The sequence below is a fragment of the Schistocerca cancellata genome, chromosome 10 (genome assembly GCF_023864275.1).
Source record: "Schistocerca cancellata isolate TAMUIC-IGC-003103 chromosome 10, iqSchCanc2.1, whole genome shotgun sequence".
NCBI classification, from domain to species: Eukaryota; Metazoa; Arthropoda; class Insecta; order Orthoptera; family Acrididae; genus Schistocerca; species Schistocerca cancellata.
Window position 1 is genome coordinate 73,811,133 of NC_064635.1, and position 138,612 is coordinate 73,949,744.

General features: G+C 44.4%; 1 protein-coding gene across 1 annotated transcript; it reads left to right on the forward strand.

The window, feature by feature from the left end:
- The first annotated feature begins 44,863 nt into the window (after positions 1-44,863).
- LOC126106638 (speckle-type POZ protein-like) lies at positions 44,864-104,559 on the forward strand. Its single transcript, XM_049912993.1, has 4 exons — positions 44,864-44,938; positions 81,132-81,440; positions 90,433-90,890; positions 101,429-104,559. The coding sequence occupies exons 1-4, from the start codon at positions 44,903-44,905 to the stop codon at positions 101,706-101,708; spliced, it is 1,083 nt and encodes a 360-aa protein (XP_049768950.1). The 5' UTR covers positions 44,864-44,902; the 3' UTR covers positions 101,709-104,559.
- Positions 104,560-138,612: the final 34,053 nt, after the last annotated feature.

The following is a 138,612-nucleotide window of genomic DNA, read 5'->3' on the forward strand; positions in this document are numbered from 1 at the left end:
AGAATACAGTTCGTGGTCTCCTTTATTCAAGGTGACGCGGCACTGTGGGCCACCGACGTGTCCGAAAAATGTCTAACGATGCAACAGTTTGAAGGTGCATTCTTGCAAAAATTCTGGTTCGATAGCGTCCAAGAAAGACTACGAAAGGAGTTGTACAGTCCAGAAATGTACAATCCTAAGATGGGAACGTTACGCAAATATTTCGAAAAGTATATAAACAAAACCAGGTACTGGGACGAGCCAATGTCCGATCGTGACATAGTCAGATTGATAAAAATGAAGTTGCCCAGTGAAATTAAAAGATATTTCATCAATGTGCCGGAATACGATATAGAACAATTCATGGAAATAGTGGATTCTGTTGACTTATTGATCGAAGATACGAAAACCGAAAACAAGTGGAACTATGCAGGCTGTAATCAACAAAAAGCCGATTACAATAGCAGCCACAGTAACAGTTGCAACAACAGGAGTAAGCAAGAGCACCGGCAACAGAATCGAGGCACAAACAGTGGCAATGGTTATAACGGCAACGGTTATAATCGTCAAAATCGAAAGAGACATCATGATGGACGCATGAGTAATGGATATAATGGTAACGGCAATCCGCAATGGCGGAATAACCGAAACCAGTGGCGTGGTTGTAATGAACCGACACCACAGTGGCAACAAAACACAGCGCCACAATGGAACGCCAACCCAGGTCCATCACAGAGCATGTCAGGAAGTTACAACCGACCACCGCAAAACCAGAGCCATACACAATATCAAAATACACCATCGGGGAGGCAGGGTGGCCAACCCAACAGTAGCAACAACAACAACCAGAACCACAATGTGAGGTTAGTGGAAGTGACAGACAACTGTCAACCCACTAATGCTCATCCGTTAAACTAAAGACAGCCACAATACGCTCTCCGTTGTTGGCTGCAGGATGGTGTAGTGAGGGCAAATTCACGGATGACAGCCATAAACTTTGTATGCTGAGATACAATGAAGGAACAAAAATAGAAAAGGAACTAGTAGACATACCGCAGAAATGTAACCGAACCGACAAAAGTGTTGTGCAGGCTCTATTGCAAGCAGGTATGTATGGAGCACCAATACACATAATAGTCGATACCGGTGCGTCAACCAATGTCATGAGTGCAAATTTTTACAAGTACTTGAGTCAAAATAATAAAATACCAGTATTGCCAGTGAAGAATTGTCGTGTAACAGGTGCAATAGGTGCCCTATCTCATATCATAAAGCACCAGGTGCAAGTCGAGTTTACGGTAGGAAATGAAGCAATGAAAAGCTCGTTCCTAGTAGTTAAGGGATTAGGTGTTGCTTGCATCCTGGGGATGGAATTTTTACGCCAGAGGGACGCAAAAATCGACCTCTTGTGCGGGGAAGTAAGCCTTATGAATGAGGACAGACGTGTAATTTTGCCATTGTTGAGGACACGGGAAGTGCACGGTAAATATTGCCGGAACTTTCAGTCGAGATTCGAAGGAATACAGGTAATGAATTTATATTCTGACTTAAGTACAAGACAAGCATATTATAAAGAATTTATTACTGAAGATAAAGAGGAAAAAAGGAAACTGATAGCCATGAAAGTTAGGGAGTCAGAACATTTGACTGAAGCACAACAAAACGAATTGACTCAGCTACTTACAGATTATGAGAATGTGTTTTCGGAAAAACCCGGTGTTACCGAGGGCTACACCTATGACATCGAAGTGGTACCTCACGATACTTTCTGTCACGCAAACTACACCATCCTGTGGTCAAATAAGGAGGCAATTACTAAGGAAACAAGGACTCTATCCATACAAAGACTTAAAGAAGTTCGCTCAGTAGAGCAACTTTTACATATGTGAATAATAGGTTAAGTTTATAGTGTATTTTTTTGTGAGTAAATGTTCAGATTTTAGTGTAACATTAAAAGACAATGAGGTGCACAAGATTAGCGCGATTCAATTTTGTAGATGTTAAGGAATAATAGTATTTTTAAACAATTGCATTTTGAAAAAAAATGAACGTAGATTTAAGAATATTTTAAAAATTTCATGTTTAAAAATGCTTTAAAAATATTTTGAAAAAAGAAATTCAACAGCATGTAATGATGAAAGAATTTTTCATTAGTGTGTCATGGATATTTTTGAACTGTAGTAGTAACGCAACTTATGGAATTCAATATTATAGTGTATATGTTGTTCCATGTATTTATGTCTATATCGATTTTGAAATATGCTCAGTCATAATTTACTGAACAACATGAGTGCAGGGTGTACATCACCCAAGGTACCTCATGTGTTGTGGAAAAGGTACAAAGCAAATCAGTTAACGCAACTACCGCTAAGCACTGTTAAAATACACTCCTGGAAATTGAAATAAGAACACCGTGAATTCATTGTCCCAGGAAGGGGAAACTTTATTGACACATTCCTGGGGTCAGATACATCACATGATCACACTGACAGAACCACAGACACATAGACACAGGCAACAGAGCATGCACAATGTCGGCACTAGTACAGTGTATATCCACCTTTCGCAGCAATGCAGGCTGCTATTCTCCCATGGAGACGATCGTAGAGATGCTGGATGTAGTCCTGTGGAACGGCTTGCCATGCCATTTCCACCTGGCGCCTCAGTTGGACCAGCGTTCGTGCTGGACGTGTAGACCGCGTGAGACGACGCTTCATCCAGTCCCAAACATGCTCAATGGGGGACAGATCTGGAGATCTTGCTGGCCAGGGTAGTTGACTTACACCTTCTAGAGCACGTTGGGTGGCACGGGATACATGCGGACGTGCATTGTCCTGTTGGAACAGCAAGTTCCCTTGCCGGTCTAGGAATGGTAGAACGATGGGTTCGATGACGGTTTGGATGTACCGTGCACTATTCAGTGTCCCCTCGACGATCACCAGTGGTGTACGGCCAGTGTAGGAGATCGCTCCCCACACCATGATGCCGGGTGTTGGCCCTGTGTGTCTCGGTCGTATGCAGTCCTGATTGTGGCGCTCACCTGCACGGCGCCAAACACGCATACGACCATCATTGGCACCAAGGCAGAAGCGACTCTCATCGCTAAAGACGACACGTCTCCATTCGTCCCTCCATTCACGCCTGTCGCGACACCACTGGAGGCGGGCTGCACGATGTTGGGGCGTGAGCGGAAGACGGCCTAACGGTGTGCGGGACCGTAGCCCAGCTTCATGGAGGCGGTTGCGAATGGTCCTCGCCGATACCCCAGGAGCAACAGTGTCCCTAATTTGCTGGGAAGTGGCGGTGCGGTCCCCTACGGCACTGCGTAGGATCCTACGGTCTTGGCGTGCATCCGTGCGTCGCTGCGATCCGGTCCCAGGTCGACGGGCACGTGCACCTTCCGCCGACCACTGGCGACAACATCGATGTACTGTGGAGACCTCACGCCCCACGTGTTGAGCAATTCGGCGGTACGTCCACCCGGCCTCCCGCATGCCCACTATACGCCCTCGCTCAAAGTCCGTCAACTGCACACACGGTTCACGTCCACGCTGTCGCGGCATGCTACCAGTGTTAAAGACTGCGATGGAGCTCCGTATGCCACGGAAAACTGGCTGACACTGACGGCGGCGGTGCACAAATGCTGCGCAGCTAGCGCCATTCGACGGCCAACACCACGGTTCCTGGTGTGTCCGCTGTGCCGTGCGTGTGATCATTGCTTGTACAGCCCTCTCGCAGTGTCCGGAGCAAGTATGGTGGGTCTGACACACCGGTGTCAATGTGTTCTTTTTTCCATTTCCAGGAGTGTATATTGCCATCTGCTAAGGCAGAGATTTGCACGAATTTGTAGTGTAAACAAAAGTCACAAATCTAACATTAATCTAGGAACTTGCACGCTAGGCCTAGATTATAAAATGTGTACAATAATGCGAGAGGCGAAGTTTTGTAAAGTCGAGCCTGCCTCTGGAGGGCAAGTACGCAATGAGTGGGCAGACATGACATGGGGACTTACCTCAGATGAGACGGAAATACAATTGTATAGTCAAAAAATCTGAAGGCAAGTACGACTCTAAGTGGAAAATGAAAAGAGATAATTAGTGCGAGAGACTGGTAAAATCCAGCACGAGCCAAAATCCAGTTCAGACTGAATGAAATACATTAGTGTTTGTGAACTAATCGAAACAGTTACTTTAAGCAGTGTGAAAAACTGTGAAGGTGAAACTGTGATACGGACAGTGAAGTGCTAGTATTGAACGTTCAACAGCGGTAAAGACGCCAAACGCCAATATTACGCACGAAAAACTGTGAATTTGCTTATAAATGTGAACTGTTAACGTGAAGTGAACCCACAGTAAATATTTTTGGGACAGGCTGTAATTTCAGTGAGTACAACAATGCGAGATTGGAATGCGATGCGTGGACTGTTGCAAGACAGCGACCGCAGAAACGGCGAATGTTTGTGCTAAGCTCGTACTGGGACACTCACCAGTGCCTGCGAGTGCGGCGAAAACATAAATAATTTTATCAAGACCAAAAACTGACGTGTAATGGAAACAGTGGCGCATCAAAACTTCATTCACGGGAGAAGATCCATGTCATGTATTCTGCAAGACAGTGCTAGCTTGACACTCGGAAACTGGCGAAAACTTAACAACAACTGCCGCACTAATAAATTCTTCTTTCCCACTAGCGTAACCATCTGCAGCGGGAAACAAATATTACGTTGGTTGTGTGTATGTTTCATGTACTACGTCGGAGATGCGTAGCAGAGCTGACTCCTGCCAACAAGAGCGGGGGGCGAATATCATCCCACTCCGCCACGCCCGGGCGAGACAGAAGCGCATCGCCAACGGTGCAGCCGATCAGCTGATTCTGACGTTCCGCAACGGCGAGACACACGCCGGCGTCGGGCGGGCGTTGACCTCTCCGCAGCCGCCGCGAACGCCGAGCACCGAACACACCAACCGACGCCGTCGCGAGCCAAACGTCGCGGCGTAGGTCATCAACGACACCGCAATCAAGCGTTATAATGACCTCATTTTTTGCATAGTGCAACAAAAATATTTGTATGCACATCCTGTACTCCAATGACATTCCAGAAACAATTAAGTGAAAGTGACCAAAGCAGGTAGTCTGTCGCTCCGCCGAGGTTTTCCCCAGGTTTCCCTACGGCCGCGCCAAATGGGGAGCGAACAGTTGACACCCCTGGGACTTCAAATATTCCGGACTAACTCGTGGTTGTATACCTTGAACCTCATCTGTATTACACTTTGTGGGCAACACACCACAGTAATTTAACGCTTTAAATATACGATGTGACATATGTAGACTGTGAAAGAAAAATCTGCGTGTGGACGCTGTGGACATGAAAGAGGAAATATTTATGTCAAAAAACACGAACATTTTTTATGACATAAACATTTCGGGGGGCAATATAGCGTCCCCAGTGCCATATTACGAAAAGACAATATTTATAAAGAAGACATTCATAATTTGTAAGAGATTTTTTTTTCATGTAGCCGTAAAATAATAATTTCTCTGTCCAGGTTTCAAATGCAAAGAAATAATTTATGACAAAGTGATCTAAAGAGGTGACAAGATACACTCTTTTGTTAATTTTTTTAGTCGTCTTTATTACTTCTTCTCTTGTTTTTCTTGTGTGTCGACGGACATCTTGCGTGTGCTGACAAATGTAAGCATATTTGTCTGAGTTAAGCATATAATATACTGATTTAATATTATTGTGCACTTTTAATTTGTAAGAGGTGATCCCGATTTCATGTCCGCCTTCCTTGAATTAACCTGCATTCAAGTAATTTACAGCTCAACAACTGCAGCGGCCGATGCAGCCAACGACGCCATTACGTGGCGATATTAACTTATGAAAAAAATTAGCGGAAGCTGAAAACTCGCCCGCTATTAGCATAATATTAATTTTTCTCCACAGCCGCCCGACGTTGCAGAAAATACTTAGCTTTAAGATTCTTATTTTCAGTACCATAGCCGAGACCCAGAGCCAGGACTCTGACTACAATACAATGGTTAACGGAGGTAAGAAAAATACTCTCGCGCGTGTGTGGGCCGCAATTGTAACTAATAACTAAAGATCTTATGCTTTAAGGTGAACTGACTAGCCGAGGAAATTAACATGAAAAGTTTATTACATTGTACAACTTATATGCTCATGTTTTAAGATTCAACGAGTCTAACATTCATTACCGTAACGAATAATTTGAAATTAATATTGTTAAAAAGGAGAACTTCAGGAACGCATTTAATCGTAAAATCAAAATTTAAATGAAATATCATTTTTATTAAAGCCCACCACGTAAGTCGGCAACAATCAAATGATAATAATCACAATAATAATATATATATTAAATTACGACGGCCGACGGACGCGAGATGCTGCCCAACATGCTGCGTTCACATACGCGTTTGTTTGGGGATATTGATACTTGAAGTTTTTTGATGGGCCCTTGAATTGTCATATACTCCGTCGTGGGTTGGATTCGCACGAATTAAGTGTAGTTGGACTTCCCACCTGTCTCGCCTAAGTGAACGAGGGCAGACCGATCCACTGGAGACTCTGAGTGCCGTTCTTTAATTATCCTTTTGGCAGTGTTAATGTTGTTGTAATTTAACTGTATTTTATATTTTTAATTTGGCAATGTTAGTTGTGGGCCTTCCGCCCTGAAAACATGTTCTCAGAGTTTCCTTCAAGTCCAAACATTATAGCCTTCTGCTCTTGAAAGGTTATTGTAATTTCCTCTGAAAGATTTTACAAGTTATTGTGGGCTTTCCGCCGTTGGTGTTGCAAAAAGGAAATTATTAAACTGGATGTATTGTATTGCCGATTGTTGCAATAGATATTTTCTTAATTTGCAGAATTTAACTTTGCGGCCTTCAGCCATCTTATTGCGTTTGTTCATCTCTTTCTGTGCAGCTTGTGGGCCATCAGCCCTGTTTGCATTTTAAAACATTGTGGCCTTCTGCCCTCAGTAATCATCATAGTATATTTGGAATTTTGAAGATTAATCTGGCGGCCTTCTGCCGCTCCTCATGCTGATCTCATATATGTATACGATTTCTCTTATTCGTAAATTTAACTGTGTTTCATGCTTTTTCAAAATTGAACTTATTCTAAAGCATCTCTTTGGAGGCCTTCAGCCGCGAAGCAAATTTAATTCTTTCAAAAGTATTTTTGTGAACTAAATAAATTACAATTGTGAAATGGGTCCGACTGTAACTCCCTTGGCCCTTTCCACAATCCTAATTACCCGTTAGCCCTGTGTGATTTAGCGGGCATTTCATGTAGAAAGTTACATTACTTGTGCAGCTTCCCTCACAATAAGCAACCTGCTATAAATATATCTGTATTATCACTCGTTCTACTGTGCCTATATCAGAAATGGATATTAGTATTATTCAGTCAGATTATTCAGTTTGTGTATGCTTGTTTATGGTAAGACATATAAATACATCAGAAATATTCCTCTCCGATTTGCTAGTTGAGAAAATATCTCAGTAATTGGAAAATTTTGAGACGAACTGGTTCACTACAGTTTTCAACTGGTAAGAAACGCATACAACTCGTCTCATGTTTATAACTACCTTCATTAACATATATGTACAACAAACAACTGAGCGCCAAGTGGTTCCCAATTGTCTCTCCGACACTCTATGGCCCATCTTTTTCTTCATTCCGGGTCACCAAGAAATCTAAACATGCAAAACCCATGAGCCGTGCTGCGGCTCGCGTTGGTGCTGTTTGTTGGTTTCTGCCCTCTCTTGGAGGCCAGACGCTGTCGTTTAGTTGGCATGGTTGCTGTTGTTTGTCTTCTTCTCGTGTTCACTAGCGCCACTCGGTTTCGCAAGCGTTGCCTGTCCGCTAGTGGCAGCAGCGGCGGTTATCGATCGTAGTGACTGTTGCCCTATCTTTGGGGGCGACGTTTTTCCGGACCGTGTGAGTGGGCCAGTTCGGTTGGCGACTCAGGAGGAGCCATATCCGCGCAGTGCCAGAACACGTCGGGACCGCTGGCGTCACACATGGACTGCCGGATGGAAGGGCTGCGGTCACGATGGTGTACGACATCGTCGTAAACCGGATCCAACAAGCTTTAAGATGAGTGCATTTCAATTCCAGTAGAGAAACCTCCACCACTGTGATATCTCGCGATTCTCCAGTGACTTGGGTTCGTGTTGTTGCTCGTAGTGTCGCCGAGGCGAAGAGCAGCGAGTGGAGCTCTTAGGAGAGGCAGATCTCATTAGCTTTCCTCGACTTCCTATTACTATTTACTGCGTTCAACTTGTTACAATTTGTTAAGCTCAACCAGCGGTAATTTTTCTTGCCTGGTGGCCGCTAACGCCACAGTTACTTGCCCTGGAGGTTAGTGTATGTAACGGCAGGTGTACGTTTCCTCGCCTTGCCGCTGCTGTCCGGTAAGGCGTGTAGTTTTGACAGCTTTCTTGATTGTAGGCCGCTTAGTGATTCTTCTACTCTGGGCGCTCTAAACACAGTATTCTGGGGACGTAGTGCAGACCGCCGGTTCTGGCTTTGGCTTATTGTTCGCTCGTTGCATTTGGTTTATCGGACGTCAGGTAGCTTCAGCAAATTATCATTAGTCATTAGACTGCTGAGTTACCATCTTGTGAAGTGAATGCAACTCTTGGCTGCCTATCTCCTCACTCGCGAAAGTCTTTGCTGCCGGACCTTCTCAGAGGTCGATTCCTGGAGCACCGTCTGTGGCCCCTTGGTACTTGTAAGACATGTGTGTTCTAAAAGGAGGTCTGATGGCCAGTAATTTAGTGTAACGCTCCTTCAGTCCAGGCCTTCTGCGGTATAATCTGCCTCAGTACCCATTAAGGAGCTTATGTACTGGTCCTTATGTTTTATTATTGTATTATTTATTACGATATCTTGTAATGTCTACATTAAAGGTTATATATGTCTAGTTAATAATTCTGGTCGCCTTCTGGAATAAATCTAGCAGTGTAGTGTTCAGTGGATGTTAAGAGTTGTATTACAAAGTTTACCATTATCTTATTTCACCCGTTTGGTGATCAGTTGCTTTTTTTCTGATTAAGCTTTGATATTTTATTTGCTGTTTTACAACAGGTTTCTAAATTTTTTGTATTATGGCCATTCTTGTCGTGTAAGAACTTCAGCCGTGATTGTGGTCATTTACCTTAAAACTATAATTTGTTATTTGCATTTTAGCAGTAAGCCTTAAACCCCCCCATGAACCATGGACCTTGCCGTTGGTGGGGAGGCATGCGTGCCTCAACGATACAGATAGCCGTACCGTAGGTGCAACCACAAAGGAGGGGTATCTGTTGAGAGGCCAGACAAACGTGTGGTTCCTGAAGAGGGGCAGCAGCCTTTTCAGTAGTTGCCGGGGCAACAATCTGGATGATTGACTGATCTGGCCCTGTAACACTAACCAAAACGGCCTTGCTGTTGTGGTACTGCGAACGGCTGAAAGCAAGGGGAAACTACAGCCGTAATTTTTCCCGAGGGCATGCAGCTTTACTGTATGATTAAATAATGATGGCGTCCTCTTGGGTAAAATATTCCGGAGGGAAAATAGCCCCCATTCGGATCTCCGGGCGGGGACTACTCAAAAGGACGTCGTTATCAGGAGAAAGAAAACTGGCGTTCTACAGATCGGAGCGTGGAATGTCAGATCCCTTAATCGGGTAGGTAGGTTAGAAAATTTAAAAAGGGAAATGGATAGGTTAAAGTTAGATATAGTGGGAATTAGTGAAGCTCGGTGGCAGGAGGAACAAGACTTTTGGTCAGGTGAATACAGGGTTATAAATACAAAATCAAATAGGGGTAATGCAGGAGTAGGTTTAATAATGAATAGGAAAATAGGAATGCGGGTAACCTACTACAAACAGCATAGTGAACGCATTATTGTGACCAAGATAGACACGAAGCCCACACCTACTACAGTAGTACAAGTTTATATGCCAACTAGCTCAGCAGATGATGAAGAAATTGATGAAATGTATGATGAAATAAAAGAAATTATTCAGGTAATGAAGGGAGGCGAAAATTTAATAGTCATGGGTGACTGGAATTCGACAGTAGGAAAAGGAAGAGAAGGAAACGTAGTAGGTGAATATGGATTGGGGCTAAGAAATGAAAGAGGAAGCCGCCTGGTAGAATTTTGCAGAGCATAATTTAATCATAGCTAACACTTGGTTCAAGAATCATAAAAGAAGGTTGTATACATGGAAGAACCCTGGATATACTAGAAGGTTTCAGATAGATTATATAATGGTAAGACAGAGATTCAGGAACCAGATTTTAAATTGTAAGCCATTTCCAGGGGCAGATGTGGACTCTGACCACAATATATTGATTATGAACTGCAGATTAATACTGAAGAAACTGCAAAAAGGTGGGAATTTAAGGAGATGGGACCTGGATAAACTGAAAGAATCAGAGGTTGTACAGAGTTTCAGGGAGAGCATAAGGGAACAATTGACAGGAATGGGGGAAAGAAATACAGTAGAAGAAGAATGGGTAGCTTTGAGGAATGAAATAGTGAAGGCAGCAGAGGATCAAGTAGATAAAAAGACGAGGGCTAGTAGAAATCCTTGGGTAACAGAAGAGATACTGAATTTAATTGATGAAAGGAGAAAATACAAAAATGCAACAAGTGAAGCAGGCAAAAAGGAATACAAATGTCTCAAAAAAGAGATCGATAGGAAGTGCAAAATGGCTAAGCAGGGATGGCTAGAGGACAAATGTAAGGATGTAGAGGCTTATCTCACGAGGAGTAAGATAGATACTGCCTACAGGAAAATTAAAGATACCTTTGGAGAAAAGAGAACCACTTGTATGAACATCAAGAGCTCAGATAGAAACCCAGTTCTAAGCAAAGAAGGGAAAGCAGAAAGGTGGAAGGAGTATATAGAGGGTCTATACATGGGCGATGTTCTTGAGGACAATATTATGGAAATGGAAGAGGAGGTAGATGAAAATGAAATGGGAGATATGATACTGCGTGAAGAGTTTGACAGAGCACTGAAAGACCTGAGTCGAAACAAGGCCCCGGGAGTAGACAGCATTCCATTAGAACTACTGACAGCCTTGGGAGAGCCAGTCCTGACAAAACTCTACCATCTGGTGAGCAAGATGTATGAGTCAAGCGAAATTCCCTCGGACTTCAAGAAGAATATAATAATTCCAATCCGAAGGAAAGCAGGTGTTGACAGATGTCAAAATTACAGAACTATCAGTTTAATAAGTCACAGCTGCAAAATACTAACGCGAATTCTGTACAGACGAATGGAAAAACTGGTAGAAGCCGACCTCGGGGAAGATCAGTTTGGATCCCGTAGAAATATTGAAACACGTGAGGCAATACTGACCCTACGACTTATCTTAGAGAATAGATTAAGGAAAGGCAAAAGTACATTTCTAGCATTTGTAGACTTAGAGAAAGCTTTTGACAATGTTGACTGTAATACTCTCTTTCAAATTCTGAAGGTGGCAGGGGTAAAATACAGGGAGCGAAAGGCTATTTACAATTTGTACAGAAAGCAGATGGCAGTTATAAGAGTCGATGGACACGAAAGGGAAGCAGTGGTTGGGAAGGGAGTGAGACAGGGTTGTAGCCTCTCCCAGATGCTATTCAATCTGTATATTGAGCAAGCAGTAAAGGAAACAAAAGAAAAGTTTGGAGTAGGTATTAAAATGCATGGAGAAGTAATAAAAATATTGAGGTTCGCCGATGACATTGTAATTCTGTCAGAGACAGCAACGGACTTGGAAGAGCAGTTGAACGAAATGGATAGTGTCTTGAAGGGAGGATATAACATGAACATCAACAAAAGCAAAACGAGGATAATGGAATTAAGCCAGGTGATGCTGAGGGAATTAGATTAGGAAATGAGACACTTAAAGTAGTAAAGGAGTTTTGCTATTTGGGGAGCAAAATAACTGATGATGGTCGAAGTAGAGAGGATATAAAATGTAGACTGGCAATGGCAAGGCAAGCGTTTCTGAAGAAGAGAAATTTGTTAACATCGATTATAGATTTAAGTGTCAGGAAGTCGTTTCTGAAAGTATTTGTATGGAGTGTAGCCATGTATGGAAGTGAAACATGGACGATAAATATTTTGGACAAGAAGAGAATAGAAATGTGGTGCTACAGAAGAATGCTGAAGATTAGATGGGTAGATCACATAATTAATGAGGAGGTATTGAATATAATTGGGGAGAAGAGGAGTTTATGGCACAACTTGGCTAGAAGAAGGGATCAGTTGGTAGGACATGTTCTGAGGCGTGGTTCACTGCCATTTTTGGCGTCTGATGCCTTCTGCTGTGTTTGTGCCGACTTGTCTTTAATATTTCAATACCTGTAACTTGTAAGTTGCAGCGAGTTTTAAACAATTCTTAAGTTATTGCCATTCCTGGTGTTTAAGGCCTTCTGCCCCGATCACTGTCGCTTGCTTTTAAAACGTTATCTGCTGTAGCTGTATTTAAAGGTGATTTACTAAATTGTAACTCACTCAAAACACTATTATTTACACAGTTGTTTATTCCTTCATTATTAACGCATGGTATTTTTGTTTATTTTTGAGTCTGGAATGACTGTTTTAAAAATAAATGTGTGTTAATGTAAAAGGCAACCAATAGTACCTGATTATGGCCACGTCCACAATCGTAACCGAATCCTGCCTTCCCTTTACCACCAGGTTCCAGTCCATTTTTGGAATAGTGCAGTTCACAGACACCTGTATTTCCGGCGAATTCTTCAATACAACTAATTAGAAATCTCCACTCGCGTCGTGATTGGTGAATATCTTTGGGGGTAACATGGCGGACAGTTGAGCCCAGATTACAGGAGTGTTAGGCGTTGTGGCCTACACAGGCTGTGAGCCTCGGCAGCTTGAGGCGCCAGCTCAGCAACACTAGACGGAAGCCGTCGACCGTTCATGAGTCCCGGCAAGGGTCAACGAGAAGAGCCACATCTGCCCCCCTGCGCAATGTATCGAGAGCAATAAAAGCAACACAAGTCCGTGTTTTCCCACGGACGTGTCGTCTCTGTCAGCACTCCTGTGCCGCTACAGACTGGGGTCAGGAGGGCCGATACACTGCTGCCAGCAGTGGAGCCACACCCGTACTGCATCGTCCGAGCCACACCCTGCCCTGCAGTATCGTTGTTAGGGTGAGGGAGGCAATTTTTGCTCTTGTGTGATGACACTCATTGAGTATAAGTGAGCCGTGGTAAAAATTTGCTGTTTTGCAGAGCGCGCCGCAGCGCGTAGTGTGAAGCAGTCGCCCTCTGTTTCTGGCGGTGGCGCCGCTGTGGTAATCGCAGCTTTGGTGTCTTCCTCTGGTGGGAAAGGTAGCTTTTTTTTCTTTATTGTTATTTTTAAACCTGTTTACAGGCAGGCCAGCAGCAGCATACTACGCCGCTCTTTGGCCTCAGAGAAACACAAAAGAGACAAATGAAGACAAGTCCAAGATAAAATTTGTTCAGACACATGGACACATACATAGACGAAAATTGTCACACGTGAACGTAGGTGCACAAAACGAATAACACTGAACCACTAACGCACAAAACGACGGCACACACAGAAACACGAGGCGTTGATCTCCGCCGCGCGAAAGTTCACTAACAGTGTACGATTCTGGGGACCTGCCAAGAGAGGAGGAGGGGGGTGGGAGAGAGAGAGGGGAGAGCATAGATGCCATGGGCAGGGGAGATAGCGGGAAGAGGGGTGGAGGAAGGGGACAGGGGAAAAGGAAAGAGAAGGGAGGGAGGGTGCCAAAAGGAAAGGACACAGGAAAGGAGGGGAGGATCAAAGTTGATGGGAGGGGTAGATGGAGGGGAGGAGGACATCATCAGGGAGGGGGAGCTGGCGGAAGCCACCTTGGGAGAGGGTAAGGAGGGTGGAGAGATGGAGACTGGGTGAGAGGTGGGAATACAGGCGCCGCAGTGGGCGGGGGTGGGAGAGGATGGGCGAGACAAGCGGGTGAGGAGGATCGAGTTTTCGGGAGGTGTACAGGATCCGTATCCTCTCAAGGAAAAGGAGGAGGTGGGGGAAGGGGATGAGATGGTACAGGATCCGCGTGGGGAAGGGGAGATGGATGCGATAGGCGAGACTGAGAGCATGGCGTTCAAGGATTTGAAGGGATTTATAAAAGGTAGGGGGGGCGGAGATCCAGGCCGGATGGGCATAACAAATGATAGAGCGGATGAGGGATTTATAGGTGCGGAGGATGGTGGAGGGGTCCAGACCCCACGTACGGCCGGAAAGGAGCTTGAGGAGACGGAGTCGGGAGCGTGCCATGGCTTGGATTGTCCGGAGATGGGGGGTCCAGGAGAGGCGGCGGTCGAGGGTGACGCCAAGGTACTTGAGGGTGGGGGTGAGGGCGATGGGACGGCCATAGACGGTGAGATAGAAACCAAGGAGGAGGAAGGAAGGGGTGGTTTTGCCTGCAATGATCGCCTGGGGAAAGGTAGCCTGCTCACGTGTATTTAAGGAGCGCTATGAGCTCGCCAGTTGGTCAGTCAGTCGGTCTGAGCCAGGCAGTCTGAAGTAGTCTGGAGTCAGTCTGGGAGTCAGTGTGGAAGTCAGTCTGGGGCCAATCTCTCGTCCCCAGCTTGGTAGTCTGTCTCTTGTCCGAATTTGTGGCGCAGTGAGAGAACTCAACGAGTGGTCGCCCAGTCGGGGGCGGAGTTCCTGCATCTGAGTCTGCGCGTTAGGCCGCCAGTCTGCTCGAGTTTGCTCAGGCAACGGTCACTGGCGGTTGGATCGATCAGTTGGTCGGTCGCGCACTGAGACAGAAGATGACTTGTCCGTCTTGAGCGACGGCGCATGTGAGGCCGCCACGTGAGTCCAGTGGGCCGCGCTGTATAGCGAGGGCTAGTGGCTTCGCAGTCGACACGAGAGCAACGGGAGTCAACCCACGACATCGGTCTGGCCGGTGCGAGCTGCGACGCCGTGGTGTAACTGGTTCTCCGAGCGCTTCTGGCCCCCTTCAGTTACCATCTGGTGGAGCTTGGCTCGGTCCTTTCCTGGTGCAGGGATGTCGTTTTCCAGTGGGCGTGTTTCCCCTACATGGTTGGGTCCGAGCCAGTATTTCCGCCGTCGTGTGTCTGGAAGTGAGTGGGAGACCCACTAGCAGGGCAGTAGCGACGGAGCAGCAGTCGCGGACGGAGCAGCGGGCAGCCGGTCGGTTGGTGCGAACCAGGAGAGACGGGAGATCGGCGCGCCTTCCTGCGTCCGTTGAAGCGGCTGGCAGCGGACGGTTCGGGAGAGCGATTTGGGGGTGCTGCGCCAGGTCTTCTCGAGAAATCGCAGTTTATTAGAAATTAAGTGATAGGTGATATGTTGTGTGATTTACTTGTTAAATTCTACTTGTTTTCTTGGTCAGTCTCTCGTCCCCAGCTTTGCTCGTCTGTCGCTCGTCCGCATTTGTTAGCAGTTAGTGTCTGTCTGTCTGTCTGTCGGTCTGCCGTATGTTAATAGCTGCCTCTGTCATGTTTGTCGCATTCGGTGTGTTAACGAATTTATTGCTTGGAGTGTAGCGGCCAAATTCCTGAAATACGTTTTTATCTTCCCTATCATCTTGAGAGGTGGTATATGTGTACTGTAGAGCATGTTTGGCCAACCTTGTATAATTTTATGTAAGATTGTATTTAATGAGCTTTTATTTAAATGGTCATTTTAGTGTATAAAGTTGCCACCCTTCCACCGTAAGACTTTTCTTAGAAGTTAAAATCAAGTTGCACCTTCGGTGGCAAGTTAATCTTTTAATTTTAGTGTTTTGTACCATTTCCATCCCTCCTACGGGGTGCATAGTGTGTGTGCTTGTGTGAATTGTTAAAACTTTTACTTTGAGGTAATCTGGTGTGTTGCAGATTTGCACCTGTGTAGTCTTTCAGAAGGTGTTGTGAGCGGTCGTGACTTCCACTGTGTCAAAAGGGAGCGGCAAGGTTCTCAGCCCGAAAGCCCATACACTCAAAAATTTGTTTCTTTCTGCCTCTGAATAAATTGTAACTTGATATTTAGAGGGTGCTTTCTGCTTAAAATTTTAAATCCGTTTCTTTAAAAAAAAATGCTTTTAGGAATAAAATTCCCATTTGTTAAAAGCAATTTCATTTTGATTTCATAAGTTACTCTCTGGCAACTACTTCCACGCTCACATAGTGTGATTAAATGTGTTAATATTCTTGATGTATCGCTAGTAAATAAAGTAAATTCTTAAGAAAAAGTTTTCAAAGTAAAATCGCGGTTCACTAATTTTAATGAATATACACTGAAGAGCCAAAGAAACTGGTACACCTGCCTAATATCGTGTAGGGCCCCGAAAACACGCAGAAGTGCCGCAGCACGACATGGCACGGACTCGACCAATGTCTGAAGTAGTGCTGCAGGGAACTGACACCATGCATCCTTCAGGGCTGTCCATAAATCCGTAAGAGTACAATGTGGTGGAGATCTCTTGTGGACAGAACGTTGCAAGGCATCACAGATATGCTCAGTAATGCTAATGTCTGGAGAGTGTGGTGGCCAGCGGAAGTGTTTAAACTCTGTAGCAGTTCTGGACGGCTGGGGTGTCGCATTGTTCTGCTGGAATTGCCCAAGTCCATCGGTAAGCACAACGGACATGAATGGATGCAGGTGATCAGACAGGATGCTTACGCTTTGTCACCTGCCAGAATTGTAACAGGGGTCCTATATTATTCCAACAGCACGCGCTCCTCGCCATCACAGAACCTCAACAGCTTGAACAGTTCCCTTGCTGACATGCAGGGTCCATGGAGTCATGAGGTTCTCTCCATACCCGTACACGTCCATCTGAAACGAGACTCGTCCAACCAGGCAACATGTTTCCAGTCATCAACAGTCCAATGTCGGTGCTGACGGGTCCAGGTGAGGCAGTCATCCAGGGAACGAAAGTGGGCCTTCAGCTACTAAAGCCCATATCGATGATGTTTCGTTCAATGGTTTACACGCTGACACTTGTAGATCGCCCAGCATTGAAATATGCAACAATTTTCGGAAGGGTTGCACTTCTGTCACGTTGAACGATTCTCTTCAGCCGTCGTTGGTTCCGTTCTTGCAGGATCTTTTACCAGCCGCAGCTATGTCGGAGGTTCGATGTTTTACCGGATTCCTGATATTCACAGTGCACTCGTGAAATGATGGTACGGGAAAATCCCCACTTCATCACTACCTAGGAGATACTGTGTCCCAGCGCTCGTGAGCCGATTATAATACCACGTTCAAACACTTTAATCTTGATAACCTGCCATTGAAGGAGCAGTAACCGATCTAACAACTGCGCCAGACACTCTTTGTCTTATATAGGCGTTGCCGACTGCAGCGCCGTATTCTCTCTGTTTACATATCTGTGTATTTGAGTATGCATGCCTATACCAATTTCTTTGGTGCTTCAGTGTAGTTATACGAGGGTTACCTATACAAGGCCGGAAGAGCCGGAAGACTTAGCGCAGATTAGGGGGAATTCTAAATTTGAATGTTTGCAGCCTGTGTCCTGCACAGCGTAATACGCTCCAGCTGTCGGCCCCTTGTGCTGAGTTGGTAGCAGTGAATTGCTTTACACGTTTAGGGCACACCATTGGACAGTGTAGGGAATGTTTACATTCTTACGTACTTGTAAATTGGTAGCAAGTTGTAAAAAACCGAAAGCTGCGAAGTACGGTGAAATACCCTGGATATATCATTGAAATATGTGTACTTCCTCAAAATATATGTTTCCTTTATGCTTGTAAAAGGCTTCAGGAGAATTCCGTGAGATATGTGAAACTGCAGGGCGACAGTGCTGTTTGCTCTGTCAAATGTAGGATATGCGTTGAACACGACGCGAGTCGCACTTCGTATTCTGCTGCTTTCGTTGTGGCTGGAAACAGAGGCAAAACAATACGTTGTCATTGCCATGACTGTGCAGTTTCAGCTGGTGGCTGTAGGCAGGCAGTGCCCTTTCTGCTGTAGGCACATTGACAAAGTGAAGAACTTTCGTGTTTATCAGTGGAATGCTTCCGAGAAAGCCAAAATTCTCCAGGGTGAGGACTTTACCAAATTAGAGTACTGTGAAGCAGCTATCAGAAGAAAAGAAGCTCCACATTATAGTAAAAGCATTAAAGTTCTTTCTGAGTTTCTTCAGGAAGCCAAAAAGAGGAAAACTGAAAATTGTAAAATTTTCAAGTATTGGAGTAACTGCAGGTGCAGGGATGTAAAGCAATTTTCCCTACATCATTTCTTTATACAACAGTGTGAGACATTTAAAAATGATGTAAATACGTTTCTGCGGTGTGTGGGGAAGAGATGTATAATGAAACCATACAATTAATAAAAATATCAACAAGAGAGCAAAGTAAAAGTAGCATCGGGTACGAGCTTCAATATGAATGTATAACACCATCCGAGGCCTCTGAAGGTAGTCGCTGTTGATGGGTCATTAGTAGCTGCGATCATGGGAACCAAAACACCATACAACTCTGCTATGAGGAAGGGTAGAATTTCAGAAACTCCTGTCCATAAAGTTGTCGGGAATGAACTGCTGAAACATGTGGACTTGTCCTCTAGTCTCCAGCAAATTAAAAAACAAAAATGAACTACGTTAAAAGTAATGAGTGGCTAAAAAGTGTTTTGGTCAAGTGCAGCAATGTACGTATCCATCAGTTAGAAAGAAGTGTTATTTTTGTGTTAATCTCCCAGATTTTGAAAATGCAAATGATATTGAAATTATTGTAGTAGAGTATGCTAGTGAATATGTTAGGAATTCACTTAACAATTTAGCTTCCTTTTGATAAAACTTGTGGTTTTCAATTATTATCTCAAATCACATATTTTTGTGTGATGTATCACTGCAATTAATTAAATAAAATTCAGTACTAATCAGCAATCAGTTGTAATGTGACTATATTAGTGAATATGTTGGTAATTTACTTGACAATTTAGTTTCCTTCTGGACATCTGCTATTTTTCTTTTATTGTCTAAACTCATGTCTTTGTAAGACATTCACTACAATTAATTAAATAAAATTCCTTATTTAAAACAAATCAGCAACCAGCTGTAACTTTTTTTGCCTTTATTACCCTGGTTTCAGGCTGGTTAGAGCACTTCTTCAGATTGCCATAATTATAGCATACGTATGCTGAGTCCGTTTAGTAATTTGACTTCATCTTACAGATACTGTGATTATGGCACACTATCTGAAGAAGTGCTCATATCAGCCTGAAACCCCAGTAATTAAGCTTAAACAATAAATACAATGGCTTGCTGATTTTTTTTCAATAAATAATGAATATAGCTGCATGGTGAAGGATAAGATCTTTAAATAAGTACTACTTTCTGCTTTCTGATTTGTTATTTCTTTTATTTCATCACGATTAAAAAGCTGATAAACAGAGAAATCTCAGTTGAAATTGTACAAGAAGGTCACTACTAGCCATAAAGCTCAACTCTCTCTCTCTCTCTCTCTCTCTCTCTCTCTCTCTCTCTCTCTCTCTCACACACACACACACACACACACACACACACACTAACGCGCGCGCGCGCACACACATACACACAGAAAGAGAGAGAAACAACATCCTATGTTACTTTCCTGTGCCATGAAATCAGTTACAGGTGATGGCTGGAAAAAGTAAATGCCACCATATTGTCATAAACATTTGATATATCAAACAGTCTTGTAACTTAAAAACCACCAGCTGTTATAACATCATCAAGAATGTGAAGTGCATAACTATTAAGAACTGAGTGCTGATTCAACATGTGAATCTCTCTTACACGTGCAATCACTCTCTCTATGTTTATTTGTAAATTTGCAATGCATTTTGCCTGTCTAGTTTCTCTGTTGCTCAGTTCACAGCCAGATACTGCACTTGATGGCCTCAGTGATTTTATTTCTTTCTCATCCAGAATCTGCTCATCATGTTTGAAACTTCTGTCAGCTAGGACAAATGTATCCGGTTCGAAATTATGTAAAATCTTGCAGCTCTCCATGATGGTAACATCTGTGGTTCTACCTCCAAATCCGGGTGAAACAGAGTTAGTTAAACTATTTGGTTTGCAGGCTATCAAATATTTTGAAGTAATAGCTTTCTTGCATTCGGATAGCTTTGTAATATCTATTTCTAAGCAGTGTATTATGCGGATAATATTGTAATATTTACGCCCAAAGAAAGTAGGGAGTTATTTTTAATCGAATTTTTATCTAATTTTACGATGAAGCGGTGTAACACACAAGCAATTAAAGCTACACATTTTATAAATAATTTGCTGCCATATGAAACAGAGATGAAAAAGTCATGCACAAGTTAATAAAATATGCTGTTTAGTGTTATTTTTTAAAACACAGTGAAATGTGTTTTGTGTTATATTACAACCTTTCAGAGTTAGCTGAAATATGATTGAGCACTCCTTTGAAATCCCAACGTACATCAAGGCTTTATTAAGGATGAAGTGCATAATATTTTGTAGAGTCAGGAATTTTTAACGTCCACGTTTGTGTCAGCCACACTGGAATCAGGGTCGGACAAATCAGCTGATTGAATCCCAAAAGAAGACGCATAATTTCCAGAATTTTGTTATGCAGTTCAAACTGGCTTTTTTCTTTGTAGCACTATGGCGACTCCTAGGTATGACTGCACGAAGAACACGAAGCTTCCTTCCTTACTCCTAGGTACAAAGGCGTGATGAAAAGTAATGCCTCCGAATTTTTTATGTGAAAACTCCTAAATATTTTAAAATGAAATACTTGTTTAACATTCTACATCTTTATTCGTATCTACATTTTTATTTTTCAACGGGGTCACCATGCCAATAACACATTTCTCCCAACGAGAGGTCAGTTTGTTGATACAGTAATTGTAGGACGTTTAACTTCTTGAGGGAGTTGCAACATCTTCTCTCCTTGCACCACCTCATCACAATCAAAATAGTTCTCAAAGATGTTCGTTAAGTTCTGGAAACAGATGTAAATTGGATAGACCCAAGAGAGGACTTTGTGGCGGCAGTGAAACCAAGGCACAGGATTGCTGCAGATGTCACAGCGCTAGTGTGTGATCTGGCATTGTACACCTTGTGTGGACATCCCTTTGAATTCCTGCCTTCAGTTTTCTGAGGGTCTCGCAGTACACCACCACAGTTACGTTACACACCACCAAATTACACGCGAGATTTTGGAGCCCTCTAGCGGCAGAGGGATGCAAGTTGTGTCAGATAAGCAAGAAAATCGACAGAATGATATGCATGACATGTAATACCTGAACCCATCTTCAGAACAGAATAAAAAATTGGGAGCCTTTACTTTTCAGCATGTCCTCGTAATTTTAAATCACTTTGGTTGCTTTGATTAGTGAAGTGCGATTAGATGTGTCCTCAGACCTCAGAGTCGTTCACGGCAGCATGTCTGAATAGCATGTTCTCGGTTTTCAAGCTGCGTCAGTTTGGATAAAATTCTCGAGCTTTCGATGGCTGTCTCCATCATTGTCATCAGGAATAAAATGTTGCAGCCACATGTAGTAAGCGTTGCTTCACGCAGTGGAGAATGGCAAAACAGAAGCACGTCGGCGACCGACGCGTTGCTAAATAAGCATGCACAGATAGCCTTGCTGACAGCAGCAGCCTACCAACAGACTGATGCAAGGACGCACACAGACTGAGCGCCGAGCGAAGCCTGGAAAGTGCTGAGTAAGGGGAAGTGAGGCCGGCACGCTAAGTTCCGCTGCAATATACTGAGGGAGTAATAACAAGAAGCTGCCACCGATGGTAAAAAACGTCCTCCTGCCGGATATAAATAGTGTAGTGCAGGCAGCAACAGACAGAAGCCATTAGGAAGCAGTTCGGATCTGAGGACGGACGTGGTCCGTGTCCGAATGATCAATCTTCGTAGGTGACGATTCCAGAAGTCTGTTCCAGCTTGCAGGACTCATCCGTTCGCCGCCAGATGTCTACTTCAGCTCTGGAGGTTGGCCTGAGTTCGGTCGGCACCATGGCTGACTGACTACAGCGAGAACTTCCAGCAGGACCGGCCATAGTGCAGTTTTGGTCACTGGCGCCGCCAGGGACTGACGCGCGGACTTCACGGCAACCCGGCCCCACGGCGTGTGGTCCGTCCATGACGGGACCTCACAGACATCACGACTGACGGCTTCCCAACCGCCAGTGCAGCAGGCGTCGGCAGCTGACCTCATGGCTACGGGTTCATCTCAACCACAGCGCATCCTGGCTTCAGTGGAGCACTGGTGGCCTGAGGCTCCCGAGTGCGATCAGCGGTGCGCGTGGCGCGCATTGTTGCAGAATCTACACAGCAGCAGCCTGGCTGAGGGAGCCGCAGGGCTGGGCAGCGACGACAAGGGAGAAATTGTAAAGAAAGTTCAATAAATAATTGTAAAACTCCACTCTGGCTCAGTCTTTGGCGCAGCCACTGTGTCTGCTACTAACAAGTGGTACAGAAGTCGTAACAAAAACTACTAAGTGCCAGAACTGTTTTTTTTTCTTTTTTACTGGTAGGTTGAGGTACAGTGTCACCAGTGGATCTCGGTCTTACTGTCTTCGTTTAAGGGTAAATTTGTTATATCCTACAGAGATGTTATTCCAGTGACATCACTGGAGTGCACGTTGAAGGTGTGACAGTGGGACTTGAAATCCCATACCACCCTCTGACGGTAGAAGTTCAAGCTAGCAGGCAATAGGTATCACAACTACACAGGTAGTGATATTGGTGGTTATATGACGGACGACACACATCAAGTGATACTAAAATGTAGACTTTCACGGCCGGAAATACCATGTCCATTATATTTATCCGGGCTGTTATGCCGTGGTCGGTTGATGAATTTTGTTTCAATTCCCAACGTTTCGTCTCCGACTGCGGGAGACATCTTCAAGGGGGTCCGCAGTTCGATGGAAGGTCCAACACACCCACTGCCTCGCTACAGTAGCGAGCCAGTGGGTGTGTTGGACCTTCCATCGACCTACGGACCCCCTTGAAGATGTCTCCCGCAGTCGGAGACGAAACGTTGGGAATTGAGACAAAATTCATCAACCGACCACGGCATAATAGCCCGGATAATTATAATGGACACAACACATCAGGTGGTCGTTTCAAGACTGACACCTCAGTAGTGGCCGTAACAGGGCTATCGTTAGCCATGTTCTGAATCTGGGTCCTCAAGGGTGGTGAGAGAAACAGGGTGTCGGTGGATGCTGCTGAGTCATGATCCCAATGTTTTGCAGGGCATCCACTTTGACATAGAGACGCCTTGCCTTCTCTCGAATGGACATCTTCAGAGCTACCATGTTTGTTTTCTCGTGGAGGATAACTGCCCTCGTGAGGGGAGTGGCATGCAGGCTCCATCAAAGCAGCTTATTTTGCAGGCACTGGAAGGTGTCCATCTGGGAGGCACTAATCATGGCCCACACAGTGGAGCCATAGGTTAGGGAAGGGTGGGCAACCGTCCAGTACAGTTGGAGCTTGGTTGCCGCACGGGATTAACCGAGTGGTCTAGTGCGCTGCAGTCACGGACTGTGCGGCTGGTCCCGGCGGAGGTTCGTCTCCTCCCTCGTGGGTGTGTTTGTCCTTAGGATCATTTACGTTAAGTAGTGTGTAAGCTTAGGGACTGATGACCTTGGCAGTTAAGTCCCATAAGTATTCACACATATTGGAACTTTTTTTTTTGAGCGTGGTTTCTAGGTTCAGTTCCCTGCTGTTGAACATTGGGTACAACGCTTTTATCAGCTTTTGTCCTTTCTGGGTGACGTATTCTGCATATCGATGGAAGAGCAGTTTTTTATCCATCCGGACACCTAGATATTTGGTATCAGGGGACAATGGAACCCAGACGTCTGCAATAGTGATATAGTGGCGGAGGATTGGGCGCCGTTGATGAAGTAGACTGCTGTCGTTTTGGCGGAATTGAGGACAATTTTGTTTGAACGACACCAGGTCACCGTCGCGTCCACCTACCCCCAGAGGCGAGCAATGAACTGGCCCGTGTTGAAGCCGGTGGTATAGAGCCCCGTATCATCGGCGTATTGCGCAAGATGGCACTGTGGGATGACTGCCATATCACTAACATAAACGTTAAAGAGGATGGGAGACAACAAAGGCCTTGAGGTGTACTCATCGACATGGTATGCAAGCTTCCTGAGTAACAAAGAAGATTATATCGTGGAGGAAATTATTCACGATCTTGACATAGATTGTCGTCTGTCAGCATTTTGTACACAGATTGTTCTGCCGGGACTGACATGATTTTCCGCTTATATAGCTACGACTATGGCCGCTAGCACTAAGTGGAGAGAGCCGAAACGACGCGTGCGCCGAAGGTGATTTGGGCAGCTCATAGCGGGACCGAGCGACGTCAGGTGGCGCGAGGGGACGGCGCCACGTTTGAAACTGTCGCCCCCTTCTCTACAAGCGTTAAGCACCCTTTATTGCTTCCTTTCGACATCAAAAACCCGCCCCCACGCCCCGCTCAATGTATACCCCCCGATCTCTGATACGTCGTTGCTGTTCATCCTAATCTCAGCTGCCTCCTTTATAATGGAATCGTAGTATGTTGACGCACGAGGCAAGACTCTCCTGTTCTCAAACTGTGTTTTGTATACCTTTCCCAGGTAACGCTCAGCTACGGCCAACTTGTCAATTTCCCTTCCTTCAATACGACTTTTGTTCTCGCTACAATGCTCTGCAACTGTGCGAATTGTCTGGCCTGTATGGATGCTGCCGCACTTGCAATGGACGCCATACACATTGGGCACAAGGAGAGCTATGTAGTGTTTAACAGGGCGCAGAAAATCTCGTACCTTGGGAGCGGGTCGGAACACTGGCCTCAGTCCATGTCTCTGCAGTACACGTTCTAACTTGGTGCTTGTTGCCCCCACAGTATGGCAGGAAAACCGCCAGCTGGGCTTCTTCTGCCGATTTACAAGGCGTCCGTCTTCAGTGACACCTGAAAGCGTTTCAATGCCTCTCATGGTGTAATCATTCCCTCTGAACTTGTGTCTCATGTACTGCAATTCAGACTGTAGGTGGTCGTCGTCAGAAATAACTTTTCCCCTTTATACACACTTCAAAAAAGGTTCAGAAAATGGTTCAAATGGCTCTGAGCACTATGAGACTTAACATATAAGGACATCAGTCCCCTAAACTTAGAACTACTTAAACCTAACTAACCTAAGGACATCACACACATCCACGCCCGAGGCAGGATTCGAACCTGCGACCGTAGCAGCAGCGTGGTTCCGGACTGAAGAGCCTAGAACCACCAGGGCACCACGGCCGGCAAAAAAAAAAAAAGTGTTTTGCATGACCTCACTGCCGAGAGTTCCCTAACCTTTACAGAAAATTGGAATAGAGATCAACATAAACATCATTTCGCCCTTTTTATTGCTCATGGAAAGCCCACATTGCATGTTGTACCACCATACAGCGAGACCTTCAGTGGTGGAGGCCCAGATTGCTGTACACACCAGTACCTCTAATACCCAGTATCACGTCCTCTTGCATTAATGCATGTCTGTATTCGTCGTGGCATACTATCCACAAGTTCATTAAGGCACTGTTGGTCCAGATTGTCTCAACGGCGATTCGGCGTAGATCCCTCACAGTGGTTGGTGGGTGACGTCGTCCATAAACAGCCGTTTCCGGTCTATCCCAGGCATATTCGATAAGGTTCATGTCTGGAGAACATGATGGCCACTCTAGTCGAGCGATGTCGCTACCCTGCAGGAAGTTTTTCATAAGATGTGCACGATGAAGGTGCGAATCGTCGTCCACGAAGAATGCCGTGCCAATATGCTGGCAATATGGTTGCACTATCGGTAGGAGGATAGCATTCACATGACCACCGGCGGCGTACGTCGTCCCCCAGTAATGCTACCCCAAAACAGCAGGGGACATCCACCTTGCTGCACTCGCTGGACAGTGGGTCTAAAGCGTTCAGCCTGACCGGCTCGCCTCCAAACACGTCTCCGACGGTTGTCTGGTATAAGACATATGCGACATTCATCGGTTAAGAGTACGTGATGCAAATGATGAGCGGTCCATTCGGCATGTTGTTGGGCCCATCTGTACCACGCTGCATGGTTTCGTGGTTGCAAAGATGAACCTCGCCATGAACGTCGGGGGTTAAGTTGTGCATCTTGCAGTCTATTACGCACAGTTTGAGTCGTAACATGACGTCCTGTGGCTGCACGAAATGCATTATTCAACATGGTGGCGTTGCTGTCAGGTCCTCCCAGCCATAATCCGTAGGTAGCGGTCATCCACTGCAGTAGTAGACCCTGGGCGGCCTGAACGAGGCATATCATTGACGGTTCCTGTCCCTCTGTATCTCCTCCATGTCCCAACAACATCGTTTTGGTTAGCTCCGAGACGCCTGGACACTTCCCTTGTTAGGAGCCCCTCCTGGCACAAAGTAACATTGCGGACGCGATCGAGGCAAGGTTGAACTACAGACAACACGAACTGTGTACCTCTTTTCTGGTGAAATGACTGGAACTGATCGGCTGTTTTACCCCCTCCGTCCAATAGGCACTGCTCATGCATGGTTATTTACATCTTTGGGCGGGTTTAGTGACATCTCTGAACGGTCAAATGGACTGTGTCTGTGATACAATATCCACAGTCAACGTCTATCTCGAGGAGTTCCTGTAAAAGGGGTGATTCAAAACATTTTTGACGTGTGTATTAATGTGTTCAGCACCGCTTTTTTGTGTAGAGGACGGTGAAAAACTATCCGTTCTGAACACTTCCTCCTCCTCTGGGAAACGTCGGCAAGCTCCAACTACGGGTAACACAAGCAGCTGCCGCGACACATCAATCTTGCTGCACAGGATTTGGTAGAGAACTGGTTACAGATGGGGCATCCGTCGTGCTACAAAAGGTAACCACACTGAATATTTGTAACTAATATTTTGAAGATATACTGCATATACTTTTGATTAATAAATTTTCTACTAGGGAAACGGTGAGGCAAAAGGAAAGGAAGGTAACTACTACACGAGAGGCGCTACTAAGCGTAATCATGCAAGCTATTGCGCAAATTTCCTACCTTCTCTGCGTAGTCACCAGCTCACTTACGTCCCCCTTTGGTGGGTAAATTGGTCCTTTTCATTCACTGCTCCTCGTTTTCATACGATATGGTTATCGTTGCACTCGTATCCATGCAATAAGAAAATAGACAAAATTAGTTTTTCTTTTACACAATAATGACAAAATTGTTTCGTATGTTCATTTAACATTCTCTAGGAAAAGTCAGTTCATGTTGTCCTGGGAAAGCGGTCGTCGATTGTGTTAGGTCTGTTGGTTGATTTTGGAATAACCGTGCTGGGAGGTAGCCCAGCAGCTAACACGAAGGGTATGAATCGGCATGAAACTTACGTAACGAGAGATAATTACTACTTGCAGTACTGGAATTAAAGCACGAATTCTTGTTGAAACTAAATTGGTGCCATGAACAGTCGTCCTCGCAACGTAAGAAAAATACAATGCAACGTATCAATACTGGGATCACACAAACTGTATTTTGCAGCAAACTTGGCACTTAACAAAAAGTCAATTTTTCGATTATTACGCGTACATATATTTAATAAAAGTCGCTATTAAGTTACGCTGGCATTATTAAATTACCTATAATTTTCTGTGGTTGCCGATCATACAGTACTTCCATTAAATCTTGATGATTAGCATTTTCTTTTCCTCATTAGTAATAAGAAATTTGTACATTGCCGCAGAGGACGGCAAAGACAAGCTTTTAAAATTATCTTTGTAACAAAAGAACAATGTCCGGAGAATATTCCATATTTTTAACAACTTTTGTTTCAGTTTTGCTTGAGAGTACTTATGTTCTAGATCTCACACAAAAACGACGAGTAATTTTTACTCGTTCGTCAACAATATGTATAGTAAATGATATGTGTGATAAAAAAAATCATGACTTTTGCCTGCAATCGTAAGAAGAGGCAGTAATTTCTTCCATCCAGCAAGACATCTTAATATATACATACATTGACGAACGAGTAAAAATTACTCGTCGTTTTTGTGTGAGATCTAGAACATAAGTACTCTCAAACAAAACTGAAACTAAAGTTGTTAAAAATATGGAATATTCTCCGGACATTGTTCTTTTGTTACAAAGTTAATTTTAAAAGCTTGTCTTTGCCGTCGTCTGCGGCAATGTACAAATTTCTTATTACTAATGAGGAAAAGAAAACATTCACATAAATTAATATTGGGAGCCAGTTGTTTAGGTATTACACAACACCATGTACATAAAGCAATGGATGTTTTCCGCTAGGTCATGTACAGAGTGGCCCACAAGTTCATCAGCAGTTGAAAATTCAGTGCTTGAAAGAATAATGTAGGCAGAGAGTTAAAAATTGACACACATGCTTGAAATGATGTGGGGTTTAATTGCAACCAAAAAAATTGCATAAAATGACCAACAGATGGCGCTTCATATGGTACAAAACCAATCAGTAGCATCGTAACTGATTTTTATCAAAGATGTTGTCCTTTATAACAAACGCTCATGTCAGCGATCATTCATCAAGAATACCTGTAGACGACGTTATGAGCAGAACTGTAGAGCATGCCAGTAGGTATGGAGAGAATTTGCTGTATGATGTTGTCTTTTAGCGTCCCTACTGACGTCGGACGATCGCGGTAGACTTACGACTTCACGTAAATACCACAACTAATAATCACTCGGTCTGAGGTCCGGGGACCTGCAGTCCAAGCGTGAGGGAAATGGCGGCTCAATACGCGGTCCTCACCAAACAGTGTGCGCAACAGATCTTTCACATGTGTAGCAATATGGGGTGGAGCGCCATCCTGCGTAAAAGTCCCACCTTCCAGCAGGATTTTATCAGCCAGGCCCAGGCTAAGGGTGATGCCATTCTGTGACATATCGGGGCACCTCGCACCAGTCGCGCTGAAAGTTTAAAAAGCCGCACTCGGCAGTTCCCCGAAGGAACGTGGCCCGATAGTAGCTGATGAGGTAAATCCACACCACACCGTGGCTTTCTTGCCCTGCAGTGGGATTTTCATGACAGTTCTAGCACTTGCGGTAGCCGAAATTCTGCAGCTGCTGGTGTTCTCATGTGGCAGCACTGACGTCCTGCTGGCCATAGCCGTTGTAGGCACGTTCTTGCCCTCTTTTCCGGTTTCAAGAAAAATCCCATGTCATTTCAGGTATTTATATCAATTTTTACCTCTCTACCTACATTTTGAGTGAACTAGTGCACTTTCAAGTGTTAATGGACTTTTATACTGTGTATACACAGTACATTATAATTAATAGCAAAAACTACATGAGTGAAAGTACACCGTAAGAGAAGCAAAAAACGCTCTCCTAAACGTGGGAGATCAAATGAGTCATTTGCGAAATCGTTGCAAATTTGTGCTTACGACCCACACTGAATTCAGGATGAAACTTCGTCTTAGTTGCTACAAACGTATTCGAAATGTAAGAGTTTCGATCAGTACCGATCTAACAGGGCTCTAACTTCACCCATGGCCTACCTTAACAAGACATAAGACACTATTTCAGCACGTCACATGATACACACTCGTACCTCTTAAAGGAGTCGCTCCGACATTTGGATGCGGTGCGGCACTCATCTCTGCAGACCGTTACAATTTTTTTCAAGCAGCCCCGGATCATCCACTAAACTGTTACAAAATTTTTTTGAAGGGTTTCATGATGCCATCAGCTGCCATTCTCTTTATTTCACGTACCATTGTACAATTTCGGCCTTAGGCCACTTTAAATTACCTAAAACGGAAGCACTATGCATTTTGATCCATTAGTGACACTTGATTTCGATTTACACTACTGGCCATTAAAATTGCTAGACCACGAAGATGACGTGCTACGGACGCGAAATTTAACTGATAGGAAGAAGATGCTGTGATATGCAAATGATTATCTTTTCAGAGCATTCACACAAGGATGGCGCCGGTGGCGACATCTACAACGTGCTGACATGAGGAAAGTTTCCAACCGATTTCTCATACACAAACAGCAGTTGTCCGGCGTTGCCTGGTGAAACGTTGTTGTGATGCCTCGTCTGAGGAGGAGAAATGGGTACCATCACGTTTCCGACTTAGATAAAGATCGGATTGTAGCCTATCGCAATTGCGATTTATCGTATCGCGACATTGCTGCTCGCGTTGGTCGAGATCCAATGACTGTTAGCAGAATATGAAATCGGTGGGTTCAGGAGGGTAATACGGAACGCCGTGCTGGATCCCAACGGCCTCGTGTCACTAGCAGTCGAGATGACAGGCATCTTATGCGCATGGCTGTAACGGATCGTGCAGCCACGTCTCAATCCCTGAGTCAACAAATTAAGGACGTTTGCAAGACAACAACCATCTGCACAAACAGTTCGACGACGTTTGCTGTAGCGTGGACTATCAGCTCGGAGACCGTAGCTGCGGTTACCCTTGACGCTGCATCACAGACAGGAGCGCCTGCGATGGTGTACTCAACGACGAACCTGGGTGCACGAATGGCAAAACGTCATTTTTTCGGATTAATCCAGGTTCTGTTGACAGCATCATGATGGCCGCATCCGTGTTTGGCGATATCGCGGTGAACGCACATTGGAAGCGTGTATTCGTCATCGCCATGCTGTAGTATCACCCGGTATGTGGTGCCATTGGTTACACGTCTCGGTCACCTCTTGTTCGAATTGACGACACATTGAACAGTGGACGTTACATTTGAGATGCGTTACGACCCCTGGCTCTACCCTTCATTCGATCCCTGCGAAACCCTACATTTCGGCAGGATAGTGCACGACCGCAACTTGCAGGTCCTATACGGGCCTTTCTGGATACAGAAAATGTTCGACTGCTGCCGTGGTCAATGCGTTCTCCAGATCTCTCTACAATTGGAGACGTCTGGTCAATGGTGGCCGTGCAACTGGCTCGTCACAATACACGCCAGTTACTACTATTGAGGAACTGTGGTATGGTGTTGAAGCTGCATGGGCACCTGTATCTATACACGCCATCCAAGCTCTGTTTGACTCAATGCCCAGGCGTATCAAGGCCGTTATTACGGCCAGAGGTGGTTGTTTTGGATACTGATTTCTCAGGATCTACGCACCCAAATTGCGTGAAAATGTAATCACGTGTCAGTTCTAGTATAATATATTTGTCCAATGAATACCCGTCTATCATCTGCATTTCTTCTTGGTGTTGCAATTTTAATGGCCAGTAGTGTATTTTCATTCACTTACAAATAGACGGACGTAATGTGACAATTATCAATATAATATTTGTGACCACCACGAAAAGTTACAGTTATGTAATCAATTTTTGGTATATTTTTAGGTACATGTCTGAAATACTAGTAGTGTGTGCACAGAATGAGTTGGACCATTAAAGGCCTGAACATGTTCAATATTTATTGATAATAATAGTTCGTCAGCACTTCAATAAATGAAACAACCCGCACCCAAATTGCGTGAAAATGTAATCACGTGTCAGTTCTAGTATAATATATTTGTCCAATGAATACCCGTTTATCATCTGCATTTCTTCTTGATGTAGCAATTTTAATGGCCAGTAGTGAAGGAATAAATCATATCTATAGATATACTAGGCGCTTTATAACAAAGTTTGTAGATGATTTTTAGCAGTAAATTATGTCATGTATGTCGTTGCTCCTATGACTCCATGTTGTGCTCATAAAATAAATCCGAGATGTTTTACGCTATTGTCGGAGCACGTCACTTTTGAGCAGTTGTTGGAAAGCTCTTATATACAAGACCTATGTTTTAACGTACTTAACACTAGGAAGATTGTAATTATTATACAGAAATTTGCTACTTAATACGCATATGCCTTTGTTCTCAAATATATTTAATCGTCGTTCATCGTTGGTATAAATATGACTGCATGTAATTTCTTTAAAATAACTTGTATATATTTGTTCTTTTATTGAGGGAGTACGTCATTTTTGAATAGTTGTTACGAAGGTCTTATATATGAAATCTGTCACAGTACTCTAACGAAACATTACTGAAAACTATGAGAATCAAGTAAAAACTGTTTTATGGTTGCGTGACGTTTCGCATTACAGTCATATTTATTAATGAGTGTTGTGGGGTTCTGCTCACTCGTCTCTTATAAGGTGCCGAAATAATGTTGCCAAGCAAATCACATTAATGATTTTTATTACAATAAAGTAGATTGACAATACTTAACTTTGGTGTATAATGTCATGTCGCAAGCTATCGGCTACATGCAAATAATCAATGTCTTTCGCTATATAGAATGTGTGGTGTCACCGCAAGGGACCACACTGGCCAGGTTGCAGGCTTCAAATGGGCCGCGGTCCGTCACTACACATCGGACCCGCGAGTCGCCACTGTCGACGCTACCAGACCGAGCGCCGCTACTCGGCTGCTCTTACGAGAGAAGCTGGCGCACTGACCAGCTCCACAGCCGACTTTAATAGGAACGGTTCACTGGTTATAGCTTCAGAGATCTTATTTGCAGAGACGCTAGTTAGCATAGCCTTCAGCTAAGTCAGTATCTACGACCTAGTCAGGTGCCACATACAGTTTATGCATTGACAATTGGTGCCTGGTGCTGGGGTAGCTGGGGTGGCACCTTCAGCGGAAGGGCCACCATTTCTTCTATCTTGTAAGCTGCCCCCAACTATAAAGGGATAATGCGAGGGGGGGCTGGTAACCCCCCCAAGCCCCTGGTGTGAAGCAATCAGAATTGTAAAGAAGTATTCGACGTTCAGTCTATAACTGCAGCAATAATTATTATTGTACAAAGTCAAGATCGATGTTCACCGCTGATGCTGAATTAAAGCTAAGTATTTAATTGTATTCCTGTCTACTAACTTTCTACTCACCTAAGATGTTCCAGATGCATCCCGTCAAGTACAGTTCATTGATCCTCACGTCAGCCTACGTGATCAACGTGTGCAATTAGTGGTCACACCTCGTGATCAGACTGAAGAGTCAAGTTGCGTGACTCAGCCGGGTCACACCTTTTTCCATGAGGCCCATGGTTCCGCCTCATACATAACAGAATGTTCATGCAAGTAATGGATATGGATCAAAAGTAACAGCTCTTCTAGTGCTCTCTTCTAGTCCAGGTCTACTCGTGTCCGTCTTCTAGTATCCGGCCGAGGCTGGAAGGAGCAGCGCTTATATCGTCTTTGGATAGAGGCCTCTCCTGTCGTGGTGCGGTCCTAGTCAACATACTATTGGCTGACGTCGTCTCATTGGAACAACCGAAATAAAATGTTCGAACCTACCTACGTTCTGTATTTCAATTTAAAAAACCTACCTGTTACCAACTGCTCGTCTAACATTGTGAGCCATATGTTTGTGACTATTACAGCGCCATCTATTGCAAAGCGAAAAAAGTGGTCCAACTAAAACATCCATATTTCTTTACGTATTACACGAATATGTAATAAAAAATGGGTGTTCCTACTTAAAAAACGCAGTTGTTATCCGTTTGACCTATGGCAGCACCATCTATAGGGCCAACCATAGCGCCATCTGCCTTCCTCCTTGAAGCTAGACAAGTTTCGTTCTTTGTAGTTTTTTCGTTTGGCGCTTATTTCGTGAGATATTTGACCCGGTCACGATCAATGGACCACCCTGTGTATAACCAAAATTAGAAGAAGGAATTATACCCAAGATGATAGGCGATGGCGGTGAATGGTAGAGGTGTTGCGATTCCACGAACTTCAGCTGTTAAATATAGCAATGGTGGAATTACTTCAGCGATAGCGAATCAGACATGAAGGATGTAAGACAGTCGTCACAATGAGGTACATACAGAATAGTTACACGAAAATTTATAATGAATCTAGAAATATGTACATTAACTACACTACTTGCCATTAAAATTGGTATACCACGAAGTTGACGTGCTACAGACGAGAAATTTAACCGACAGGAAGAAGATGCTGTGATATGCAAATGATTAGCTTTTCAGAGCATTCACACAAGGCTGGCGCCCGTGGCGACACCTACACCGTGCTGGCACGAGGAACGTTTCCAACCGATTTCTCATACACAAACAGCAGTTGACCGGCGTTGCCTGGTGAAACGTTGTCGTGATGCCTCGTGCAAGGAGGAGAGATGCGTACCACCACGTTTCCGACTTTGATAAAGGTCGGATTATAGCCTATCGCGATTGCGGTTTATCGTATCGCGACATTTCTGCTCGCGTTGGTCGAGATCCAATGACTGTTAGCAGAATATGGAATCGGTGGGTTCAGGAGGGTAATACGGAACGCCGTGCTGGATCCCAACGGCCTCGTATCACTAGCAGTCGAGATGACAGGCATCTTATCCGCATGGCTGTAACGGATCGTGCAGCCACGTCTCGATCCCTGAGTCAACAGATGGGGACGTTTGCAAGACAATAACCATCTGCACGAATATTTCGACGACGTTTGCAGCAGCATGGACTATCAGCTCGGAGATTACGGCTGCGGTTACCCTTGACGCTGCATCACAGACAGGAGCGCCTGCGATGGTGTACTCGACGACGAACCTGGGTGCACGAATGGCAAAACGTCATTTTTTCGGATGAATCCAGGTTCTTTTTACAGCATCGTGATGGTCGCATCCGTGTTTGGCGACATCGTGGTGTACGCACATTGGAAGCGTGTATTCGTTATCGCCATACTGGCGTATCACGCAGCGTGATGGTATGGGATGCCATTGGTTACACGTCTCGCTTACCTTCTGTTCGCATTGGCGGCACTTTGAACAGTAGACGTTACATTTCAGATGTGGTACGACCCGTGCATTTACCCTTCATTCGATCCCTGCGAAACCCTACAGTTCAGCAGGATAATGCACGCCCGCATGTTGCAGGTCCTATACGGGCCTTTCTGGATACAGAAAATGTTCGACTGCTGCGATGGCCAGCACATTCTCCAGATCTCTCACTAATTGAAAACGTCTGGTCAATGGTGGCCGAGCAACTGGCTCGCCACAGCACGCCAGTCACTACTCTTGATGAGTTGTGGTATCGTGTTGAAGCTGCATGGGCAGCTGTACCTGTACACGCCATCCAAGCTCTGTTTGACTCAATGCCCAGGCGTATCGAGGCCGTTATTGCGGCCAGAGGTGGTTGTTCTGGGTACTGATTTCTCAGGATCTATTCACCCAAATTGCGCGAAAATGTAATCACATGTCAGTTCTAGTATAATATATTTGTCCAGTGTATACCCGTTTATCATCTGCATTTCTTCTTGGTATAGCAATTTTAATGGCCAGTAGTTAACTAACTCCGTCCGAACAGACCTTGGAAGACCCAGCGGTACCGAGCACTCGCTTGTCACTGGGTGCGAGTGTGGAGGGGCGTTTGGTCAGCACACCGCTCTCCCGGCCGTCGTCAGTTTCCGTGTCCGGAGAAGCTACTTCTCAGTCAGAGCAGCTCCTCAATTGGCATCACAGAGGCTGGGTGCACCCCGCTTGCTAACGTTTCCTCCACAGCTGCGCTGGACATCTTCAGAGGCGCTCCTGGCGACGCTTAATCTTGCCGACTGACGAATCGGACGTCGCAGAGCGACATGAGTACTGTGTAGGTGGGCGTGGTCAAGATGATGGTTCAGATAGCTCTGAGCTGTGGTCATCAGTCCCCTAGAACTTAGAACTACTTAAACCTAACTAACCTAAGGACATCACACACATCCCTGTACGAGGCAGGATTCGAACCTACGATCGTAGCGGTCGCGCGGTTCCAGACTGTAGCGCCTAGAACCGCTCCGTCACCACTGCCGGCGCGTGGTCAAGTTTACTCGTGATCAGCAGAAATATTCTTCGTCAAAGACAATTCTTGGATGTTTTAGTTATGAGGCAGGATGATGGAAGATTGGAACATAACGTTTATCGGAAAGTCACACATACAGATAGATATTTGCGTAAGGACTCTAGCATCCGCAACAAAACAAAGGTATTATTGACAGAGCGAAATCGAATATACATGCTGGAACACATGGACGCAGAATTAAAACATCTGAAGCAGGCCTTCGAGAAGATTGGGTATTCGGGCAAAGAAGTAAATAGGGTTGTGCGACGGAATAACAGGAGGAAAAAGGTCAACGATAAAACACAGCGATCGAAGAACACGGTTCCTCTCCCTTATATCAAAAAAATAGTTAACAGGGTCCGGCAATGTTTAGCAGAAAGGTGACATCAGACAGATTTTTGGACAAACTAAGAAAATATGTCGAGCACTCCGACCTGTAAAGGACGAACACCCTCCTCTGTCAGCAAGTGAAGTACGAGATAAAGGTGCGTGTCCACTAGCAAGTAAACTTCCGCAACTCGCTTGCAGAAGCTACTTATACAAGTTCTTTGCATGTGGAAACACCCGCAGCAAGTTGACTTCCGCAAGTTTCGTCAGCTTGGAGAAGTAGCTTCAGCGATCTAGTGTAAACGTTTCTCCGTAGCTTGCTGCAGTTACTTGCTGGACTTGCCAGTTGCGGGAACCTATTTTGGAACTTGCAGAAGTGTATACAGTACGAAATGTCAGTCTTGAAGTTCGTGTGGACGAGTGGTAAAACACAATGGCTTATTCAGCGAGTGGAGTGTTTTCCCGTGTTGTGGGGCGCCCAACACATAGACTTTAGAAATCGGTTAAAAAACTCTTGGAATTCGACACTACAGTGCCAGAAATACTGAAAAAAAATCCTAAATTTGCGTACGCAGTATAATCAAGAGCTAAATAAAGCGAAGAAAAGAAAAAGTGGACAAAGTTCAGACGACTTATATAAAAGTAAATGGGAATTCTTTGATTCCATGAAATTTATGTTTCGTTTCTACACCAAATGAAACCGAATAAAATATGGTAAGTGAAACAAATTTAATATTCTGCACATAGCATTTATTACTTTTACCACAGAAGTATTTATGTTTACACTCTCATCAGAAATCATTTTAAATTTAAAGGCGTGTGTGTTGCCAGGCTACTTCCTCTTCTGGTGAAACAAAGTAGCTTGTGAATTCAGCCGGCCAGAGTGGCCGAGCGGTTCTAGGCGCTACAGTCTGGAACCGCGCGACTGCTATGGTCGCAGGTTCGAATCCTGCCTCGGGCATGGATGTGTGTGATGTCCTTAGGCTAGTTAGGTTTAAGTAGGTCTAAGTTCTAGGGGACTGATGACCTCAGAAGTTAAGTCCCATAGTGCTCAGAGCCATTTTTTCTTTTTTTTTTTGTGAATTCATTTCTGACTTCCTTGGCCATCAGTGGCCAATTATGTATGTTTATTGGTTCCAGCGGTATACTCGTTTCTGTCCATATGTCTTTGCGCCGTTCTCCTTGCGTCTGTAAATCTTGAGAATCAACTGTGCCAGGTGGGGCACAAACGGCATTTCTACTCTCTTCTGTGAGTAAAAAGTTGTGAAGAGCACAAATCGCGTTGACAATTTGCCTCAATTTCTCTGGGTTTAGAAGAATTTGCGTTCGTAATACTCGAGAACTTGTGCATATAAGCCAAAAAAAGTTTTCAGACACATCTTTGCTCTAGAGAGCCGATAGTTAAATCCACGATTTTGCACCGGTTGGCCGCTAAAAGGGTAGGGCTTCATAAAATAATTTTTTAGAGCAAATGCATCATCAGCAACAATGACGTAAGGTATCTGCACAGTTCTACCAGGTAAATTTGGAGGAACTGGTATATTCAAAGAATTAGACTCAAGACATTCTGACAGTCTACAATTATTAAAAACTCCACCATCAGATAGTCTACCATTCCTGCCCACATCGACGTATAACACTGTAATCAGGTCCAATCAGTGCCAATAGCACAATACTTTGGTTCCCTTTATAATCAAAGTACACGCTGATTTCTTTCTTGGGAGCCAGTATGACTATATGTTTTCCATGCATAGCGCCAATACAGTAGCGATTTGTAACCATTCTTCTTCTGTTGAAGGTACCTAAAATTATAGAAAACAAAATTATATCTGAAGTTTATCCCTTTGACGGTATATATTTCATTACAATGTTTATTTAAGAGATCAGAAAACGCCAGGGAAGCGTGAGACAGATAAAGGACAGGAAAAATCACAGGAAAGGTGAATTTTGAAAGAAAAAATACTGAGGAAAATTCAGACACTATTCTATATATGGCAATAGAAGCGATGCACAAACCTGTTGATGAACATCAAGTGTTTGGAGACTATGTGGCATCGGAATAAAGGTTATTAACACAAATGTCAAGTCGACAAAAAATAAGGAGGATAATACAAAAGGCAATACTCGAAGTATCTGAGGAAGATGAAACTACAACTAATTATTGGATGACAGGTGAAAGCAGTTTCATCTGCACACCATCACAGAAAGTAATTATTATTTCTGATACTGACCAAGTTTATCATCCACAACGTAACTGTATTGTAAATTTTCTGTTTAAGCGAATTGTTTGTGTGAGTTATGAAGTATCAAAATACTAACCTTCAAATATTCTCTTTTCAAACATTCATATAGAGCCACACAGCAGTTCTTAACAACTCGAGAGATTGTGCAAATGGGTGCTCGGAAAAGGTACATCAAAGAGTGAAAACTATCGCCTAAAAATTAAGAAACTGTAATTCAGTGAAATAAATAGAAATGTACCACTATTGACAATAAATATTTGACATTTACGTGTTTTATTCTCTTGCCTGTGGCTAAAAATCGAAGAGTAATTAAAAGACGATCTCTTGGTGATATAGCTTGCCGCATATTTGTATCCTGTTTCCGAATATTTGATTCTACAACTGACAAGAGGTGTTCAAAACTTGCAAAAAGACATTCTCAGGAAGTAAGTAATCTGAGCAAAGTCCTCTGATTTCAGTTCGTTCAGTAGTGTTTCTTGGAAACTTCAGCATGAACGCCTCTGTATCCATTTCTTTGCACAAACACTTCTCTTTTTCTTAACTTTTCGTTTTCCGTCACGCTTTTTCTTTAACAATAACAACACAACAACACTGGCCGCTGGTCTGGTTTGTGCAAACGACATTGTGATCTGCAAATCGCTGTCTCACAACGCGAACTGTAGTGGATACACTTCCGTAGGCACTTGCAGCAAGTTCGTGAAATTAACTTGCCGAAGCGACTTGCAGAAGTCAACTTACGCAAGTTTTCGTAGTAATGTAAATCCCTCAGCAAGTATTTGCAGAAGTTACTTGCGGAAGTTACTTGCTAGTGGACACGGGTCTTTTAAGATTTCATGTACTTGTGGAAACGTCTAAGTTAGAACCGCAGAGAGAAGCGTAAACACACGAGTATCTCTGAAAAAAACATAAAAGTCTTTGCCATCCAGGGAAAACATAAAAATAATGTGTAGTAGAGTATGCTTTAGTGAGGAAATCATGAAATGAAGTTTTCCGAAACTAAAACTTTACCTACTACGACAAACTGTTATCCACTACCATATAGGGGAGCCATTGAAATATACAGGGTGGTCCATTGATAGTGACTGGGCCAAATATCTCACGAAATGAGCATCAAACGAAAAAGCTATAAAGAACGAAACTCGTCTAGCCTGGAGGGGAAACGATATGCGCTATGGTTGGCCCGCTAGATGGCGCTGCCATAGGTCAAACGGATATCAACTGCATTTTATTAAATAGGAACCCCCATTTTTATTACATATTCGTGTAGTACGTAAACAAATATGAATGTTTTAGTTGGACCACTTTTTTCGCTTTGTGATAAATGGCGCTGTATTAGTCACAAACGTATAAATACGTGGTATCACGTAACATTCCGATCCCCCCCCCCCTTCCGTCCGTTTTCCTCCCCACTACACCTCTCCCTACCTCCCTTCTCCCCCCCAGTCCTTTTGTATTCCCCTCCTCTGCCTCCCCCCCCCCTGTCGCGTCTGCCCCCCACCCCTCTTATGGGTCCTCATCCTCCATCCGCTCCTTTCCCGGTTCCCCCCCCCCCTTCGCTTTTACTCTCCTTTCCCCCCCTTTTTGTTTTCCCATCTCCTGTCCAGTTTCCCCCCACCTGCTCTCGACTGTGGTGTCACCTTTGCCGCCTTTTTCGTGCTGTGTTCTAGTGACTATTCAGTGTTGTGTTGCGAACAGAAACCATGCTGTCGCTGGGTGTGCATTTTATATATTTTGCGAACAGAATCCAGACTGTCGCCGTGGTTTTTTTTAATTGTCTCTTGTTTCCCCTGTCTGCTCCGTATGTATTTTTATTCGCTTCATCCTCACTCTGTTGTTTGTTTTAATTTCCCCATTTTCTTTTCTCCTTGTTACTCACTGAGTCCCCGATTTTATCGCCTGTTTTTTATTATTATTTATTCTCCTGCTCTTTGTCAGAAAATCTGTAGGCTGCAGAGCGGCGTCCTAAGCTGCTGCCAGCCCGCCCCCTTCGGGGGGAATTGAAATTCAATAAAGGAAAAAAAAAAAAAATAACATTCCGACAGTGCGGACGGTATTTGCTTCGTGATACATTGCCCGTGTTAAAATGGACCGTTTACCAATTGCGGAAAAGGTCGATATCGTGTTGATGTATGGCTATTGTGATCAAAATGCCCAACGGGCGTGTGCTGTGTATGCTGCTCGGTATCCTGGACGACATCATCCAAGTGTCCGGACCGTTCGCCGGATAGTTACGTTATTTAAGGAAACAGGAAGTGTTCAGTCACATGTAAAGCGTCAACCACGACTTGCAACAAAAGATAATGTCGAAGTAGGTGTTTTAGCTGATGTCGCGGCTAATCCGCACATCAGTAGCAGACAAGTTGCGAGAGAATCGGGAATCTCAAAAACGTCGGTGTTGAGAATGCTACAACATCGATTGCACCCGTACCGTATTTCTATGCGCCAGGAATTGCATGGTGACGACTTTGAACGTCGTGTACAATTCTGCCACTGAGCACAAGAGAAATTACGGGACGATGGCAGATTTTTTGCACGCGTTCTATTTAGCGACGAAGCGTCATTCACCAATAGCGGTAATGTAAATCGGAATAATATGCACTATTGGGTAACGGCAAATCCACGATGGCTGCGATAAATGGAACATCAGCGTCCTTAGCGGGTTAATGTATGATGCGGCATTATGGGAGGAAGGATAATTGGCCCTCATTTTATCGATAGTAATCTAAATGGTGCAATGTATGCTGATTTCTTACGCAATGTTCTACCGATGTTACTACAAGATGTTGCACTGCATGACAGAATGGCGCTGTACTTCCAAAATGATGGATGTCCGGCACATAGCTCGCATGCGATTGAAGCGCTATTGAATAGCACATTTCATGACATGTGGACTGGTCGTCGAAGCACCAAACCGCGACCCGCACGTTCACCGGATCTGACGTCCCCGGATGTCTTTCTGTGGGGAAAGTTGAAGGATATTTGCTGTCGTGATCCACCGACATCTCCTGACAACATGCGTCAGCGCATTGTCAATGCATGTACGAACGGAAGGCGAACTACTCGCTGTTGAGAGGAATGTCGTTACACGTATTGCCAAATGCATTGAGGTTGAAGGATATCATTTTGAGCATTTATTGCATTAATGTGGTATTTACAGGTAATCACGCTGTAACAGCATGCGTTCTCAGAAATGATAAGTTCACAAAGGTACATGTATCACATTGGAACAACCGAAATAAAATGTTCAAACGTACCTACTCTCTGTATTTTAATTTAAAAAACCTACCTGTTACCAACTGTTCGTCTAAAATTGTGAGCCATATGTTTGTGACTATTACAGCGCCATCTATCAGAAAGCGAAAAAAGTGGTCCAACTAAAACATTCATATTTCATTACGTACTACACGAATATGTAATAAAAATTGGAGGTTCCTATTTAAAGAAACGCAGTTGATATCCCTTTGACCTATGGCAGCACCATCTAGCGGGCCAACCATAGCGCCATCTGCCTTCCCCCTTGAAGCTAGACAAGTTTAGTTTTTTGTAGTTTTTTGGTTTGACGCTTATTTAATGAGATATTTGTCCCGGTCACGATCAATGGACCACCCTGTGTATGAGCACAGTCCATCCAAATGGTAGCGAAGCCCGACTGTGATTAACTTCGGTGATCCACGGGAACCGTTGTTAGCACTGCGGCAAAGCCGTTGGCATACAAGAGAGATAACCAATAATAATCGGTTGTGAGTACACCGATAGCCATCTGTGGGGATTTGTCGAAAATTCGTAGATTGTATGCCAATGGTTCCCTTGGCGACGACGTTGACGTATTGATATGCGCCATCCATCCCAAGAGGACTTCCGAGATGCGACGCAAAAATTTGCGGTAAGGTCTCATGGGAGCAAACTGCTGAGGTCACCGGTCACCAAGCTTACGCGCTACTTAATCTAACTTAAACTAACCTACACTAAGGACAACACACACACACCCGTGCCAGAGGGAGGACTCGAACCTCAGACGGGGGCAGCCGCACGGACCGTGACAAGGCTCCTGAGACCGCGCGGCTATCTCGAGATGTGACGCGACTGGCAAAGTAGACAGGTATCTAGAAATACATGTGAGGTATTACGGACTGCTCCTATATCGTAATACCAGTGAAAATACTGCTTGAGTGACGTCGTTATTTACCCTGGAAGTGGCGCGGAGGTGTCGAGTTTCACGTTACAACGGAAGACGATTTCCATTTACGACAGTGTCTAGCTATTACAGAATACTGGCATGCAAGGATGACAGTTGCAACAATGTATTTCAGATCCCCTAGACGGTAGCAAACGAGTAACCAACTGATAACAATTAAAACCTAATATCCGATGGAAATTTAGGTAACATGAAAGGACCATTACGACACAAAATATTGTGGACCCATGAAGGTACTGAAAACAAAACCAAAACCACACAGAATCAAAATTTAAAGAACTTAGTTGTTTATAAGAGTCGAGTGAGATGAAAGGGAAACAGTGGTTGGGAAGGGAGTGAGACAGTGTTGTAGCCTATCCACGATGTTATTCAATCTGCATATTGAGCAAGCACTAAAGGAAACAAAAGAAAGATTCGGAGTAGGTATTAAAATCCATTGAGAAGAAATAAAAACTTAGAGGTTCGCCGATGACATTGCAATTCTGTCAGAGACAGCAAAGGACTTGCAAGAGCAGTTGAACGGAATGGACAGTGTCTTTAAAGGAGGATATAAGTGGAACATCAACAAAAGCAAGACGAGGATAACGGAATGTAGTCGTATTGAGTCGGGTTTTTATGCTGATGGAATTAGATTAGGAAATGGGACACTTAAAGTAGTAAAGGCGTTTTGCTATTTGGGGATCAAAATAACTGATGATGGTCGAAGTAGAAAGAATATAAAATGTAGACTGGAAATGGCAAGGAAAGCGTTTCTGAAGAAGAGAAATTTGTTAACATCGAGTATGGATTCAAGTGCCAGGAAGTCGTTTCTGAAAGTATTTGAATGAAGTGTTGGCATGTACTAAAGTGAAACAAGGAAGATAAATAGTTTGGACATGAAGAGACTAGAAGCTTTCGAAATGTGGTGCTACAGAAGAATGCTGAAGATGAGATGGGTAGATCACATTACTAATGAGGAGGTCTTGAATAGAAGAAGAGGAGTTTGTGGCACAACTTGACTGCAAGAAGAAATCGGTTGGTAGGACATGTTCTGAGGTATCAAGGGATCACCAATTTAGTATTGGATGGCAGCGTGGAGGGTACAAATAGTAGAGGGAGACCAAGAGATGAAGACACTAAACGGATTCGGAAGGATGTAGGTTGCAGTAGGTACTGGGAGATGAAGAAGCTTGCACAGGATAGAATAGCATGGAGAGCTGCATCAAACCAGTCTCAGGACTGAAGACCACAACAACAACAACAACACTTCTTTGTCGAGTATTCCATTGTTGAGTATTCTATAAAACAGGCGTACAAAATGTCAGGTCTACGGAAATATAGGTTACATCATGGACCCACAGTGGAGTCATAACTATAAAACCAAACCCATAGGTAGTCAAAATTTAAAAGATTCTGTGAACATAGTTCTTTACAGTCACGAACATCCATACAATCAACGTTAAATTACAATTAGAATTTGGGGAAATAAAAAGAGGAATAAAAAAAAACCAGAAGGGAAATAGCGTTTTTTGGCAAACCTACAGCACGATTATCTCATTACATGAAAGTAGGAACTGTCACAGTAATTTTCACAAAACAATACGGGCTTAATAAGGTACCCATAAATAAAGAGCTTGTATTTGATCTAAGTTAAATGGATTTTACATAACATTTTTATCGGTACAGTTCTTCTCATTGCAGACTTGTAACGAAAATTAATAACTCTCATCTTCGACAGCCAATTGAGAGTTTCTTTGGATGATCCTCGTTTAAAATCGTTCTTCTCAGAAAATACGCAGTGACACGTATTTATATTTGTATCGTTCAAAGCCTCTTAGCCGACCGTGGTGGCCGAGCGGTTCTAGGCGCCTCAGTCGAGAACCGCCCGACCACTACGGTCGCAGGTTCGAATCCTGCCTCGGGCATGGATGTGTGTGATGTCCTTAGGTTAGTTATATTTAAGTAGTTCTAAGTTCTAGGGGACTGATGTCAGATGTTAAGTCACATAGTGCTCAGAGCCATTTGAACCAAAGCCTGTTAGTTACTTGATAAATACTGTAGGACATTACACAAGTGTCGTGTGGTCGTCATTCGTAATGTCCCTACTTCGCATTATGGCGATCGAACGGATTCTAGTTGCTCTCAGAATTCACAGACAGCAGCTGCTCAGATCCAAAGACATGTTACGCAAACAGAGTAGAAAAAGATTCCAGAGATACGCGGCGGTACCTATTGTCTTATCAGCTGTCAGCCGATAACGTTCGTCATTTTCCTCGTACGTAGGCGATCGCAGGTAGACATCAGCTGTGAACGTCTCGCATCAGCAGTAGACGAGAACGGTCGCATCCAGAATGGGGAACGCCGAATCAGCTCAAGATGCGCAGTCGGTAAGTTGTGTCACTGTGATCGTGTGTGAGGCTACAAGCCGACTAAATTACTTCAGTGCGTGCCTTGAGGACCACAACAACCTTCCTGCAGACTAACGCTTCGGCTCTCTTTCAGATGCAAGCAAAAAATGGCTCTGAGCACTATGGGACTTAAGATCTGAGGTCATCTGTCCCCTAGAACTTAGAACTACTTAAACCTAACTAACCTAAGGGCATCACACACATCCATGCCCGAAGCAGGATTCGAACCTGCAACCGTAGCGGTAGCGCGGTTCCGAACTGAAGCGCCTAGAACCGCTCGGCCACCGTAGCCGGCGTGGATCGGACAGTGCACCATCAGAAATGGAGGGGGAAACGTTGTCAATGCCAGCGACTCGCGCTGGTAAAGCGTCAGAAGAATCATCAGGCGAACTGACGTTGGTCGAAGAACCTGAGATACAAGACAACGGGCATTTTGTCAAGTGGGCACGAAGCCTTAACAATTGTGTTTCTCTTCTTCTCTGAATACAATGCACTATTTTAGACATAACACAGGTCTTTTTAAATTTTTTTATCTCCTCCGTCACTCGTCAGCTCGCTTTATTCTCACACATTTACCTCAACTAGTGATGTAGCCCAATCGGAAGTAGGTTCGGAATGGGACTGTTTATGCGGTGAAACGACATGCTGTTGTCTTCAATCTTAAGGCTATTTCGAAACAGTTCTTCAAGGGAATCATCTAGTTAGCTTAATTATGAGCCTGCCAGCTGTGGTCAACCGTTAGTCTCCTCTACAATCATTCTCTCCCCAGTCTGATACAGTGCATTATTAGTTATCAGATTCACCAACACAATCACCATCTGTAGCTCATTTTAAAGTTCCTATACTCACCATGTGTGTAATGTTTATAGAAAAGAAACTGATATAGGCATGCGTATTCAAATACAGAGATATATAAACAGGCACAATACAGCGCGCTGTGGCCGAGCGGTTCTAGGCGGTTCAGTCTGCAACCGCGCAACCGCTACGGTCGCAGGTTCGAATCCTGCTTTGGGCATGGATGTGTGTGATGTCCTTAGGTTTAAGTAGTTCTTAGTTCTAGGGGACCGATGTCCTCAGCTGTTAAGTCCCATAGTGCTCAGACCCATTTGAACCATTTTTTTAGAATACGACGTTGCGGTCGGCAACACCTATATAAGACAACAAGTATCTGGCGCAGTTTGGTTACTGCTGCTACAATGGCAGGGTACCAAGATTTAAGTGAGTTTGAACGTGGTGTCATAGTCGGCGCACGGGCGACAGGACACAGCATTTCCGAGGTAGCGATGAAGTGGGGATTTTCCCCGTACGATAATTTTCACGAGTGTATTGTGAATATCGGGAATCCGGTAGCGTTAACGTTACCACGCAGGGGGTCCAGGTTGGATTCCCGGCGGGGGACTGGATGTTGTGTGCCCTTCATCATCATTTTCATCGTCATTGACTCGCAAGTCGCCGATGTGGCGTCACCTAAAAAGGACTTGCAATACGGCGGCCGAACTCTCCCGCCTGGGGCCTCCCGACCAACAATGCCCTACGATCATTTTCATTTTTCATCGTGAATCCGGTAAAGTTTCAAATCTCCAGCATTGCTGCGGACGGGAAAAGATCCTGCAAGAAGGGGACCAACGACGACTGAAGAGAATCGTCCTACGTGACAGAAGTGCAACCTTTCGGCAAATGGCTGCAGATCTCAACGCTGGGCCACCAACAAGTGTCAGCGTGCGAACCATTCAACGAAACATCATCGATATGGGCTTTCGGAGCCGAAGGCCCACTCGTGTACCCTTGCTGACTGCATGACACAAAGTTTTACGCCTCATCTGAGCCCGTCAACAGTGACATTGGACTGTTGATGACTGGAGACATGTTGCTGGGATGGACACGTACGGGTATGAAGACAACTTCATAAATCCATGGACTCTGCATGTCAGCAGGGGACTGTACAAGCTGGAGGAGGCTCTGAAATAGTATGGGGCGTGTGCAGTTGGAGTGATATGGGACCCCTGACACATCTAGATATGGCTGTGACAGGGGACACCTACGTAAGCATCCTGTCTGATCACCTGCATACATTCATGTTCATCGTGCATTCCGAAAGACTTGGGCAATTGTATTAGGACAGTGCGACACCCCACACGGCTAGAATTCCTACAAAGTGGGTCCAGGAATACTCTTCTGACAAATGTTTTTTATTTCAGTCTTTGATCACAATATCAATTCTTTTGACGATGACCGGTTTCAGTCAGTAATGACTGTCCTCAGATCTGACTGACTGACTAAAACCGGACTGATATTGTGATCAAAGACTGGAATGAAAAACATTTGACAGTATTGGATCACTGTCCATATATGCGACTATGTCGAAGCTGGTGACTCTCTTCTGAGTTTAATCACTTCCGCTGGCCACCAAACTACCCAAACATGAACACTATTGAGCATATCTGGGTTGCCTTGCATCGTGCTGTTCAGAAGGTCGGATCGGTTACGAAATGAAAACAACGGTGAACATCAAGAACGAACTTTTTATAACATTTAGCTAAATCCTACAGTGACTTCCCCACATTGTCGCCGCTCCAACTTTAGATATATGTGAAAGCATGTACCAATGTTCCGGTACCCTTATAATATAAGGCAGCCGCCTCTACCTTCCGCCAGTTCTGCACACTGGTCTGTAACCCGTTGTCTGTGCCAAAATTCTGTCTTCATAGCCAGCGGTTCATGTGAGCAAAGAGATGAAAGTCAGGGGAATCCAGTTCAGGTCTGTGGATGATGAAAAACTTCCCATGTGTAACTCTGCAGGAGCACCTTTTCCGAAGCTTCAGTGTGCGACCGAGCACTATCATGAAGAAGGGCAACATTCCTCTTCGCTTGTTTTGAAGTGCTCTTCGTAGACAGTTTTCTTGAACCACTTGATTCACTCGCTGAACAGGATCATCAGTTGACACTCGCATCGTTCCCTGACTGACTGCTTCATGTTCGTCCGTATATCCGATACTGCAGTGTCTGTGTTACTCTGAATTACGGTACAAGGCACTGCGGCGACTACAGATCTTATGAAACACACTTAATGTATTCGGAATGAATATGGACATCCTGCCTTGGGCATGGATGTGTGTGATGCCCTTAGGTAAGTTAGGTTTAAGTAGTTCTAAGTTTTTTTTGGGGGGGGGGGGGGCTGACGAAGATGTTATGTCCCATAGTGCTCAGAGCCATTTGAATCAATTTTGAATATGGACAACCATCAACTGTAGAATGGAATGACGACAATGAAAAATATATACCGGATCGGCATTCGAACCCGGATTTTCTGCTCATAGAGGTCGGTCGCCTTACCATTTGGCTATCCGAGCATGACTCACGGCCGACAACCTGCTGCTTATTGAAGTTTTGGAACACGACGCCACAATTAATGCCCAGCGAAAAGTCGATATTTGGTAAAAAATAAAATGCGCAATCGAGTCTAAATGTCCAGCAATACTGACGGACGGGATCATTCTGATGCAGGATAATGGCTGCCCACTTGTTGCCAAAACTTTATCGACTACGTTGTTTCTCTGGGAATCCCTTCCACATCCTCCATACAGTCCCGATCTCTACCCATGCGATTTCCATAATTTTGGAGCTCTGAAGAAGGACATTCGTGGTCGTCGATTAGCTTCAGGTGAAGCCTTTAGTACAGTCATGGTATTGTTGGCAATCCCAAAACCTTTTCCATTAAGGCTTTGACAGTCTCCTGTCATATTAAGATAAACTGTTTCACTGCGGAAAATCGTAACACGGTCCCTGACTTCAGCCGTCGCACGGACGCCAAAATGGAAAATATTGAAATAAACGATATCGGAATTGAAAAACAACTGCTATCACTTAGTAGCGGAAAAGCATCCGGACCAGACGAGATACCCTTAAGATTCTACAGTGATTATGCTAAAGAACTTGTCCCCTTTCTATCAGCAATTTATCGTAGATCGCCGGAAGAACGTAAAGTACCTAGCGACTGGAAGAAAGCGTAGGTCGTTCCCATTTTCAAGAAGGGTCATAAATCAGATGCGAATAATTATAGGCCTATTTCGCTTACGTCAATCTGTTGTAGAATAATGGAACATGTTTTGTGTTCTCGTATTATGACGTTCTTAGATAATACAAATCTCCTTCATCATAACCAACATGGATTCCGCAAACAGAGATCATGTGAAACTCAGCTCGCCCTATTTGCCCAAGAAATTCACAGTGCCGTAGACACTGGCGAGCAGATTGATGCCGTATTCCTGGACTTCAGGAAGGCATTTGATACGGTTCCGCACTTACGTTTAGTGAAAAAAATACGAGCTTACGGAATATCGGACCAGGTTTGTGATTGGATTCAGGATTTCCTAGAAGAAAGAACACAACATGTCATTCTTAACGGTTCAAAATCTGCAGATGTAGAGGTAATTTCGGGAGTACCGCAAGGAAGCGTGATAGGACCTTTATTGTTTACAATATACATAAATGACTTAGTTGACAACATCGGTAGCTCCGTGAGGCTATTTGCAGATGACACGGTTGTCTACAAGAAAGTAGCAACATCAGAAGACTCGTACGTACTCCAGGAAGACCTGCAGAGGATTAATGCATGGTGCGACAGCTGGCAGCTTTCCCTAAACGTAGATAAATGTAATATAATGCGCATACATAGGGGCAGAAATCCATTCCAGTACGATTATGCCATAGGTGGTAAATCATTGGAAGCGGTAACGACCGTAAAATACTTAGGAGTTACTATCCGGAGCGATCTGAAGTGGAATGATCACATAAAACAAATAGTGGGAAAAGCAGGCGCCAGGTTGAGATTCATAGGAAGAATTCTAAGAAAATGTGACTCATCGACGAAAGAAGTAGCTTACAAAACGCTTGTTCGTCCGATTCTTGAGTATTGCTCATCAGTATGGGACCCTTACCAGGTTGGATTAATAGAAGAGATAGACATGATCCAGCGAAAAGCAGCGCGATTCGTCATGGGGACATTTAGTCAGCGCGAGAGCGTTACGGAGATGCTGAACAAGCTCCAGTGGCGGACACTTCAAGAAAGGCGTTACGCAATACGGAGAGGTTTATTATCGAAATTACGAGAGAGCACATTCCGGGAAGAGATGGGCAACATATTACTACCGCCCACATATATCTCGCGTAATGATCACAACGAAAAGATCCGAGAAATTAGAGCAAATACGGAGACTTACAAGCAGTCGTTCTTCCCACGCACAATTCGTGAATGGAACAGGGAAGGGGGGATCAGATAGTGGTACAATAAGTACCCTCCGCCACACACCGTAAGGTGGCTCGCGGAGTATAGATGTAGATGTAGATGTAAATGTATCAACAGTTAACCTATTTTTTGAGGTAATAAACAATTTACTTACTGAAACTTCCTGGCAGCTAAAAACTGTGTGCCGGACCGAGACTCGAACTGGGGACCTTTGCCTTTCGCGGGCAAGTGCTCTACCACTGAGCTACCCAAGCACGACCCACGCCCCCTCCTCACAGCTTTACTTCTTCTAGTATCTCGTCTCCTGTCTTCCAAACTGTGTAGAAGCTCTCCTGCGAAACTTGCACAACTAGCACTCCTGAAAGACGTTTCGCAGGAGAGTTTCTGTAAAGTTTAGAAGGTAGGAGACGAGATACTGGCAGAAGTAAAGCTGTGAGAAGGGGCGTGAGTCGTGCTTGGGTAGCTCAGTGGTAGAGCACTTGCCCACAGAAGGCAAAGGTCCCGAGTTCGAGTCTCGGTCTGGCACACAGTTTTAATCTGTCAGGAAGTTTCAATCGTTAGGGAATTCAATATTCCGAGATCCACTGTCTTGAGAGGGTGCTGAGAATACGACAGGTATTACCTCTCACCACGGAAGGATGTATCTACACACTGTAAAAGTTTCACACATGCAGAATGAAAACTGTATTTTTACAAAAATAGTGTGCATTTCCTTTGCAGTGACCCACGTATATCTGTAACATTCAGCTGTTTGACCATACCACTGCTTCTAGGCTCAGTTAATTTCGCAGGATACCTTGCGCTTGGTCTGCTTACAAACATCTCAGTGCACATCTCGCATAACATATCAACTGCTTGTCACCTGCTCGTAACCTGAACAGAAGACGTCACTTACATACTATCCTAGCTGTGCCCATACATAAAACAATGCTTTGCTGTATTTAAGAAAATGCCGAAGCACTTACATTTCTCAGCCTCATAACTTTTTCGCTAAAAAATTAACGCAGAGGGCCACTTTCTCTCTTTCACACAGTAAATTACATGCTTGGATCTTTCACCAATTATGCTCCTTTCTCGCCGGCAGCGGTGGCCGTGCGGTTCTAGGCGCTCCAGTCCGGAGCCGCGCTGTTGCTACGGTCGCAGGTTCGAATCTTGCCTCGGGCATGGGTGTATGTAATGTCCTTAGGTTAGTTAGGTTTAAGTAGTTCTAAGTTCTAGGGGACTGATGACCACAGCAGTTGGGTCCCATAGTGCTCAGAGCCATTTGAACCATTTTTTTGCTCCTCTCTCTTTCCATATGTCAATCAGACACGCCTGTTTCTTCCCCTCATCCCTTCCCTACTTGTGTTCTGTGACCTTCGTCTGTCTCTCCTCCTCACAACTCTTTTCTCACGTCAATTGTTGCCATCGGTTTCTGTCATTGTTGCCAGCCCAAAATAAGTTACATCCGCTACGAGCATATTCAAATTCTGCCTCATTCCCCTGTAATATATAATGCAATTTACAATACTTAAAGCCCACACCAATTACTGGCGATTTATGAGCTAAATAAGGGACTATAAACAAGCATCTTCATAGATTTCTAGCCATGTCACTTGACAATCAGCAACACCAAGTACGACAGAGATGAATCTGAAAATCGTGAATCATTCACAAGGTCGCTGATAATACACTGAAGGGCCAAAGAAACTGGTACACCTGCCTAATATCGTATAGGGCCCCCACGAGCACACAGATGTGCTGCATGGACTTGACTGATGTCTGAAGTAGTGCTGGAGGGAATTGAAATCATGAATCCTGCAGGGCTGTCTATAATTCCGTAAGAGTACGAGTGAGTGGAGATCTCTTCTCAACAGCACGTTGTAAGGCATCCCAGATACGCTCAATAATGTTCATGTCCGTCATGTGGTTAAACTCAGAAGAGTGTTCCTGGTGCCACTCTGTAGCAATTCTGGACGTGTGGGGTGTCGCATTGTCCTGCTGGAATTGCTCAAGTCCGTCGGAATGCACATTGGTCATGAATGGATGCAGGTGATCAGGGAGGATGCTTGCGTACGTGTCACCTGTCAGAGTCGTATCTAGACACATCAGGGGTCTCATATCATTCCAACTGCACACGCCCCACACCATTACAGAGCGTTCACCAGCTTGAACAGTCCCCTCCTGACCTTCAGGGTCCATGGATTCATAAGGTTGTCTCCATAACTGTATACGTCCACCTCCTTGATACAGTTTTAAAAGAGACTCCTCAGAGCTGGCAATATGTTTCCAGTCATCAACAGTCCAATGTCTGTGTTGACGGGCCCAGCGAAACGCAACTGCGCCAGACACTTCTCGTCTTATATAGGCGTTGCTGACCGGAGAGCCGTATTCTACTTGTTTGTCTATGTCTGCATTCGAACACGCATGCCTTTACGATTTTTTTATCGCTTCAGTGTATAATAATTGTAGTTTGACACAGCAGGTACTTTTCTGTTTACACGAGATCTGAACTTGTTTACGAAAAGTTTCATTGTATTTAAAATGTCTTCATCTATTGTTTTTGGAGAGAATAATTATTTTCTCGATTTTTTTCTCATCTCGTGCAAGCACACTCCCGTATTCCCCTTACTTCTTTGGTGTTGAACAGCCCATTATAACATTCATTATGTAGGAGGCTTACACCTTTAACGCTAGTAAATTCAGATCACACACGTCCGATTAACACGACTTGTTTTCTCGTGTGTCAGTTGTTGCTTTAATTAATAGTAACGGGTATTATGGTCGATTGGCAACAGCCGGCGACATCTTTCAGTGTACGTGATGCCTTAAATAGTTGTCTCAGATGTATCATATCATTTATACCCAAAGAAGTACGAGTGCGTGTAGGTTAAACTGCATGCAACATTCACAGTAGATATTAAATCTGTATTAGTCTCTAAATTACTAACGTTTTAAAATTAACGGAATATTGATTTAAAATTTATTTTTTGTGCTTTGGAATGGATATTTCCTGGGGGAGGCTTCCCATTCACCAAAACGAATTTAAATTACACTTCATTCTAACAATTTTAGAATTCCGCCGCCACGCCGCAAAGGTATAACCTATTCGTACTCTTATCATTCTTGTTCTACTTTTTTAGGAACTAGTGAAAACTCTGCTGTTTTTCTACTGCAGCTGCTAGGATTTTCTACTATTTGCCTTATAGTTAATTCTAAGTGTTGTAGCTATTCCATATTAATTGTAAGTCTTCTTCCAACATGCGTATCGTTATCAACACAAAATAAATTATGTGGAACGTATGATACTTCTAATTTTGCCAGGATAAATCAATAAATTGTCTTCAGATGCCGTAAATAAGAAACTAATTAAGTGTGTATATAAATACATCCATAATTTTGCAGCATTTTCCTTTAGATATTTACGTTACATATTAGTTGAGCCACGCATTGGTTAACAAATATAGCGAAGCACCTAGAAGACGTAGTCGGATGCCAATGCAACTATGCACAAAAATTAACTATTAAATAGTGTTAATTTTTAACCATTCACTGTCATATATTACCCAATCAATCGTACACTTTGTGGTATGAATCACTTAAGAGATATGATTTAAGGGAATTTTTAAATTTCTGAATTTTAGCTGTCCTTTTAATCTCCTTAGGAAATTTCATGTACAAAAATTTTATTCCACTATAAAAATGCTTTTTTGTCTTTCTTGTTTGTTTAGTGTTGGTGCATCTAAGTTTAGTCTGGCTCTTGTCATGATTATGAATTCTGCTGTTTGTGAGATAGCTGTTGATGTTTGTCCTGATCGGCGTAACAGACTGCTCAGTTGGAATTCCGAGTTATTTAAACAGATATCTGCGGGGAATTTTTAAACTTCCACAGCATTGGCACGCGGCTAATTAGGATCCAGGGAGTCAACAATGAATGACTGTAAAGATAGAATGTCTCTAAAAACAAAAATGAAAATTAGTAGACAATTATGCATACTGCTTGTGATATGTAACGCAGAAGACTGTTCTTTTGTTAATGCTGCCGGTATCAAGTTCTCGATAAATATCCTGACGTCACAGACGGGGAATAACCGCTTCATCATTATCTCTGCAGCTGCAGATAATCCTGCGATAGCATCGACAACTGCGTGAGAAAGTCAGAAAAATGGAGCACCTGGAGACTGATTCCGGGAAGACATTTCGCAGAAGCGCAATCAACAATCCCACCTCAGACCTGGCTTTTTAAGATTTTGGCCTTTTAAGATAAAGACAATGGCTGCGATAGAATATCTCTAAAAACAAAAATGAAAATTAGTAGACAATTATGCATACTGTTTGTGATATGTAACGCAGAAGACTGTTCTTTTGTTAATGCTGCCGGTATCAAGTTCTCGATAAATATCCTGACGTCACAGACGGGGAATAACCGCTTCATCATTTATCTCTGCAGCTGCAGATAATCCTGCGATAGCATCGACAACTGCGTGAGAAAGTCAGAAAAATGGAGCACCTGGAGACTGATTCCGGGAAGACATTTCGCAGAAGCGCAATCAACAATCCCACCTCAGACCTGGCTTTTTAAGACTTTGGCCTTTTAAGATAAAGACAATGGCTGCGATTGTCATACTGAGATAATTCTGCAGAGGAAGAAACCAGTAGCGTTCGATGTAACGAGCCTGGAAGTAAAAACCAGACGTAGGGAGCAGAGCTTTACCAAATTCTGCCCGCATCTCGTGGTCGTGCGGTAGCGTTCTCGCTTCCCACGCCCGGGTTCCCGGGTTCGATTCCCGGCGGGGTCAGGGATTTTCTCTGCCTCGTGATGGCTGGGAGTTGTGTGCTGTCCTTAGGTTAGTTAGGTTTAAGTAGTTCTAAGTTTTAGGGGACTGATGACCATAGATGTTAAGTCCCATAGTGCTCAGAGCCATTTGAACCATTTTTGAACCAAATTCTGCATCTGAGCTCATGGCGGCATTCCAGGACATGAAACATGAGCGAGATGGCCGGAGCAACCACTTGCAATGGAGAAATCAACACGCAGATCTTGATGAGTGCATCGATGAAGGATGGAAATACGAGGGTGGTCTGTAAAGTTCTCGGAACGAAATAGAAAAAAAAGTACTTACGTCACTGAAACTTTTTTATTTTTCAGTGTAGTGTCCTTGTAGATTAATGCAATTGGTCCAACAATATTCCAGCGGCTTGATCCCATCTCGAAAATGAGTTTCCTCCAGGCCTCAAAATAGTTGTCAACTCCTGTTATCAGTTGTTTGAAGTGAATCGTCGTCCACCACGAAATATTTTCAGTTTTGGGAACAGATGGAAGTATGATAGAGCCAAATCAGGTGACTAAGGCGGGTGTGGCACCAGGTCATGCCCTGTGTATTGTGTATTGACCTGGGGACCTAGAAACGATGGAGAGGCTTCGTCCCGCCATAGCGCTTAGTTCGTGTAATTTTGTCATGACGACGGCACACGTGTGCGGGCGCGCATTGTCTTGTTGAAAGATGACTCTCTTCCTTGTTAAACCTGGCCTTATTGTTGCAATTTCTCCATGAGGTTAGCATAGTATTCTCCAGTAATCCCCTTCGCATCCCCGAGCACTGATGCCGTAACCTTGCTCGCTGAGGAATTGTCTTTGCTTTCTTTGCTGGCAGAGAATCAGCATGTTTCCGCTGCTCTGACTGTTGTTTTGTGTCTGGGGTACAGAAGTGCACCCAAGTTTCATCTATGGTCACAAACCGGAGCAAAAAATCTTTTTTCTTTCTCCTAAACCGGGCCAAACATTGCTCCGATACGTCCATTCTCGTGCGTTTTTGATCCAACGTCAAGAGTGGCGACACTTATCTTGCAGATAATTTTTTTCGTTTCTAATTCTTCAGTTAAAATGTGATACACCCTTTCAGATGACATCTGGCAAGCGTGAGCAATTTCACCCATTTTCAATCGGCGATTCTCCATGACCATTTTGTGCACTTTCGCAACGATCTCTGGAGTAGTGACACATCTTGGCCGACCGCTGCGCGGATCATCATCTAAGCTTTCCGGACCAGACTTAAATTCATTTGTCCACTTGGCAACAGTTGAATATGAAGGAGCAGAGCCCCCCAGTGTATTCTGGAAATCGGCATGAATGTCCTTTGCTTTCATACCTTCCTTTACGAAGTACTTAATCACTGCTCGAATCTCGATGTTTTCCATCTTCACAAATCACTATGTGGGAACAACAAGAGAGCCACGTCACCGGCAGAGCTCTCCTCCAAGAGCACTGATTAGGCACGTGTTTACAGGCAACAGTCCAATGAATATCACGTGAACAACTCGTTGCACATGCCCTGACCTCTCACGGTGATTCTGAGAACTTTTCGAACCACCCGCATATTAACATGTTAAGGGAAATTAAGGAACATGCTCAGAGAGTAAGCGTGCTAAATTTTTATATTTTATTAGAAAAAGTGTACCTGTTGAAACATTTGTTGACCATTTTTCCACATAATCAATATTCTGTTTAGTGTCTGTGGTGAGCCAGGGCAGATACTTCTTTAGGCTCTCATCTAAGACATCTCCCTCCAGCTCCTTCCCCCACTTCAGAACCGCTTTCTGCACCTGCTTGTCACTTGAAAATGTAATTCCACTCACGTGTGACTTCAGGGAAGTGAAAAAATAATAATCTGAAGGCGCCAGATCAGGGGAATATGGAGGGTGGATCGGAACACCCGAACCAAGTGAGTCCAAGAGCTCCTTGATGACAAAGGCTGAGGGAGGACGTTTGTTGTCGTGCAACAAACGCACTCCTCTCGTCAGTGTCCCCCTCCTTTTGTTTTGAATGCCCCATTTGTCCTTTATGGGTCTCTCAATATCATGTCCATTGATGATCTCCCCCCGTGGCGGAAATACCATCAAAATGATGCGTTTTCGGTCACAAAACATTGAGGCTATGATTTTTTGTCCGAAATCGTGATTTTCAATTTTTTAGCAGATTGGTTATCGGTGTGACGTCACAGCGACGACTGCGGTTTTGTCTCAGGCGCGTGATGAGCCACCCACGTTTCATCTCCACTCACAGTAGAGTTCAAAAAATCCTCACCTTCCAATTAAAGTCGCTTAAGAAAATCGCTAGCGCTGTTGATCGGATTTTTCTTTGCTGCTCTGTCTGGGATTCACCTCGCGCACAGTTTCCGGTATCCCAGCGTTTCTGTGGGTGTCTCGCAAAGAGAGTTCTTAAGAGCTGAGGAAACGTGGCAGAAATTTCATCCACTGTCAATCGGCGGTCTACACAAACAGTTTCCTCTATGTTTTGCACCCACAAATCAGCAGTCAAAATCTTCTACGTCTCTGTTCGTCGCGAACAAATTCCCCATACCGCTTAAACCCCCTCGTTCTCGTCGTCAGCACCTTCGCTGTAAACTGTTTTGATTCGCGAGAGAAATTCAGTACGTGTTACCCCTGCCACGAGTAGGAATCGGATCACAGCACTTGGCTTACACGTGGCGGGATTTCTTAGCTACCTCTTTCACGCAACTGGACACTACAATGCGACTGCATGTATTAACCTCTTCCTGCCCGCCCAGTTAGCCGTGTGGTCTAACGCACGGCTTTCCGGATTGGGAAGGAGCGCCTGGTCCCCGGCACGAATCCGCCCGGAGGACTTGAGACGAGGTCCGGTTAGCCGGCCAGTCTGTCGATGGTTTTTAGGTGGTTTTCCATCTGCCTCGGCGAATGCGGGCTGATTCCCGTTATTCCGCCTCAACTACACTACGTCGGCCATTGCTGTGCAAACAAGTTCTCCGCGTACGCAAACAGTACCTTTACTGTACCACACAAACATAGGGGTTACACTCGTCTGGTGTGAGACGTTCCTTGGGGAGCGCTAGACGTACAGGAGTGAGCGGATGGATGGAAACAGTATTCTGTGGGACTCTACAAGGGGGAGGGGGGGGGGGAGGTAGGGAGGGGGGCTGTCTGCTGACGTCACGGAAGGAATGGATTCTGATTTAAAACGTATAAGGGTCCAATATGTTAAAGCTTCACGGAGCATTCTAAGACTTACGAATAAACGAGATAGAATTGCTAAAAGTCACTGGCAGAAGTGTCGGCCATCACAATTCACGTTCACATGTTCCTTTATTGGTCTCAGCAACGTTAAAGGCACCAGAGAGATAGTTCCGACGTTGCGGTTAATAACGGAAGCAAAACTCAAGATAAATCAAAGAACGTTTATAGGATTTCTCGATCTAGGAAAATCGCTCGACAATGTAAAATGGTGCGAGATGTTTGAAATACTGAGAAAATTAGATTTATACCATCGGGAATGGTTCAGGAGCGGCACTAAAATTCATTGTCAAATGGTACCCTTGATAACATGGCTTTGATGTCCTGAGTGAAAGCAAGGCAGAACTAGCCCACCCGGTTAGTCGTGTGGTCTAACGCATGGCTTTCTGGATTGGGAAGGAACGCCTAGTCCCCGGCACGAATCCGCCCAGTGGATTTGTGTCGAGGTCGGGTGAGCCGGCCAGTATGTGGATGGTTTTTAGGCGGTTTTCCATCTGCCTCGGCGAATACGAGCTGGTTCCCCTTATTCTGACTCAGCTACACTGTGTCGGCGATTGCTGCGCAAACAAGTTCTCCACGTAGGCGTACACCACGTAAACGTAGGGGTTACACTCGTCTGGTGTGAGACGTTCCCTGTGAGTGTGTGTGTGGCGGGGGAGGGTGGGGGGAGGGGTCCACCAGGGGCCGAACCGCACAATAACCCTGAAAGTGTGGTTCGGTGTAGGGTGGCGGAGGGGTGAAGTGGACTGCGGTAGTCGTCGTGGGGCTGTAGACCAGGTTTTGGACCACTGCGGCTGTGGTGGGAATGGAGCCTCTCCGTCGTTTCTAGTCCCCTGGTTAACATACAATACAATACAAGGCAGAACTACAGGATGGGTTGAACGAAACAGTCAGACGAGCACAGAATATGGACTGAGAGTAAAAAAAATTTCAAAGAAGTTATGAGAAGCAGAAGTAAAATTAACGACTAATTAACATCAAAATCGGTTCTTTGGAGATGCTGCTAGTGTTTGCTCCTGTGGTTAGCTCCACTCCTGGGACTTCTGCACTGGCTTCTGTTGTAACAGTGTTATTCGTGCTAACCCTAGAACTAGCCTCCAGTGTATTAGTTAGACCTGTCTGGAATAAACAACTATTTCAAAACCCCCTTTGTCCAAGAGTCTCCACAACGAGTTCTCTACCGAGTCTCACCACCTGCATTTCTTGCAAATGCCTATACCAATGTTGGCTCAGATAGAAGAAAACAGTCAAATGCCTTCACTGTGAATTGTCCTTCTGCCTTCTGCTCTGTACAGCTCGGGAGCGCAGACAGACCCGCAACCCCTTTTTCCCTCTCCTACCTATGTCAGGACACGACAGAGAGAATGATAAGAAAGACGTATTTGGCTGTAAGAACAGAAACTACTGTACAAGTCAACTAATACAACATTTGCTCAACGTGTACTGCCCTCTGCCAATGTGTATAACATTTCTCCTATGCCTCAGGCTATCTAGAATAAGCTTTCTATTATATTAATTTGTAAGTGAAGGACAGAACACCTTTTAATGGGTTGCTACTAACTGAACATTATGCATTCAGATGCGGCAGCTGTAACACTCCGCATCATATAACCACATCAACAAAAGTTTGTTTCTCCCAAATACACTCCTGGAAATGGAAAAAAGAACACATTGACACCGGTGTGTCAGACCCACCATACTTGCTCCGGACACTGCGAGAGGGCTGTACAAGCAATGATCACACGCACGGCACAGCGGACAAACCAGGAACCGCGGTGTTGGCCGTCGAATGGCGCTAGCTGCGCAGCATTTGTGCACCGCCGCCGTCAGTGTCAGCCAGTTTGCCGTGGCATACGGAGCTCCATCGCAGTCTTTAACACTGGTAGCATGCCGCGACAGCGTGGACGTAAACCGTATGTGCAGTTGACGGACTTTGAGCGAGGGCGTATAGTGGGCATGCGGGAGGCCGGGTGGACGTACCGCCGAATTGCTCAACACGTGGGGCGTGAGGTCTCCACAGTACATCGGTGTTGTCGCCAGTGGTCGGCGGAAGGTGCACGTGCCCGTCGACCTGGGACCGGACCGCAGCGACGCACGGATGCACGCCAAGACCGTAGGATCCTACGCAGTGCCGTAGGGGACCGCACCGCCACTTCCCAGCAAATTAGGGACACTGTTGCTCCTGGGGTATCGGCGAGGACCATTCGCAACCGTCTCCATGAAGCTGGGCTACGGTCCCGCACACCGTTAGGCCGTCTTCCGCTCACGCCCCAACATCGTGCAGCCCGCCTCCAGTGGTGTCGCGACAGGCGTGAATGGAGGGACGAATGGAGACGTGTCTTCTTCAGCGATGAGAGTCGCTTCTGCCTTGGTGCCAATGATGGTCGTATGCGTGTTTGGCGCCGTGCAGGTGAGCGCCACAATCAGGACTGCATACGACCGAGGCACACAGGGCCAACACCCGGCATCATGGTGTGGGGAGCGATCTCCTACACTGGCCATACACCACTGGTGATCGTCGAGGGGACACTGAATAGTGCACGGTACATCCAAACCGTCATCGAACCCATCGTTCTACCATTCCTAGACCGGCAAGGGAACTTGCTGTTCCAACAGGACAATGCACGTCCGCATGTATCCCGTGCCACCCAACGTGCTCTAGAAGGTGTAAGTCAACTACCCTGGCCAGCAAGATCTCCGGATCTGTCCCCCATTGAGCATGTTTGGGACTGGATGAAGCGTCGTCTCACGCGGTCTGCACGTCCAGCACGAACGCTGGTCCAACTGAGGTGCCAGGTGGAAATGGCATGGCAAGCCGTTCCACAGGACTACATCCAGCATCTCTACGATCGTCTCCATGGGAGAATAGCAGCCTGCATTGCTGCGAAAGGTGGATATACACTGTACTAGTGCCGACATTGTGCATGCTCTGTTGCCTGTGTCTATGTGCCTGTGGTTCTGTCAGTGTGATCATGTGATGTATCTGACCCCAGGAATGTGTCAATAAAGTTTCCCCTTCCTGGGACAATGAATTCACGGTGTTCTTATTTCAATTTCCAGGAGTGTATGTCACGCAGGTCGGCCGGTCGGTGCCGTTGGGCTTCCAAGGCCTGTTCAGATGGACGATGACAGAGCCCTGCATGCCTAGGTAAGCCTCATACAACTGATGTGTGGCAGGTTCCCCAGAGGTTGCCCTGTAATGACTGCCCCACATCAACAGCCATGCATCTTATCAGTGTGCAGCACACATTGTGAATGAGAGTTTTTTAATAGAGGTTTTCACCATCCTCGCGATACAGGCAATCAAATCAAGATCCCTCTTCCCAGTGACTTACAGTGTACCACCGCCGTTCCATACAGTGGTCGCTGAAGCATGGCCAGAACCTTCGGTGATAGGGGCATGTTAGCCCCAACCAGTCTCTGGCTCAAAAAAATGGTTCAAATGGCTCTGAGCACTAATGGGACTGAACTTCTGAGGTCATCAGTCCCCTGGAACTTAGAACTACTTAAACCTAACTAACCTCAGGACATCACACACATCCATGCCCAAGGCAGGATTCGAAGGTGCGACCGTAGCGGTCGCTCGGTTCCAGACTGTAGCGCCTAGAACCGCTCGGCCACCCCGGCCGGCTCTCTAGCTCATGTATCCTGGAGTCATCAAGTTAGTACCCAGCAAACGAAAGCTGAGCCCCTGAAGTACATGATCCCAAAGAATGGCTATAGTTTACGTGATATGAAGTCAGCGTTCTCCAAGAAAAGGAAACGTGAAAACGCTGAACTTTTAACGTGATGAGCAACTGATTGTATTTCTTCCTTTCTGCGGCGCGACATCCGGCAAAATAGACAGAGTCTTGGGAAGATGAGGTTGTTGTTGTCGTGGTCTTCAGTCCAGAGACTGGTTTGATGCAGCTCTCCATGCTACTCTATCCTCTGCAAGCTTCTTCATCTCCCAGTACCTACCGCAACCTATATCCTTCTGAATCTGTTTAGTGTATTCATCTCTTGGTCTCCCTCTACGATTTTTACCTTCCACGCTGCCCTCTAATACTAAATTGGTGATCCCTTGATGCCTCAGAACATGTCCTATCAACTGATCCCCTCTTCTAGTCAAGTTGTTCCACAGATTTCTTTTCTCCCCAGTTCTGTCCAATACCTCCTCAATAGTTATGTGGTTTACCCATCTAATCTTCAGGATTCTTCTGTAGCACCACATTTCGAGAGCTTCTATTCCCTTCTGGTCCAAACTGTTTATCATCCATGTTTCACTTCCATTCATGGCTACACTCCATACAAATACTTTCAGAAACGACTTCCTGACACAAATCTGTACTCGATGTTAACAAATTTCTCTTATTTTTCGAAGTCCTAGAAAGATAAAGGACACGCTGTTCTCTGTAAGGACAGTCTCCGCCCAAGAATCCGTGGTATTTATAACATATCTTGAGAATACGGAAGTAGCTATATCGCTCAGCACCATTTCAGATTGCTGTGCAGGACATGAACAGCGTATTAAAAATCGAGAAGTGAAGTAATATGCAGCTGTTGAGCGCAGACGCACAAAAAACACAAAATACCTTTTGATAAAATAAAAATGTCACAGGATCCTACGTACTGGGATTCAGTAATTAAAGAGGCTACAGAAATGAGAATGTGCGAGAAGATGTCCAACTGTGAAAGCGAATATAATCTTAGTGGTGCATGGAAGCAAGAACTTCCGGTGCACAGAATAGGCAGAAATATTCGTTGCAATGTTTACGCTACGACCGGAGCGGTGGAATGTTTATGCTACGCCGGGAGAGATGGTCCCACCAAAGTAGAGGCTGGCGCCTGTGCGACAGCTTTGTGTAATTACCGCTCAGTCAGAAGTAGTCTATGGGCTGTATAAAGCCATCGCAGAAGCGGTTCTGCAGCAGGATCTCCTTGGCCTACATCACGTCTGTCCATCCGTTTGCTTGTGGCAGTCATGTGCTTCTGACGAAGACGATGCATTTAACAGTCGGAAGTGTTAAGTTTCATAAGGAATTGCGCCCTGTGTTGCGTAAGTGAACAGAGTCATGAAACAAGACTTTAAACTGATTGAGATACAGAATTTGAAGTAATGAAAACTAATCTAATTAAATGACAAAAGTAATAGTGTACTCAGTGAAAACTATTGAAATGACTCCCAATACTGAAGTACGAGGGTTGTTTTTTAAGTAAGGGTCGTTCGCGCGTATAGTCCCGTAGTTCGCGTGGACGCCGCAACAAGCCACCGCGCCACTTGCCGGCATCCTTCCCGTTCACACTGATGCAAGTTTCAGCTCTGTAGCTGACGTGTACGCATCGCTGTGCTACTTTATAATGTTTACGATTATTGAATCGCCCGCCGCGTGTGAGATACGGTCAGTGATACGTTTTCTGACCGCGAGAAGCCTATCAGCTGCAGAAATTCATCGTCAGTTAACAGAAGTTTATGGCTTGAATGCAATGAGTGAAAGTAAAGTGCGTCAATAGGTTAGAGAGTTTAAAAATGGCCGTCAAAACGTCCATGACGAAGAACGCTCAGGCCGGCCGTATGTGATCACTGATGATTTGGTGGCTGCAGTCGAAACAAAGATTCGTGAGGACAGAAGATTCACAATTTCCACTCTTTCTTTGGAATTTCCACAAGTTTCAAGATCGGTTTTGTACAAAATTGTGTCTGAAAACCTAAACTTTAAGAAACTGTGTTCTCGGTGGGTACCCAGACTCCTCACAGAGGACCACAAAGGGAAGAGATTTGCCACTTCATTGGACTTTTTGATTCGTTACGGGGAAGAAGGGGATGACATGTTGAGTCAAATTGTTACTGCAGATGAAACATGGGCATCCCATATCACTCCCGAAAGTAAGCGACAATCGATGGAATGGTGACACACGACCTCACCCGTCAAGGTCAAAGCCAAACAGACGCTGTCAAAGCGCAAGATTATGGCAACTGTGTTCTGGGACCGGCGAGGTGTTTTGCTAGTGGACTTTATGCCACGAGGAACGACAATCAACTCATGCCTACTGTGCAACTCTAAAGAAGCTCCGCAGAGCAATTCCAAACAAAAGGCGCGGCATGCTGACAAAAGGAGTTTTGCTCCTGCACGGTAACGCTAGGCCTCACACCTCTCAAAAGACTCGGGATTTGATTGATTCTTTTGGCTGGGAAGTTTTGGACCATGCACCATACAGCCCCGACCTTGCTCCTAGCGATTTTCACCTTTTCCGGTACCTGAAACACCATCTTGGCGGGCAGCGCTTCAATGACAACGATGAAGTGAAAGCGGCCGTGAAATCTTGGCTGTCGGAGCAGGTTTTTTACAAAAGTATTTGTATCTTTTTTAAAAAATAAAAACGGCCCTTACTTAAAAAACAACCCTCGTACATTATGAAAATTGAATGACATAAAGCGCAATTTTTCAATCGAAACGTCCACAAAAATGAAATACTGCTCTACTCAGAAGAAAAATTACCTACTCTATCCACTGTTGCTTATACACCTGTTCCCGTGAGATCACCGAAGTTAAGCGCTGTCGAGCGTGGTCCGCACTTGGATGGGTGACCATCCAGGTCGCCATGCGCTGTTGCCATTTTTCGGGGTGCACTCAGACTCGTGATGCCAATTGAGGAGCTACTCGACCGAACAGTACCATCATAACGGCCGTGAGAGCTGTGTCCTGACCCCACGCCCCTCCTATCCGCATCCTCATTTGAGGATGACACGGCGGTCGTATGGTTCCGGTGGGCCACTCGTGGCCTGACGATGGAGTACTGTCCACTGTTAATTAAAAAAATGGTTCAAATGGCTCTGAGCACTAAGGGACTTAACATCTGAGGTCATCAGTCCCCTAGAACTTAGAACTGCTTAATCCTAACTAACCTAAGGACATCACACACAGCCATGCCCGAGGCAGGACTCGAACCTGCGATCGTAGCAGTAGCGCGGTTCCGGACTGAAGCGCCTAGAATCGCTCGGCCACAGCGGCCGGCTCACTGTTAATTATACTGCGCGCTTAGCACAATACCTGATAATTCAGTCTACGAACTGTTTCCACATGAGAATGCAAAGTGGGATCTGCCCTGAAATAAAAGTAACTTACACTCAGCGTGTTGTCTTGTGTCTGGTGTCCTCATGTTCTCGTAAGCAAACAGGAATCAGCAGCTAAAGAAGCTAAAGAAAAAATTGTTCAGATGGCTCTGAACACTATGGGACTTAACTTCTGAGGTCATCAGTACCCTAGAACTTGGAACTACTTAAAACTAACTAAACCAAGGACATCGCACACATCCATGCCCGAGGCAGGATTCGAACTTGCAACCGTAGCGGTCGCGCGGTTCCAGACTGTAGCGCCTAGAACCGCTCGGCCAAACCGGCCGGCAAAATGATGGAGGAAAAAAACTTTATCGCTTGCTACATTTTCGCTATTCATGCGGTCAAACTTCAACATCTGCAATGACGATTTAATTTTTTTACTTCTTCACTACTAATGCTTTTCAGACACTATCTATATATATCACTGAATGTACCTGCAACATATTATCGCAGTACAGCAATGGAGATAAGACGTCAGAAATAATTAGATGCGTCAGAAACGCTTTTCTCCTTTAATATGGAGCGCAAATAACCCATTCTACAATCATCCAGTATTTCATAATGTAAGCACTCAGCGAATTTTAGCCTAGGAAACAATTTTTAAAAATTAAATATGGTTAAAAAATTTAAAAAAATCGTTATTTGCTTACTTTGGAATAAGACTTCAAGGTGGAAAGCATCGTCATTATCATCATCTTCCTTCTCTGGAGGATAAGAAACAGAAGAAATGGAAGTGGATGACCACGATTATAACTGGGTTTTCTTCATGCTACTGAGCATATTTTTAATGGAAACAAAATTTTTGTATGGGCTGCTCCTACCCACACACTGGCTTGCAAGCAAACATCCATTCACTGTGAAAGTAACGAGCCTATTCCTATTTTTCGCTATTATAAGGTTTATCGTACTAAAAACTCTTTCGCAGTCAGCACTTGAAAGTGGACGGGTTAAAGGTGAGAGCGCAAACTCTGGTAGGGCTGGAACTCTGTCGCCAAATAAAGTTATGTTAAGTACATTCTCCCCAAATACACGCGCTTCTGAACAGTTCTTAATATTTTCGTCTATTTTTACGATAGGGAGTTTGCTACAGTCATCATCGATTTGTTGTAGATGCTTATCATCATCTAGGAAAACTGTTCTTGGCATTTGTGACATAAGAGGCTTAAGGAGGGAGTTTTTCTTTGTTTGAAAAAGCCCGTTTAGACGTGAAAACTGCAAGCAATGGCAATAAAGCACCATAAGAGTTATATCTCTTTTTCAGTTCTGAACATCCCACCTACATGAAATCCCTAGTCGACGGTAAAAGCCTTTCACGACGACGGGGATTGTGTTTGCAGATTATCTCGCCACTCGGCAAACAATTACTGGAGAATACTATGCTAACCTCATGGACCAATTGCAACAAAAGATACGCGAAAAAAGGCCAGGTTTAGCAAGGAAGAAAGGTACCTTCCATCAATGCGGGCCCGCACACATGTGCCGTAGCCATGGCAAAATTACACGAACTAAGGTATGAACTGTTGCGAGATGCTTTGAACGCCCTCCACAAAGAAATTCTATCACGAAATCTGGAAGGAAAACCACAGAGATTCTAGTCGTTTGGAAAGTAAACCAGCGACGAGACGCAACTTTACCTTCACTTCGCAACAGCAATGTCATTGCTGCTGAATACAGGGCCACTAAAGCAGTGTTACTAAATACGATTTTCCGTAGTTGCTTTCGCCAGAGAAGATGAATATTCCAAAATTCGAATCAAGAATAGCTGCCAACATGAGTAAGTTAGAAGTGGATATCCTAGGTTTAGCGTAGCAACGCAAATCACTTAATAAAGGCAAGTCTTTCGGGCCAGTCTGCATTCAGAGTATGCTGATACAATAGCCCCGTAGTTGCTCCACGAAAGATTCGTACCAGAAGAGTGGAAAGTTGCATAGGTCACACCGGTAATTTAGAAAGAAAACAGGAGAAATCTACTGAATTATAGACCCACATCACTGACGTCAGTTTGCACGAACACTTTGGGAACGTATACAGTGTTCGAACATTATCAATTACATCCAGAAAAAAATCTATTGAGATACAGTCAGTAAAAATCAGAAAGTCTCATTCTTATGCGCCACAACTACCCATTTATTCTCATGAAGTAATGAGTGCAATCGACGGGGGATGTCATATTGATTCCGTATTTATGGATTTCCAGAAGGTTTCTGACACCGTTCCTCACAAGGGACTTTTAATCATAATACGTGCCTATGGAGTACTGGCTTAATTGTGGATCTGGATTCGTAATTTTCTGTCAGTGATGGACAGGGAGTCATGGAGTACAACAGAAGTGATACATGGTGTTTCCCAAGGAAGTATTACAGTGCATCTGCTGTTACTAATCTATATAGATGAGATACGAGACAATCTTAGCAGCTATCTTAGATTGCTTGCATATGATGCTATTTGCCGTCTAGTAAAGCCATATAAAAATCAAAACAAATTGCAAAATGATGTAGACAAAACACGAGGGTCACTCCAAAAGAGATGCACACTATTTTTGTAAAAATACAGTTTTCATTCTGCATATGTTAAAGTTTTACAGTGTGTTGATACATCCTTACCGCTTGTTTTCAAACTTAGTTCAACGTGTTCCCGTGAGTGGCGCCGTCACAGCGTGTTTTCAAGATGGCTGCTACACTTGACGTTCGTCAGAAGCAACGTGCTGTCATAGAATTCCTGTGCTGCGAAAACGAGACAGTGGGAAACATACACAAGAGTTTGAAAAAGGTCTATGGAGATGCTGCTGTCGATCGCAGTACAGTTAGGCGGTGGGCAAGCAGGTTACGTAATGAAAGCGGGCACGGCAATATTGAGGATTGTCCTCGCAGTGGCAGGCCTCGTACTGCACACACTCCAGACAATGTGCAGAGAGTTAACGAATTGGTGACTGCTGACAGATGCATCACAGTGAACGAATTGTCACGCTACTTTGGGATAGGGGAAGGAAGTGTTTGCAGAATACTGAAAGTGCTGGCGTTAAAAAAGGTTTGTGCCAGGTGGGTTCCCAGGAAGTTGACAGTGTCTCACAAAGAAACAAGAAAAACGGCATGCAGCGAACTTTTGGAACAGTATGAGAATGGTGGAGATGAATTTCTAGGAAGAATTGTGACAGGTGATGAAACATGGCTCCACCATTTTTCACCAGAGACGAAGAGGCAACCAATCGAGTGGCATCATGCAAGAAAATTCAAAACCACAGCTTCTGTCGGAAAAGTTATGGCTATGGTGGTGTTTTTCGATTCCGAAGGACTCTTGCTTGTGGACATCATGCCAAGTGGAGCCACCATAAATTCTGATGCATATGTGACGACACTGAAGAAACTTCAAGCTCGACTGAGTCGTGTTCGACCACATCGGCAAAAGCAGGATGTTTTGCTGTTGCACGACAATGCACGGCCACATGTCAGTCAAAAAACCATGGAAGCGATCACAAAACTCGGATGGACATCACTGAAACACTCGCCTTACAGTCCTGACCTGGTTCCATGTGACTATCATCTCTCTGGGACACTGAAAGACTCTCTCCGTGGAACAAGGTTTGAAGATGATGACTCCCTTGTGCACGCTGCCAAACAGTGGCTGCAACAGGTCGGTCCAGAATTTTACTGTGCGGGTATACAGGCGCTGGTTCCAAGATGGCGTAAGGCAGTTGAGAGGGATGGAAATTATGTGGAGAAATGAAAATATTGTTCCTAAACGTTGTATCTACACACTGTAAAAGTTTCAGACATGTTGAATAAAAGATGAATTTAAAAAAAGAAATGTGCATTTCTTTTGGAGTGACCCTCGTACGTATTTGCTGAGAACAATGCCAGTTGACTCTAAGTAAAGAAAAGAGTGTTGTCATCCACACGAATCCTAAAAGGAATCCGTTAAATTTCGCTTGCACGATAAATCTTACATAATTAAAGGCACTCAGTTCAACCAAATACGTGAGGGCTAAGACATTAAATTGGAACGATCACATACACAGGGCTATTACAAATGATTGAAGCGATTTCATAAATTCACTGTAGCTCCATTCATTGACATACGGTCACGACACACTACCGATACGTAGAAAAACTCATAACGTTTTGTTCGGCTGAAGCCGCACTTCAGGTTTCTGCCGCCAGAACGCTCGAGAGCGCAGTAAGACAAAATGGCGACAGGAGTCGAGAAAGCGTATGTCGTGCTTGAAATGCACTCACATCAGTCAGCCATAACAGTGCAACGACACTTCAGGACGAAGTTCAACAAAGATCCATCAACTGCTAACTCCATTCGGCGATGGTATGCGCAGTTTAAAGCTTCTGGATGCCTCTGTAAGGGGAAATCAACGGGTTGGCCTGCAGTGAGCGAAGAAACGGTTGACCCCTTTTTCTTCTGCGAAAAAAACGTTACAGGACACGTGTATCTGGACATGCTGGAAAATTGGCTCATGCCACAATTGGAGACCGACAGCGCCGACTTCATCTTTCAACAGGATGGTGCTCCACCGCACTTCCATCATGATGTTCGGCATTTCTTAAACAGGAGATTGGAAAACCGATGGATCGGTCGTGGTGGAGATCATGATCAGCAATTCATGTCATGGCCTCCACGCTCTCCCGACTTAACCCCATGCGATTTCTTTCTGTGGGGTTATGTGAAAGATTCAGTGTTTAAACCTCCTCTACCAAGAAACGTGCCAGAACTGCGAGCTCGCATCAACGATGCTTTCGAACTCATTGATGGGGACATGCTGCGCCAAGTGTGGGAAGAACTTGATTATCGGCTTGATGTCTGCCGAATCACTAAAGTGGCACATATCGAACATTTGTGAATGCCTAAAAACACTTTTCGAGTTTTTGTATGTGTGTGCAAAGCATTGTGAAAATATCTCAAATAATAAAGTTATTGTAGAGCTGTGAAATCGCTTCAATCATTTGTAATGACCCTGTATAATGTTGCGGGAAGGCGAACCAAAAACTGCGTTTTCTTGACAGAACAGAAGATTCAGCAAATGAAGTAAAGATACTGCCTTCCCTGCGCTTGTCCATTCTCTGCTAGAGTAATGTTGTTCTGTATGCGGTCCTTACCAGATATGATGGACGAAAAACGGTGAGAGTGTGTCACAGGTATTATATGCAAAGTGAGGTGGGAATCATCAACAGGAAAGTGTGTTTCCATGCGGCGAGATTTTTCCGCGAAATTTCAGTCACCAATATTCTCCTCCGAATGTGAAATTATTTTGTTGACGCACACCTACTTAGGGATAAATAATCACTAGGGATAAATAATCACTGTAACAAAATAAGAAGGATCAGAGCTCGCGCAGACAGATTTAATTGTTCGTGACGGTAGTCAGGTGGTGTGAAACTGGTTCGATAAACCCACTGACAGGCACTAAAAGTTGAAATATTAGCGATTACTTTTAACCAATTTTATTCGTTGTAAACATCACGTGCAACCAGTGAAAGACACCGCGTTAGATTTAGTGAAAAAAAGACAATCGAACTGGCATATTTTTAATAGCTCAAAAGAATCAGTGCTCAACCGCAAGCCAGTAAAATGATTACATATGTAAGTTTGGTGATAATACGGGGGTGAGTCAAATGAAAACCTTAAATCTGTAATAACAAATCGAAATTTCGCTCCGTTATCCTGTAAGTTGATAAGCGTGCTACAAACAGCGTGCAGAATGGCCTGTAGGTGGCAGCATAGTGCAGATGCACACATACCGTCGCAGTAGCAGTATAAAGCTGGCCGCTCCACTTGCGACTTGCACCAGGTAAGAACAGCGTTCTGTTACTCGATTTTTGCGTAGTGAAGGTGTGAAACCTATTGAAATTCATCGACGAATGAAGGTTCAGTACGGTGATGTAAATTTGTCACAGCAGCAAGTCTACGAATAGAGTAGGAAGTTTGTAAATGGTGTGACTTCAGTGGAAGATGTTCCTCGTCCAGGTTAGGCACAACGAGTTGTGACGCCACAGAACATTGCAGCAGTTGAAGCCATAGTGAAGGAAAGCCGCCGTGTGACACTGAATGACATTGCAGCATGTTTACAGATTAGCCATGGCTCAGCACACCACATTGTGTATGATGTGCTCCAGTTTCACAAAGTGTCTGCAAGATGGGTGCCACGGCAGCTGACTCCTGAAATGAGAGAACGACATGTTGATGCTTGTGAAGAACTCCTTCGGCGCTTTGAACGAGAAGTTGATGGCTTCCTAGCAAGTATCGTTATTGGGGATGAAACCTGGATTCACTTCCACCAAACGGAAACGAAGAGAGCGAGCAAGGAATGGCGCCATTCCTTATCACCGAAACCAAAGAAGTTTCGAACAGAACTATCAGCAGGGAAGGTTATTGTGGTGTCACCGCCAGACACCACACTTGCTAGGTGGTAGCCTTTAAATCGGCCGCGGTCCGCTGGTATACGACGGACCCGGGTGTTGCCACTGTCAGTGATTGCAGACCGAGCGCCGCCACACGGCAGGTCTAGAGAGACACGTCCTAGCACTCGCCCCAGTTGTACAGCCGACTTACTAGCGATGCTACACTGACAACTACGCTCTCATTTGCCGAGACGATAGTTAGCATAGCCTTCAGCTACATCATTTGCTACGACCTAGCAAGGCGCCATTACCAGTTAATATAGAGATTCTAAAACCTGTACAGTCAAGAGCGATTTACACCAATTATGGAATATTGGCTCTGAGCACTATGGGACATCTACGGTCATCAGTCCCCTAGAACTTAGAACTACTTAAACCTAACTAACCTAAGGACAGCACACAACACCCAGCCATCACGAGGCAGAGAAAATCCCTGACCCCGCCGGGAATCGAACCCGGGAACCCGGGCGTGGGAAGCGAGAACGCTACCGCACGACCACGAGATGCGGGCAATTATGGAATAAAGTTAAGTATTACTTCAACTACGTACTTTATTTGCTACTATAATTTCCCTTAACTGTTCCAGACCTCACGCCAGTCTGCGTGAGCTTTAACGCGTGCCTTTCGGCTATCCGTCATAGTGGATTGGCTGTCTTGCCAGTCCACAACAGTTATGCTGACTCTCTTTTGGGACGAAAAAGGCATCATTTTGGAGCATTACATGGTAAGAGGGACAACTGTCACCAGTGCATTATACACAGATCTCCTAAAAAATGGTCTGCGGCCTGCAATCAAATCAAAGTGAATTGCTGTCAGCAGGTGTCCTTTTGCAACGTGACAATGCAAGGCCCCACACTGCTGGTAGAAGAGTTGCAACAATCACAGACCTGCATTTTGAGTGTCTTCCTCATCCACCATACTCACCAGACCTTGCCGCAAGTGATTTCTACATGTTTGGTCCACTCAAAGACGCAATGGTAGGAAGGAAGTTCCGTTCTGATGAAGAGGTACGCCACGTGCTGCATGAGTGGTTGCGCGGACTACCAAAAGAATTTTTTTCTACAGGAATTTATGCACTTTGTAAGCGCTGGAGGACTTGCATTGAGCGTGGGGGAGATTATATTGAAAAGTGATACAGCTTTGTACCACTTCTGCACAATAAATAATATTTAAAAAATATTTAAGGTTTTCATTTGACTCACCCTCGTACGTGCAGTATGCGTAATTTTGTTGGCTTTGCAACGACAGCTCGAGGCTATAAGGGCAGTTGCCATGCTGGCCTGGACCATTTACCTTTTCGAGATCGTTGTGTCAAGTCTCCCACTGGTGAGCGGTGTGTTAGTCGTAATTAAAGTGTAGAAATTTTTTTGTGCCGCAAGTATAGAAACCTGTAGAACTTCTGCAAGATTCTGGAACATATGAAATTTCTTCGAGACTTGAACTGCGAAATTTCAGCACATGTTCGTGGACTTCCACAACTGATTTTCCGACCTTTGTGTAGTCTTGGTCGAGGTCGTGTATCAGTCCATCACTGCACTGGTCCAATAAACATTTTAATTACTGAACAGTACCCAGGCTGTATTCACGACGCCTCTTCATTTTTCCAAGCACAATTCTGCCTGCAGTTTAGTTAACTCGTAGGAAGTAACAGGTCAGTAACAGGGTAATGCCGGAAGTGTGTGGGTGTTGCATAGGTACAGACGAAACTAACAGGCTATAAAAATCGGACACGCTCTTAGTTAAACCTCTTTACGCGAAGACAGTAGATAAAGTACACTCTAGGACAAAAAAATAATAACGGACCACGAAGGAATTATCCGAATGGGACGGAAATCGGTAAGTATGATGCACATGTATAGGCAAACAGATGATTACAATTTCATTAAAAAACTGAATGATTTACTCAGGAGAAAGAACTTCACAAACTGATCAAGTCAATAACGCGTTGGTCCACTTCTGGCCCTCATACAAACGGTTATTCGGCTTGGCATTGATTGATAAAGATGGTAGATGTCCTCCTGAGGCCTACTGTACCAAATTCTGTCCAATCGGCGAATTAGATCGTCAAAATCCGTCCACTCTTGGTAATTATAGAAAAGACTGTTGTGATTGATTAAGGCAATGAAGAAACACGCATTTCTTGAAATAAGACAGTCTCGGCCGCAAAATATGTTTTATTTACAGGAAACAAAGCGTTTCATCCTATTGGGGCATCATCAGATTGGCTTAAAAATTAATGTGGAAGAACCAACATTCATTTTCCACGTCAATTTTTACACCAGTCTGATGATGTCCCAAAAGGATGAAACACGTCATTTCCTGTAAATGAAAAAGATCTTGCAAGCGAAGCTGTCTTATTTCAAGGAATTCATATTGTTGTGGTTGTGGTCTTCAGAGACTGGTTTGATGCAGCTCTCCATGCTACTCTATCCTGTGCAAGCTGCTACATCTCCCAGTACCTACTGCAACCTACATCCCTCTGAATCTGCTTAGTGTATTCATCTCTTGATCTCCCTCTACGATTTTTACTCTCCGCGCTGCCCTACAATACTAAATTGGTAATCCCTTGATGCCTCAGAATATGTCCTACCAATCGATCCCTTCCAAATTCATAACCTGTTGATATACCAGGCGCTCAGTATGGAATGGAACCAGTCTTGAACAAGCCGCACTTTTTTTTTTTTATCTAATCCATGCAAGGGGCTACACGATCCAGTGACATTAATGTGACCTTCCCCTATGTTCGACATCAACATGCAAGAACCGCTAATGCACGGCAGATGCCAGAACAGTGCAGGGCAGTGCAATCGTTGTCATAATGTAGAAAAGAAGCGATTTATCTGACGTCCAGAACGACACGATTATTGGCTTTCAGGCCAAGGGTGGAATCGTCTCCGAAACTGCTAAGTTTGTAAACTGTTCGTCTGGCACCATGGTTAAAATATACCGTTCAAGGCTGCCAACATGAGTAACGTAGAAGTAAATATCCTCGGAGTAGCGAAGCAACTTAAATCACTTAATAAAAGTAAGTCTTCTGATCCAGTCTGTATACCATTTAGGTTCCTTTCGGAGTATACTGATGCATTAGCTCCATACTTAACAATCATTTACAACCGTTCGCTCGAAGAAAGATCCGTTCCCAAAGACTGGAAAGTTGCACGGGTCACACCAATATTCAAGAAAGGTAGTAGGGGTAATCCACTAAATTACAGGCCCATATTGTTAACGTCGATATGCAGCAGGATTTTAGAACATATATTGTGTTCGAACATTATGAATTACGTCGAAGAAAACTGTCTTTTGACACACCGTCAACATGGCTTTAGAAAACATCGTTCCTGTGAAACATAACTAGCTCTTTATTCAGATGAAGTGTTGGGTGCTGTTGACAAGGGATTTCAGATCGATTCCGTATTTCTGGATTTCCAGACACTTTACCACACAAGCGGCTCGTAGTGAAATTGTGTGCTTATGGAATATCGTCTCAGTTACGTGACTGGATTTGCGATTTCCTGTCAGAGAGGTCACAGTTCTTAGCAACTGACGGAAAGTCATCGAGTAGAACAGAAGTGATTTCTGGCGTTCCCCAAGGCAGGGTTATAGGCCCTTTGCTGTTCCTTATCTACATAAACGATTTGGGAGACAATCTGAGCAGCCGTCTTCGGTTGTTTTTGCAGATGACGCTGTCGTTTATCGACTAATTAAGTCATCAGAAGATCAAAACAAACTGCAAAACGATTTAGAAAAGATATCTGAATGGTGCGAAAAGTGGCAGTTGACCCAAAATAACGAAAAGTGTGAGGTCAGCCACATGAGTGCTAAAAAGAACTAGTTAAACTTCGTTTACACGATAAATCAGTCTAATGTAAAAGCCGTAAATTCAACTAAATACCTATGTATTACAATTACAAACAACTTAAATGGGAAGGAACACACAGAAAATGTTGTGGGGAAGGCTAATCAAAGACTGCGTTTTATTGGCAGGACACTTAGAAAATGTAACAGTATACTAAGAAGACTGCCTACACTACGCTTGTCCGTCCTCTTTTAGAATACCGCTGCGTGGTGTGGGATCCTTACCAGATAAGACTGACGGAGTACATCGAAAAAGTTCGAATAAAGGCAGCACATTTTGTATTATCCCGAAATATGGGAGAGAGTGTCACCGAAATGACAGGATTTGGGCTGGACATCATTAAAAGAAAGGCTTTTTCGTTGCGACGGAATCTTCTCACGAAATTACAATCACCAACTTTCTCCTCCGAATGCGAAAATATTTTGTTGACACCGACCTACATATGGAGGAACGATCACTAAGATAAAATGAGGGAAATCAGAGCTCGTACGGAAAGATATAGGTGTTCATTCTTTCCGCGGGCTATACGAGACTGGAATAATAGAGAATTGTGAAGGTGGATCGAAGAACCCTGTGCTAGGCACTTAAATGTGATTTGCAGAGTATCCATGTAGATGTAGATGTAGATGTAGAAGGCAAAATGGCGCTATCCGAAACTGGCGCCAAGGCAACTGTCGTGCACCATGGGCCATAGATGACGGGTCAATGACGGCTGTGGAGATGTGAAGGACGAATAGACGTGCAACTGTTGAGCAACTGGCCACCCAGATGAAGCAAGGAGCTACCGTCAGCGTCTCCTCAACGACTATTCAGCGAACATCGCTGCCCATGTGCCTCTGCCGCTGGCGTCTGGTTAATGCACCGTTGTTGACTGCTATTCATCGCCAACGAAGACTGGAGTCTGCATGCCAGTACCACGTCGAGAAGTCCACTGAGTGGTGACAGGGGGCATTTTCAGAAGAATCACGTTTTATGCTGCATCAGACACATGGCCATTGGCGTGTACGGTGTGAAACGTCTGAAAGCAAACACCCTTCATGCATTATGGTCTGGGGAATGCTTCCGTTACATTCCCTGGTTAATCTCATCATTCTGGAAGGCGCATTGGATCAACACAAGTACACATCTGTCCTTGGGGACCATGCCCACCCCTACTTACAGTTTGTTTTTCCACAGCAGGATGGCATCTACCAGCAGGACGTCCGCTCCGACAGCTGAATGGTCAGCGTGATGGACTGCCGTCCTAAGTGGCCTGGGTTCAATTGCTGGGTGGGTCGGGGATTTTCTCCACTCATTTCATCCCCATCCGGCGCGCATCTCACCCAATGTGGCATCGAATGTAATAAGACCTGCACCAAGGCAGCCGGACCTGCCCCATAAGGATCCTCCCGGGCAATAATGCCAAAAGCTCATTTCATTTCCATTACCAGCAGGACAATACAGCGTGTCACATAGCCTGCAGTGTATGCACCAGAATGCACCAGAATGCGATTACCATCAGACTCCTCAGATTACTCAGATTAAAACCCAATCGTCAATCTGTGGGACCATCTCGATCAGTATGCGCCATCAGTCCTCAACCAGGAAACCTAGCACAGCTGACCATGGCACTTGGGTCAGCATGGCTCCACGTCCCAGTCAGCACCTTCCAAAACCTCATTCTCCCTGTGCACGTCACTGTGGTCCGTACTGCAAAAGGTGGTAATTAAGGCTTTTGGCAGGTGGTCAGATGAATGTGACTCGACAGTGGAATATATTTACATGTAAGAGCAGTGTGACAGACTGCCAATCAGAATCTTTCTCAGTAGTGTCAGAGTGGTGCAACAATCGCTGGAAAAGGTGTCCTTGTCAGAGATTAAAAGGTTTCCAGGATGTGAGGGAGTGACGTGGAATTGTGTCAGTTGCCAGCGAGGTACTGAGCGACGTTGCCTACCTCTGCCGAGTGATCAGACATTAACTCGCCAGATGCTTTTCTCAGACATTCCAATTATAACTGTGAGATATTTGAGCTGGTAACATCTAGGACTACAATAATTGGATATGTGATAGTCTCGGAGGTAAAGATAGCTGCCATTTGTGACCCTGCATTGAGGAAGGATACCACTAATACCTAGAAAAACTGAGACAGTAAAGTGTAGTACTTCGTGGGAGGATCATTTTGATTGCTCAGAGAATTGTGGTTATGGTTCGGAGCATACAATGCTAGAAAAAGAAATGCAGCATCCACAAGGACTGTGCTGGCACCATGGCACCATGTGCACACTGAGGGGTTGTAGAGTTAGTGATTCACTTGTCCTGGTCATCAGCGATCAGATGTCGTTCTGAAGGCCTTTATCTGCACCATTTGTTTTGACTCTATAGGCAGTGACTACTATAAATTAGAGATGAACAGTGCGTGTTCCATTCATCCTAGAGTGTAACGATGCCCTGCTGATCAGTATGTACCACTACTGAACAAGTTCAGCCATTGGAAAACGGTTGCATTGTGGGTCTGTAGGAAGCTGGAAGGACGTATTGACAGGTTGCTGCACATGTTGGGCACATTGTATCTGTGGCACGTCGCTGCTTTCAACAAAAGCGTGTGGAACGTTCCCACACTTGTAAAGCAGGTTGTGGTCGTCCATGTAGTACAGGCACACATCAAGATCAACACATTGTGCAAGCAGCTACGACCAAACAAACAACATTTGGGCGGGGGAGAGGAGAAATCAGGGCATAAAGTGCACCTTCTGTGTCATCATGGACCATTGGGAACTGTAAGCTTGCAGCAACATTAAGATGTCCACCCCCTCAGCTGAGAGGTCAACAAATCTGATTGAAATGCAGTAGACTCAAGTTCGATTCCCAGCAGTGTCAGATAGTCTCTCAGTTCAGGGACTGGGTGTTTTGTTATCCTCAACATCATTTCGTCATCACTGACATGCAAGTCGCCCAATGATGTGTCAGCAACTTGGCATCCGAACTTCCCCAGGTGGGGACTTCCAGCCACCAGTGCCATAAGATTATTTCATTTCGTTTCTGCATTTCGATCATGTTTTCCTCCGACCAGGTTACTACTGACGCCACAAAAGCACGTAGTATAGCTACTCTGGCGTTATGAAAGAGTTAACTGGAGAGCAGAATGGCACTGAGTTGTGTTTAGTGATGAGAGTGGGTTCTGTCTGTATTGAATAACAGACATACACATGTATGGGGTAGACCTGGTCACTGTCCTAATCTGGAGAGCATTCGCCCACGACACGCAAGTCTCACGCTAAGCTTCAAAGTGTATAGGGGAGGGGGGAGTAGGAGCATCAGTTATAATTCGCAGTCACATTTGGTGTTTCTACAGAGTAAACTAACCATTGCGCGCCATATTGAGCAGGTGCTACTGAGATTCCTTCGACAGGAAGGTGATGAGCTCCCCGGAGGGACACTGGACGCCCACATACGGCTGCTACGACGCAACGCACTACTTGCGGCATACAACAGCCCTGACCACCAAATCCCTCGCCAGCCGAACACATATGAGACAAGCTGAAGCTGCAACTTACTCGTTCTCAAGAGCCTGCAAGAACCGTTGCTGAACTGCAACGAAAGGTACAAGGTGCTGCGGACATTTTAGCGCAGGATGCTATTCAGCATCCTTATGGTCGCTTCCGCGCAAGAATATACGCCTACGTTGACACCAGAGAAGATTACACTCTTCGCTGACGCGACAATTTGGGTACCCTTCAGTCTGACATGCGTGCTTCATTTGGTCTGAATTTATCATACACTCTTAAAACAATGATCTGTCACTTTTTACTTGTCAATAAAATGGCTTTGTCCTTGAGGATGTTCCATTTTTTCCGCTAGTGTATATCTTTGCTCAGAATGAGTGGAACATTGAATTACTGGAATTTCCTAGAATGTCGTTACTAACTGCATAAATTCAACTCCATCGCGAACTTTCCTGTCAAAAACATAACAGTGAACACTTACTGAGAAAGTGTGGTGTTTGGCAAAATCACCTCACCGAACTCAGTGTCAAGGAAATGTAAAGTGGATCGTACTTTCTCTGTCCAACTGTGGGCAGAAAGAACAGTAGATGATCACATTATTGATTGCTTTATGTTGTTGTTACTTAAGCCAGTCTCGTTTATTACAAAAACTATCATTTTAATACACATTATTATTTGCAGCCTTTTTCTGGAATAGATGATAATTACTGACTTCAGTAGACAACACTTACTATATCTTGTTTGGATGTCAATTGAATCCAACTTAAAGTTGAGAGTCACCTTTCAGCATTTTTATGGGAAGGGTCGTATTCAGTACCCAGATGAATGTGCAGTAGTAGCGTAACTTAGCAGATGTCCATGTCGAGTCCAGCCAGATGTGAATGCTGGAGGTATGACATCTTTCATAGAGGGTAAAAGTTACGGTGGTTGCTACGCAGCATGTTGCCGAGGGTGGAGAGTTTTTGTGTGGTGTGCAGTTTTATAACTTTTGGGCTAGTTGGCTCTCAAGGGAGTCAGCTGAACATAGCGGGGCTTTCCTTTCCTCTTTCCACTTTCCAATATTTTTTTAGGTACGGATCTGGAATCGTTATGTTACTGAATCTACTCTAGTTCAATACTACAACACAAAATAAAATGAACAGGTGTCACGACTGTAGTAAAAAGTTTTGTAATAATGAATTGCTTGGTAATGACAGCAAAATCAAAGTAGGAACAACTATTTTGGAACTGCTCTGCAACAAAGAATCGCAACATTAACAAAAACAAGCGGAAATATTAGAAATGAACGAACCTAGTACCTAACAAGAAATATGCACTGCAAAATAACACCGCCACTGGTGTTTTTGAAGGTGTTCCTGCACACGTCGCGTTGCTGTGATGTGTAGTTCTCCGGTACTTTGAATTAACTCGGCTCTATACCCAATCTCCGTATAGTCGTAAATTCCTGACGAATAACGCAATTTCTGACTGTGAGTGTCACCGTATGGTGTAGAGTTTCTTAAACCGACATCCTGACGACTTCTGCGTGTTTTCCATTAAACTGTTATCAATTTATAACGATTTGTTCCTGACGTCAGCATTTAACAAAACGTATCTTAATAATTTGTATGTGACCTATAGTAACGTGACACTGAATTCTTCAGCGCGACGTCCTCTGTAATAGGATATACCAAGCACATCTGTAACTTTATTGGTGTCCACATTATGTGTATATACTGTAAAGACAATAGCCAGGCCACCATCTTCCTCGGCTGGAGCGAGCTGAGGCAGGCAAATACCATAAACGTTTTCTCAAACCTGTGTGTACGCGTATCACTGTCGTCTAGTTCGTTTCTAGCTACGTCACATATTACAAGTATGAGTAGCGTAAGTGGCTCCGTACCCCTAATTAATAACTGCATTTCGCCCTGGAGGGGCCTTGCCTGACCCCTATAAATAGGACACTCAAAACCACTTGCTCAGGGTATTTGGTGCTGATGCACACCTACAATGCTAATGGTCTGTTTCGTATCCGGTATATTTCTAACAAAATGGTAACAAATACACTTCTTTTTGCAGGGGTCATACGATTTCGGAGTGCAGGTGAGCGATGGCTGCGTACGTGAGCTAGCCATAACAAACTTTGTGACGACCACGGCTACATTTACGTGGAATATCCACCAGCTGAGGAGGTGGCCAAAAGGTACATTCGAAGCATCGTCGCCAGTGTTCGTGCACCCCAGTGCGAGCAGATGGAGCATGCAACTGTCCAAAGACCACCACGAGGCCTTCTACCTGGGTTTCATACTGATCTCTTCTGAGAAGGGAGTACCTGTGAGAGCCACCATCAAGACCAAGGCCAAATGCAAAGCTGGTCAAATATCAGAGGTACGCCAACAACTATGCCTCACTCTTTTGTTGAGAGTAGGTTATTTTGATGATCCATCACTCATACCCATATGTATAGGCTAAATGAAGGTAAAACCACCATGCATTCAGTTAATTGGCTCTAATGTTGTATAGAGAAGTGCAAAGTGTATAATTTTTAATGAGTTATGCCCTAACATTTCCCTTATGGATTCCTTAAATGGCTTATATTTAGTACTTTTAGAAGAGTATTGACGCCACCATTCTCTCACACTTATGACACCCAACATACATTATATTAGTGAAAAAAAAAAATAAAAACCTAATTGTAACCAATAATGGAAGTTTCCTTAAAGACATAACCGCCATTTGTCTGTAGAACAGTCGTCCTTTCAAAAGGTTTTATGCGACTGTGGCTCCCCACCGAGGTAAAATCATTAATAATGGAAGTGATACATTCCACAGTTATAGAAACAAAGCAAAATTTAAGCATACAAAGAACTTCCAATTCAGTCACTTTCAAGTTCTGCACAGCGATCTTCGCACAATACACACAGCCCTAAGTTTTTTACAGATCCATTATCACATGTTTCATGATACCAAGTTTTATATTGTGTGCACTGGATCCAATCCTTTTTGCTCCTTTTGTTGTAGAAGTAGCCACCCCTGTTGAGTCTTGTACCACAAAGAAGCACGGGAGAGGATGTTTTTTGGGTAGCCGGTATCCTCTCTCTAGAACACAAATGCACATGTTGATTAATCATCATCATCATCTTGGGCAGTTTCCAGCCCCTGGCCGGGACTGTATGGAACATAGGCCTCTCTATCTCTCCGTCTTCACCTCGGTCCAGTCTTCTCCTTTCTTCTGGACGCATTCCTCTACTCCTTTCTTCCATCTGTCTCTCTGTCTTCCTCTTGGTCTCTTTCCTTCCAGTTTCATCTCGTGTATCCTCCTGGGTATCTTCTTCTCCTCCATTCTCTTAACGTGTCCACACCAACTCAGCCTCGATTTCTCTATTTCCTCCTATCATGGTTCCACCTTCTTTAACTCTCTGATCCTCTCATTTCTTAACCTGTCTATCTTTTCACTCCAGTACTGTTTCTCAAGAATTTCATCGCACTAGCTTGTACTTTCCTTTTCTCTCTTCCTTTCATAAACCAGGTTGCTGGTGCATATGTCAGGATCGGGACATAGTATGACAGCTATGTAACCTTTTTACTGATTTGGGGTACATATCAGGATTATGGATTAATCCATGTGGATTAATACGGTTCTTTATTTACATGAGCTAGAAACCTGTAGTTAACCTGAATAGAGTCCATGTGTTGTGGTACAAGGTCATCAGCAGTAGTCCCACTATAGTCACTAATCTGGTTTTTATGTACTGTCATGGCCTGTGAAGAACTAAACCCACTGACAGATGCCATATTGGATGAGTGAGAGGGGCCCTCCAGTCAGTGGCCAGAATGCACACTGTCGAGAGGGCGTAGGCGGCACATTGCTTGCAGGAGTGTCTCTGGCCTCTCTCGTGAAAGGCGCGCTTGATCGAGCTCCTACTAATCAGTCCTCACGCTTCATCTTTGCTGACCAGTGTTCCAGTGACAGCTTATGCCAGCACCACCACAGTCACGGCAGCACAGATGCTTATTACAGGGCTTGTTGATGCTGCTGATGAACAGATTACAACCAAGTTTCCTAGCTGGCGTCTTCCCTTCATTCTTTTTCGGCCAGTCTTGAAAAGTTCGTCATGGGATGTTAAACGACCTTGTACTCTCCCGCACCCGTGGTCTAGGGGTAGCGTCTTTGATTCATAATCAAAAACGTCTTCGGTCCCGGGTTCGATCCCCGCCACTGCCTAAATTTTGATAAATAATCAGCATTGGCGGCCGAAGACTTCCGGCCTAAGAAGTCAGCCTCATTCTGCCAACGGCCTTGTCAAAGAAGGCGGAGGAGCGGATAGAGGTTCAGGGCACTCTCTTGTCCTAGGGGTGGGAAATTGCCCCTAAAGGCGGAAGAATCAGCAATGATCAACGACATGAGGATGCAGAAGGCAATGAAAACCACTGCATTAAAGACACGTTACGTGTATCCACAGGACATGTGGCCTGTATTTGAAGAAAGTGTCATGATGATCTTTCCATTGGCAAAAGATTCCGGAATAGTCCCCCATTCGGATCTCCGGGAGGGGACTGCCAAGGGGGAGGTTACCATGAGAAAAAGATTGAATAATCAACGAAAGGATAACGTTCTACGAGTCGGGGCGTGGAATGTCAGAAGCTTGAACGTGATAGGGAAACTAGAAAATCTGAAAAGGGAAATGCAAAGGCTCAATCTAGATATAGTAGGAGTCAGTGAAGTGAAGTGGAAGGAAGACAAGGATTTCTGGTCAGATGAGTATCGGGTAATATCAACAGCAGCAGAAAATGGTATAACAGGTGTAGGATTCGTTATGAATAGGAAGGTAGGGCAGAGGGTGTGTTACTGTGAACAGCTCAGTGACCGGGTTGTTCTAATCAGAATCGACAGCAGACCAACACCGACAACGATAGTTCAGGTATACATGCCGACGTCGCAAGCTGAAGATGAACAGATAGAGAAAGTGTATGAGGATATTGAAAGGGTAATGCAGTATGTAAAAGGGGACGAAAATCTAATAGTCATGGGCGACTGGAATGCAGTTGTAGGGGAAGGAGTAGAAGAAAAGGTTACAGGAGAATATGGGCTTGGGACAAGGAATGAAAGAGGAGAAAGACTAATTGAGTTCTGTAACAAGTTTCAGCTAGTAATAGCGAATACCCTGTTCAAGAATCACAAGAGGAGGAGATATACTTGGAAAAGGCCGAGAGATATGGGGAGATCTCAATTAGATTACATCATGGTCAGACAGAGATTCCGAAATCAGATACTTGATTGTAAGGCGTACCCAGGAGCAGATATAGACTCAGATCACAATATAGTAGTGATGAAGAGTAGGCTGAAGTTCAAGACATTAGTCAGGAAGAATCAACACGCAAAGAAATGGGATACGGAAGTACTAAGGAATGACGAGATACGTTTGAAGTTCTCTAACGCTATAGATACAGCAATAAGGAATAGCGCAGTAGGCAGTACAGTTGAGGAGGAATGGACATCTCTAAAAAGGGCCATCACAGAAGTTGGGAAGGAAAACATAGGTACAAAGAAGGTAGCTGCGAAGAAACCATGGGTAACAGAAGAAATACTTCAGTTGATTGATGAAAGGAGGAAGTACAAACATGTTCCGGAAAAATCAGGAATACAGAAATACAAGTCGCTGAGGAATGAAATAAATAGAAAGTGCAGGGAAGCTAAGACGAAATGGCTGCAGAAAAAATGTGAAGACATTGAAAAAGATATGATTGTCGGAAGGACAGACTCAGCATACAGGAGAGTCAAAACAACCTTTGGTGACATTAAAAGCAACGGTGGTAACATTAAGAGTGCAACGGGAATTCCACTGTTAAATGCAGAGGAGAGAGCAGATAGGTGGAAAGAATACATTGAAAGCCTCTATGAGGGTGAAGATTTGTCTGATGTGATAGAAGAAGAAACAGGAGTCGATTCAGAAGAGATAGGGGATCCAGTATTAGAATCGGAATTTAACAGAGCTTTGGAGGACTTACGGTCAAATAAGGCAGAAGGAATAGATAACATTCCATCAGAATTTCTAAAATCATTGGGGGAAGTGGCAACAAAACGACTATTCACGTTGGTGTGTAGAATATATGAGTCTGGCGATATACCATCTGACTTTCGGAAATGCATCATCCACACAATTCCGAAGACGGCAAGAGCTGACAAGTGCGAGAATTATCGCACAATCAGCTTAACAGCTCATGCATCGAAGCTGCTTACAAGAATAATATACAGAAGAATGGAAAAGAAAATAGAGAATGCGCTATGTGATGATCAGTTTGGCTTTAGGAAAAGTAAAGGGACGAGAGAGGCAATTCTGACGTTACGGCTAATAATGGAAGCAAGGCTAAAGAAAAATCAAGACACTTTCATAGGATTTGTCGACCTGGGAAAAGCGTTCGACAATATAAAATGGTGCAAGCTGTTCGAGATTCTGAAAAAAGTAGGGGTACGCTATAGGGAGAGACGGGTCATATACAATATGTACAACAACCAAGAGGGAATAATAAGAGTGGACGATCAAGAACGAAGTGCTCGTATTAAGAAGGGTGTAAGACAAGGCTGTAGCCTTTCGCCCCTACTCTTCAATCTGTACATCGAGGAAGCAATGATACAAGGTGGAAGGATATCAATGATACGATTCGCTGATGACATTGCTATCCTGAGTGAAAGTGAAGAAGAATTAAATGATCTGCTGAACGGAATGAACAGTCTAATGAGTACACAGTACGGTTTGAGAGTAAATCGGAGAAAGACGAAGGTAATGAGAAGTAGTAGAAATGAGAACAGCGAGAAACTTAACATCAGGATTGATGGTCACGAAGTCAATGAAGTTAAGTAATCCTGCTACCTAGGCAGTAAAATAACCAATGACGGACGGAGCAAGGAGGATATCAAAAGCAGACTCGCTATGGCAAAAAAGGCATTTCTGGCCAAGATAAGTCTACTAATATCAAATATCAGCCTTAATTTGAGGAAGAAATTTCTGAGGATGTACGTCTGGAGTACAGCATTGTATGGTAGTGAAACATGGACTGTGGGAAAACCGGAACAGAAGAGAATCGAAGCATTTGAGATGTGGTGCTATAGACGAATGTTGAAAATTAGGTGGACTGATAAGGTAAGGAATGAGTAGGTTCTACGCAGAATCGGAGAGGAAAGGAATATGTGGAAAACACTGATAAGGAGAAGGGACAGGATGATAGGACATCTGCTAAGACATGAGGGAATGACTTCCATGGTACTAGAGGGAGTTGTAGAGGGCAAAAACTGTAGTCAAGCAAATAATTGAGGACGTAGGTTGCAAGTGCTACTCTGAGATGAAGAGGTTAGCACAGGAAAGGAATTCGTGGCGGGCCGCATCAAACCAGTCAGTAGACTGATGACCAAAAAATAAATAAATAAATAAATAAATTGAGCCGGCCGGAGTGGCCGAGCGGTTAAAGGCGCTACAGTCTGGAACCGCACGACCGCTACGGTCGCAGGTTCGAATCCTGCCTCGGGCATGGATGTGTGTGATGTTCTTAGGTTAGTTAGGTTTAAGTAGTTCTAAGTTCTAGGGGACTTATGACCACAGCAGTTGAGTCCCATAGTGCTCAGAGCCAGCCAAATAAATTGAGCTGTTTTATTGATTAATACTCCAAAGAGTACATACTGACATGTATGAGTGCAGAGTATCGCGGCGATAACATTGAATAAAATGTTCTCGGGTTTCCGACCTCGTCGCGAGCTTTCGGCCAAGCACTCCTTGGCCATTGTCAAGTGGTACGACTGCCAGTGGGCTGTTGGTGCGCCCTTATATACGCTAGCTGCCGGCTGTGACGTCAGTGGTGCCCGTGACATTGCCATATATGGGCATGTTTTGAGTCTGCGTTCAATGTGCCCTCTTCAACCGCGCGATCGCTGGATCCCACGGAGCGCTGAGCTGCTAGTTTCTCGCGTACGTATGGCCAAATGACGAACGTGTCGTCAACGTATCGAAAAAAAACACTTCGGCTTCAATGGCGCAGTATCAATGGCAATATCCTCAAAATTCTCCATGCAGAGGTTTGCAACAGATGGAGCCAACGGGCTACGCATTGCTACGGCGTCTGTCTGATCGTAATACTGGCCGTTGTACACGAAATAGCAGGACGTAAGAGAAAGTAGACGAGTTTTTGCAACACCTGAGTGGCATCAACAGTAATATTCAGTTCACCCTGGAGGGCATTGCACTTCCACGACGTCCTTGTCCATCGTAAACGAAATGGGTGCCTTGGCCACGGCGTCTACAGAAAACCCACCCACACAGACCTGTACCTGCACGCCACCAGTCATCATCATCCAGCACAGAGGCGCACAGTATTACAAACATTGGTGCATCGTGCAGGAGGAATATCAGACGACGATAACCCACCCCATCAACTGAGCCACCTACGCAAGGTTTTCAGGAATAACGGCTACAGCGCCCATCAAGTGAAAGAAGTGATTTCTGGGAAATATCAGAATAAGTCCACCAACGAAGAGCAGGAAAAGAAACTTGCTTTGCTGTCATTCTGTGGCTCTGTGTCGGGCAAGATATGCCTCCTGTTGAAAAGACACAAGATCAAAACCGAGCGAGGTGGCGCAGTGGTTAGACACTGGACTCGCAATCGGGAGGACGACGGTTCAAACCCGCGTCCGGCCATCCTGATTTAGGTTTTCCGTGATTTCCCTAAATCACTCCAGGCAAATGCCGAGATGGTTCCTCTGAAAGAGCACGGCCGACTTCCTTCCTCATCCTTCCCTAATCCAATGAGACCGATGACCTCGCTGTTTGGTCTCCTTCCCCAAACAATCCCAATCCCAACAAGATGAAATCAATCTTCAGGCCTCCAACGAAAATCCGTCAATTACTGAGACCAGTTAAAGACGCAGTAGGTCTCAGAACACCTGGAGTCAACGAAATGTCTTGTGAGTGTGGCCAGAAGTACATCAGTGGTGCGCACTGTGGAACAACGCAGGAAGGAACATGAGAGGTAATAGCGCCTACGTTATCCAGAGAAATCTGCGTTAGCTGAGCATGCGTTAGAAAACGGTCACCACATAAAATTTGACGATACCTCTGTCGTGGCTCGCACTAACGGCTTCTGAGAAAGAAAGTTATTGAAATAAAAATTACAGCAAACACCCTGATGTAGTAACCAAAACCAACCGCGGGAACGCCTTGGGCTGCAGATCGGAGCCGCCAGGCAGGGAAGCCGCCGGCGGTGGAGCACGCACCACCGGGTAAACACGAGTCGGACGACAGACCGACGACAACCGACCACGACCGACTATGACCCGCACAACAAGGAAGAGGTAAACAATGGAGGCTTGTAGAAACCACAACACCAAACTCCAACAATAAATTCACTCGGAACCACAGCCAGGCAAATATCAACAACGAGCAACGACCAGATCGCAGTACCGCCGAGATAGAGACGCAATCCAGAGCGAGTACGAGACTGACTGGACTAGGGTTTTTTTTTCCTTTATTGAGTTTCGATTCCCCCTAAAGGGGGCGGGCTGGCAGCAGCTTATTACGCCACTCTTCAGCCTACATAATTTGTTTTAAAAAGATGAAGATAATAAAAATAATAACAGTTGGCGATAAAATCGGTGACTTAAAGGTAAAATGGCAGAAAATACTGGAGCTTAAAACATAAAACACAGGGTGGATGATGCTACTAAAATACACAGGAAGCAGAAAAAATAAGAGACAGACAATTAAAAAACACGGCGACAGTCTGGTTTCTGTTCGCAAGAGATATAAAATGCACACCCAGCGACAGCATGATTTCTGTTCGCAACACTGTGGAAAGACGCACAACACTGATCACTCACTTAAACACTGCACTAAAACGTTGGCACAAATAAGACATACCACACCCGAGAGCAGGTGGGGGGAAACTGGTCAGATGACGGGAAAAAGGGGGGGGGAAGGAGAGGAAAAGTGAAGGAGGAGGGGGGAAAGGAGCCAATGGAAGATGAGGATACATAAGAGGGGGGGGGGGTGGACTAGGGTTTTTCTTTTTTTTTTTTTCCTTTATTGAATTTCAATTCCACCCGAAGGGGGCGGGCTGGGAGCAGCTTAGGACGCCGCTCTGCAGCCTACAGATTTTCTGACAAAGAACAGGAGAATAAATAATAATAAAAAACAGGCGATAAAATCGGGGACTTAGTGAGTAACAAGGTGAAAAGAAAACGGGGAAATTAAAACAAGCAACAGAGGGATGATGAAGCGAATAAAAATACATACGGAGCAGACAGGGAAAACAAATAGACAATTTAAAAAAACACGGCGACAGTCTGGATTCTGTTCGCAAAGTATATAAAATTCACACCCAGCGACAGCATGGTTTCCGTTCGCAACACGTGGAAGACAAACAACACTGAATAGTCACTAGAACACAGCACGAAAAAGTCGGCAAAGGTGACACCACAGTCGAGAGCAGGTGGGGGGAAACTGGACAGGAGATGGGAAAACAAAAAAGGGGGGAAAGGAGAGTAAAAGCGAAGGGGGGGGGGAACCGGGAAAGGAGCTGTTGGAGGATGAGGACCCATAAGAGGGGTGGGGGGCAGACGCGACAGGGAGGGGGGTAGGCAGAGGAGGGGAATACAAAAGGACTGGGGGGAGAAGGGAGGTAGGGAGGGGTGTAGTGGGGAGGAAACAGGACGGAAGGGGGGGGAAGAGGGAGCCCAGGGAAAGGACAGAGGAAAGGAGGGGGAGGGAGGATCAGAGTTGAGTGGACTAGGGCAGAGCGGGTCCCTATATTCGAAACCGGAGGGAGCGGCTATTGGCCGCGGTCTGCACGTAGTGTAGCGGTGACTGCGCGAGAGCCGCTTCACGGAAGAGCCTCCGCGGACGCGGAGCCCTCTATGGGCTGGCTGCGTCCATTTGTTCTGGCGCGTGTTCGACTTCCGCGGCGGGAGGTAGTAGACTTGAATAGAGGCGGTGGCTTGCAGCTGAGCACTGCGTGGGATCCAGCGATCGCGCGGTTGAAGAGGGCACATCGAACACCGACTCAAAACATGCCCATATATGGCAATGTCACGGGCACCAGTGACGTCACTGGTGAGCCGAACGCTCGTGTACTTTTAAGCAATTGACGCGGTTGGAAACCCGAGAACATTTTATTCACATACTGACATGTATTTCATTGTTATATCGGATATAATATTTAGTGACTTAGGGGGTTAATTAGCTAAGTCCTGTGGAAGTATACTGATTTTTATTGTGTCCTTCGTTACCAAATGCAGCGCTGAAAATGTCTCTCTGGTGCCTTTGCCTTTTCTGAAGCTAAACTAACCGTTATCTGGATTCATCATTAATAGGTGTAAACATTTTCGTGTCGACAGCTGCCTATCATAGAGTCTGAGCTGTTCAAAGTGGGCGAGGTGCAGAGGAAGGAGTGGCTGCGAGGCTTCAGCCAACCGAAGGATGTGCAGTCAGACGAGCTACTGCTGGAGAGCGAGGTGGTCGTGGTGCGCGGCGTGGCGGAGTCCGCTCCAGGACCCACCAACAGTCTCAAGGGTGACCTGGCAATGCTGCTCAAGCTGGAGGAGGACGCTGACGTCACGCTGCTGGCCGGTTCCGGCGCGGAGCGGCTGAGGGCGCACTCGACGATCCTGCGCGCCCGCAGTCCTGTGTTCGCTTCCAGGTTGCAGTCACCGGAGGTAGCCACCAAATCTGGCTACGTGTTCGACATGCAGGACGTGAAGCCGCACGTGGTGAAGGAGATGCTACGCTACATCTACACCGACAGTACTCCGGAGCTGTCGCAGATGACAGAGGAGCTGCTTGCCCTCGCCAACAGGTTTGATCTACGTACAGGATAAATACAGCCAACCGTGCCACATGATCTGTCCTCTCCCTCCATCGGCTCCCCAGCCCCATTTTGTTTTTTCCTCTCCTCCCCCCTTTTTACCCTCATCTGTCCGGATCCTCCCCCTCCCCCATCTGCCTTAGGCTGTTGTGTGTCATCTTCGTGTTTGCTCTATAGTGCAGTCTTTACGTGCACATTCAGTGTTGTGCATCCCTTTTTTAAGTGTTTCCAACGCTGTCTTCATTAGCATCGTCAACCACGTGTTTTTATACACTACTGGCCATTAACATTGCTACACCAAGAAGAAATTCAGATGAGAAACGGGTATTCATTGACAAACATATTATACTAGAACCGACATGTGATTACATGTTCACGCAAATGGTTCAAATGGCTCTGAGCACTATGGGAATTAACTTCTGAGGTCATCAGTCCCCTAGAACTTAGAACTACTTAAACCTAACTAACCTAAGGACATCACACACATCCATGCCAGAGGCAGGATTTGAACCTGCGACCGTAGCGGTCGCGAGGTTCCTGACTGAAGCGCCTAGAACAGCTCGGCCACTCCGGCCGGCGTTTTCACGCAATTTGAGTGCATAGATCCTGAGAAATCAGTACCCAGAACAACCATCTCTGGCCTTAATAACGGCCTTGATACGCCTGGGCACTGAGTCAAACAGAGCATGGATGGCGTGTACAGGTACAGCTGCCCATGCACCCTCAACACGACACCACATTCATCAAGAGTAGTGACTGGCTTATTGTGACGAGCCAGTTGCTCGGCCACCATTGACCAGACGTTTTCAATTGGTAAGAGATCTGGAGAATGTGCTGGCCAGGGCAGCAGTCGAACATTTTCTGTATCCAGAAAGGCCCCTACAGGTTCAAAATGGGTCAAATGGCTCTGAGCACTATGGGACTCAACATCTGAGGCCATCAGTCCCCTAGAACTTAGAACTACTTAAACCTAACTAACCTAAGGGCATCACACACATCCATGCCCGAGGCAGGATTCGATCCTGCGACCATAGCACTCGCGCGGTTCCTGACTAAAGCGCCTAGAACCGCTCGGCCATCGCGGCCCGCTGGCCCGTACAGGACCTGCAATATGCGGTCGTACATTATCCTGCTGAAATGTACGGTTTCGCAGAGATCAAATTAAACGGAGAGCCACGGGTCGTAACACACCTGAAACGTAACGTCCACTGTTCAAAGTGCTGTCAATGCGAACAAGAGGTGACCCAGACGTGTAACCAATGGCACCCCATACCACCACGCTGGGTGATACTTAATTATCATCTAGGAATTTCAAGGTCCGACCATGAATCTTAGCGACGGTGATGGTCCTTGTCTACAGATTCACCCTTGCGATACATTTTTCTCAACGACTGAAGACTTAGTAGAGACATTGCTTGTAGAAGTTAGCATGTTGGCGGTTCAGGAAGAGCCCTATCTAAAATAAATCTACATCTTGATCTACATCCACATGATTACTCTACCACTCACAGTTAAGTGCCTGGCATTGGATTCATCGAACGACTGTCAAGGTGTTTCTATACCGTCCCACTCTCGAACGGCGCGCGGTAAAAACGAGCACTTAAATCCTTCTGTGCGAGCTCCGATTTATTTTATTTTGATAATCGTTCCTCCCTATGCAGGTGGGCACCAACAGAATACTATCGCAATCGGAGGAGAGAGTTTGTGATTGAAATTTCCCGAAGTGTTGCTGCCGCAACGAAAAGCGTTTCAATGATTGGCACCCCATTTCACGTATCATATCCGTGGCAACATCTCCTCTATTTCGCGATGATACGAAACGAGCAGTCCTTCTTTGAACTTATGCGAAGTCCTCCGTCAGTCTCATGTGATGCCTATCCAATACCGCACAGCAGTACTCTAGAAGAGGGCAGACAAGCGTGGTGTAAGCAATCTCTTTAGCAGAACTGTTGTGCCTTGTAAATGTCCTGCCGGCCGGAGTGGTCGAGCGGTTCTAGGCGCTTCAGTCTGGAACCGCGCGACCGCTACGATCGCAGGTACGAATCCTGCCTCGGGCATTGATGTGTGTGATGTCCTTAGGTTAGTTAGGTTTAAGTAGTTCTAAGTTCTAGGGGACTGATGACCTCAGATGTTAAGTCCCATAGTGCTCACAGCCATTTGAACCAATTGAGGTTTCCCCAGAACATTATGCAATCGTTCCAATTTAAATTATTCATAACTGTAATCCCTAAGTTTTTAGTTGAATTTACAGCTATTAGATTTGTGTGATTTATTGCATAACCGAAAATGAGCGGATTTCTTTTAGTAGTCATGTGGACTGCATCACACTTTTCATCACTTAAAGTTAATTGCCACTCTTCGAGCCACACAAATAACTCGTCTAAATCATTTTGCAACTGGTTTTGATCATGTAACGACTTTAGATGACGGTAAATGACAGCATCATCCGCCAACAACCTAAGAGGGCTGCTCAGATTGTCTCCTGTGTCATTTTTGAAGAGCAGGAACAGCAAAGGGCCTGTAACACCTCCTTGGGGTATGCCAGATATTACTTATGTTTTACTCAATGACTACTGGTCAATTACTGCGAAATGTGAGAGGAACTCACGAATCCAGTCGCACAACTGAGATGATACTGGAAAGTCGTTTGTGAGGAACGGTGTCGAAAGCCTTCTGGAAATCTAAAAATATGAAATCAATTTGAGACACCCCGTTGATAGCACTCTTTACGTCGTGAGAATAAGGAGCTGGTTGTGTTTCACAAGACCGATAATTTCTGAATCCGTGCTTACTATTTTTCAATAAATCGTTTTCTTCGAGATAATTTATAATGTTTGAACACTCCCAATGTTCCAAAACCCTACTGAAAATCGACGTTAGTGACATGGGGGTGTAATTCAGCGGATTATCCCTGTTTCTTCTCTAGGGTACTGGTGTAGCCCGCTCAACTTTCCAGCCGCCTTTTTGGCCTCACTGTGGGGTTTTCATCTGGGTTTCGTGGCAGACGAATATGGGGCAAAGGCCCAAGAAGCAGCATGTACAACGTAATTGTACGTAGTATGCTCCCGTGGTCGTGTGTCAGTTACGAGCAAAGCGTAACACCATACAATGGCTGTCCCAACAACAACTCAGCATCATATTGCGCGATGATTGATTCGTCTTCGACATTTTTTGCGGTGATGAATGTATGTATTGTAATCATCTGTAGCCTCTGTTGTCAGGTCGTCCTAAGTTGTTTCTAATATTACGTTGACAGTTATCACGATACGCTTGTTTATGTGCAACTGAATAAAACCAATGTTATCATGTCATACACGTTTCGCTTTTAGTTTTTGAAAGACATGGTCAGTTGCTTGAAATATGCATTCGTGTACACATAAAAATGTATACTGTATATTTCAGGCCGCTAAAGGCGCCTTTCAAAAAATAAAAGCAAAATGAGTGCGGTGTGATAAAATTACACTACTGGCCATTGTAATTGCTACATCACGAAGATGACGTGCTACAGACGCGAAATTTAACCGACAGAAAGAAGATGCTGTGATATGCAAATGATTAGCTTTTCAGAGCATTCACACAAGGTTGGCGCCGGTGGTGACACCTACAACGCGATGACATGAGGAAAGTTTCCAACCGATTTCTCATACACAAACAGAAGTTGACCAGCGTTGCCTGGTGAAACGTTGTTGTGATGCTTCGTGTAAGGAGGAGAAATGCGTACCATCACGTTTCCGACTTTGATAAAGGTCAGATTGTAGCCTATCGCGATTGCGGTTTATCGTATCGCGACAGGAATCTTATCCGCGTGGCTATAACAGATCATGCAGCCACGTCTCGATCCCTGAGTCAACAGATGGGGACGTTTGCAAAACAACCATCTGCACGAATAGTTCGACGGCGTTTCCAGCAGCATGGACTATCAGCTCGGAGACCATGGCTGCGGTTACCCTCGACGCTGCATCACAGACAGGAGCGCCTGCGATGGTGTTCTCAACGACGAACCTAGGTGCACGAATGGCAAAACGTCATTTTTCCGGACGAATCCAGGTTCTGTTTATCATGACGGTCGCATCCGTGTTTGACGGCATTGTGGTGAACGCAACATTGGAAGCGTGTATTCGTCATCGCCATACTGGCGTATCACCCGGCGTGGTGGTATGGGGTGCCATTGGTTACAAGTCTCGGTCATCTCTTGTTCACATTGACGGCACTTTGGACAGTGGACGTTACATTTCAGATGTGCTACGACCTGTGGCTCTACCTTTACTTTGATCTCTGCGAAACCGTACATTCAAGCAGGATAATGTACGACCGCATGTTGCAGGCCCTGTACGGGCCTTTCTGGATACAAAAATGTTCGACTGCTGCCCTGGCCAGCACGTTCTCCAGATCTCTGACGAATTGAAAACGTCTGGTCAATGGTGGCCGAGCAACTGGCTCGTCACAATACGCCAGTCACTACTCTTGATGAACTGTGGTATCGTGTTGAAGCTGCATGGGCAGCTGTACCTTTACACGTCATCCAAGCTCTGTTTGACTGATTGCCCAGGCGTATCAAGGCCGTTATTACGGCCAGAGGTGGTTGTTTTGGATACTGATTTCTCAGGATCTACGCACCCAAATTGCGTGAAAATGTAATCACGTGTCAGTTCTAGTATAATATATTTGTCCAATGAATACCCGTCTATCATCTGCATTTCTTCTTGGTGTTGCAATTTTAATGGCCAGTAGTGTATTTTCATTCATTTACAAATAGACGGACCTAATGTGACAATTATCAATATAATATTTGTGACCACCACGAAAAGTTACAGTTATGTAATCAATTTTTGGTATATTTTTAGGTACATTTCTGAAATGCTAGTAGTGTGTCCACAGAATAAGTTGGTCCATTAAAGGCCTGAACATGTTCAATATTTATTGATAATAATAGTTCGTCAGCACTTCAATAAATGAAGCAACCCGCACACCATCAATATTATTGTCAGTACTGACAGACGGTAAGGTGATTTTGCAAGATTAAGATGTCAAACACGCAAAAGAAAGCATGCGTCACAATCATACCAGCTGTAACAACAGAAAAAGAGGGAATTCTTCAGAAAATGGCTGAGAGAGAGCGACTTGTCGCATATTAATTTACTGACTGAAATCAGAATCACGTTCGCGAAATATTTCATAAAACTGTTTTCGAATGAGGAAAGAGAAGTAAAAATGTAGTGTGGTGAACAACGCAGCCTGCTATGGTAATGATCATGTAAAGTAAAGAACATTTGTCACGTGTATTTTGCACTGTAAGACAAAAAATAGATGCACCACGAAGTAGATGTCAAAATGCGACGAAAATCGGTAGATGTGCTGTATATGTACGGGCAAACAAACGATCACAATTCAAATTACACTCCTGGAAATGGAAAAAAGAACACATTGACACCGGTGTGTCAGACCCACCATACTTGCTCCGGACACTGCGAGAGGGCTGTACAAGCAATGATCACACGCACGGCACAGCGGACACACCAGGAACCGCGGTGTTGGCCGTCGAATGGCGCTAGCTGCGCAGCATTTGTGCACCGCCGCCGTCAGTGTCAGCCAGTTTGCCGTGGCATACGGAGCTCCATCGCAGTCTTTAACACTGGTAGATGCCGCGACACCGTGGACGTGAACCGTATGTGCAGTTGACGGACTTTGAGCGAGGGCGTATAGTGGGCATGCGGGAGGCCGGGTGGACGTACCGCCGAATTGCTCAACACGTGGGGCGTGAGGTCTCCACAGTACATCGATGTTGTCGCCAGTGGTCGGCGGAAGGTGCACGTGCCCGTCGACCTGGGACCGGACCGCAGCGACGCACGGATGCACGCCAAGACCGTAGGATCCTACGCAGTGCCGTAGGGGACCGCACCGCCACTACCCAGCAAATTAGGGACACTGTTGCTCCTGGGGTATCGGCGAGGACCATTCGCAACCGTCTCCATGAAGCTGGGCTACGGTCCCGCACACCGTTAGGCCGTCTTCCGCTCACGCCCCAACATCGTGCAGCCCGCCTCCAGTGGTGTCGCGACAGGCGTGAATGGAGGGACGAATGGAGACGTGTCGTATTCAGCGATGAGAGTCGCTTCTGCCTTGGTGCCAATGATGGTCGTATGCGTGTTTGGCGCCGTGCAGGTGAGCGCCACAATCAGGACTGCATACGACCGAGGCACACAGGGCCAACACCCGGCATCATGGTGTGGGGAGCGATCTCCTACACTGGCCGTACACCACTGGTGATCGTCGAGGGGACACTGAGTAGGGCACGGTACATCCAAACCGTCATCGAACCCATCGTTCTACCATTCCTAGACCGGCAAGGGAACTTGCTGTTCCAACAGGACAATGCACGTCCGCATGTATCCCGTGCCACCCAACGTGCTCTAGAAGGTGTAAGTCAACTACCCTGGCCAGCAAGATCTCCGGATCTGTCCCCCATTGAGCATGTTTGGGACTGGATGAAGCGTCGTCTCACGCGGTCTGCACGTCCAGCACGAACGCTGGTCCAACTGAGGCGCCAGGTGGAAATGGCATGGCAAGCCGTTCCACAGGACTACATCCAGCATCTCTACGATCGTCTCCATGGGAGAATAGCAGCCTGCATTGCTGCGAAAGGTGGATATACACTGTACTAGTGCCGACATTGTGCATGCTCTGTTGCCTGTGTCTATGTGCCTGTGGTTCTGTCAGTGTGATCATGTGATGTATCTGACCCCAGGAATGTGTCAATAAAGTTTCCCCTTCCTGGGACAATGAATTCACGGTGTTCTTATTTCAATTTCCAGGAGTGTATTTATTCCAGAGGAAAAGCTTCGGGAACTAAACAACTCAATAACGCGTTGGTCCACCTCTAGCCGTTATGCAAGCAGTTATTCGGCTTGCAGTTGATTGATAGAATTGTTGGATGTTTTCCCCACTGATACCGTCCCATATTATGTCCCATTGCCCTGTCAAATTGTCACTCGCTGGTTGGAGGACCCGGCCCTTAATGTTGCAGACGCTCTCACTGGAGAGAGATCTGGCGACCCTGCTAGCCAATGTAAGCTTTCGTAACCACGAAGACAAGCAGTGGAAATACTCGCTGTGTGCCAGCGGGCATCATTTTACTAGCTTGCCACTAAGGGTAGCAAAGCGGGGCGTAGAAAATCGTCCACGTACCACTACGCTGTGAAGGTGCCACGGATGATAACCATAGAGGGTTGACACACAGTCAACACAGATTTAGTAAACATCGTTCTTGTGAAACACAACTAGAGCTTTACTCGCATGAAGTGCTGAGTGCTATCGACAAGGGATTCCAAACTGATTCCGTATTTCTGGATTTCCGGAAGGCTTTTGACACTGTACATCACAAGCGGCTGGTAGTGAGATTGCGTGCTTACGGAATATAATGTCAGTTATTTGACTGGGTTCGTGATTTCTTCTCAGAGAGGTCACAGTTCGTAGTAATTGACGGAAAGTCATCGAGAAAAACAGAAGTGATTTCTGGCATCCCCAAAGGTAGTGTTATTTGCCGTTTCTTATCTATATAAACGATTTGGGAGACAATCTGAGGAGCCGTCTTGGGTTGGTTGTAGATGATGCTGTAAAGTCATCAGAAGACAAAAACAAATTGCAAAACGATTTAGAAAAGATATCTGTATGGTGCGAAAATTGGGAATTGAACCTAAATGCCGGCCGGAGTGGCCGTGCGGTTCTGGGCGCTACAGTCTGAAACCGAGCAACCGCTACGGTCGCAGGTTCGAATCCTGCCTCGGGCATGGATGTGTCTGATGTCCTTAGAATAGTTAGGTTTAATTAGTTCTAAGTTATAGGCGACTGATGACCTTAGAAGTTAAGTCGCATAGTGCTCAGAGCCCTTTTTTAACCTAAATAAAGAAAAGTGTGAGGTCATCCTCATGAGTGCTAACAGGAACTCGTTAAATTTCGGTTACACGATAAATCAGTCAAATCTAAAGGCCGTAAATTCAACTAAATGCCTAGGAATTACGAACTGCTTAAATTGGCAGGAACAGATAGAAAATGTTGTGGGGAAGGCTAACCGCCGGCCGTTGTGACCGAGCGATTCTAGGCGCTTCAGTCTGGAACCGCGCTGCTCCTACGGTCGCAGGTTCGAATCCTGCCTCGGGCGTGGATGTGCGTGATGTCCTTAGGTTGGTTAGGTTTAAGTAGTTCTAGGGGACTGATGACCACAGATGTTAAGTCCCATAGTGCTTAGAGCCATTTGAATTTTACTAAGGAGACTGCCTACACTACGCTTGTCCGTCCTCTTTTAGAATACTGCATCGCGGTGTGAGATCCTTACCAGATAAGATTGACGAAGTACATAGAAAAAGTTCAGAGAAGGACGGCACGTTTTGTATTATCGCTAGGCAGGGGAGAGAGTGTAACGGACATTATACAGGATTTGGGGTGGACATCATTAAAACAAAGGCGTTTTTCGTTGCGGCGGAATCTTCTCACAAAATTCCAATCTCCAACTTCGTTGATGCCGACTTACATAGCGAGAAACGATCACCATGATAAAACAATGGAAATCATAGCTCGTAAGGAAAAATATAGGAGTTCGTTATTTCCGCGCGCTCTACGAGATTGGAATAATAGAGAATTGTGAAGGTGATTTACAGAGTATCCATGTAGATGTAGATGTAGGGTCCTGCTATGAAAGTAAATGACGCCCCAGCCCGCTTGGTTGGCCGAGCAGTCTACGGACGGCTTTCTGGATTGGGAAAGAGCGCCTGGTCCCCGGCACGAATCCGCCCGGCGGATTTGTGTCGAGGTCCGGTGAACCGGCCAGTCTGTGGATGGTTTTCAGGCGGTTATCCATCTGCCTCGGCAAATGCGGGCTGGTTCCCTTTACTCCGCCTCAGCTACACTATGTCGGCGATTGCTGCGCAAACAAGTTCTCCACGTAGGCGTACACCACCATTAGTCTACCACGGAAACATAGGGGTTACACTCGTCTGGTGTGAGACGTTCCCTGAGGGGTTCACCGGGGGCTGAACCGCACAATAACCCTGGGTTCAGTGCGGGGCGGCAGTGCGTTGAAGTGGACTGCGGTAGTCGTCGTAGGGTTGTGGACCACTGCGGCTGCGGCGGGGACAGAGCCTCTCCGTCGTTTCTAGGTCCCCGGTTAACATAACATGAGATAACATAAATGACGCCCCAGAACATAACTGCTGTTTGTCGGGCTTTGTGGTGGGTGAAAGTCAGGATGGTATGCCAGCATTCTCCGGAGCGTCTGGAGACACAGCTTTGGTGTGGAATCTCATTGACTAGAGTAGAATTGTTTTAAATCATGTGTCACGTTCGAACTGAGTCCCAGCGACCAGGGGTGATGGACTGGGGTGCCACTTCATTGCAGGACCCCTTTGGTTGTCATCACCGCCACGCTTACAGGCATCCAGGTTCGTCGTTGAGTACACCATCGTAGGCATTCCTGTCTGTGATGCAGCGTCAAGGGTAACCGCAGCCGTTGTCTCCGAGCTGATAGTTCGTGCTGCTGCAAACGTCGTCGAACTGTGCATGAAGATGGTTGTTGTCTTGCTAAGGTCCCCGTCTGTTGACTCACGGATCGAGACGTGGCTGCATGATCCGCTACAGCCATGCGGATAAGATGCCTGTCATCTCGACTGCTAGTGATACGAGGCCGTTGGGATCCAGCACGGCGTTCCGTATTACCCTCCTGAACCCACCGATTCCATATTCTGCTAACAGTCGTTGGTTGGTTTGGGGAAGGAGACCAGACAGCGAGGTCATCGGTCTCATCGGATGAGGGAAGGACGGGGAAGGAAGTCGGCCGTGCCCTTTTGAAAGGAACCATCCCGGCATTTGCCTGGAGCGATTTAGGGAAAACACGGAAAACCTAAATCAGGATGGCCGGACGCGGAATTGAACCGTCGTCCTCCCGAATGCGAGTCCAGTGTCTAACCACTGCGCCACCTCGCTCGGTTGCTAACAGTCATTGGATCTCGACCAACGCGAGCAGCAATGTCGCGCTACGATAAACGGCAATCGCGCTAGGCTACAATCCGACCTTTATCAAAGTCGGAAACGTGATGGTGCGCATTTCTCCTCCTAACACGAGGCATCACAACAACGTTTCACCAGGCAACGCCGGTCAACTTCTGTTTGTGTATGAGAAATCGGTTGGAAACTTTCCTCATGTCAGCACGTTGTAGGTGTCGCCACCAGCACCAACCTTGTGTGAATGCTCTGAAAGTTAATCATTTGCGTATCACAGCATCTTCTTCCTGTCGGTTAAATTTCGCGTCTGTAACACGTCATATTCATGGTGTAGAAATTTTAATGGCCAGTAGTGTAACTTGTGGACGTCAACAAGTTCGCCGTATTGTCTAATCCAACTTGGCGAAAACCTCACCTCAATATATTTTTTCATTCTGAATACGTTTATGATGACACGTCTTAGCTGCCTCACTGTGTATACATTACTGACATGTGGTCTGAAGATATTAGCAACCTGGACTGTCGTTTGGTTGCAGGTTCGAGCTGATGGGCCTGGTGAGGCGTTGTGAATTCGAGCTTTGCCAGAAGCTGACAGTGGACAATGCTGCCCGAACCGCACTGCTAGGGGTGCAACACTCCTGCCTGACGCTCCTGCAGGTCGTGGTGCCATTCATCGAGCAGAGGTACGGAGAAGTGATGGGCACCCCTGGATGGACTGTCGCTGTCCGCACCGACCCCGAAGCCATGGCTACTGTCAGCCGACTCATCTCCGATGCTGCCAAGGGACAGTTCAAAATTCGACTTTCATCTCACTAACTGCATTTTACTGGGGATAGACACAATCCAGTGAGGAAACAAAATGTCTCTCCTGATGTACTCACTTTTCCTGACTAGCCTGCGACAGTCCGCACCAACCTCGATGGCTACGGTCAGCTCTCTGATCTCGGACGCTGCCGTGGGGCAATTCAGAATTCGAACCTCATGTCAATAAATCTTAGTGCGGCTAGTCGCTACCCTGTGCAGAAAATTTTTTTCCCCAAGTACTCGACTCTCCTTAAATACAAGTTGGGCTTCAAAAAACTGCTACATGAAATGGAAAGCAGCACCCTTCTTCAACAAATTAATAAAAGTTTGGAAATTAGTATTGCACGGTGAAACAGTCCAGCGGGGAGGCAGGTGAGGAATATGCACCACACTGTGGAGAGACACCCATCGTGTGCTGTGTCTCACTTTCCTGTACATCTTGTCAATTTCGCATAGTCAAATCGGGAACTCTGACAGGACTTATTAATAGCTGGAAACCTAGGTCACTCAAGACTGTTGCGGTCTCATCAACGAATATTAGGCTACTGTATCAATTTATAAAACAGTCAAGATCGCAATAATAATTTATTTAAAAATGATGACCAGGTTCGGCCTCTATACTGTCCATTTTCAGATCTAATTCACTCTAAACATATAAAGAGCGCCAAGTACCAAATTACAGCCGGCCGGGGTGGCCGAGCGGTTCTAGGTACTACAGTCTGGAGCCGCGCGATCGCTACGGTCGCAGGTTCGAATCCTGACTCGGGCATGGATGTGTGTGATGTCCTTCGGTTAGTTAGGTTTAAGTAGTTCTAAGTTCTAAGGGACTGATGACCTCAGAAGTTGAGTCCCATAGTGCTCAGAGCCATTTGAGTCATTTGAACCAAATTACAAAGGAAAGTCAGGGAATAACATATGGTGCGAAAACAGAAAGATGAACAAGATTTAAAATAATATAGCACATACCCATATGGCTTCAGCCAATGGTGAACAGAACGGTTGTGTGAAATCATGGTCGTTTACTGCTGCTGATGGCTAAGTGCCAATGGTTACATAGAGAGGAAATGCGCGCTTATTCCGCCTGACATTCGCCTCAGACAATGGTCAATGGGTTATGTCAGGTGAGTTCAAATGGACGAATAGAAATGTGAAAAAAATAAAAGTATTTGTATAACATTATACGAAAACTAGCTTATAAATAACTATATTAGTTCGCTGATAAAAATGATGTAAGCTAAAAACATTAAAAATTAAGAGAGGCAATGTGATAAGCTACGTGGTAATCAATCGGCGCCTGGGGCCTTGTTTGGTACTTGCAGAGATGTCATTCCATAGCAACCTCATCATCAAAGTAGCTGCGGGCACTCGAAGATGTACCAGGAGGACGCCGTATGTTGCTATGACGGTATCATGCGGCTTCAGTATCCACTGGCAAGGATGAAGCAGTGAGGCACCGCAGATTGTGTTGGCATTAGTGTGTTGATATGTTATGACTAGCACCAGGACATTTGTTGACAGTGCATAAAGAAGCTAAAAGGTCAATCATTATACTGAAAAGATATACCTAAAAATGTAATACCGTAATGAATAATTGTGTGTATATGACAGCACCGAAGAATGTTGCTGCCTGAAGCGTTCGTTCATTTGTATGCATGCTACGCAAATCATTGCCCATTGGCAGTGGCTGACGTGATGTGGCATAGGTGTGCGTTTTTCACTCTATTTAACTCATGGCAGATTAGCCATCAGCAGCAGTAAACGACCCTGATTTCACATACGTGTTCCATGCACTACCAGCTGCAGCCATATGGTTAAGTGCTGCATTGTTCTAACACTATGCTTTTTTCTGACTTATCTATGTAATTTGGTACTTGACACTCTTTATATCTTTACGGTGCATTGGATCTGAATATGATTGGCATAAAGGTCAAAACTGCTTATAAAAAATTATTTCGACCTTGACTCTTTTATTAATTGATAATTTATAATAGATCGCTTTCAATTCCCCAAACCATGCCAACTGCAGTTGGCCTACTATGTCTGCAAGTCCATAAAGAAACGTTGTAGTCCAGTTTCAGTCACTGACATCAGTTTCAGTTCATTTTCTTGCTTTCTTACTCTCTATTTGTCTATTCTTTGTTACTCTTCTTCTCATGTTACCTCTTTCTTTCTTCTATCAATAAATTTCTTCATTACTTGAAAGTATTACTGTTAATACTGATTCATCTTTTTTTTCATTTATTTTGTTATATCTAAGATTAGCAATATTGTTGATTTATTTTTTCCAGTAATAAATGAATGATTATTTTGCAACCCTCTTCTCACTGGATCAGTAAAGACACCATGGAGAAGTTAACCCTTTGTTGACCACGTTGTTACTTCTAATTTCTCAGCCATGTAAATGTACTGTACTTTGTAATATTCTGATCATGTCTCTCTGTTCTATTAAATTTATAGTTCATTGTCAAACAGCTAGAAAATAATTTTGTCTTGAAATTATTCTATACTTTTTTATCTCCACAGTCCAAGAAATACAGTACAAATGTGACATGGCATAGCTTTTAGTTAATTTTTGTATAATTCTACATGGACTTTTTAAATTTTGTTTGATATACATTTATCTGATGTACTTATATGTATGGTCACTAGATCTTAACGTTTTTCTTTTTCTTTAAATCCAGTTGTATTCATTGTTTGCTTGATTAAATGCTTAGCAAATGGTACATTTTTGTACTATCTCTCCATTCAAACCGTTCTTAGAAGTATTATTGGTTTAATTTTATACATTCTGAGCTATGCGTTGCATTTTCATCACCTCTGGTTTGCAAGAAATATTTTCCCATAAATTTCAAGACAAATTTAGTAATTGGTTCTATATCTATTATTATATTCTGTTGCATTTGTTTATAATTGAAATCTGTAACGTATTGCTCCACTGTTTCTCTTATAATTAATCAAACAGATTCTTGAAATCAACAAAAAATTATGTTTGACTTGCTCCATAGGTAAACTAGTAAAATTTGATGTAGTTTGATTTTGTATATAATAAAATGCTTTCTTAAGATAAAATTATTGTATGTTTAAAATGTAGAACTAATTCTGTATTAAAATCCTCCATAATTATCCTTAATGTCAGTCTGGTTTTCCGTATCACTGTATACCTCCATATACAGTCCTCTCAAGAAGTTTGTTTTTATATTAATTTATGTCTACCCTGACAATTTTTCTCCTAGACAACACATTCCTATGCACATTGTTTTCCCAGGTGCTGTAGCATGTGCCACACCATTATTTCCCTGTGATAATTTTGTTCCATATATTTATTTCACCACTTCTTATTGCAGTAAATGTTTATCAAATGTGCAATTTATTCATTTTCTGTTTTTCCATGGTTCATCCCCAACAGTATTATACTACAAAGATAAAATTTCATTAACAGTTTCCTACATTCTATTTAGAAAATTTAAATATTTTTGGAAGGAATAACATTCCCTTTAAGGAGGTCAGTCACTGAATCATTATAGAGTTTTGTTTATTTTTGACACAATCATTTTCCATGATGTAGTCATAACTTTTTTTGGCCCACAATGACCATATTCAGACGCTATGAGTGGTATTTTGTCACCAAATGTTCATGCATTGTTTGACAACAAATTAACATTAATTCACCAAATGCCACCCACAGCATCTCAAGATGGTTATCGTGGGCCAAAGCCAGTTATGATTGTGTCTTAAAAAGTGAGTGTGTCTAAAACAAACAAATATTTATTTCAGTATTTGATAGCAGTAGTGTTTATTTCTTGGAGAAAGAGCTATGCGTCAATTTCCTTGTGAACTCCATCTTGGTTTGGCCCATTTCAGTTACGACCATTTCTTAATTTGCTGATTTCTTTCATTTCTTCTGCTACTGTCTCTTCTTTTTTTCTTTTGCTTTTGTAATGTGTGGTTACAATGGCATATGAAATTTTCATCGTTTACTGAAACATTTCTGTATAGTAACAGAAGGAGATTGAATCAGATATGTACATCTTTTGTCTCTGCATTGTTGCAGAGCTTGTTTAGGGAGTTTTGACTATTTTGTTGCTGTAATAGTATAGCAGTCATTAACAGAAATATATATTTTAATTTCCTGGCCCTTCTGAATTATGAAGTAGACTTCAGTGTGTGTGAAAATTTCTGTACAAAACTCAGGATTCTGCAGATTGCTATGTCAAATGTATGATTACGGTTCTAAATCAAACTTGCACGATGTCTGAGTTACTTACTGAATTGTTTTGTTCCACACAGCTTAGCTGTTTACATTTCAAAATAATTCACACTTGTCCTAGTTTTGATTGAAACATAACATTTCATTCTTGAGTAAAGCAGTTTAAATGCAGATGTCCACATTTTTCCAGCTTAATCACTTTACTTTTGTATTATTTGTAAATCTTTAATTCTTTCCTATATAAAAGAGGGGCTTAGTGATCCAACCTACGCTTCATGTCAACACCGTTTCATGACATTTTGATGGCCATACCTTTGAGTAGTTGAATTGTGTGAGGATGAATATTTTATTCTATTCAATTATCGTACATCCATCCTTAACAATAGGTGGCTAATGAGACTACAGCCCATTAGTCTATGAGAAGTAATGATAACACCTCCAGCTGCGTGTCTGTATCTATTTATTCATATGTGGTCAGTTTCAGTTGTCCACCCCATCGTCACCAAGCCTCTACGTGCATCAAATGTGACAACAGCATTATTCATGCAAGGATACGACATCATAATGTCAAAAATAACTGTTACCAAAGGAACTTATTTCATAAACTCTATACAAAAGCAAACCACTTCTATTGATTCATATTGCCAGCAAGATCATTAAACCATAAAGTTGCCATAATGAACTCTGTTCCATAATAACATATTTACTGTGGCCCTCACTGCCTACAACAACAAGAGGGATGCTCAGTAGGACTAACCAATCTTGTATTTTGAGTAAGTCACGAACATATAGTGAAATATGTATAATAAGTTAGACAAATTGTATAATCAGGCAGACACGTCCAAACAGGCTAACAGTCATGTGTTTATTCAATATTACACTACCTGGCTATGAAATTTCACCCAATGTGTCTAGTACAGGTAAAACGTGACTGGAAAGAAAGTTCTAAACTGTACAACAAAATTAATGTAAATCACAACTGAGATACAATATTTGGGGTTGTGGTTTACAGTTCTTGCGCATTTGGAGTGGGCTAAAGTAGGATACATTAAGCAGAAGAATACGTCAGCCTCAGAATCTTTGACATGAATCTTAAGAGAGGAACATAATCCACCCACTAAGAACAGTCAGGTCGACTTATGTGTAGAGGCGAGCAGCCAAAAATCGCATCCGAATGTTACATACACACTCTAACACTACAATTCGTTCATACGCCATTCACATGGCAAGGATGATTGTCAACAAACACCCATAATTTCTTGGTGTAGTCGTTTTGTGAGACGTGAGTGTGAGTAAGTACTATATTGTGCTTTTAGTATCTCTATCAGCAGACATTACAACAGAGGCATATGAGCTGGCATGAATAGAGCAGCAGAATAGCGCAGAAACATGCACACTTTACACAGTATGGGCATATCTGCTGATGGAAGTGTTCACCTGCAGAAGTGATCCAGCACTTACGCCGAGGTCAACCATCGTGAACCTTGCCTTGTGATTCATGATGACTGTTGCTGATGAGTGCTCAGACATTAGCTAACCACACCATCTGCATACTGAGTTTATTTCCCTGCATATCTTTTTGGACACTCTGCTTCTCATAGATTGACTCACACAGTCCTTTTTTGTTTTCCCTATCTGGTATTCCTTTTGGGCCACCGACTTGGCATTTCTGCAGTGCTGGCAGGAACAGTTGGGCCAACACAACTAACAGCAGTAGCTGTAACAGGATCAGATGCAGTCGCTCTCGAACCAGAATGCAGATTTTCTTTGCACCCTTACCCCATCGGCGCACATTGTGCAGCTCTCTTCCCCATCCCCAACACCGTTGTCCGATTTTGATAAATCTATGTAAAGGTGGGAAAATTACCTACGTGGGTTCTTCCTGAATTGCCATATAAGGAATATTGCCGATCTTGTAGATAAGGCCGCCTGGTTGTCATCCAGCAGTGCAGGTCTGTACGAAATGGTCAAAATCTGAAGCCCTCCACTGAGCCTGAGAAGTTCCCCATTGATGAGCTTTGTCAATTGTTGACACAGTATTTTGAACACCAAATCCATGTGGCGGCGGTATGGTTGCAGTTTAAACGGTACCAAAAGTGCGATGAGCAGTCATATTTGGCCTGCTTTGCTGATTTGCATGGCATCTCATGCAAGGGTCATTTCGAATGTCCCAGTTGTGCTACCTCTTATACAGACTCCCTGATTTGGAACGTAATTGCCCAGTTAGCACCTGATCTCATGGTTCAGACTCAGGTGTTGACGTCTTGCCCAGATTCTACAACCACATGAACTGATGGCGAAACTCAGGGACATCCTTTGTGGTAACTGGCATGTAGCTTAATTAGGTGTCCACAGTACGGAGCTCCCAGTGCTCTGGTGGATATCCCAGGCTGATTCATCTGCCACTATGTCACCGTGTGTTGACGCCGTTGATGATTCCAATGCAGTGGCATTACAGTGCTGCCTGTCTTCACCCATGCTGAGCTCAGTGGGTTTGCATCGGTCAGTTTAGTAATTCCCATCCATTGCAGATTTTTGGGTCTTCAGCATCGCTTTCCTTCTGCTTTTTGGATGAACCAGTGGTCCAGCGCCAACTGGCATTTGTTGCATGTTCGACGACACTGCCCACATTCTCTGACGCCACACACATGTCGCCCTGCTATTTTTGCTGACACTGGACGAACAGATCAATTTCAAGTCATTACAGGAGCAATGTCTTCCTTCATAAATTTGAACATTTACAGGTTGTTACAGTGTCCAGAGTTGCAAGAGCAGCTATGCCATGTTTCATCTTTGCAGAGACAATTCTCTGTACCTGTGTGTTAGAAGAATGTGGAATGACAACTTACATTGTTAATAGTTAATTCACTGTTGGTGTAAAATATTTTTGGGCTAGACACTTTTTCTATTTTTGGTTTCCAGTTTGTTGATGAAGTGCATATAGTGCCTCAGTCCATCCCTCTTCATGTTTTAGGCTAATCACTGTAGTTATGCAGCCCACTGTTTGACAATTCTTTGGATCATGCAGAAAGATTTCGAGGCATGTTTCTCTGAAACCATCGATCGTAGCTAAATTTTGTCGCTCCTGCACTAGTTCCTTCTTCATGTACAACAAAGAAAAGACTGAGTTGCAGCGATGTAGGGATCAAGGCATCAGTTTTCCTATTTTGTCAAGTCAGTGGGCCAGCCCTTTGGTGGTGATTCGAGCTCGATGGTGCAGTGTGCCTTTGCAGCCATTTTAAACTGATGACCAGTGCGCAATATGCCTTGGATTCATATACCGTTCCGCAGCAGGTGGAGGTGGCAAAATTATTGGGGGGACTAGTATTTTTTAATCATAGACTTGTGCGAGGCCTACTTGCAGCTGCCATTGGGCACAGCTTCTAGGATTTTCGTGGTCCTCTGTACCCACCTTTGGGCTTTACCAGTTAATCACTTCCCTTTTGGCATCTTGTCTGTGCCTGCATTTACCAACAGTATTTGGAACAGTTGAGTCAAGGCCGGCCGGAGTGGCCGTGCGGTTCTAGGCGCTACATTCTGGAGCCGAGCGACCGCTACGGTCGCAGGTTCGAATCCTGCCTCGGGCATAGATGTGTGTGATGTCCTTAGGTTGGTTAGATTTAATTAGTTCTAAGTTCTAGGCGACTGATGACCTCAGAAGTTAAGTCGCATAGTGCTCAGAGCCATTTGAACCTTTTTTTTTGTTGAGTCAAGGAATTCGCTGTAGCATCAATTAGCTTGATTACTTGATTACTTAGTTAAGGTGGTCTTGTCCCTACAAAAAACCACATCAAAGCCAACGTCAGCCTACCAGTGCCCAAGAATCTGAAGGAGCTCCAGTCTTTTTTGGGTAAGATTACATATTAAGCTTAGTTCCTTCCCCATGTTATGCACATCTATCAGGCTTTTAACGGCTTTGCCAGAAGGGTGTAATGTTTGTTTGGTCTGCAGTCTGTCAATGGACTTTTCAGTCTCTCAAACAGTGTTTGTGCTCTGCTCTGTGTCTGACTTCTTTCACGCTGCCTTGTAACATGTCCCAGTATGACATTGGTGCCATGCTGTATCAGTGGCACCAAACAGCCTACACGCACATATTGAAGTTGCTTTTCACTGCATAGAGTAATTATTCACAGGTGAGAAGGGAGGCACTAGCAATTATTTTCAGAGTTAAAAAGTTTCACATTTTTTGACATGTCCAAAAGAACAGACTCCACATTTATAATTATGGCGAGGGTGGCCAATGATGTGCAATGCACACCAATTTCGAACTTTTATGAGAATCAGCAAAATGCTGTGAATAATGAGGACAATGGACAAGGGGAGGCATGCTGGGTAGTCCGAGCAGTTGTGGCGACCAATGTGTGCAGATGGTGTGGTGATCAGGACATTTGATTAGTTAGCAGGACACCTGGTTTCGAAGGCCAATTCAGCACAAATTTTCAACTTTCCTCACTGATATAAACCAATGCCACTGACAGTTAATGTCTTTAATTCCTCTGTGTCTTGATAGATCACTCAGCTGCTATCTTGGGTCATAAATTGTGAGTGGTTTGTTTATATAAGGGTCATTAAATTAGGCCAGAACAAGTTGCCAGTTTTTTTATATGAGGAGAACAATGGGTGCTTTCTTCCATTATGCTCACTGCCCCACTACTACCAGTACATAATAAAACATGCAATACTATGAACCAAGCCAATCATATAGAGAGTACAAATCCACCTTACAAGTTTTCAATGATATACAGTATTTTTGATACCAAATCATTTTTCAGTAAACTGTCAACCAAAATATTATGAGCAGGAATGCTAGTAGGACCAGCAGCATGTAGCTCCATTCTGACTTGTAAGCATAATAACTGGCTGTGTGTGGTCAAGTGGCCCACAAGGAAAACGGGACATACCAATAGGTGGTGAACAAATACAAAAAGCAAACGATGGACGGTAGAATTCATTAAAAATTTTATGTTAAATGTCAATACACACTGGCATAGTTAAGAAAAAATGTGGAAAAGTATATGCATACAAGGTAACAAAATTTTTTTCCAGTGATGTGTGAGACAAATACATGAATCAAGTAGGAAAGCTGAGGGGAGGGACATACAATAAACAATTAAACAAAAGAAAACATAAATTTGAGTACAAAATGATTGCAAAGCCGATGCTTCACTTGTGAACAAGTTGTAGCCCAACATCTATGCTCATGCAGTGGGCAATGCAGAAACAATGTGGCGACAGCCTCAACGAACAAGCCAACAGGCATCATATTTTCTGTAGCAGAATAAATATTTCGCTAAAATATACGATAAATAATACGACTGATTGTTACAGATTAGGTTGCAAGGTGAGTGTAATGCCATCACTTCGCATGATGGCGAGTTATACCTCGATGCCTGTGCCGATAGGCTGGGTGCAGCAGAAGAGGTGTGTTAATGGATGCAGAGGTCTAGTTGGCACACGGCATATTTCCGGTAAGAAGAATAACAGCACCTTCCAAAATACAGTGAACAGCCAGTGAAACATAAGAAATGTGGTGACAGCCACAAATGTCCATCCAGCAGGCACCATGTGTTCAATCAGCAGAATAAGTATTTGTACAAAGTGCACAATTTGTAGCGCAATGTCTGTGCTCATGGACTGGGCACAGTACAGAGATGTAGTGATGTAGACGTTGTCTTAGTCTCATTTTACTAGCACACTTTATACATAGTTCTTGTAATTGGTATGTATTTAACTTTTTGTCTGTTTTTTTATGTAATCCATTTTTGTGCCTTGCCTCAGTGCAACTTTCTGTTATCATCCCAGATCTAGAGAAGATGAGATAAGTGGGTTATAAACCGACATACTAAAAGTGATAGATGAGTTTTACTGTGATTTACTGTTTTACAAAATATGGAGTTTCAGTCTTCGATCGCTATTCTTTATTTTCAATTACCGGTTTCGGGCTAGCTGCCCATCTTCAGATCTGTTAGACAATGTTAAAAATGTAATTAATAAGAGAGATACAGTTAGTGAAAAACTATCTTAGTTTACAAAATGAAATTTTGGAACATATAAAATGCCAACATACCATATGTTGTAGTTACAGAGTAACTTGTCCGTACAGAACACACTGTTCACTGTCATAAGTAAAGTAAATTTCAATCTGTTAAAACATTATATCGCAGTATTTAAGAGTAATCTGATTGGTAACAGTAAAAAGTGCCCTCTACCTATAACAATTGTGCATCTGTTATTATTTCGCCGTATATATTATTGGCGAATATTCTTTTTAATAAAACAATTTTTAAGGTAATAACAAATGAATAATCTTTTTGAGTGGACCATGAAACGAAAAATTTTTACATTAATTTAAAATTTCTTTATAAAGAAACATAAAATATAATTAAAATGTAGATATCCTTCCGAAAATGTGCGTTTACTCTTCTTTGTTTTTGATTGGTGGTTGAGTGGATTTCCCTACGCCTGAGCGTATACAACGCCACGCCGAGTTGTCTTGCGCCGCGCCCAATTCACCTCGCCGCCAGTACGCTGAGGGCCGTTCCGCTGTAGCTGTTTCTTACTGGGGCGTGCTGCTGCGTTCAAGAGTAAGCCTAAAACAGGTCTTTAAAAATCTCATAATAATTCCTGTGCATAAAATCACTTTGCTCATTTAATAGGCCTGGGGTTTTTCTTTGATGTGCGTATATTTCAAGCTCTTCTAGCACGTTGAGATAGAGACTTTTTGGAGCTTTATGTAGCACCTCCATTTGTTGATTTATATTACTAACTTCATGTCTACTCTCTTTTACATGTGTTCCAAATGCTGTTCGATTGCTATGGCTACAATGTTCCCTGTATCGAATTTCAAAGTTCCGCCCTGTTTGTCCTATATAATAACTGTCACATTCAGCACATTTAATCTTATATACTCCGGAATTATTGTATTTCATTTGTTTCGTCGTTGCTGGTTTATGTCTTAATCTATGTGCCATTTGCCCTTCGTTCTGAAATGCCACTGCGATGTTTTTTGGAAAGCATTTAGCAATTCTTTCCGACACACGCCCTTTGTATGTCAGGGTGACAAACTTCTTCTTAACTTTAATTTTCCTAGAATCGCTAATGATGCCCGCGGATTTGTTTTTGATTTTGTTAAACATACGTGTAACATCTTGTGTCCTGTATCCGTTAGCTGCTGCTACTTGCTTAATAATACCCAGTTCTTTCTGCAACTCATCTTCCTGTAGTGGCAATCTGAGGGCTCTGTTGCACATTGCATGAAAGTACGCTCTTTTATGCTGTGCCGGGTGGTGCGACGTCGCTACTATGATGTTGTCGGAGCACGTGTCTTTTCTATAGACGCCGAAAACGTGCCTGCCTCCCTCCTTTCTGACAGTCAAATCTAAATAGTTAATCGTCCTGTTGTTTTCCATTTCTAGTGTGAATTGAATTTTTGGATGCTGCTCGTTTAAAACTTTAGTCATTTCCTCTACGTCTTCTTTTTCCCCTTTGAATAATAAAATAGTGTCGTCAACATACCGTCTGTAATAAATTAACTTCTCCTTAATTTCTGGAAAAGAGCTAAAAACTTTGTTCTCAAAGTCATTCATAAAAATTTCAGCTAAAATGCCTGATAGACTGTTACCCATAGCTAAACCTTCATCTTGAATAAAAACTTTATCGTTAAAGATAAAACTATTAAAACTCAGTGTGAACTCTAGCATATCTACGAGTTCGACGATTTCACCCATGCTCATTGACTTATTTTTTATCAGGTTTTTCCTTATAATTTGCAAAGTTTCTGGTATTGGTATATTAGTGTAGAGGTTCACGACGTCCAATGAGGCTAGGACTGCTTCCTCTGGGATTGCAATGTCCTTCACTTCGTTCGCGAAACATACACTATTTTTTACGTTGTAAACTTGCTCGTATTTATACGCAGATTTTAACTTACGGTACAAAGCTTTATTCAAGAGCTCATTAACGGCTTCCTTCCAATTGCAAATAACACGCATTGGTTTATTCTCCTTGTGCAATTTTATTTGCGCTCTTGCTTCTGGTGTTCTTGGATTCATCTTTACTAATCTAGCTTTTTCATTTGGAGTGAATAAAAATTGTATTGCTTCTATCCTTGCCTTTAAATCTGTCTGAAACTTCTTTGTTAAATCTTTTTTGACTTCTTTAATTCCATTTTCCTGAAAAAACCGCATTGTCTTATCTATATATTCCTTTTCGTAAATGACAACTGAGGTATTGCCCTTATCTGACTTAATCACGATTGCGTTATTAGAATCCAGTTTTAAGTTAATTTCTTTCACTAACCTCATCTCACTATATTTACCGTTATGTAAAGTTTTCTGGCATTCAATTGCCTCTTTGGCTTTGATGGCGATACATGTCTCCTGGAATTTAGTTAACTTAGCATCCCTACATGCTACCTTAACTTCTGCGATCATTCTCTTGATGTCTCGATCTTGCAAGTTCGTTCGCGGATTATGCTTAAGCCCCTTATCCAAAAGCTTCTGCTCTTCTTTAGAAAAGACAATATCTGTTAGGTTAACGGTTCTGTCATAAAACTTATGTACATACTGTATTTTATCTGTTTCCCTCTCTGCCTTTGCTATTGCTCTACATAGATTAGTAATTTTCTTATTGTGTCTTTTTATGATTTCGTCCCTATGTACCTGGATTCTTGCTTCAATCTCATACTCAACTTGTCTAAACTGCAGTGGCGACAATAGGTTACCTAACTTCATATGTAAATCGTGCGTAAGCTTATTGAGTTTGTCTTTCTCGATGTACCCTGATTTGATCTCCTGTCTTATCCATGACTGTTCTGCTCTCTTCTTAACTTTTGTGGCTGAGATACTGCTGTTATTTATCTTTACCCTTGCGTACTTCGGCACAACACCTAATTGCAAACAGTTCTTATTGAAATGTATTTTTAAATTGGCTTTCATTATATTAAGCTTAGCTTTAAAAAATGTTTTCACATCTCCCACAGCCTGACTAGGCACAAGTTTATCAAAACTAGACATAGTTGTCTCACTGGGAATTCCGCGATCGTTCAATAAGTAAAATATGGAGTTTCAGTCTTCGATCGCTATTCTTTATTTTTCCCAGTGAGACAACTATGTCTAGTTTTGATTTACTGTTTTACTGTTATTATTCCAGATCTGAAGATCACAACTTTTAATAGACAACTACCTGTACTACGAAAAGAATGTGGTGATTTATGGTATCCTCCCACACTGTAGTACTGCAGCCACTGAAGTTTTCTGGACCCTGCCTTCAGGAAGTATCATAGCTGCCAAATCAGTATTCTTTACGTTTTGGTTTTGAAATTTATTTTGGCAACCTTACAGCAAAACACAGTTATAACTGAGCAAGAATAACATAAACATTGACTTAAAGATAATCTGATTGAGTAATCTCAGCATCATGGAAAGTGCAGTACAGTAAGGAGATTTAATTATAGTCGTTATTACGTTACATACTAGTCTATTCTTAGAGACGTCACTTACAGAATATGTATGGAGGACCTAATTCAAGACACAGCTTAACAAAAGTCGTAAATCATGCAGAAGACGTGATTTGATATAAAAAGTAACTTCGTACACATACCCATAATTGGCGGGAATGTAAATCATTAGATCCAGTAAAGTGTGTTTTTAGATGGTATCCGCCTTGACCAAATGTAGGTTCTATTCTTTAAACCAAAAAGATTTCACTGAACGTCATCACTGTTTTTATTTTCTTTCTGTTAAGTAACAGGAAAATGCCCATCCCTATCTGAATACTCCACTGGCCATTAAAATTGCTACACCACAAAGATGACGTGCTACAGCCGCGAAATTTAACCGACAGGAAGAAGATGCTGTGATATGCAGATGACTAGCTTTTCAGAGCATTCAGACAAGTTTGCCACCGGTGGCGACACCTATAACGTGCTGACGTGAGGAAAGTTTCCAACCGATTTCTCATACACAAACAGCACTAGACCGGCGTTGCCTGGTGAAACGTTGTTGTGCTGCCTCTTGTAAGGAGGAGAAATGAGTACCATCACGATTCCGACTTTGATAAAGGTCGGATTGTACCCTATAGTGGTTGCGGTTTATCGTATCGCGACATTGCTGCTCTCGTTGGTCGAGATCCAATGACTGTTAGCAGAATATGGAATCGGTGGGTTCAGGAGGGTAATACGGAACGCCGTGCTGGATCCCAACGGCCTCGTATCACTAGCAGTCGACATGACACGCATCTTATCCGCATGGCTGTAACGGATCGTGCAGCCACGTCTCGATCCCTGAGTCATCAAATGGGGACGTTTGCAAGACAACAACCATCTGCACGAACAGTTCGATGACGTTTGCAGCAGCATGGACTCTCAGCTCGAAGACCATGGCTGCGGTTACCCTTGACACTGCATCACAGACAGGAGCACCTGCGATGGTGTACTCGACGACGAACCTGGGTGCACGAATGGCAAAACGTCATTTTTTCGGATGAATCCAGGATCCGTATACAGAATCATGACGGTCGTATCCGTTTTTGGCGACATCGCGGTGAACGCACATTGGAAGTGTGTATTCGTCATCGCCAACCTGGCGTATCACCCAGCTTGATGGTATGGGGTGCCATTGGTTACACGTCTCGGTCACCTCTTGTTCACAATGACGGCACTTTGAACACTGGACGTTACATTTCAGATGTATTACGACCCCTGGCTTTACCCTTCATTCGATCCCTGCGAAACCCTACATTTCAGCAGGATGATGCACAACCACATGTTGCAGGTCCTGTACGGGCGTTTCTGGATACAGAAAATGTTCGACTGCTGCCCTGGCCAGCACATTCTCCAGATCTCCCACCAAATGAAAACGTCTGATCAGTGGTGGCCGAGCAACTGGCTCGTCGCAATACGCCAGTCACTACTCTTGATGAACTGTGGTATCGTGTTGAAGCTGCATGGGCAGCTGTACCTGTACACGCCATCCAATCTGTGTTTGACTCAATGCCCAGGCGTATCAAGGTCGTTATTACGGCCAGAGGTGGTTGTTCTGGGTACTGATTTCTCAGGATTTACGCACCCACATTGCGTGAAAAAGTAATCACATGTCAGTTCTAGTATAATATATTTGTCCAATGATTACCCGTTTATCATCTGCATTTCTTCTTGGTGTGGCAATTTTAATGGCCAGTAGTGTATATACAAATTTTAGCTTTTCGGAACAGGTTAGATTTTCCAGATATACCTTGTTACTAAATGTTATGGTCTTCTATGTTATGCATTCTGTTCTTAGGTTCATCTATGAAACCATAGAGAACATAATGTAGAAAATTACTAACATAAAAATAATATGTTGAAAAATGTGCATTTGTGACTGTGTATGAAATATGTTTCATCTACTTTTCCTAGCCTCCAAAATGTCTTTACTTCTAGAAACCATGCTTCTTAAATTTTCCCCGTTTTACTTCTGCATTCTGTATTTGGTATTTTTCGTCGGTTATTAGTTTATCTGGGGGCTGTTGCAGGACTGGGAATTTTTAGGTTACTGTTGACATCTGTTAGTCTGTGGGCCATAACCATGAGGTGTTCTGCGAATGTAGACTGTCAGCTGTTAGTTTTTAGTATTCTTTTCTGTTCTGTGTACCTAATATTGAAATTTCTGGTTCTCTGACCGATATAAATTGAACTGCGCTCCTGTCATGTCAGGTGGTAAATACCAGCTGTATTATGTTTGTCTGTATTGGTACTGTTTGTTCTTAGTTTTTACTGCTGCTGCACCACGAATAGGTACAGGTGTGGATTTGGGAAATTCTTGTAAATTTCGCGCAGCTATGGCTGGAAGGCAGTAGTCAAGAGACCGGTACATCAGATGGCAGGCGTGGACAATGTTGATATTTTCCAAAGATTCTGCGAGGCAGGTGTACGACACCGCTCGCAGACTAGAAGGCACTGGCCGGTGGCCGCTGTATACATATGTCAAGTAATCAGGGCAGCACAGGGCACCGACGTGCTGTGCAGAACCCATACGTTGCAGTTATGATGACATCGGAAGTTCACTGAGGCTTTTTGCAGATGATGCTGTGGTGTATCGAGAGGTTGTAACAATGGAGGATTGTACTGAGATGCAGGAGGATCTGCAGCGAATTGACGCATGGTGCAGGGAATGGCAACTGAATCTCAATGTAGACAAGTGTAATGTGCTGCGAATACACAGAAAGATAGATCCTTTATCATTTAGCTACAAAATAGCAGGTCAGCAACTGGAAGCAGTTAATACCATAAATTATCTGGGAGTACGCATTAGGAGTGATTTAAAATGGAATGATCATATAATGTTGATTGTCGGTAAAGCAGATGCCAGACTGAGATTCATTGGAAGAATCCTAAGGAAATGCAATCCGAAAACAAAGGAAGTAGGTTACAGTACGCTTGTTCGCCCACTGCTTGAATACTGCTCAGCAGTGTGGGATCCGTACCAGATAGGGTTGATACAAGACATAGAGAAGATCCAACGGAGAGCAGCGCGCTTCGTTACGGGATCGTTTGGTAATCGCGAAAGCGTTACGGAGATGACAGATAAACTCCAGTGGAAGACTCTGCAGGAGAGACGCTCAGTAGCTCGGTACGGGCTTTTGTCAAAGTTTCGAGAACATACCTTCACCGAAGAGTCAAGCAGTATATTGCTCCCTTCTACGTATATCTCGCGAAGAGACCATGAGGATAAAATCAGAGAGATTAGAGCCCACACAGAGGCATACCGACAATCCTTCTTTCCACGAACAATACGAGACTGGAATAGAAGGGAGAACCGATAGAGGTACTGAAGGTACCCTCCGCCACACACCGTCAGGTGGCTTGCGGAGTATGGATGTAGATGTAGAAGTAGATGTAGATGTAAGCGCGGCTACTGACCTGTGTGTAGGGGCGAAAGCAGGCTGAGGAAAGCTGACGTTGTAATTGGCTCTGTGCACTATGGGACTTAACATCTGAGGTCATCAGTCCCTGCCGGCCGAAGTGGCCATGCGGTTCTAGGCGCTGCAGTCTGGAACCGCGAGACCGCTACGGTCGCAGGTTCGAATTCTGCCTCGGGCGTGGATAGGTTAGTTAGGTTTAACTAGTTCTAAGTTCAAGGGGACTAATGACCTCAGAAGTTGAGTCCCATGGTGCTCAGAGCCATTTGAACCATCAGCCATTTCATCAGTCCCCTAGAACTTAGAACTACTTAAACCTAACTAACCTAAGGACATCACACACATCCATGCCCGAGGCAGGATTCGATCCTACGACAGTAGCGGTCGCGCGGTTCCAGACTGTAGCGCCTAGAACCGCTCAGCCATTCCGGCCGGCTGCCGTAATTGTCAAAGAGCACGCCACCTGTGCCCTCCAATGGAACTACAGCAGAGGCACAGGGAAAAGATGTATAAATAGACGAGTCCGAAGACTCAAAGAAGGGAGTCATGTCACCTGCGGGCTTTCAAAAATAACTGCGCACCCTCAGACTGAATGTTGCAATATTAAAAGTTTTGGCTGGTTTCGTTGTCTAGGGGCTGGGTTACGTAATTGCCGCATTACAGGCCAAATACTGCTGAGTCTACAGTATACAATATGAATATAGACATGAATCGAATAGTCGAAGGTTCCTGTCACTCGGCAATTACGAATTATGAATGTAACATATAATGGCTGGTCCCGGTGGAGGTTCGAGTCCTCCCTTGGGCATGGGTGTGTCTGTTTGTCCTTAGGTTAATTTAGGTTAAGTAGTGGGTAAGCTTAGGGACTGATGACCTTAGCAGTTAAGTCCCATAAGATTTCACATACATTTGAACATTTTTTTTATTAACATTTAAATTTATAAATGAAAGATTGCAATTAAATAAAATCTGCATGTACTATCTTAACGACTTTAAATGATGAGTACGATAATAGAAGTACTTTTGAGAATGCGGTATATTTCTGCAAAACACTTATTGGTGTCGATGGTCCAGCAATTAAAAAAATATATAAGTTGAATAACAGGGAAACAACAGATTCCTACTTCACGTAATTAGTTATGAACAACAACATAGCTCGCGAGATACTCACTTCCAAACGCGTAATTCGTCTTCACTGCAGAAGCCACGGAAATGCCACAAGCACGCAAGTCGGCACTCTGAAGTATCTCTGCCTCTCTCGATCACGCGCAAACTGCTCCACTGTCCAAGTCTCTCCCGCGACTGTGCGTCCGTCGCGCTGTACTGTCCGCGTCCAGCACTCACTGCCGTCTCCAGTGCCGTACTCTCCAGCACTGCCGCACTGCCAGAACAACTCCGGAAACTCGCTTCCATCCAGTCTCCCCATTCACGAGCGCTGTGATTGGTTAGAGCGCTCGCGCCATGTCTTCATGCCAACGCACAGTCACACAAACATAATGAAACATGCTCGAACAGTCCACGGGTGTACTGCCGGTCCATAGTGTCCAACGGGCACAATATTTCGGCGATCAGACATGTCGCCATCGTCAGGTGCGCTGACGAACTGAGCTACTGAGGGCGGGCGGCCGTCCTAAATCCCCATCCCCCACGAGGCGTTCTCTCCGCGATCCGAGCCCGCGTGTCGGCGTTCGCTGAGAGGCTGGCGTCGGCGACTGTGGTGGCGTCGGTGTAACTGCCTCGTCCGCCCTGGTCGCTCGTCCGTTTTCTTTGCTGAGCCTCTTTTTAATTACAGTGCTGGTTCCCATGCCTTGTGAGGTTATAGCCACAATCTCTGTTGATGAGTCCGTTCCTGGTACGAATTTCGATAGCCTCTCTAACCATGCTGTCCCAGTATTTAGATGTCTGTGTTGTTGATAATTCTTCCGGGTTATATGGCCGTGGTCCATGGAATTCTTCTATTCCTAACGTTTCGTCCAATACTACGTTGGACATCTTCAGAAGTATGGCTGGTCCTGCTGAGTCCTGCCGACTGACGAGTCGGGCGTCGGAGAGCGGCACATAGTGCAAGCTTGACCACGCACACTTTCCTCGGTATTTAGGCCGCTCTCCGACGCCCCACTCGTCAGTCGGTAGGACTCAACATGACCAGCCATACCTCTGAAGATGTCCAACGTAGTATTGGACGAAACGTTAGGAATAGAAGAATTCCATGGACCACGGCCATATAACCCGGAAGAATTATCAACAACAGTGCCATCCGGTCGTGAAAGCCTTCATTGTATGATTAGATGTCTGTTCGAAGTCTCTGGTATGTTGGTTGTCCATTTCGTGATTTTCGGACAAACAGTGCTCTGCGAATGCCGACTTGTTGGGGTACATAAGTCGAGTGTGCCTCTGATGTTCTCGGCAACGATCTTCGATGGTGCGCACTGTCTGTCCAATGTAAGTCTTCCCACACTCACAGGGAATCTGGTATATGCCGGCCTTACGCAAACCGAGATCGTCTTTGACACTTCCCAATAATGCTCGTGTTTCATTGGGTGGGCAAAAGACAGTTCCTACTCGGTGTTACCTCAATATTCGTCCTATTTTCCCTGATAGTGCGCCAGTATACGGTATATATGCGGTGAGTATCACTTCCTCCGTGACTTCGTCCATCTCCACACGCTGTACTGTAGAGTTGGGGCGGAGAGGGCGTCGGATCTGGCATTCCGAGTACCCGATTTTCCGAAATACAGTTTTGAGGTGTTCCAGCTCATGGGGCAGACTCTCTGCGTCGGAGATGATGCGCGCCCTGTGTACCAGTGTTTTTAGTACCCCATTCCTCTGCGAAGGGTGGTGGCAGCTATTTGCATGCAAATACAGGTCGGTGTGCGGTTTCTTCCTGTATACCCCATGGCCCAGGGCGCCATTCGCTCTTCTTTTGACCATGACGTCCAGGAATGGTAAACTTCCTTCTGCTTCGGTCTCCATAGTGAATTTGATTTTCGGATGTATGGAGTTCAGGTGTGTAAGGAAGTCTAGGAGCTTGTCCCTTCCATGGGGCCATATCATGAACGTGTCACCAACATAACGTAGAAAACAAGTAGGTTTCTATTTGGATGACGCCAAAGGTTCCTCCTCGAAATACTCCATATAGAAATTCGCGACCACAGGCGAAAGTGGGCTCCCCATTGCGACTCCTTCTGTTTGCTCATAGTATTCTCCACTAAACAGAAAATATGTGGAGGTTAGAACATGCCTGAAAAGGTCGGTCGTATTCTCGTCGAATTTCTGTGCAATGAGCTCAACTGACTCTCGAAGAGGCACCCTGGTGAATAACGAGACAACGTCAAAACTCACCAGGATATCTGAGTCTTTCAGCTTGAAGTTCTCGAGACGTTTCACGAAATCCATAGAATTTCGAACGTGATGAGGGCATTTACCCACGTAAGGGCTTAGTGGTTCTTCCAGGTATTTGGTCAGCAGATATGTAGGTGCCCTAATGTTGCTGACAATTGGGCGTAACGGCACCCCTTCTTTGTGGACTTTAGGGAGTCCATAAAGGCTTGGCGGTACAGGTCCTTGAGGTGTCAATTTCTTGGCGACACCCTCTGGTATATCCGCGTCCTTGAGAAGAGCCCTAGTCTTGTTCTCCACCTTCTTTGTGGGGTCAGCGTTGATCTTCCTGTAAGATTCGTCACTTAGCAGGCTCTGCATCTTCTCAATGTAGTCCTTATGGGAAAGACAACTGTAGCATTGCGTTTGTCAGCTGGTAAGACAACAATCCCAGGGCTCTGCCTCAGGTCTCGAATGGTTGCCCTCTCCATGCTGGTAATATTCGACATGATCGGTTTAGTTCTCTTCAGGGCACGGCAGGTTTCGCAGCGCACTTCTTCAGCTGCTTCATGTGGTAGTCGCGCAGCAACCTGTTCAACTGCACAGACTATGGCAGCTACCGGCGTGAACCTAGGTGGGGGCGCGAAATTAAGTGCTTTCTCCAGAACAGAGACTACATCACCAGTCAGCTCAATGTCCGTGAGATTGATGACCGTCTTGCGTGGGGTCTCCAGCGATGGTTTATCAGAGAGGGCTCTACAGTACAGCATGTGGAGATGGACGAAGTCACGGAGGAAGAGATACCCACCGCATATATACCGTATACTGCCGCCCCATCGGGGAAAATAGGACGAATATTGAGGTAACACCGAGTAGGAACTGTCTTTTGCTCACCCAAATTATTGGGAAGTGTCAAAGGCGATCTCGGTTTGCAGAAGGCCGGAATATACCAGATTCCCTGTGAGTGTGGGAGGACTTGTATTGGACAGACAGTCGCACCATCGAAGATCGTTGCCGAGAACATCAGAGCACGCTCGACATATGTACCGCAACAAGTCGGCAGTCGCAGAGCACTGTTTGTCCGAAAATCACGAAATGGACCACCAACAAAAAATGGTTCAATTGGCTCTGGGCACTATGGGACTTGACATCTGAGGTCATCAGTCCCCTAGAACTTAGAACTACTTAAACCTAACTAACCTAAGGACGTCACTCACATCCATGCCCGAGGCAGGATTCGAACCCGCGATCGTAGCGGTCGCGCGGTTCCAGACTGAAGCGCCTAGAACCGCTCGGCCACTCCGGCCGGCGGACCACCAACGTACCAGGGTCTTGGCACAGACATGTAAATACTGGGACAGCGTCGTTAGAGAGGCTATCGAAATTCGTACCAGAGACGGACTGATAAACAGAGATTGTGGCTATAACCTCAGCAAGGCATGGGAACCAGCAGTGAGTCTAATTAAAAAGAGGCTCAGCAAAGAAAAGGAACAAGCGACCAGGGCGGACGAGGCAGTTACACCGACGCCACCACAGGCGCCGACGCCAGCCTCTCAGCGATCGCCGACGCGCGGCGGCTGGCGCGGACCGCGGAGAGAACGCCTCGCGGGTGAAGGGGATTTAGGACGGCCGCCCGCCCTTAGGAGCTGCAGGGAGGCCGAGTGGGTGGAAATCTTTGATGAGATGGGGCAGAGCTGCGCCAAGGAGGTCGTCGTTGAGTCAGTCGACTCCGACGCCACCATAAAGAGTTTGGGAGTAATAATTGATGAAAATCTAAATTGGACAGAGCACGTAACTGCAGTGTGCAAAAAAGCATCAGCATCCCTTCATGTCCTACAAAAATATAAAAAACTCTTCCCTTTCGATCTGAAAAAGAAATTAGTACAAACGCTTATACTCCCAATCATTGACTACAGCGATATTATCCTACAAGGCCTCTCTCAGGAAAATTCCCGACGTCTAGAACTGGTCACGAATGCCTGCGTCCGATATATCTGTGACGTTCGACTTTTTGATCACATTTCACCAGCATATGCAAAATTGTCCTGGCTGCGTGCAGACAAACGCAGAGATTTCCATACACTCTGTCTCATCTACTGCCTTATAAATGTACACTGTCCCTCATATCTCTCCTCTTCCCTAACACTCATGTCGGAACAACATGACAGAAACACACGTTCCCATCATAATAAAACCCTCTCCGTTCCACTGCATCGCTCAGTCACTTTCTCCAAGTCCTTTACAGTAGCGGGAACCCGACTCTGGAATAACCTCCCTCGTTATGTTAGAGAACTTAAAAACATGACCGGCTTCAAAAAACAGTTAATGACGTATCTAATTAAGCAACAGTAATGCGTTCCTCTGTACATGAGTGCACTTCACCTCATTACTTCCCTCTCTCCCCCTCCTTAAACCTCCCTTACCCAAAACTCGCTATACTAGTAAACATCTACTTTACACACCAATATATTAATATACATCTGCACAAACCTTCATTATTATTGCCACTCTTTCTCATGTTTGTCATTATTATTTGATTTTTTTTTTACTGTTATTATTATTGCTTTCACCATAATCTGTATGTATAGCACCTGATGTAAAAATACTGCCAGCATTTACTTTATTAGGTCTTAGTCATATTCATCATTATTATTTGATTTTTTGTTTTACTGTTATTATTATTGCTTTTATCATAATCTGTATGTATAGCAACTGTTGTAAAAATACTTCCGCATTTACTTTATTAGGTCTTAGTCACTACTCTTTATTCAAATTGTCACTAGAGTAAGCTAATTTTCTCATTTAAACTATGTTCATGATGTAACTCTGATGTGTGAAATGCTGCATGTGTGAAACACTGGTCCGATGTAAGAGAGGGCCTGATGGCCCTAATCTGATCAGGTTAAATAAATAAATAAATAAATAAAAAATAAATAAAGCTCCAGGCCGCAAACTGGAGCGACTGCAGGGCCCTTCGTCGCAAACAAGTCACCAAGGCGCTCCCCTCCTGAGGGGACTGCCTTGGCTCCTTACGGAGCAAGCAGTCAAAGAAGGGCTGCTCCGCCAAGGGTTTGTTGATGCAGCCGTCAGGTTGCACAACAAGATTAACAAGAAGAAACCGCCGCTGGTCATCGTCGCCACAGCGTCAGACAACGGCGGGGACATATTCGGCGTCCGAAAGCTTTTAGGCTTTCGCGTGAGCCGGAAACTCTCCCCCCACACCTGGACACGGAGCCCCAGTGCTACAAGTGCCAGGAGGAAGGGCATGTGGCAAAGCACTGCCGCAACGCCGCCAGGTGCGTCAAGTGCGAACGTCAACATGGCAGCCGCATCTGCACCAGCACCAGCACCAAAGAAGAGCAGCCGACGTGTGCCCGCTGCCGCGGCGAGCACGTCGCCATGTGGCGCGGATGCCAGGTCTTCAAAGGCCGAAATCCCGTCACAGCACCGGAAACGGCGGAGGATGCTAAGTTCACCGGACTTGAATACGATGTGACGTCATTATGATGTATACATGCTACATCGAAAACGATCTTGTTGTTGTGGTCTTCAGTCCAGAGACTGGTTTGATGCAGCTCTCCATGCTACTCTATCCTGTGCAAGCTTCTTCATCTCCCAGTACATACTGCAACCTACATCCTTCTGAATGTGCTTAGTGTATTCATCTCTTGGACTCCCTCTACGATTTTTACCCTCCACGCTGCCCTCCAATGCTAAATTGGTGATCCCTTGATGCCTCAGAACATGTCCTACCAACCGATCCCTTCTTCTGTCAAGTAACGCCTCAAACTTCTCTTCTCCCCAATCATATTCAATACTTCCTCATTAGTTATGTGATCTACCCATCTAATCTTCAGCATTCTTCTGTAGCACCACATTTCGAAAGCTTCTATTCTCTTCTTGTCCAAACTATTTATCGTCCATGTTTCACTTCCATACATGGCTACACTCCATACAAATACTTTCAGAAATGACTTCCTGACACTTAAATCTATACTCGATGTTAACAAATTTCTCTTCTTCAGAAACTTTTTCCTTGCGATTCCCAGTCTACATTTTATATCCTCTCTACTTCGACCGTCATCAGTTATTTTGCTCCCCAAATAGCAAAACTCCTTTACTACTTTAAGTGTCTCATTTCCTAATCTAATTCCCTCAGCATCACCCGACTTAATTCGACTACATTCCATTATTCTCGTTTTGCTTTTGTTGTTGTTCATCTTATATTCTCCTTTCAAGACACTATCCATTCCGTTCAACTGTTCTTCCAAGTCCTTTGCTGTCTCTGACAGAATTACAATGTCATCGGCGAACCTCAAAGTTTTTATTTCTTCTCCATGGATTTTAATACCTGCTCCGAATTTTTCTTTCGTTTCCTCCACTGCTTGCTCAATATATAGATTGAATAACATCGGGGAGAGACTACAACCCTGTCTCACTCCCTTCCCAACCACTGCTTCCCTTTCATACCCATCGACTCTTCTAACTGCCATCTGGTTTCTGTACAAATTGTAAATAGCCTTTCTCTCCCTGTATTTTACCCCTGCCACCTTCAGAATTTGAAAGAGAGTATTCCAGTCAACATTATCAAAAGCTTTCTCTAAGTCTACAAATGCTAGAAACGTAGGTCTGCCATTTCTTAATCTAGCTTCTAAGATAAGTCGTAGGGTCAGTATTGCCTCACGTGTTCCAACATATCTACGGAATCCAAACTGATCTTCCCCCAGGTCGGCTTCTACTAGTTTTTCCATTCGTCTGTAAAGAATTCGCGTTAGATCGAAAACGATAGAAACCGTATATCGACTATTCGACTTTTGTGAACTTTCGAGAGGTTGTGACAGGGTAGCGCTGTGCTCTGCGCCATTCGTTTAAATGTGTTTTGCGTTCCTTGCGTTTAAATCGTGTATTGTACTGTGTTTGTGTCCTGTGCGTTGTTTTTCGTTTGCTCGTCTCTAATTATGTGTTCAGCATTCGAGAGACTAATGAGAGAAAAGCTGAAAGAGTTCAGCATCGATGACGACGGGCAATTGCGTGGTTATTGTGAATTTCAAGCAGAAATTGATGTACTTCTGACCCAGCTGAAGTGCGTCGGTTATTCGTACTCGGTGAGAAGAAGCACTCAGCAGCCAAAATCTTCAGATGCGTCAAGACACTAACCTTTGGTTAAGATTACATTGAGAAATCCACTTCCCATCGTATTTCATCTCCGGTCGACGATTTTTCTTCAACAATGCCTCATATTTTTCTTTTTAAGTTCGAAATTCAATCATTCTACACACCAGTCATTACTGGACACTAAGGTACCTGTCTCTGCGGTCCGAGTGTAAAATTACTTGGAATTATGGCTGATAAAAGACTATCTTGGGATGGGCATATAAATTACTTAGCTAACAAACTTGCACGAGTTATCTTTCAGCTATATAAATTAAGAAAAAAAAGTCAGCAAGAGTATGCTGCTACAATCTAATTGTACTGACAAGACCAATTGTATGAAACCATACTAAAATGTTGATAATAAATAAATATTATTTTCGGCGTAAGCATTCAATACAACAATCACACAATCTAATCTGGTCGGGACATAAGTAGACTTCACTTTTGTACGAAACGTGTTGTCCGTGGTGTTTTCAAGGCCACGGTCAGGAATATTTCTATTAATATCCAGCTCTTTTACTTTTATTTTGGCGAAATACATATACGCTGCCACACTGAGCTGTTTTCAGAATCGCACGTGTCAAAACAAACCACTAGCTGACGACAGTTTAGAGTCTCGAACGTTCGTAAAAGTCGATAGGTGTGTTAATCGACTAAAGCGTATATACGTCATAATGACGTCACATCACATCCAGGTTGGGTGAACTTAGCATCGTACGGAAACTTGTCAACTAACCCAAAAATCAGTCTGTAATTAACAAACGAACCTTCAATTACATGGTCTCTGTTGTGGGTTGGCAGGAGAGCCAACACCGGTTTTGAGAGGAAGCCGAAAGGCACGCGTTTTAGCTCACACAGGCTGGCGTGAGGTCTGGGACAGGTCAAGGAAATTAGACTAGCAAAATAGGACGTAGCTTCTGGAATATTTAACTTTATTCCATAAATGGTGAACATCGCTCTTGACGGTACATGTTTTACAGCATCAATAGTAACTGGTAATGGCGCCTTGGTAGGTCGTAGCAAATGAAGTAGCTGAAGGCTATGCTAACTATCGTCTCGGCAAATGAGAGCGTATTTTGTCAGTGAACCATCGCTAGCAAAGTCGGCTGTACAACTGGGGCGAGTGCTAGGGAGTCTCTCTAGACCTGCCGTGTGGCGGCGTTCGGTCTACAATCACTGACAGTGGCGACACGCGGGTCCGACATGTACTAATGGACCGCGGCCGATTTAAAGGCTACCACCTAGCAAGTGTGGTGTCTGGCGGTGACACCACAGTCTCTCCACAGAGATCATAACTGTATCACGCTGAAAATATAAATGCCGGCCGTTGTGGCCGAGCGGTTCTAGGCGCTTCAGTCTCGAACCGCGCGACCGGTACGGTCGCAGATTCGAATCCTGCCTCGGGCATGGATGTGTGTGATGTCCTTAGGTTAGTTAGGTTTAAGTAGTTCTAAGTTCTAGGGGACTGATGACCTCAGATGTTAAGTCCCATAGTGCTCAGAGCTATTTGAACCATTTTGAAAATATAAATAATTACAAAAGGACCATAGAACACCACATAACATAATGTTTAGCCAAGTATCCCCCAGAGTAAAATAAAAATTGTATCGAAGGAAATAACCAACGCGGTACTGTACTGTACAGTTAAGAATTAGACCAAAAAAAAGAAAAAAATTAAAAAAAAATTAATACAAGAACAAAAAATAATATTAGCACCAATAAGAAAAAAGAAACAAGAAAAATATATAAATAATAATAATGATAATAACTCAACTATTAGATATAGCGAAGAAATGTAACACTAAGGATTGGCTTAGCACTTTTAAGGGAACTAGCACTATAAGAAATATTTACGAAACTGTACTATAATAACCCAGAGCATCCAAGTATTTGTCTCTCTACCTACTTAATCACTATAACATAGATAATAGACACAGCAAATAAATGTAACACCTATGACTAGATGTAGCACTTTTGGGGGAACTAGCACACATGGGTAATATATTTGTAAATGTCTCTCTCTTTCTCCATAATCATCTCAAGCATGTCCACACCCCATCAAACACCAACTCATGCACAACATCATCATTCTATCTCGTCTCCAACTATACTTCATCAAAAAAAAAAAAAAAAAGAAAACCTCCATTACCGCAGTTAATAGACATGACAACCTTATCAGATATGTATCACAAAACTTTCCAGTACAAGCCAAGCTCGAAGGCGAAGCCAACAGGCTAATACTTCGATTACAGCAGGAAACCTGGAATTTCCAGCCAGCAGACTGCCGCGCGCGTCGCTCCTGGGAAAGAGGACACGCCGCAGAAGAAGGAGACGGCAACGTCCCGCAGCCGCAGCGAACATCGGGAGGGCAGAGGCGACAGCGAGAGGAGGAGGCAACGCCGCGGGAACAACGGCGGCACTCGGAGGAGAGGCGACGGCGGCTACCGCTCACGTGCGGCCGCCTGCCCCCGCCGCCAGTGGCAATGGCAGGGGGGGAGGGGGGGGGGGCGACGGCGCGACGCAGCGTGTGGGAAGACGGCGGCGACAGCTGGTGCCGACATCGACTCGGCCCTCCAGGAGGGAGAAACAAGATTCCGCGGAGATGGAGGCCGCCTGCTTTACTCTGGAAACGCAGGCGGTGCAGACGTACGAGCAGCACGAGGACGACGGGCTGGCAGCAGAAGCAACACACCCCAGTCGTGACCGAGCCACACAAACGGCCTGGCCGAAGAGGATGACCATCAGCCGAGCCGCGCAGGCCTCGTCAGAAGATAAAAGAGCGCCGCCAACACGTAAGGACACAAGCGTCCAGACCGAGGAGTTAGTTAATTACAGGGACAGCCTTGTAAACAGCGAAATCCTGGACGTCACCAACCCGGACGTGGCTGACCGCGATGAATACCAAATGAGCTTCCTGCAAAGCAGGAAGAAAGGCGGAAGCCCGAGAGGAGAAGTGTAGAAGAGAGCAAGAAGAGAAAGAAAGGAGGCAAGAGGAGGAGCGTAACAGAAGACGCGAACCCCGCTCTTGCCTGCCGTGACCGCCAGCGCCAATGCTGGCAAGACGGCAAATAAAGAGAAGACAATACAAGACAAGCAGTTCTGGCCGGGTTTCGCAGGTTTTCCTTGGCCGCTAAGGTAATTACCGGAACTGTCCCCAACAAAATCCTGCAAATAAATTCCCAACTGGGAGACACCACAAGCAAGAAAAATAAACAGTTTCAAAACAGGAAAAACTTTACCCAATGGCTGAAAAGAGCAATATGCACGCTCTTGAACAGCCCGCCCTTCTCCATCTGAGAAGGGAATGAAAATTGCTTTAAAAAGAAAAGAAAAGCTTAGGAGCTCAGTTCGTTAGCGCACCTGACGACAGCGACATAGCTGATCGCCGAAATATTGTGCCCGTTGGACACTATGGACCGGCAGTACACTCGTGGACTGTTCGTGCAAGAAATACGCTGGCAGGAGTTGAAAAATGGTTCAAATGGCTCTGAGCACTATGGGACTTAACTGCTGTGGTCATCAGTCCCCTAGAACTTAACTACTTAAACCTAACTAACCTAAGGACATCACAGACATCCATGCCCGAGGCAGGATTCGAACCTGCGACCGTAGCGGTCACGCGGTTCCAGACTGTAGCGCCTAGAACCGCTCGGCCACTCTGGCCGGCGAGGAGTTGAAGAATCACATAAATTCGAAATACTGGATTTACATTTAAATACTTGAAATTAGATAAATATTCCTACAGCTAGATCGTAAACAAGCTCTAATACACATTATCAAGTACATAAACAATGAAATAAACATACCTGTATATCTAAAGAAAAGAAGCAAAAGGTAGGCCAGGAGCCTAATGTCTCTGTGCTTTCTAAAACACAGTACATATTTAACCAATATTTAACTAATTTATTCATGAATAATATATATCGTATATAAACAAAGAAATAGATAAATAAATATATTTACAGGCATCCTGCTACGGTTTTATTGTGTAACTGTGGAGTACTTATGGCCTGACGCGATGGATAGTAATCAGCCACTTTGACCTCTAATAACTCATGTACTATTTAAGTTACATGCCTGTAATTCATACCAATTCAGTTTTACACTAACAGCTTTCTAAAGACACGTAGATCGACGAAATCGGAAGAACCGTTTAGATTTTGGAAATTCGTTGCTGGGTGTTACTTGTATAATTTACCGTCAGATACTAAACTTTAAACTAATAAAGATATTGAAAATCTGATTACACCATCAAAATCGTCGTGCGAATAATAGTAATTTTCATGTTTCTCTTTGAGGTTTCATGATGCATCTGGCTGTTATAATTTGTATACGAACTGTGAAATGTCTGCTATTAAGGTTTCACAAAGTCCGCCATCTTTGGCACACCCGGCATAGACATATCCGTCTTCGTCACAGCGGAATTCCCAGCCGCGCGGCTGGACCATGCGCTGGGGCTAACCCTCTCGTCCGGCTAACGTTTGCCACCACGTGTTTGCTGCCGGCCCCGGCTTCGACGAGCGTCCTGTGCGGCCGCCCCAATTCCGAACATATACACTACTGGCCATTAAAACTGCTACACCAAGAAGAAATGCAGATGATAAACGGGTATTCATTCGACAGATATATTATACTAGAACTGACATGTGATTACATTTTCACGCAGTTTGGGTGCATAGATCCTCAGAAATCAGTACCCAGAACAACCACTTCTGGCTGTAAAACGGCCTTGATACGCCTGGGCATTCAGACAAACAGAGCTTGGATGGAGTGTACAGGTACAGCTGCCCATGCAGCTTCAACGCGATACCACAGTTCATCAAGAGTAGTGACTGGCGTATTGTGACGAGCCAGTTGCTCGGCCACCATTGACCAGACGTTTTCAATTAATGAGAGATCTGGAGAATGTGCTGGCCAAGGCAGCAGTCGAACACTTTCTGTATCCGGAAAGGCCTGTACAGGACGTGCAACATGCGGTCGTGCATTATGCTGCTGAAATGTAGGGTTTCGCAGGGATCGAATGAAGGGTAGAGCCACGGGTCGGAACACATCTGAAATGTAACGTCCACTGTTCAAAGTGCCGTCAATGCGAACAAGAGGTGACCGAGACGTGTAACCAATGGCACCCCATACCATCACGCCTGGTGATACGCCAGTATGGCGATGACGAATACACGCTTCCAATGTGCGTTCACCGCGATGTTGCCAAACACGAATGCGACCATCATGATGCTGTAAACAGAACCTAGATTCATCCGAAAAAATGACGTTTTGCCATTCGTGCACCCAGGTTCGTCGTCGAGTACACCATCGCAGGCGCTCCTGTCTGTGATGCAGCGTCAAGGATAACCGCAGCCATGGTCTCCGAGCTGATAGTCCATGCTGCTGCAAACGTCGTCGAACTGTTCGTGCAGATGCTCGTTGTCTTGCAAACGTCCCCATCTGTTGACTCAGGGATCTAGACGTGGCTGCACGATCCGTTACAGCCATGCGGATAAGATGCCTGTCATCTCGACTGCTAGTGATACGAGTCCGCTGGAATCCAGCACAGCGTTCCGTATTACCCTCCTGAACCCACCGATTCCATATTCTGCTAACAGTCATTGGATCTCGACCAACGCGAGCAGCAATGTCGCGATACGATAAACCGCAATCGCGATAGGCTACAATCTGACCTTTATCAAAGTCGGAAACATGATGGTACGCATTTCTCCTCCTTACACGAAGCATCACAACAACGTTTTACCAGGCAACGCCGGTCTAGTGCTGTTTTTCTAGTGCTCTCTGGCTAGTGAAGCGGTGCCACTTGACGTAGGTACCTGCTCAGCTGAGCTGAGTCTAAGTTTTATTTATATTATTTTCGATGTTTCCTCGCTTATGCTCGGTTTACACTAGCAAGTTATTGCAGCAATTTACTTGCGCGGAGGAACTTGCCGCGCTATTTGCGAGTGTAAACATATCGCCAAGTCGACTTGCGACCGTAGCAACTTATTGCGGAAGTGACTTGCTGCTCGTTTTCCGCTTCCAGTGTGAACACCACGTAAGGAGTATCTGCAAGTAACTTGCAGCTTTTAGGATTTATTTCTATTTCCTGCAAATAGGAAACGCAAGTTATAGTAAGTATTTCGTCTGCATAACACTCATATTTAACATTTTAGTTAATGTGGTGACTTAATTTTATGCAACCATCTTACGTATTACATGCAAACAAATTTCAGAAATGGAGGAGAAACGGGAATGGATGAAGCAGGATACAGAACATTTTATTGAAGCCGTGGAGAGCTACCCCGGAATACGGAACGTGCATAACCGAGACTTTAAGGATAGAGTGAAGAAGATGAGCGCATTAAATGAAATCTCGTCGTTATTCGACACATCTATAAAAGAAGTACATAGAAAGTAGCATAACTTGAAGACACAACCCCTTTGCCACCTGCATCCACTCGCTTGTTGTTTTAGGAGTCTAGAAAAAGACGATGCGTAATTATTACATGTTCTATTTACTTAGCTTGTCACTTTCCATTTTATGAGCATTAGAAAAAAAAATTTATAAGCATATCATTCTGTAAAATGCAGTTTATTTCAATAAAAATTTAATTTCATTGTTGTGTTTTCACATACCTTCATATAATTTTCTCTTTTCAAGACGTTAAAAATGGCTCTACATGCATCGGGTACGATCAGAGAAATCGTGCTGACAGGAATATGAAACAAGTACATTAGGGACTTGTATGAGTCTCCTACAAAGAAAAGATTTCAAAATTCAAACTTTTTTTGGTTGTATGTTTCACATAAATAAATGAAATGCCTATTTTATTCGTAGCTGACCGGTAGCTATAAATCATAGAGTGACTAGCAAATGTTCCTTTGCTGAAATAGCAGTACCGAAGTTTGTGTCTCGTTTTGATATGTCAGGCGCTATTATCAACAAATACTCCAGATCATTTGAGGGCATACTGCAAAAGTTTTCAAAAGTATCCATGCTCTCGATACTAAGTTCTTGCAAAAGGTTATTACAGGCACCATTTTGCGATCTTATCATTATCTACCCTCTAGCCCAAATACTTTTCTTTTTCACGTTTTGCATTACAATTACAAGAGCTGCAGCATATCTCACCCGCCTACTTGTCATTTTACACTTCGGCTGACACTCGTAGTGGTACTGAAAGCATATGTAAACAGTATCAGCAAGTAGTTGACGCAAATGTCTTGCCAAAGAACTTGCGGAAGAATGTTGCTTAGTTCTTGCGCTGCTGTATAAACACAGCTGCAAGCGACTAGCAATAACTTGCAGCAATAACTTCTGCAAGAGACTTCCTAGTGTAAACCCAGCTTTAGTCAGAGTTAATTGTGTGAGCTAAGGTGCAAGATGTTTAAAGATACTTTTGTGAAGCCACAGGAACCTGTGGACTCGTCTTTGCTTAAAAGTAATGGTGGACGTGATAATTTACTGCCAGTGACGTGTCTATGGTGTCTATTTTTGCAATTTGTCTGGGCACGAGGTGCCATGTACCAGAGCTGTAGCAGCTGTTTGTTCTGTATGTAGGTGTACTGGTCATCTGTCAAATAGTTGTACTGAGATGGGCGATGATTCGCTGGAGAAATAATTTGTGTTTACATTTTTTGTGTAGAGTTGAATGGGAGTTTGTGCTTTGTTTTGTTTTTAAAAAATCGATTGCATTAAGGTGGAAGTAGAGTACACAAAATGGTGGAAACACGTGTTCTACCGCAGATGCAGTTGCTGCTTTAACTCACAAGTAATTTATTTTGTAAATTTGTGGTAAGGCCTAATGGGACCAAACTGCTTAGGTCATCGGTCCCTGAGCTTAAACACTACTTAATCTAACTTAAACTAACTTACGCTGTGGCTACGGTCGCAGGTTCGAATCCTGCCTCAGGCATGGATGTGTGTGGTGTCCTTAGGTTAGTTAGGTTTAAGTAGTTCTAAGTTCTAGGGGACTGATGACCTCAGAAGTTAAGACCCATAGTGCTCAGAGGCATTTGAACCATTTTTTACGCTGTGGACAAAACACACACCCATGCCCGAGGGAGGACTCGAACCTCCGACGGGGGGAGCCACGCAGACTGGGACAAGACGCCACAGACAGCGAGGTTACCCTGCGTGGCTAACTCACAAGTGCAAGCCTTAACAGAGTAGTTTGATAGCATGAAGGAGAGAAATATCGAACTTATTTGGAAGTTAGAGACTCGTAAGGACAGCCATGATCAGTTGCAATCAGAGTCTCGGGAAAGTAAGTCTGGATTGAGAGTGCCTTGTGTTCTGTATGACTGGACAGTGGTTGCACTTATTAATCCCTTCTCGAGCAAGACAACGGAACACATGGCAGTTTTCATTAAGGATATTGTGGATTCTGCGGCAGTACATACGTGGTCAGATGAAGTAACCCTGTATGTTGCTAATATGCGTTTGGCAGGGAACGCCAAAGCATATATTGTGTACCACGAAACGATTCTAAAATTGGAGACATTCGATCTCATAGGTCAACCTGCTACTATTGAATAAGTTCTGACACTTCTGTAAGGTGTCAGTTTGAGCCATGATCAGTACAGACGCTGTAGTAGGATTCATGAATACAGCTATAAATCTGGTTGGAAAATAATTTACGTTATACTTAATAGACCATAACATGGCACAAATTACTGCACAGACGAAATTATCTTGGTGGGCTTAGGGGTGTGAATGTGTCCGATATCAGTCTGGACCTTGTGAGGCCATCACGATTTAGGTTACATGGCGATAATAGGGTGGAATGACTGGGTGTGCCAGTACTGGATTTTTAAGGGAGAAAACTAAGTTCAGCGAATGCGTAGATGTGTTGCCATGCATAGACAAAGGTTAATCAGTAATTCTCAGGCTAGACTTTCTCGACAAACATCATGCTATGATTGATATTTTTCAATGCACAGTGGAAGTCAGAGGGGCTTTGTTTCAACTGAGGGAAACAGTTGCGACTGAGAAAATCGCGCAAGGTTCACCTATCATGGACGTGAGAGCAACTAAACTGTGTACGTTTTCGGTAAAGATCAATCAGCAAGATAAATTAATAGCAGGTATGGAAAGATAGTGTGGGTTTAAGTGGATACCAGTTTGCTGGGGGAAACATACATGGTTGAACCGCTCTTAAGCAATGAAGAGTTGGGTAGTTCACGTTGTTTTGTCTGCAGGAGCTTAGCTCATGTGAGTGACATTAAAAGGAAACAGGTGATTCCGGCCAGTGTGCATTTGGTGGAGGGGAGGTGACTCTGTCTAAGTGTTAAATAATAGCCACTCTGGAAGTCTTGGAAGATGACGACTTCGATAGATCGAGCCTAGAGGAAAGCCACAAGCAAACTGTCGATGTGCAAAGTAAGTCATTTGAAGGGCAGTGATCGAATGGCCATGGAGAACTTGTTGTTGAGATTCAGTGATTTATTTTATGTGAACGGAAGGATGTCAGCAACCCCACTGATGCAACATCACATACCAACAGGGGATAGCACACCAATTTATAAGAAGCCATACCAAACAGCAATCATTGGTAGAAGAATTTATTGAACAACAACTATGGGATGGGTTCGTAGAATGGAATGATAGTCCCTAGAGCGCAAATATTGTCATCATGTCAAAAAAGTTGGTGGATGGGACAAGGAAATACAGAGTTTGCTGTGAATGCAGATATCTGAATGCGTGAACCAGTTTGAATGCTTATTCAACTCCAAATATCATGAAGACTCTGAATAATCTGGGTCAGTGTCGGTTCTTTACAACTATGGACCTCAGGAGAGGATACCAGCAATTGGAGGTTGCGCCTGAAATAGGCCGAAAACAGCGTTTACCGTCCCAGCAGGACATTTTCATTATAAATACACATCATTTGGACTAAAGAACGCACCGGAAACTTTTCATCCATTGTTGGTTGGGGTATTGAGAGGATAAACGCCAAAACCTTGTCTAGTCTATCTCCGTGACATAACTGTCTATTCAATGGATTTACCAGAGCATGTGAGAGTTTGGAGATTGTCTTTAGTAGACTACGATCGACACGCTTGACGTTCAGTATGGACAAGTGTCATTTTGTACAAACCCAAGTAAACTATCTGAGGCAAGTGATTAGTGAGCTTAATGTACATACCAATCCTCATCTTATAGATGCAGTTCAAAATTATCCGATCCCACAAACAACTAAGCTGGTACAGACGTTCATTGGTCTTTGTAATTGTTATAGACGGTTTATGAAAGACTTTGTCGCAAGACAGTCAGGAAGCATTCGAAAAATTGAAAGAAATGTTAGTTTGAGATCCAACATTGGTTTTCCCGGATTTTGAGAAAGAGTTTATCCTTTCGTGTGATGCTTCAAATGAGGCAGTCGGTTGTGTTTTGGGACAGATGGTAGATGGTCAGGAACATGCTGTAGCTTACGCATCAAGGCAGTTAAACAAAGTGGAGCGTAATTACTCAGCAACTGAGAAAGAGATGTTGGTGGTCATATATTGTATTACATATTTTTGGTGTTATCCGTACTGTAGGAAGTTTAAGTCCGTGACGGGTCATGCCTCATTGAAATGATTGCTTAGGTTGTATGATCCATCTAGTAGATTAACTCGGTGGACATTTAAGTATAGTGAATTAGAGTATGAGGTAATCCATATCCCGGAGAGATCACACACAAATGCGGATCCGTTAAGCCATTGGTAGCAATGTCAAGTACGCTAGGGAAGAGCGTTGAAGAGTGGCAGCAGGCACAGGCAAGGGATAAGGTGTGCCAGGCATTTAAGTCACAGACGCATTTCGTTAAGCATGAGGATTCGTTGTGTAGTACGACGAGGTGTGGACCATGTGTGGTGGTTCCAGAGGGTTTTTGGAAGTAAGCTTTGCAGCAAGCTCACGACCATATGCTGTCACGTCATGGCAGGTGAGCAGTTTTGATGGAGAGACAGGAAGAGTGACGCGGAACAGTATGTTACGGACTGTATGCCACACGTGCAGAGGGCCCATATTCCGCATCAGAAAGTGCATTGGAAAGGTTACCAGAGGCGTCCAGTCCATTTTCTATGTTGGTGTTGGATGTCCTCAGGCCATTTAATAAAACACCTGCAGGAAATAGGTACAGTTACCAGTAGAATGGTTGACTGGGATTGGTTGTAGGAGCAATTAGTTTTAAGGTTTTAATTAGCATATGATGGTATAATAAAGGATACATACTAGTAAAAAAAAATGTGAGTGGAAACCCTGTATGGTGAATTTTGGAGGTTGTCCTCAATGTGTAGATTATTAGAGTTAATATAGTCGAGTGGGATCCTGATGTTAAAGACTCGGGACGAACCTTCTCAGTAGGGATG

Coding starts and splice junctions, on each gene's coding strand:
- LOC126106638 (XM_049912993.1), top strand. CDS start 44,903: ATGGGGAACGCCGAATCAGCTCAAGATGCGCAGTCG. Junction 81,441..90,432: donor AAGCTGGTCAAATATCAGAG/GTACGCCAACAA, acceptor TCGTGTCGACAG/CTGCCTATCATAGAGTCTGA. Junction 90,891..101,428: donor CTGCTTGCCCTCGCCAACAG/GTTTGATCTACG, acceptor GTTTGGTTGCAG/GTTCGAGCTGATGGGCCTGG.